This window comes from Cetorhinus maximus, chromosome 9, assembly GCF_964194155.1.
Source record: "Cetorhinus maximus chromosome 9, sCetMax3.hap1.1, whole genome shotgun sequence".
In the NCBI taxonomy this organism is placed as follows: domain Eukaryota; kingdom Metazoa; phylum Chordata; class Chondrichthyes; order Lamniformes; family Cetorhinidae; genus Cetorhinus; species Cetorhinus maximus.
The window spans coordinates 110,771,291-110,915,469 of record NC_135887.1 but is presented as its reverse complement, the minus strand read 5'-3'; the positions used below and the strand labels follow the sequence as shown (position 1 = coordinate 110,915,469).

Sequence of the window (144,179 nt, the reverse complement as noted above, 5' to 3'; positions counted from 1 at the left end):
GAGAATTCCAAAAAGTCACAACCCGCTGAACGAAGAAATTTCTCCTCAGCTCAGTCCTAAATGGCTGACCACTTATTCTGATACTGTGCGCCTTAGTACTAGACTCTATAGCTAGAGGAAACAGCCTCTCAGTAAAGCCTCCTAACAATTTTATATGTTTCAATGAGATGATTCCTCTGTACTTCAGGAATATAGGCCCACTGTATTCAATCTCTCCTCATAAGTCAGTCCTCTCGCCCCAGGAATCAGTCTAGCAAACCTACATTGCACTTCCTCTGGGTAAGTATATCCTTCCTTAGGTAATAAAACCAATCGAGGTGTGATCTCAGCAAAGTCCTGTGCAATTTCAGCAAGACTTCCTTAATCTTATACTGCAACCCCCTTAACCATTTGCCTTCCTTACTGGTTTCTGTACCTACGTTAATTTTCTGTGGTTTGTGTACAAGGACCTCTAAGTTACTCTGAATCCCAACATTTACTAGCCTGAGTATTGCTGAAAAAAGAGACACGTCTAAGATTTTCGTCTTGCTCTCATCAGGACACTCGCAAGTGTGGGGGGGGGGGAAAGCAACAATTTATACCATATGTGAAGAGAATGCTCATCGGTTGGCAAAGCAACATGGGGATCTAAAACAGCTGGTATATGTTCCTTGCCTGGAGTACCTCCGATTGGTGGTTTTGAATTGAAGCAATTGGAAATATGCTGCACAGGGAACAAACTGGCTGCGCACAAACAATAGCCCTTCAAGATGTGTGCATGCGTGGCAGCGCACAACAAATAGACGGCCGAAGAAACATGGTTTATAACCCAAGTTAACCCCCAGCTAGAGTCAATAAAGCAGCTCACCATCACCTTCTTGAGGGCAATTGGGATTGGGCAATTTATCTTGTCAGCAATGTCCAGATCCCATGAATGAATAAAAGTGTTTATGATCCACACAAGTCTCCTCCAATCATACATCATTTCACCCTATCAGCATATCCTTCCATTTCCTTTCTCCCTCATGTCTTTATCTAGCACCACCACCCCCCCCCACTAAGTGCATTTATGCTATTCTCATTCTCAACTACTTCCTGTGCTGGCGAGTTCCACATTCTCACCAGTCAAACCTGACCCCCTTTTCTCCAGCAGGGTATTCTCCTCCCTCCCCTACTCAGGGACATTGAGATCCCCAGCAACAGGGAGCAGGAATCAAATCAGGATCTTCCTGACCTGTGTGGTTTAGCTGCTCAGCAGGCAAACATACTGAGCCACTGAGGGGAGACACAACAGCATGACGTTATGTAAAATTGAGAGATTATGAGGAAACTCTCGATATATGTTCAAAATCAACAGCCATCCTCCTAAATGTGAAACCAATTTCCATCCCCTTTTTCTGTTGACTGTATGTGATTTGTTCTGACAGTCAACATAAAGAACAAAACACACACACACACAGCCCTGTTCATTAAAAGGTTAATGCTACAGTTACGTACCCTTCCGCTATCTTCAGTGCCCCCTCGTCAGAGGAATCGTCACTGGATGAAATTATCGCTTTTGACTTGATTTTGCCCTTCATGGAAGGTGGGAGTCGTTCAGGTTTGAGCTATGGAACAAACAGATCTTTAATCCCACCAAGTGATACATTCAAATAAATCTGTCAAACATACAGGGGTTATGTTCAACTGAGAAGGAAGAAAAAAATGATAATTTAACAGTACAGAACAGAAGTTAGAAACTGTCGTCACTCAACAAGCACAACTATTTCCGTGTGATTGACACAAACCTTCTCTTTCTTCTTGCGCTCTCCTGCTTTTGGTCTGCGTGGTTTCTTAGCTCTTGAGCCAGTTTCCTCATCATCACTGCCATCCTCAGTAGTTCTCTGGGGTCTGTTCGGAGGGAAGGGAGGGATACAGAACGAGAGGGGAGAACGAGAGGGAAGGGAGGGGAGGGGAATGAGAGGGAGAGGAGGAGAACAAGAGAATGGTAGGTGAGGGAGGGAGGGGAGTGCAGAGGAAACAGAGAAAGGGAGAAATGAGAGGGGAAGTGAGGGAGGGGGATGGGGGGGTGAAGGGAGAGAAGTGTGAGGAAAGTGAAGGAGGAAAGAGGAGCAGAGTAAGGGGTTGAGGAAGGGAAAGAAAAAGTTGTTAAATTACTGCACTTTACACATCCTATTGTTGTATTTTAGGGATGCTAAAACATTTTGTTTGCGAGATGTGCTCAGAACGTCAAGGGAGATAACGTTTCAGGCCCTGTCCCCAATCTGACAGCTTCATGGTCACTTTTCATATCAGCTTTTTACTTCCAATGTTTTTTTATTTTAAAAGCTGAATTCAAATTCTCAAACTGCCCTGGTGGGATTTGAACTCTCATTCTTTGGATTTTTAGTCAAGGCCTCTGGATTACTAACACCAGGACCATGATACTACTGTATTGTGCAAGTCTAGATGCAGCTTTCACTGAAATACACATCATGAACAGGTACAGAAAATAATCAAAAAGGCTATTGGAATTTTGGTCTTAATATAAAGAGGACTAGAATAATAAGGGGTAGAAGTCATGCTTCAGCAATACAAAGCCCTGGTTCTGTAAGCAGTTCTGGGCACCACATTAGGAAAGATATACTGGCCTTGGAGGGAGTGCAGCATAGGTTAATCGGAATGATACCTGGATTCCAAGATTCAAATTACAAGGAGAGATTGCACAAACTAGCATTGTATTCTCTGGAGTTTATAAAGTTAAGGGGTGATTTAATCAATCTTTTTCAAAATATATTAGTGGTGAGTCACCTCAGCTCTATTTAAGAAAGGGACAATCTAGAAGCACACAATAGTGTGCTTGCACACGAACAGGGGAGAGAGCACATCCTGAGTGAGGCACAGCCAGAGTGGGTATTGGCAACTTGGTGCAGTGGGAATTCGGTGCATAGGGGACGAGGTGGTCTTAGCATTTTTAACTTGCTACCCAACTTCTTAGATCTTCAAAGCGTGGGTGTTGCCCTGTTACAGCAGTAGAGGCTACGAGGGAAAGGAATCACTGGTAAGTAGTGGGTAAGGTATTTACTACTTTAATCGCTTAGTGTTTAAGGTCTTTTTGTGGTTTATAGTTTGTATATTCTACAGTAATGACGATCAGGAAAGAAGGGCCCTATAGTAATTGATTTAAAAGGTTTAATTTAAAGGGATAAGTCATGGCAGGAGCGCTCAAAGCCGTGGTGTGCTCCTCGTGCTCCATGTGGGAAGCCGGGGACATTTCCAGTGCCCGGGACCAGCAGGTGTGCAGGAAGTGTGTCCAGCTGCAGCTCCTGGAAGCTCGGGTTTCAGAGCTGGAACGGCGGCTGGGGACACCATGGAGCATCCGCGAGTCTGAGAGCATCATGGATAGCACGTTTAAGAGAGGTGGTCACACCGCAGATGAAGGGACTTGAGGAAGGAAGGGAATGGGGGACCACCAGGCAGTCCAAGAGAAACAGGCAGGTTGTTCAGAGTCCCCTGGGGTCCCGCTCGCAAATCGGTATTCCATTTTGGAGGCTGATGAGGGCACTGGTTCCTCCAGGGAGTGCGGACAGAGCCAAGCTTCTGGCACCAAAGGAGGGGAGGAAGAGCAATAGTAATAAAGGATTCTATAGTCAGGGGAACAGATAGGCACTACTGTGGCCGTTAACTTGACTCCGGGATGGTATGTTGCCTCCCTGGTGCCAGGGTCCGGGATGTCACTGAACGGCTGCAGGGCATCCTGAAGGGGGAGGGTGATAAGGCAGAGGTCATGGTACATGTTGGTACCAATGAGACAGGTAGAAAGAGGGATGAGGTCTTGCATCAAGAATTCAGGGAGTTAGGCAGTAGACTAAAAAGCAAGATCTCTCGGGTTGTAATTTCTGGATTACTCCCAGTGCCACGTGCTAATGAGCTCAGAAATAGGAGAACAGCACAGATGAATGCGTGGCTTAAGAGTTGGTGCAGGAGGGAGGATTTTAGATTCCTGGATCACTGGGATCGTTTCTGGGGAAGGTGGGACCTGTACAAGCGGGACGGTCTACATCTGAACCAGAGCGGGACTAACATCCTTGCGGGCGGGTTTGCTAGTGCTGTTGGGAGGAGTTTAAACTAATTTGGTGGGGGGAGGGGACACAGAATGTTAGCAGTGTAGGGACACATCATAATACAGTAAAACAATCAAGTCAGAGGGTCAGAGGGAGTACAGCTGCAATAAGTTTCAAGGGAGTAAGGCAAGACTGGATGGCCTCTACTTTAATGCCAGGAGTATTACAGGTAAAACAGATGGGTTAAGGGTGAGGATTGACACATGGAATTGTGATATAGTAGCTATCACTGAGACGTGTTTGAGGGAGGGGCAGAATTGGCAGCTCAACATTCCAGGATATAGAATCTTCAGGCAAGACAGGGGAGGGGGTAAAAGAAGAGGAGATGTTGCATTATTAGTTAAGGAGTCAGTTACTGCAGTAAGGAGAGATGATATCTTGGAGGGGGCATCGAATGAAGCTTTGTGGATAGAGCTTAGGAATAAAAAAGGGGCAGCCACATTGTTAGGTGTTTATTATAGACGCCCAGATAGTCAGTGGGAAATTGAGGAGCAAATATGTGCACAATTTGTGGGGTTGTGTAAAAACAATAACAATAGGGTAATTATATTAGGTGATTTCAACTTTCCCAACATTAATTGGGATAGACATAGTGTTAAGGGCTTGGATAAAGTGGATTTCTTGAAATGTGTACAGGAGAACCTTTTAGGTCAATATGTAGAGGGTCCAACAAGGGACGGCGCAGTGCTGGACTTAATTCTGGGGAATGAAGCCGGACAGGTGGCTGAGGTGGTGGTCGGGGAGCATTTTAGTGACAGTGACCACAACGTGGACAGTTTAAGTTTGTTATGGAGAAAAAAATCGACAAGTTACAAAAAAAAAAAATGTTTTGGATTGGGGGAGAGTGGATTTTAGTAAAATACGGCAGGATCTGACTAAGGTAGACTGGGAACAGTTACTTGTGGGGAAATCTACAGAGGAGAAGTGGGGGGCGTTCAAAAAGGAAATGAGGAGGGTACAGGCTCAACATGTTCCCTCTAGGGTGATAGGAAGGAGTAACAAGCCCAAAGAACCATGGTTGCCCAGAAATATTCAAGTTACGATGAAAAGGAAAAGAGAGGCTTTTGGCAGGTACAAGGGAAGCAAATCAGCAGAGGCATTAGTGGAGTACAGAAAGTGCAGGGTGGAGCTTAAGAAAGCAATTAGGAGAGCAAAGAGGGGATATGAGAAAGCTCTGGCTCGTAAAAGTAGGGAAAATCCCAAGATATTCTATAAGTATATCAATGGGAAGAGGATAACCAGGGAAAGAGCAGAGCCCATTAGGGACCAAGGGGTCAATCTATGGGTGGAGCCAGAGGACATTGCTAGAGTGCTGAATGAATATTTCACATCCGTCTTCACCCAAGAGAATGAGGATGAAGGTATCGAACTCGGGGAGAGAGACTGCGAGGATCTTAAGCAAATTGATATAGGGAGTGACAAGGTATTGGAGGTGTTGGCAGGCTTAAAAGTAGACAAATCTCCAGGTCCAGGTTAGTTGTGTCCCAGACTGCTGAGGGAGGGAAGGGAGGAGATCACAGGGGCTCTGACCCAAATTTTTAATTCCTCTCTGGCCACGGGGAAGGTGCCAGAGGACTGGAGAACAACTAATGTGGTTCCGCTATTTAAGAAGGGTTGTAGAGATAAGCCAGGGAACTACAGGCCAGTGAGTCTCACATCAAAGGTAGGGAAACTATTGGAGAAAGTTTTGAAGGAGAGTATCTATCTCCACTTGGAGAGGCAAGGTTTGATCAGGGATAGTCAGCATAGCTTTGTCAGAGGGAGGTCATGCCTAACAAATTTGATTGAATTTTTTGAGGAGGTGACCAGGTGTGTAGATGAGGGTAGTGCAGTTGATGTCGTTTATATGGATTTCAGCAAAGCCTTTGACAAGGTCCCACATGGGAGATTTATAAAGAAGGCAAATATACATGGGATACAGGGTAATTTGATAAGGTGGATTCAAAATTGGCTTAGTTGTAGGAGACAGAGGGTGATTACAGAAGGATGCTTTAGTGACTGGAAGCCAGTGGCACACCACAGGGATCTGTGCTGGGTCCCCTATTATTTGTCATTTATATAAACGACATAGATGACTATGAGGGGGGTAGGATTAGTAAGTTTGCGGATGACACAAAGATTGGCCGGGTGGTTAACCGTGAGGTTGAGTGTCTTGGGCTACAGGATGATATAGACGGGATAGTCAAATGGGCAGATAAGTGGCAGATGGAATTTAACCCTGAAAAGTGTGAGGTGATACACTTGGGAAGAAGTAATTTGACAAGGAAGTATTCAATGAACGGCATGAAACGAGGAAGTTCTGAGGAACAAAGGGACCTTGGCGTGTGTATCCATAGATCTCTGAAGGCAGAGGGGCATGTTAGTGGGGTGGTGAAAAAGGCATATGGGACACTTGCCTTTATCAATCGAGGCATAGATTACAAAAGTAGGGGGGTCAGGTTGGAGTTGCATAGAACCTTGGTGAGGCCACAGCTGGAGCACTGTGTGCAGTTCTGGTCGCCACATTATAGGAAGGATGTGATTGTACTTGGAGGGGGTGCAGAGGAGATTCACCAGGATGTTGCCTGGGATGAAACATTTAAGTTATGAAGAAAGGTTGGATAGACTTGGGTTGTTTTCGTTGGAGCAGAGAAGACTGAGGGGCAACCTGATCGAGGTGTACAAGATTATGAGGGTCATGGACAGGGTGGATAGGGAGCAGCTGTTCCCCTTAGTTGAAGCGTCAGTCACGAGGGGACATAAGTTCAAGGTGAGGGGCAGGAGGTTTAGGGGGGGATGTGAGGAAAAACTTTTTTACCCAGAGGGTGGTGACGGTCTGGAATGCACTGCCTGGGAGGGTGGTGGAGGTGGGTTGCCTCACATCCTTTAAAAAGTACCTGGATGAGCACTTGGCACGTCATAACATTCAGGGCTATGGGCCAAGTGCTGGTAAATGGGATTAGGTAGGTAGGTCAGGTGTTTCTCACGTGTCGGTGCAGACTCGATGTACCGAAGGGCCTCTTCTGCACTGTGTGATTCTGTGATTAAGGGGAACAGATGCAATAGGTAGAGAGAAACTATTTCTGCTGGTTGGGGACTCTAGGACTAGGCAGAATCGTCTAAACATTAGAGCCAGGCATTTCAGGAGTGAAATCAGGAAACATTTTTACACACAAAGGGTGGGGGAAAGGTTGGAACTTTCTCCTGCAAGAGGCAATTTATTCCAGATCAATTGTAAATTTTAAATCTGAGATTGAAAGATTTTTGTGATCCAAAGGTATTGAAGGATATGAGGTAAAGGACCATATTGAGTTAGATCACTGATCAGCCCTGATCTCATTGAATGGCTCGTGCAACTAAAGGGTCTTCTCCTGTTCTTATGTTTCCTATCTGCCCTCTATTAAGCCGATTCCAGGTTAATCCTTCAGCCTTTTAAATAGTTGTACAGAGAAAGAATGCACAAAAAATAAAACAAAGCATTTTCTATAAAGTTACAAAACCCTTAAAGTCTCAACATATTAGTCTGTACATTTTTTTTTCATGGGATATGGGCGTCGCTGGCAAGGACAGCATTTGTTACCTGTCCCTAATTTCCCTTGAACTGTGTGGCTTGCCTGGCCATTGGAAAGGGGAGTTAAGAGTTAAACACATTGCTGTGGATCCGGAGTTACATCTAAGCCAGACTGGCTAAGAATGGCAGATTTCCTTCTCTAAAAGACATTAGTGAACCAGATGGGTTTTTAATGACAATTCACAATGGTTTCAGGGTCACCATTACAAAGAATAGATTTATAATTCCGGGTTTACTAATTGAATTTAAATTCCACTAGCTGCTGTGGTGGGATTAGCAATGCCTATAGTCCCAGTGAACCTTTGGGTTCATGCCCCCACATACCGTCTTCTCTTCTTCTTCCTTTTCTTCTGATGGCCGTCCTCGTCTCCATCCTCAGGTTCACTGCCGCTCCCTCTCTGCTTCCTCTTCTTCTTGGGCAGTGGCAAGTCATCATCAGAATCATCATTAACAAACTCTTCAAACTCTCCTTTCTTCCCACGCTGTGAGCAGGAAACCAAAGATCCATTCAGAGAAATATGGCAACAGACAGCCAATAAAAATATTATGGTAACAAAAATACCACGAGAAATATGGTAACAGAAATCCGCTAAGAGAAAAATATAACCAACAGGCTACTGGGCCCAATTAGGACTATTATCTCACATGGAGCATAAATGCTGACATGGACTGAGCTGAGTTTCTATAGTGTTATGAATGTGAAAGAATGTTATAACTTTTCTCTGACCTTTCCACCTCCTTTTTTCTTCTCCTTCGAAGTCTCCATCTCTTCATTGAACACCAACAAGTTCCTGGTTTTCTCCAAAAACTGACTTCGCTGCTCCAGTAACTTACGTTGCTCATTTAACTCCTTCTGTTTCTTGTCCTCCTAATAAGAGGGAGAAAAGAGAGAGACATCCAGTTTGTCAAAAGAGAGAGACATCCAGCTAAAAAAATCAGTGCAATCCGTGTCAGAAAAGATTGGACAGAGAGATTTCTGGGATAATGAAATCAACATTTTGCTGTCTTGTATGCCTAACCTAAAGTTGTCTTTAATAATAGAGATTTTTAAAATTATGGAAGAAAGTGTTTCCACTTGTGGAGAACAGAAAAACTAGAAATCATCAATATAAGATAGTTACCAAGAAATCAAATAGGGAAATCAGAAGAAACTTTACTCTGAGAGTGGTGAGAATTTGGAACTCACTACCATAGCGAGCAGTTGAGGTGAATAACACAGATGCATTCAAGAGGAAGGTGGAGAATGGTAAATAAGATTGATGAGATGCAGATGCAAATAGCTACATGGAAATATGATGTTACAGCAATAACAGAGACCTGGTTCAAAGAAGGGCAAGACTGGGTATTAAATATTCCTAGATATAAGGCATTGAAGAAAGATAGGAAAGGAAAGGGAAGAGGGATGGCAGTATTGATTAAGGAAAACATTGCAGTGCTGGAGAGAGAGAATGTCCCAGAGGGGTCAAGGTCACAAGCTATTTGGTTAAGGCTAAGGAATAAAAATGGTGCGATGACATTGCTCGATGTAGTCTATAGGCTACCAACTAATGGGAAAGATGTAGAGGAACAAATTTGCAAGGAAGTTACAGAGAAGTGCAAAAATTGTAGAAGAGTTATAATGGGGGACTTTAATTATTGGAATATTGACTGGAATAGTAGTGTGTAAAGGGCAGAGAGGGGCAAGATCTCCTAGTGTGCGTTCAGGAGAATTTTCTACAGCAATATGTTTCCAGTCTAACGAGAAAGAAGGCATTGCTGGACATGGTTCTTGGGAATGAGGTGGGCCAAATGGATCAAGTGTCGATAGGTGACCTTTAGAAATGACAGTGATCATTGTATCATAAGGTTTAGATTGGCTATGGAAAAGGATAAGGAGCAAACTAGAGTAAGAATAATTAGCTGAAGGAAAGCCAAATTCAATGGTGTAAGAATGAATCTGGCCCAGATAAATTGAAATTAGAGATTAGCAAGCAAAACTGTAACTTAACAATGGACTGCCTTTAAAAAAGAGTTCAAGTACAGTCAAGATATTTTTCCACATAAGAGGAAAGGTGAGGCAAACACATCCAGAGCTCCCTGGATAATGAAAGAGATAGCAATTAAGATGTGGCAGAGAAAGTATGCTTATGACAAGTGTCAGGTGGATATTACAATCGAGAGCCAGGCTGAATATAGAAGGTTCAGAGGGGAATTGAGAACGCAAATAAGGGAATCAAAGAGAGACCATGAGAAGAAACTGGCAGCCAACATAAAAGGAATCCAAAAGTATTCTATAGGCATAGAAATAGTAAAATGGTGGTAAAAGAAGGCGGCCAATTAGGGACCAAAAAGGGGATTTAAGCATTGAGGCAGTGGGCATGGCGAAGGTATTAAATGAATACTTTGTATCTGCCTTTACCAAGGAAGATGATGTTGCCCAGGTCATGCTGAAAGAAGAGACGGTTCAGACACTTGAAGGGCTTAAAATTGCAAAGGAGAAGGTACTTACCACGAATGACTTACCACGTATTTAACAGGGCTGGCTGAGATACATCCAAGTATACTGAAGGAAGTGAGAGTGAAAATTATGGCGGCACAGGCCATAATTTTTCAATCTTCCTTAGACTCAGGGGTGGTGCCAGTGGACTGCAAAATTGCAAATGTTACACCCTTCTTCAAAAAAAGGCATAAAGATAAGCCCACCAACTATAGGCCAATCAATTTAACTTTGGTGGTGTGGAAGCTTTTCGAAGTGATGGTTCAGGACAAAATTAATAGCCATTTGGGCAAATGCGGGTTAATTAAGGAAAGCCAACGTGGATTTAAGGGTAAATTGTGTTTAACTAACTACCTTAAGTAGTTTGATGAGGTAACAGAGAGGGTTGATGAGGCTAATGCTGTTAGCAGCAACTGAAGAGAAAAGCACAGTTGTGTACATGGACTTCAGAAATCATTTGATGAAGTGCCACACAACAGACTGTGAACAAAGTTAGAGCTCACGGAATAAAAGGGACAGTAGAAACATGGATATGAAATTGGCTAAGTGACAGGAAATAGAATAGTGATGAACAGTTGTTTTACAGAAGGTTTATAATGGAGTTCCCTGGGATTGGTGTTGGAATCCTTGTTCTTCCTGACATACATTAATGACCTAGACCTTGGTTTAAAAGGGCACTATTTCAAAATGTGCGGAGGATAGGAAACTTGGAAGTATTGTGAACCATGAGGAGGATAGTGTAAACCTTCAAAAGCATATGGATGGTGTAGCAGATGAAATTTAATCCAGAGAAGTGTGAAGTGATTCACTTTGGTAGGAAGAATGCAGAGAGACAATATAAAATAAAGGGTACAATTCTAAAGAGGGTGCAGGAGCAGAGGGAGCTGGGTGTATATGTGCATTAATCATTGAAGGTGGTAGGACAAGTTGGGAGAGCAGTTAATAAAGCATATGGCACTCTGGGCTTTATCAAGAGAGGCATAAAGTACAAAAGCAAGGAAGTTATGTTAAACCCGTATAAAACACTGGTTCGGCCTCAACTGGAGGATTGCGGCCAGCTCTGGGCACCACGTTTTAGGAAGGATGTGAAGGCATTAGAGGGGGTGCAGAAAAGATTCACAAGAATGGTTCCAGGGATGAACTTCAGGTACAAAGAAAGATTGAAGAAGTTTGGACTGTTCTTTTTTGGAGAAGAGAAGGTCAGGAGGAGATTTGTTAGAAGTATTCAAAACCACGATGGGTTGGTACAGATAGGGAGAAACTGTTCCCATTGGCGGACGAATCAAGAACCAGAGGGAAAAAGAAGCCATAGCAACATGAAGAAAAGCTTTTTCACGCAGAGGGTGGTTAGTCTGGAATACACTGCCTAAGAGTGTGGAGGAGGCAGGATCAGCTGAAGCTTTCAAAATGGAATCGGATCATTATTTGAAAAGGAAACATTTTCAAGGTTATGGGAAAAGGGGTAGCACCAGCTCAACTGCCCCTTCATAGGGCTAGCACAGACATGATGGGCTGAATGGCCTCCTTCTATGCTGTAACGATTCTATGATTCTGTGAGGGAGAAAAGAATAGAAGCAAATGCTGATAGAGGTAGGTCAAGGAGGATGGGAGGGGACTCAAGTGGAGCACTGTTGTTATCATGGATGGTTGGGCCAAATGGCCTGCTTTTGGTATATTTGGCATCATGATACAGTAGCGAGGTCATTTCAAATCTCGGGGTGGTTGTCCCTGCCCTTTTGGGTTTAAGGGTTCCAAGCCATGGCCAACAGTGGAACTAGTGTATTTTTGATGGTGATAGTTGGAAGAACTAGAACCTTGAGGAACAACAGCTGCTTACAGGTGGAATATCCTTAGGGATCAAGAAATGGAGGGGGTGGTGGTGGTGGATAGACCATTCGGCTTGAGCCTGATCTGCCATTCAACGCGACCATGGCTGATCTTGTACCTCAACTCTACTTTCCCACCAGCTCCCCATATCCCTTAATTCCCTGAGAGACCAAAAATTTTTTGAACTCAGTCTTCAATATATTCAACAACTGAGCATCCACAACCTTCTGGGGGGTAGAGAATTCCAAAGATTCACAACCCTCTGAGTGAAGAAATTTCTCCTCATCTCAGTCCGAAATGGGTCCTTATCCTGAGATTGTGACCCACGTTTTAGATTCCCCAGCCAGGGGAAACAATCTCTCAGCGTCTTCCCGATTAAGCCCCTTCAGAGTATTTCATGTTTCAATGAGATTGCCTCTCATTCTTCTAAACTCCAGAGAATATAGACCATATGAGGAAGGCAACAAGAAACCATCTCATTTATTTTTTCCCCAGTCATACTGCTCAATTGAAATTGAAAAGGAGAGGCTGTTACCAGCAACTGAAGAGAAAAGTGCAGGACCGCAAGGTGAGAGGAAATGAGCAGGTAGCCTGCCATTGGACAGGTCACCACTACATTCTATACAACTCTACGTAAGATTAACTAAAGGATAGATTTATATTTAAGAAAAATAACTCTTAATAATCCCTTTCAACACCCAAAGTATTTCTTAGCAACTGAAGTGCTTCTGAAGCGTTATCACTGTTGTAATGCAGGAAATGCAATAGCCAAACAGCACACATTAAACTCCAATGAACAGCAATGTGATAATGACCAGATATAATCTGTTTCAGAGATGTTAGTTGAAGGATAAATATTAACACAGGGGATGAGGGAGAACTCCTCCACTCTTCTTTGAAGCAGGGCCGTGGGATCTTTTACAGACTTATACAACTAGTCCTCTCTCCCCTTCTTGTTTAGTGGTAGCACTTAAAGTAGCGTTCAAAGCTCCTAAACATACAACCAGTCACCGCCTGAATACCATTACTGGCCCAGTTTGCATGTTGTGTTCTTTCAAGTTACTGAATGAGGATAGCACCAGAATTGAGATATTAAAGCTGTCAGGCTTTTTAATAGGTCGAACAGATTGCAATTTTTCCCCTACAAAAGACATGGAAGTCTTTAAAATTATGTAAGAATTGGACAGGGTAAACATGGGGCGGCTTTTCTACTTTTGGGAGAATCCAAAACTAGGGGCCAAAAATGTATTTACTAATAAATCCAATAGGGAAGTAATAAGAAGTATCTTTATTCAGAGACTGATTAGAATATGCAACTCATGACCATGGGAAATGGTTGAGGCAACTAGCTTAGATGTTTCTAAAAGGAAGCTAGGCAAATATATGAGAGAAAAGGAAACAGAAGGATATGATGAAAAGTTAAGGTAAGGCAGACAGAATGGGAGGTGACTCATGTAGGATATAAACATCAGCACAGACTAGTTGGGCTGAATAGCCTGTTTATTTACTGTATTCTTTTTGTAAGGTTAAAACTGCATGATTAACCCTAACAGGCATCACACCAGCTGTATTGTAAGCTGCTGCTAATATTGGGTGGCTCAGCACTTTCAAAAGCAGCTTTAGAAGTCTTTAATACAAAATACACATGATGAACTCACTGCTTCAACATTTCCTGTCTACCAAGACCTCCAGGCAAGAGGCGGCCTGCTGTATGTTATAACTGGGGCTGTGCTAATCAATGCTGACGAATCATTATTTTATTCACAAAAACATTAGAATAAATGAGCAGTGTGTCGGGTGGAATTTTAGCTGTAAACAGGGTTAATCCAGACTGCAATCAGTCTCCTGAAGCCCAGTTCTATTTGTTCTCCTACTTATGTATGGACATACTAAATTTTCGGGCAGGAAAAGATCCATCATGTCTGCCCCATGCCATAATGGTCAGAGTAGATACTTCCACAACTCCCCACAGGACTTTGCAATCTCCCAGGAGAGGTTAAAAAAGGAGAAAATCCCAGGTGAGACAAGAGCTAGGGGCCAAAAATATAAGATAGTCACCAACAAATCCAATAGGGAATTCAGGAGAAATATCTATACCTAGGGAATGGTAAGAATGTGGAACTTGCTACCACAAGTTGTTGTGGCAATTGGAATAGATGCATTTAAGAGGAAGCTAGATAAGCATGTGAGAGAAAGGAATAGAAGGATATGATGATAGAACTAGTTGAAGAGAGATGTGAGGAGTTTCATTTGGTCTGTGAAACTGGCATGGACTAGGTAGGCCAAATGGCCTGTCTCTGTGCTGTAAAAACTTTGTAATGATGTGATCTTGCCCTAGTCAGGAAGCGGTCCAGTTCCTGCTTGAAGCACAGAGTCAGCACACACCACACTACCTGGCAATACATTCCAGAGAACCAATGCAGTAAGATCCCATTTAGCTTGACTCATTAACGTTGTTTCACTTCAATGTCGCTAATAGTGTCAATATATGTTTAGCTTTTGGGGTTTCACTTTAACGTCATTTGTCACAGATGTCCTCTTCTGTGATCTGTCTAGTCATATGGCTTTTTCCACAGCGCTCCCATCCTCACCCTCTCTTCCTCCGCTCCTGCCCTTGCTGACTCCCGGCCTTGCCTCCCGCCCCCTGTTCTTACCTTAATCCTCAGCAGGGTCTGTTCTCCAGCGGCTCCTGACTTCTAGCTCTCGCTGCTGGCTTCGCTTCTGAATTCGCACTGACGTCCTGGGCTCTATCTAGTGGCAGGAGTTCATCAGTGCAGGAAGTGCATGTCAGCTGCTACCTGCACTGACCAACTTCTGCCACTAGATGGAGCCTAGTTAATCTAAAGTACTGCACTGAGGTGAGAAGTGTAATTTAAAAAAATTGTGTTGTACATTGTATTTCTTTTATATTTAGTGATGTATTTTATTTTGCAAGTTATTTTAACTAGGAATGCACAGTGCTGCACACGTATGATACAGTATTTCAACTTGTGCATAGGTTTTTCCTGGTGAGAAATGTCTGAAGGAACCTAACTCTGGCTTTTATATTGATTCCTATGGGAACCTATGATTCACTTAAAATCGCAAATTTCAGGAATACAATCACAACTGAAGCGAGGACTTGCTGTACTTTCTGGGAACAGCACCCAACATCCAGTCCATTCCTTCTCTTACACATTCCCTGGTCCTCCCTAATCTGTCAAACTGGAATAATCCATCAATTGGGATGCTCTTCAGCGCTTCTATTATTTTATCGACCTCTATCAGGTCTATGTTACTCAAAGGTAAAATGGACCTAGGTCTAACTCTAAGTAACTACAGTTCCTTAAGTTAGGAATCATTCTCATACTAGCTGTTTAGATATGGGTATTTTGGCAAGTGTTGTTCTTATGGCTGTTAGCTAAAAAATAGATAAAACCTAAATTAAAACATGGAAATCCGGTAGCATCACCAACGTGTAACATCTAGGAATTACTAATAAGAAATCTAATCCTTAAATGCAGCACCATTAGGTTCCATGATATGGGCACAAGCCAGGACTCTCCTGGTTGAAAAGGAATGGGGCCACTGACCTGCTCTTTGACCATCTGCATCCTCAGCATCTCCTTATGCTGCTCCTGCTTGCAACGTAGCTCACGATCCTCTTCATCCTGCTTGCGTGCACGGGCCACGTGATACTGGGCTTGGCTCATCAGATCAGAGCACTGCCTGAAACACGCACATACAAATACCCCGAGGGCTGATGAGCAAGTGCACAATGCTGAAACCCTCTTTCAAGTTTTTGTCACCTGCAGACTTGACTATTCCAGCCCTCTCCTGGCCAGCCTCCCAGCTTACGCCTTCCGTAAACTTCATCTCATCCAAAGCTCTGCTGCCCCGTATCCAAACTTGCACCAAGTTCCATTCGTCCATCACCCCTGTGCTTGCTGACCTACATTGGCTTCCCATCCAGCAATGTCTTGACTTTAAAATTCTCATATTTTTTTCCAAGTTCTTCCGATGCCTCGCCCTTCCCTATCTCTGTATTCTCCTCCGGTTTATAACCTGACATCTCCCACTCTCTTCGCATGCCTTCATGCAAAGGTCCTAAACTATGGAATTTGCTCCCTAAACCTCTGCTCTCTCTCCTCCTTTAAGATATGCCTTAAAACCTACCCTTTTGACCAACCTTATGGTCACCTGTCCTTACATCTCTTTATTTGGCTCGTTATCAATTTTTGTCTTGATTACACTTTTGTGAAATGCTTTAGGACCTTTTATTAAATTAAAAGTGCTATATTAAATAAAGGATAGGATAGTGTGGTGAGACTGGACTAGTAATCCAGACATCTGGTCCAATAATCTAGAGTGAGTTCAAATCCCATTATGACAGTTTGAGAATATGAATTCAGTTTAACAAAAATGTGGAAATGAAAAGTTAATAAAAGCTTTCAGTCCTCTGACTTAATATCTCCTCCTGTGGATTAGTATTGATTTGTGTCTTCTGTGAAGTGGCTTGGGGCATTTTACTGTCCCTTCTCCAGTCTGGGCCTATATGTGACTCCAGTCTTATGTGATTGACTCTTAATTGCCCTCTGAAGTGACTAGACTTTATTAATCATTAGTTTTGGATCACCATCTTCTATGGGCAATTAAATTGGGCAATAATTGCCAGCCTTGTCAGCAACTGCCCACAGCCTGTAAATGAATGAAAATACAATGCAAGTTATTAGTGCCAGTAGGCACATACCTGGCCTCTGCAGCAGCCTGAGCCAAATCGAATCTCATTTTATCCCCAGCATTACTGAGATACTTGAAATACCTGAAAGATGGAATATGCACAGGGTTAGAACTCAAGAAAGGAGCGTATACTGGCGTTCATGCTGTCAATTCCAAGTACCGCATCTTACCGATGGGCAAGTTCCAGTTCTTTGACTGCGTTCAACACTGCTTTCAGATTGCTCTTTTCATCTCGGAGGACAGAGGTGGCTAGTCTCTGAAGCACCAAGGCCATGTTAAACATAAGCACGGTGTCGTTAGGGGCCGCGTGCCTGGCCTGTGAACACAAACCATTTCTTTATTTACCGAACTTCTGTTCTTAAATGGAGATCCAATCTGCTTCCCTAAATAAAGACAAATCTCACAGACCAGCATTTCAACTCCATATAACTAAACAGGTCCGAGTGCTGCCGTGGTGGTGTGGTTTTAGATTACAGACATCCCAGACTAGCTGTTCTTATTGGTTAGAGCATGGGTGCTACAATGAACCTTCGTAATTGACAACTGACCTTCGTCAAATTATCTTGCTGTAAAAGAACTTTTAGGGAAGAGCGACCATAATATGATGGAATTTTCCATTAAGTTTGAAAACAATGTAGTTCAATCCAGAACTAGGGTCTTAAACCTAAACAAAGGAAACAATGAAAGTATGAGGGGCAAGTTGGCTGTGGAAGATTGGGAAAATACATTAAAAGATGTGGTGATAGACAGGCAATGGCTCGTATTTAAAGAATTAATACACGGTTTACAACAAATATACATTCCTTTAAGGCACAAAAACCCAACAGGAAAAGTGAGTCAACCGTGACTAACAAAGGAAGTTAAATATTATATTAGATCAAAGGAAGAGGCTTATAAAGTTGCCGAAAAAAAGAGGCAAACCTGTGGATTGGGTGAATTTTAGAATTCAGATACCAATAATGAAAAGGAGAATAGAATATGAATGTAAACTAGTAAGAAATATAGAAACAGACTGTAAATGCTTCTAGAGGTATATAAAAAGGAAAAAAATTAGCAAAGACAAATGTGGGTCTATTACAGGCAGAGACAGGAGAATTTATAATCGAGAATAGGGAAATGGCACAGAAGCTTGTGTCTGTCTTCACGGAGGATACAAAAATCCTCCCAGAAATAAGAGAGATCCAAGGGGCTAGCAGGAATGAGAAACTGAAAGAAACTAGTATTAGTAGAAAAATAGTACTGGAGAAATTAATGGGACTGAAAGTTGATAAATCCCCAGGACTCAATGATCTACATCCCAGACCGTTGAGAGGTGGCTATAGAGATAGCGGATTGGTGGTCATCTTTCAAAATTCTATAGATTCTGGAATGGTGTCTCTAGATTGAAAATGTAAACCACCATTTAAGAAAGAAGGGAGAGGTAAAATTGGGAACTACAGACCTGTCAGTCTGACGTCAGTAGTAGGGAAAATACTAGAATCTATTCTAAAGGATGCGATAACTGGATACTTAGAAAATAATGATCTGATTGGGCAGAGTCAACATGGATTTGTGAAAGGGAAATCATGTTTGACAAACCTGTTGGATTTTTTTGAGGATGTAACTAGCAGATTACAGTGGATGTGATGCATTTGGATTTTCAGAAGGCTTTTGATAAGGTTTCACACAGGTTAGCAAACAAAATAGCACATGGGATAGAGGGTAATATACTGGCATGGATTGAGGATTGGTTAATGGACAGAAAACAAAGTAAGAATTAATGGGTTATTCTCAGGTTGGCAGGTTGTGACTAGTGGGGTACTGCAAGGATCAGTACTTGGGCTCCAGCTGTTCACAATCTATTTCAATGATTTGGATGTGGGGACCAAATATAATATTCCCAAGCTTGCGGTTGACAGAAAGCTCGGTGAAAACGTGTTGCGAGGATGATGCAAAGAGGCTTCAAGGGGATTTGGACAGACTTAGCGAGTGGGCAAGAACATGGAAGATGGAATATAATGTGGATAATTGTGAGGTCGTCCACTTTGGTAGAAGGAACGGAGGTGCAGAGTATTTCTTAAATGGAGAGAGGTGGGAAATGTTGTTGTCCAAAGGGACCTGGGTGTCCTTGTTCATAAGTCACTAATCATGCAGGTTCAGCAAGCAATTAGGGAGGCAAATGGTATGTTGGTCTTTATTGCAAAAAGATTTGAGTACAGGAGATGTCTTGCTTCAATTGTATAGAACCTTGGTTGGACCACACCTGGAGTATTGTATACAGTTTTGGTCCCCTTACCTAAGGGAGGATATACTTGTCATAGAGGGAGTGCAGCGGAGGTTTACCAGACTGATTCCTAGGATAGCAGAACTGTCCTATGAGGAAAGATTGAGGAGACTGGGCCTGTATTCTCTAGAGTTCTACTCTATATTATTATTCTATAGTATTCTAAAGATTAAAGAGAGGGGATCTCATTGCAACTTATAAAACTCTTAAGGGGCTAGACAGGGTACATGCAGAAAGGATGTTTCCCCTGGCTTGGGTAGGGGGGGTGTGTGGTTCTACAATGAGGGGACACAGTCTCAGAATCAGTGGCAAGCCATTTAGGACCGAGATGAGGAGGGATTCCTTCACTCAGAGGGTAGTGAATCTCTGGAATTTTCTACTCCAGAAGGCTGTGGAAGATATTTTTCTATATACTAATGACATCAAGGGATATGGGAATAGCGCAGGAAAATGGCTTTGAGGTAGATGATCAGTCACGATCTAGTTGACTGGCGAGGCAGGCTCAAGGGGCTGAATGACCTACTCCTACTTCTATGTTCCTATGTACATAGGTTCGGTGTTAGGAAGAGTGATATACCAGGCATTAAATTGAAATTCGTGATTGGTTAAAAGCTAAAGCTTCTCTTTTAACTTGTTCTTGGGATGTGAATGGCGCTGGTAAAGTAAGCATTTAATGACCATCCCTAACTGCCCTTGTGAGGGTGGTGGTGAGCTGCCTTCTTCAGCCAACTGCTTGACTAAGGGAGCAGCTAGTTCTGGAGCAAAAGTCTTCTGTACTACAGCCAGGATGTTGTCAAGACGCCTAGCCTTTGCTGCATCCAGTGCCTTTAGCCATTTCTTGATACCACAAGGATTGAATCAAATTGAAAACTAGCATCTATGACGATGAGGACCTTAAGATGAGGCTGAGATGGATCATCCACTCAGCACTTCTAGCTAAAGATGGTTGCAAATACTTCACCCTTGACTTCATACAAGCTAAAGATTGTGAGCAAGTGCAATTCACTGCCAGAGAAGGCTAGCAATGGAAAGTCAACAGACATGCTCAAAAGCAAATCTAAGAAGCAAATTAAGGGTTATGGAATTGGGATTAAAACAAAAGAGCTGTCAGGGCTAACAAAATGGTGGGGAGTTTTGAAAGGCCAAGTGGTTCAGAGTGGTTAGAATGTATAACTTTCTATCACATGGGGTTGAGAGAAATAGCATAGATGCATTTGAGGGGAAGCTGGATAAACACAAGAGGGAGAAAGAAATAGCAGGTTATATGAATGGGTAGGTGGAGGCTCGTGTACAGAATAAAAACTAGCACAGGCTAGTTGGGCTGAAGGGCCTGCTCTGTGCTGTAAATATTACATAATTCTATATATGCACTGAAATGCTCGGATGTCTTCCTATAATACTAACAACAGGACCAAAACCACCACACTACTGTAGACTAAATGATGGGTGTTATGTACCAAAAGCCTTAACCTTTCAATTAGATTTTTCTAAATGAAAACAAAAATTACCTTCAGCAAAGTCTGTTTGCAATCCTGAAGCTTTCCACACTTGAAGTAAGCTCTTGCTAAGAAGAGCAGTACCTCTGTGCTCTGGTGTTTGTAAAACTTCTTCAAGCAGTTCTCATACTAGTGGAAACAAAAGCACACATTAGTTGTATCAAACCCCCACCCTCTCTCTTCTAGAATTTGAGGTCCAATCTTACATTACAACTGTGACCACACTTCAAAAGTACTTAATTGGTTGTAAGTGCTTTGGGGCCTCCCGAGGTCATGAAAGGCACTATCAAAATGCAAGTTTTTTCTTTCCGTCAATTTCACACAGGTTGTAAGATGTTCTGCTTCCCTGTTGGCTCTAAAAGTCCAAAAGGAAGTGAATTTGCACAATATCCCATTGCATTTCCCAGCTCAGAGTGAATCTTTAATACAAACAAAAAGTCCGCAATTTGGGCTTTTTAACCAAGAAAGACCAGAAGCCTGACCTGGAAAACGTCACTCTGATAGAACACTGGGTGCTAGCTGAGGTGAGATTAATTAGGCAGAGTAGAGTGGGATTTGAACCCCACCAATATGCCATCCAATACACCTATGGCAGGGGTGAGAGTGGGAGTCTCCTGGTCAGCCAGAGCCTGCAGAATGAAATGGCACACCACTGTAGTAGCTCGCCAAGAATAATTACAGACCAACACATGGAAGTCTGTTGTCACCAATGCCCTCTTAGGGCATGGTACCTGGGAGCATTTTGCTGTAAAGGATAGAGAGATCTCTCAATCTCATCGCCAACCAGCAGTGGCCAGTATAACTTCAAAGGCTCACAGCATGTGAAAATTCCATTTAACAAACACTTGGGGAATTGGAAATCTCCTCTCATAGAAGAACATGCAACTTTCAAAGGCAGCAGGCATTTCCAAACCAAATTCTCACCTCCCCTTTGAGGGGATGTATAATTTTCTGTGTACAATCCTGTATCACAGAAAGAGGCCATTTGACTAATTTTTTTCTTCTTTAATGGAATGTGACTATTGCTTGTTGCCCATCCCTAATTGCCCTTAGGAAAGTGGTGGTGAACAGCCTTCTTGAACTGCTGCAGGTACACCCACAGTGCTGTTAGGAAGGAAATTCCAGGATTTTTGACCCAGTGAAATTGAAGAAAATGGTGATATAGTTCCAAGTCAGGGTGGTGTGTAGCTTGAAGGGAAAATTGCAGGTGGTGGTGTTCAAATATGCCCGCTGCCCTTGATCTTCTAGGTGGTAATGGTTGCAGATCTGTAAGGTGCTGTCAAAGGAGCCTTGAAGACTTACTGCAGTGCATCTTGTATATGGTACAAATTGCTGCAACTGTGCACTGGCGGTGGAGGGAGTGAACGTTTAAGTTGATAGATGGAGTGCTATTCTAGCAGGCTGCTTTATCCTGGATGGTGTCAGGCTTCTCGAGTATTATTGAGGTGCACTCATCCAGGCAAGTGTAGGGTATTTCATCACACTCTTGACTTGTGCCTTGTAGATGGTGGACAGGTTTTGGAGAATCAAGGGGTGAGTTACACCAAGCAGAATTTCTGACCTGCTCTTGTAATCAGTATTTATGTAACTGAGTCCAGTTAAGTTTCTGGTCAATGTTAACCCCCAAGGATGTTGATGATGGGGATTTCAGTAATGGCAAGGCTGTTGAATGTCAAGGGAAGATGGTTAGATTCTCTCCTGCTGGAGATGATCATTGCACTTGTGTGGCACAAATGTTACTTGCCACTTCTTAGCCGAAGCCTAAATGTTGTCCAGGTTTTGCTGCATATGGATACAAATTGCTTCAGTATCTGAGGAGTCATGAATGATATGGGACATTTTGCAATCATCAGCGAACATCCCCACTTCCGAAATTATGATGGAGGAAAGGTCATTGATAGGGCAGCTGAAGATAGTTGGATGTAGGACAGTGTCCTGAGAAACTCCTACAGCAATGTCCTGTGGTTGAAATGATTGGCTTTCAACAACTACATTCATCTTCCTTTTTGCTAGGCATGACTGGAGAGTTTTCTCACTGATTCCTATTGACTTCAATTATGCTAAGGCTCCTTGATGCCACACTTGGTCAAATGCTGTCTTGATGTCAAGGGTAGTCTGTCTCTCACCCCACCTCTGGATTTCAGCTCTTCTCTCCAAAGTTGGACCAAGCCTTTACCAGTTCTTTCAAAGAGCTATAAAATTAGTACAACTCCCCCCTGCCCTTTCCCCATAGCTGTACAATATTTTCCTTTTTCATATTATTTCCCGTTGGAAGTTATTGAATCTGTTTCCACCGACCTTTAGGGCAGTGCATTCCAAACCATTATAACTCATTGTGCTACTCCTGACATAATTATCTGGCCTAACTACCTGAATGTATAATTATAGACGTTGCTTTACATCTATATCAGCCTCTAAAGAAAGGAAGTGGCGTAAAATTATTCTCATCGCCCCTCAGATCTTTGCCAATTATTTTAATTTTCTTCTTTCTTTTCTGAAATCACTGGGTACAGTTCCACAGGAACTTTCTGCTACTTCATCAAAGTTGTCAGTGTATGCCAGCTCAGACAGAAAGTGTTGCTACCAGATTCCACCAGAGGATCACAGTCACCCTTGATCGCAGATATTCAGATATACTTTACAATAGCATCAATGAATAGCCACTAGGGTTAAGGATACCTTGGTTACACTTTCCCCTCACTAACACAGGCACTGAGGTCAATTGCGTGGCCCAACCTGCTACCACAGTTGAGTAAACTCAGCAAAGTCCAGGCATAGAGCTTGTGACTTCTTGATCTGTGTGGCTTTGTTCAAGGCTTCAATTCATTTACCCAGTTTAGGTTGGATTAAAAGTACAAAATCAGTCATATGTAAAAGAGGTATTTTTTTAAACTCAGGGGTGAGAGTGGCCAAAGAGAACAAGGTCTTAAAATTAGTGACTGAAGAAAATAAAGGTCTGAATTTTTTTTGTGACAAGGAATCATGTAACTATAACACTTTTTAAGATGTTACGAATGCAAGTACTTCTAGGCCACTTCAAATGGGTGGAATTATTAGACATCAAGTAGGTAGAAACATTAGTTTTACCTTTATTTACCTTTTATTATGTTCAAGACTGTGGACCAATGCATTTGTATAAAATTATCAATGTGACTTCAGTATTTCAACATTTCAGCATTTAATGCAGTTAGTACATCTAATGCAGGATGAAGTAAATACTAACATCAGAACATGACCATGAAAACTTATTCATAAATCTGTGACAAAGTTTTACAAACACTTCTCTAACTGACTGGCTTGGTTTGCCTTTTAACAGAACCTAGGTACAAAGGGAGTGACTCAAATCCATCAGATCACTCAAGGACAACTTGTAACGATGTCTTTAATGTCAAAAAAAGTGCTTCACGGAAGCAAAATCAAACAAAAATTGACACTGATGCAAAGCTTGAAACATTAGCACGGGTGACTAAATGCTTGGTCACCAGTAGGTTTTAAAGAGGGTCATAAAGAAAGAGAGGGGGAAGTTGAGTCACCAACACTGAGGGAGACCCACCATTTGAAAGTATTGACATCAAGCTTGGTTTCTATTAGTGAGGTAAACAAAGAGTTATCAAATCCCTATGGAAGATACCTTGTCAGGTAGGCAAGATAATAGTGCATGTTTAAGTCCAAGGCCAGAGAATTTTCTCGGTTCTTTGAACAATTTCAATGAGCTTTTTAACTTCCACAAGAATAGGCAGACTGGGAAGTTGCACTCCCTCAGTACTGAATCATTGAGGTTTACAGCATAACTTCATAGCTGCAAGATCATCTGACTTTGGTTTTTGTTATGATAAGTTGTTACATAATTAAAAATTAGCATACAGAAACAAATTAAGATGCAAACACTTTATGTTGAACATGTAATTGCTCTTTAACTGACCTGTGCTCAATGTCAGTTTAGTCTCCAGTTTGACATTCATCCGAATTAATAAAAATGCCATTGAAAATATCTAAATGAACAATTATAAAGTTTATATAAAATACATGTTTGATACCTACCATCTGGACGGCACTTATGTACTGTTTCTGCTCCACGTAGATATGTGCCAAGTTTAGCCAGACGTCACTTATTTCTGCTGTAGCCTCCCTCACCTGGGCAAACACATCACGAGCCTCACGGACATATCCTTTGTGCGCCAATACAGCACCTTTCATGAAATAGGATGTTAAGAACATTTTCAAATCACTGTAGCACTGTTCACAGGTTAACAAAGCCATTGATAAAGCATATGAGATCTTGGATTTTATTAAGAGAGGCATAGAGTGCAAAAGCATGTACAAGATTCACTGCAGCAACCTGCCAAGCATCCTTTGACAGCGCCTTGCAAACCTGGAACCTTTACCACCTAGAAGAACAAGGGTAGCAGATGTATGGGAACACCATCACCTGCAAGTTTCTGTGTTTCCATCTAAACTGCTTAAATTACTACCTTTGTGTCATCAGCAAATTTGGATATGTGACTTTCTGACACATCATCTAAGTCATTAATAAATACAGTGATAGTTGAGATTCCAACAAATCCATGCAGGACACTACTTGCTACATCCTCCTAATTAAGAACCTGTAGATTATCTGTACTGTCACCTTTCGTTCAGCCAATTTCCTAACCAGGTCAATAATTTGTCTTCAACTCCATGAATTTCAACTCTGGCCAATGGTTTATTATGAGGGCATTTAGGGATGAGCATCAAATGCTGGCCTTGCCAGTGATGCTCAAATCCCATGAAAGAATAAAAAAAAAGAGGAACCTTATTGAATGCCTTCTGCAAGTCCATATAAATAACATTCATAGACATTCTGATCATTACTTTAGTCACCTCTTCAAAAAAATTCAATCAGGTTTGTCAGGCATGACTGATCCTTGACAAATTCATGGCTTGCTCTCATCAGCTGAAAATTTCCACGGTGTTCAGTCACCCTGTCCTTAATTATAGACTCTAGCAAATACCCAATAGCAGATATTAGGCTAACTGGTCTCTAATACCCTCTGTCACCTTTCTTAAATAGGGAAGTGTCAGGCACAATTTTCCAATCTGAACAATGGTTGCCAAATCAAGAGAACTTGGGAAGATTGTAGATACCCTAACTATAATGTTTTCATCTAATTATTTCAAAATCCAGGGATGGAAAACATCTGGCCCCGAATTAGAATGCAGAAATACACAGTCACCTCTTTCCCCCACTCCCCCTCTCTGTTAAAACAATAGGCAGCATCTACCTATGCCGTTAGCAGCATACAAATTCTTGGGATCATTCCTAAGTACTTGTTTGTAGATTGCCAGTGCTCGGTCCTGGTGACGTTTCTCCTAGTAAGTGGAAAAACAGGCAAATAATGAACAAATGTTATGTTTCATGTCACTTAGGTACAGCAGAAGAAGTAGTTTACTCTCCAGTTCAACATCAACTGCATTTATATAGAACCCTGAGGCAGTGAATTAATCAATCTACTGTGGATTTAAAACTTTACAGGCATTGTCATGCACCACTCACCACTTGCTACATTGTATATAGACTGTGGAACTCAGCTTAGACAGTGTTGGGCTTTATACTTACTGAGCCCTCCTCTCCCCTATCGTCCCTGGCGAAGTGGACTGAACAGTCTCACTGAGGAAATTTAGCTGCTCATGATCTCAGAATCACAGTGCAGAAGAGGCCCTTTGGCCCATCGAGTCTGTACTGACACGTGAGAAACACCTGACCTACCTACCTAATCCCACATGGTAAATTATAGGGGTTTGTTGCATTTAAGTCCGGATCATAAGAATGCAACAGAGAATGACTGTCATAGATTTCTTTGCGCCTCTATAATGTTTGGAAGGGTTGAGCTCATGCAATATTTTAAATTATACGCATCAGTCAATGCCCTGTGGTATTTCTAATAGCAAGTCAGACATTATACTATTTTGAACAAAAGCCTTATATCATATTCACACACAACATATTATTTTGATGCTAAAATGTTGGTTTAACAACCTGCATTTGTATGGTTTTTTTAATCTTTCATGGGATGTGGGCAAGACCAGTGTTTGTTGCCCATCCCTAAGTGCCCCTGAGAAGCCACCATCTTGAACCACTGCAGTCCATCTGGTGCCAATATACCATATAACCAGAGTGCCGTTTTGAAGGAATTCCAGGATTTTGATTCTGTGACAGTGAAGGAACAGCAATATAGTTGCAAGTCAGGAAGGTGTGTGACTTGGAAGAGAACTTGCCAGTAGTGGTGTTCCCATGCTGCTGCTGCCCTTATCCTTCTAGGTGGTAAAGGTCAGGGTTTTGGAAGGTGCTGTTGATGGAGCTTTGGTGCATTGCAGCAGCTCATCATGTATATAGTGCACATTGCTGCCACAGTGTGTCAGTGTTGGAGGGAATGAATGTTTAAACTGATGGATGGAACGCCGTTCAAGTGGGCAATCTTTGTCTTGGATGGTGTTGAGCTTCTTGAATGTTGTCGGAGCTGTACTCATCCAGGCAAATGAAGATTGTTCCATCATTTTCCTGACTTGTGCCTTGTAGATGAAAAACAGGCTTTGAGGAGCCAGGTGGTAAGCTACTTCCTTCAGAATTTGCAGCCTCTGACTTTCTCTTGTAGCCACATTTTTTATACGGCTGGTCCAGTACAGTTTTTGGTCAATGGTAAACCCCAGATGTTGATAGTGGGGGATTTAGTGGTGGTAATGCCATTGAATGTCAAGGGGAGATGATTAGATTCTATCTTGCTGGAGATGGTCATTGCTTGGCACTTGTGTGGCACAAATGTTACTTGCCACTTATCACCCTATGCCTGAATGCTGTTCAGGTCTTGCTTCATATGGGCATGAACTGCTCCAGTAGTTGAGGAGCTGCAAATGGTATTGGCCATTGTGCAATCATCAGCAAACATCCCCACTTCTGACCTTATGAAAGAAGGTCACTGATGAAGCAGCAGAAGATGGTAGGGCCGAGGACTCTACCCTGAGGAATTCCGACAACGATGTCCTGGGACTGAAATGATTGGCTTGCAACAATCATAACCATCTTCCTTTTTGCTAGGTACGACTCCAACCATTGCAGAGTTTCCCTCTGATTCCTATTGACTTCAGGGCTTCTTGATGCCACACTCAGTCAAATGCTGCCTTGATGTCAAGAGTAGTTACTCTCACCTACTCACATCACAGGGCATTGACTGATGCGTATAGTGCCTTTAATGCAACAAAATATTCCAAGGAGCTTCATAGTAGCATTACCAGACAGAATTGGAATGTAAGGGGTCAAAGGTAGGGTAGTACCTCTCACAGGCAGGTTCACCACACTCTTTGGGGTGGCTCATCCTGTACTGGTCCTCAACTTCACACAATTCTCACCAATGGCTTCAAGTAGTTGTTAGCATGTGATAGAGGCCACACCCCAATAAACCACTTCGATGGGCGGGTCAAACCAGGTGAGGAGAGCTGTCGTGTCTCCTACCCTTGGCGACTTATGGATTTGTCTACCCTGGCATTCAAAGGCTAATTCTGACAAACTGAGCACATGAGACCCATCTAAGGTCCAATGGTCTTGAAGACAGGTCAGCAATATGTTGTGGAACCTCAAGAGCTCTAAAAGACACAGATGCCATGCTGGTCACCCACTGCACCCAGATCTATCTCCAGCCGTCTAGACACGTTTTGCCACTGGATCAAGATAGTTGAGGATGACAGAGTGAGGCCGATGATATGCAACTCTCCCTCAGTATAATCCAATTCATGCACAAGTCATGTTCATCATTTTTCTATCATCTGTCATCCATCATCTATCTGCCACAAGTCATGTGGCGATTGGTGAGTGACATAGCAGGTGTGGGCTCATTGGGACTGTAGCCATAAACCTGCACACAGGCGACTCAGGCTATAGGGTTGTTTTTCACTGGGAGGAAACAGAAATGGAACTTGGCAACCCTCTGAGCAACTGAACAGCTGTTTTAGGACCACATTGTTCATCTCCCTTGCATGAGGAATGGGTAAGAGAAGGTGCCCTAAACATTGTCTGCTTCACTGCCCTGGACAGCAGGCTGCAGCTGACAGGAGCCCTTCAACATGGTCATAAGTCAATCTCAAAATAGAAAGTAAAGGTGACACTGGGCTCCACTGGCACGTGGAATGTGTGCACCCTCATGGCAAACGCCATAGTCGGACACTTGAGAGAAGAACTGCTCTTGTCAGTAGAAAGCTGACTAGGTACAACAACCAGATCGCTGCCCTCAGTGAGACTCATCTACCTGAGGAGGGTCAGTTCAAGGAAATTGATGCAGGTTACACATTTTTTTGGAGCAACCATTGAAAAAGTGGCGCAAAACTGCTGTAGGCTTTGCTGTCATGAACCATCTCATCAGTAAGTTGATTTCCAAGGGTGTTTAATGATCGCCTGGTGCTTAAACTTATCCTGCACGGCAACAGGCAAGCAACTCTCATCAGTTTGTATGCCCCTACCATGTCCAACCCTGCTGAAGTCGAGTGTAAATTCTATGGTGACCTTAACTCCTTGATTGCTGCTGTTCCAAAGTTAGACAAGCTGATTATTCTTGGTGACTTCAAGGCAAGAGTTGGTGCAGATCACCCAGCATAAGAAGGGGTCATCAGAAAAAACAGAGTTTGCAGTTGTAACAGCAATGGTTTCCTCTTGCTGAGGATGCATGCTGAGCATGAGCTCTCAATTACCAACGCAATTTTCCACCTCCCTAATCGCAATGATGTTCTATGCATTGATATCTAATCGACTATGTCATCACCAGGCAGACAGACAGGAAAGATGTGCATGTAATGAAAGCCATGTGTGACGCTCACTGCTGGACTGACCACCATCTTACCATTTCAAAACTAAACATCAAGATCTATCCCCCCCGAGGTCCAGAAGTGTCTCAATGTCGCAAGGCTCAAAAGGCAGTCACAAAGGAAAGTCTCTCAGAGAAATTCAAGAGTTGCCTGTGTACAATGAAAATGGACAGTGAAAGCTCTGAGGATGACTGTGCAATCTTCAGGGGTATAGAGTATTCCACTGCTCTAGAGGCCTTTGGCCCCACCTCACATAATCATCAAGATTGGGTTGATAAAAACAATGAGGTAATCCAGAAACTACTGAAAGAGAAACATCACCACTACAGGGTTTACCTTGATGACAAATCAGCTAAACCAGCTGAGCTCTACGATGCTGGAGGTCAACGCCTGGTCAAGAAGCTCACAGAACACTTTCATCGGTGTGGGAGGAAGGAACCATCCCACAAAAATACAAAGACGCTTCCATTGTCCACTGTGCAAATGAAAAGGAACTCTCCAGTCTTTCACCAAGCATAGACAAATCTCACTCTTGTCCATCACTGGCAAAATCTTCACCAGAATTCTTCTGCACTGCTTAGTGCAACATCTCAACCAGGATCTGCTGTCAGAAAAGGTCGAGGAACCATTAACACAGTGTTTGCAGTTAGGCAACTCCAGGAGAAATGCCAAGAACAGGAAGTGGCCCTCTACAGCACGTTTGTTGACCTGACCAAAGCTTCTGATACAGTCAGCTGTGATGGCCTTTGGAAGGTAATGGAGAAATTTATCTGTCCTGAGAAATTCATCACTATGGTTCCACTGTTTCATGACAGCATGTGCGTTCTGGATGATTGAGTGTCTTCTCCATTCCCAGTCACTAATGGAGTTAAACAGGGCTGTGGGCTAGCATTAATCCTCTTCTGCATGTTTTTCTCTGCCAAGCTGTCCAGAGACCTCCATGATGATGATCCTTGCATTGCAATCAGATATCACATGGATGGGAAGCAGCGCAATCCGAGACAATTCCAGACAAAGACCAAGGTCTTCAAAGATATACTTTGTGATTTCCTGTTTTCCAATGACAGTGCACTAGCTGCCGGTTCAGAGCTGGACATGCAACATAGCATGAAGAAAACTGAGGTAATGAATCAGCCTGCTTCAGGAAAGCCCGATCTCAAGCCCAAGGTTTCAGTGCATGACCACAACCTATCAGCAGTGGATAAGTTCACTTATCGCAGCAGTACACTCTCTCGTGCTATCTCTACTGACGTCAAGAAAAATGCAAAAACTGCCAAAGCAAGTGTTGCCTTCGGCAGGTTGAAAGTATATACAGCAATAGTCCTGCCCACTGTGCTCTACACATACAAGACTTGGACTATGTACCAGTGTCATGCCAAGAAAGTCAACCACTATTGTGTGAGCAACCTTTGGAAGCTTCTGAAGATCAGAAGGCAGGACAAAATACCATTGAGGTCCTCACCTGAGTTGACATGCCAAGCAACCATATCACAGTCAAAACTGAGTTGAGCTGTCATGTAGCCAGAATGCCTGACACTCGCTCTTACCAAAGCAAATCTTCCATGGAGAGCTTGAGTCTGGGGTGTGCCCTCATGACGGTCAAAGAAAGCACTACAAAGATAGTCTGGAGGCTTCACTTAGGAGTTTTGATATTGGCTTTGGGAGAGCTGGGAGAAGCTCACCCAGGATCGCTGCAGCTGGCCCAACCAAATAAAAAACGGTATGGCCTCCTTCAAAAGCAAACGCATATCAGAGGTAGAGAGAAAATGCAAGGAGAGGAAAGCCCGAGCCAGCAACTCACCCAAAACTCAATTGTCTGCCGTATCCTGTCCTTTTGCAGCAGAACCTTCTGGACACTGATCGGCCTTGGCAGTCACCTACGTACCCCCGGAACCCTACCAAACACCCCAAATGGTGAACATAGTTATCTTTGCTTCTAAGGATGAGTAAGGACCAAACAGAATTCAATACAGAATCATGTGAGAAGAAATTAGGACAGATGACAAAAAGCTTTTTCCTTATTCATTCATGGGGTGTGGCATCACTGGCAAAGCCAGCATTTATTGTCCATCCCTAATTTTCTCTGAGCAGGTGATTGTGAGGAGATAGGTTTTATGGGGGAGGGAGAGGTATAGAGGTTTAGGGAGGAAATTCAAAAGTGAAGTGAAAGTCGCCGTAGTCCCAGAGGACCATAGGCTGCTCTCTCATTAGAGAGAGACGACTGGTGGTGAGTTTAACCTGAGAGTCACCACACCTTGGGCGAGGTTGAGAAGGCAGAGTCTTCATGGATGACCTCAGCTGGTACGGGAATTGAACCAGCACTGCTGACATTACTCTGCATCACAAACCAGCCGTCCAGCCAACTGAGCTAACCTTAGTGTCTAGGCAGCTGAAGGCAGAGTCACTAATGGCTGGGCAATTAAAATTCAGGGTGCATAATTGCCTAGAATTGGAGGAAGCCAGAGATCTAGGAAGTATGTAGGGCAGAAGGAATTTACAAAGGAGTGGCTAAGCCATGGAGGGATTTGACTACAAGGATGAAAACTGTAAATTTAAAGCCCACAAAGGCTAACTGTTGTTAAGCAATTACTGGGTGAGTTCAATTGCTATTCAGCTTGTAACACAGATTAGTGTCTCTTTTTTGTCTATCATTTACATAACATTGTAATATCAACACTGAGGGTGCAGACATTTTGACCAGTGTGTTTTGTTCAGGAGAATTTTCTTACATATTTAACATTACTTTCTTTTTGTTTAACAGTGACATAATCTGACCATGACAGACAACAAATGAATGCTAGATAGTTTTTCTTTAAACCAATTTACTAGTGAATATACCATGGAGTTTCTCACAGAAAGACAAAGAATGTGCTGTTTATAAGAGCAAGAACAACATATTGTATAACACAAAGTGCATTATTCTGCTGCTGAGATGATGGGTGTGCTACAGAATCTAACTGATATTAAATGAATACTGAATACGTTGTTTCATAGGTAGGTTGCAATTCAGACTTGAGATCAGAACCCTGGTTTGTTTGTGGAAAAGTCAGTTAGGAGCCTGCAGATGTTGTGGCTCTGGTGCTCTGTGCTCTTGAAAGATTTTCTATACTTTCCAATTGACAGTCTTTGTTCTTCACATATTTGCAACCTCCACCTCCCCTCAACCCAAAGTATCTCACAGGTATTTGCTTTGGAATGTGTATAACCTCTAAAGACAGACAGGAAGAGCAAGCTCATATCCAATGTTTAACATATACCAGCAGATCTTCTATGCTCACAGAGAAATGGAGCCATTTTATCCATTTCCTTACATGAATAAAGCTTCCTGTGGCTCAGGAGGCTCTGGGTTCAAGTTCCAGTCCAAAGATTTAAGCACATAATCTTGGCCAAATCTTGCAGTGTCAGTATGGAGGGAGCTTTCCACTGCTGGGTGTGCCACCTTTTAGATGAAACATTAAAACGAGGCTGCATCTGCCCTCTTAGGGTAGACATAAAAGATCTCATGGCATTATTTTAAAGAAGGGCAGGAGAGATCACTCCAGTGTCCCAGTCAATTTTTATCCTGCCAAACTATATCACTATATCAGTTTACCCAACTACTCATTTAAGTATTGTTTCTGGGGTCACTCTGAGCGCAAATTATCTACCTTGGTTCCCACATCACCACAGTGACACCACTTAAAAAGGATTTCATTGGCTGTAAAATGCATTGAGATGCCCGGAGGTTGCAAAAGGCACTATCTAAATGCAAATTATTTCTTACCTTTTCTCTGTCTCTGGTTGGCTGGTGCAAAGTCTGAAGCCAAACATTACCCAAGGCCAACATGGAATAGGTGTCATTCTGAGTCGATGGCTGTTTCAAGATTCGTTCAAACTTTTTCTGTCCTGGTCCCCATTCCTGTTTAGCCAAGTGAAGATTCCCAATCAGTGACCATGCGTCTGGATGATCCTGAGGACGACATTAAGAAAAATGATTACCTTAAAAATGTTGTTTTGAGGAGTTGTTTATGACTAAGCATCTCTGAGCATGTTTCCTTCATAGCTGCAGCTCAAGTTTCAGATGGAATCTTCATTACTAGGGAGTCAGAGAGAAACAAACAGATGTAGCTCAATTCAAACTGCTAGACAGCTGTATGTAGGTGATCAACCCTTCCACCTAGGTTGGAAAGCGTGCATGAGCCCGTGCACGCCCACGTGCTGTCCAACTTTACTGTACAGGTGGGAGCATGTGTGTGTGCACGTGTACATAGGTTTGTGTGCATGCGTGTGTTTGCATGCTGGTCTACGTGTGGTGTCAGCAAATTAAGTAAGGAATAATTGGAGCAAGTATTTGCTGAACTGCAGCAAATTTACAGATAGTCACTGTACGGAGACATTGGAAGGTGCTGAAGGAAGGACACTCAAAACATTTAACCCTGGTCCTACTACAGGGTGATTACGTGGCAGGCCTCCCTTAGTACAATATGGACAACAGTACGGTTTCCACTTCCAAATATTCTGACTCGTGACACCACGTTAAGTGCTTTTTGGAAACTGCAAGGCTAGAATAAAGCAGAGTGATATGGGCTGAAAGTAGTTATAGAGATCAGCGTGAAAGGGAAACCAGGTTTAATGTGAGTCATATACAACTGGGTAAGGCTCAGGGTATAAGGAAATCTTGACCAGCAATCCCTGTCTATAATAAATGTGAAAACTTAGAAAGGGGTTTCATAAGATAGACATAGAGAAGGTATGTGGGGAAGACCAAAACTAAGTGCCATAAATATAAAATAGTCACTAATCCATTACTAAATTCAGCAAAAATTTATTTACGCAGTGGTGAGAATTTGGAACTCTCTACCACAGGAAGTAGTTGAGGTGAATAGCACTGGTACAATTAAAGGGAAGCTGGATAAACATGAGAGAGAAAGGAATAGAGGGGTATGCTAATAGGGTGAGATGAGGCTCTTATGGAGTATAAACACTGGCATGGACTTGTTGGGCTGAACAGCTTGCTTCTATGCCGTAACTTCAATGTAAGGCTGAAGTAGAGCATCATGAACTTAGTGGGGTACAAAAGCTTATGGTAAGGGATAACAGTATAAATCAAGGTCAGGAAGCCATTAAAGTAATAGAACTGAAGAAAAAGTATAATGTAAAACTGAGTACAGCAGCCTAGCTGCTATGATACAGGATTATATTCCACCATGCCAGTGAATTCAATTAATCTGTTAAGTGACGGGTTGGCACCAGGAACAACAACAACTTGCATTTATATAGCCACTTTCACACAATAAAATATCCCAAGACAGAAGTGTTACCAAATAAAAGTTGACACCAAGCCGAAGAAAGCAACACTATCCATGAGAATATGGAACTCACTAATATATGGAGTGATTAAAACAAATAGTATAGATTCAGTTAAGAGCCTAAATAAGCATATGAGTGAGATGGGGGATAGAGGACTATGCGGATAGAATTAGGTGGAGGCTTGAGTGGAGTATAAACGCTGGCATGGACCAGTTGGGCCAAATGGCCTGTTTCTGTGCTGTATATCCTATGTATGTAATCCTGTGTAATTGGGACATGTGATGAAAATTTTGATCAAAAATGTAGGTTTTAATGAAGATCTTGAAGGAGGAGAGAGAGGCAGAGGGGTTTAGAGAGGGAGAAAGTGACAGGGTGGGTTGCTGTAAAACCTCAAATGGCTCAGTACTACTCCTCAGGAATTGACCTTACATTATGTGGTGAACTCCTAATATCCTCAGGACAATCAGGTATGGGCAATAAATCCCGCCTCATCAGTGTAGTCCATATCCCAAGAACGCATTAAGAAAAAAGGAAAATACTGGAAGTGAACCACAGCCAGCAAGTCTTAATGGAGGATCTACACCACTGTATTTCCAGCATGTGTTTTTACTTGTGGGAGTAGATGATGTTAGTGAGGTTATGAAATGTGTTTTAATATTCTCATCCTTGTTTTCAAATCTTTCCATAGTCCTCGCCTCTCCCTATCTCTGTAACCTCCTCCAGATTTACAACCCTTGGAGATCTCCATGCTCCTCCAATTCTGTGTATGCTTGATTTTCATTGCTCCACCACTGGCAGCCATGCCTTCAGCTGCCTGGGCGCTAGCTCTGGAATTCTCTCCCGAAACCTCTCTGCTTCTCTCTCCTCCTTTAAGTTTCTCCTTAAAAACTACCTCTTTTACCAAGCTAATGGTCACCTGCCCTAATATCTCCTTTTGTGGCTCTGGTATCACATTTTGTTTGATAATGCTCCTGTGAAGCATCTTGAGAAATTTCACTACACTGAAGGTGCTATATAAATGCAAATTGCCGTTGTTGTTATAAGAGATTTGGTTTAATTGTAGAGGTGCCTACAAACCCCTCTGTGAATTTCACTTGAACCAACCTGGTTGATTTGTAGAGCTTCTTTAAACCAATCAGAGGCTTCATAAAAATTCCCCTTGTCTCTTGCCATGCAGCCCAAGCGTAGGTAACCTGTGTGGAGTTTGTTCAGAAAGAAAAGAAGACAGTGTAAAATATTTTCTGTTCGGCCTATGCTACAATGAAGTCTGAGGTTGTGAAGGAACCTTTGTTGTGGAATGACCACAATGGGAAGAGAGCCCCTGCCTTTTGTTACCCCTACATGGCCGCTCTTGTGAACATTACAAAGCTAGGAGAAATTGGAAGAATTATTTCAACGCTAAATACAATCAGCCACCATGCTATGAGCACATATTAATACATCCTTACCCAACACTGTACACCCCCTTCAAGAAACTAGTTCTCTGAAAAACATTAAACCGAACTTAAAAGATCTCATAACACTCATGCAAGGCACTTGCAAATGAAGCTTCCACGCTTATTTCAGGAACACTAGTCTCAATCCCAAGAAGCTCATTGCAAGTTCTGGAAAGTCACATCGCCAAGCAAGCCACGAGATATACATTTTTGTAAACATGAGAATTTCAATCAGTCCTTGGATACTTAGGCTATTTCCTACATGAACATTGCTTCGATCAAGCTAGTTAAAGTTTATTCTCGGATTGTGGGTGTTGCTGGCTAGGCCAGCATTTGTTGTCCATCTCTTGTCACCTTCAGAAGTTGGTGGTGGGCCTTCTTATTGAACTGCTGGTAGCAAGTTTGATATAATTCAGTGTTTCACTTAGGCTACTTCAGAGGGCAGTTAAGAGTTAACCCTGTTGGTGTGGGAATAGGCCCAGAGTGGAGAAGGACAGTAGTTTCCTTCCCTAAAGAGCAATGGTGAATTAACTGAGTTTTTGACAATCTGTCAATTTCATGGTCACTTTTAACGATCCCGTTTTGTTATTTTCAGATTTTTTTAAAAACTAAATGCAAATTCTCAAAGTGATGGTGGGATCTGAATTCATTTTCTCTGGATTATTAATTCAGTTGACACAAATCACATGACACTATTCAAGGAAGTGCAAGGGAGTTCTCTCCATCACCCTGGGCCAATTCTTATTCCTCTACCAATGTCACTAAACATAGATTACCAGGTTATTTACCTCGCTGGTGTTTGTGGGAGCTTGCTGGGTACAAATTAGATGCTGGATTTGCTACATTACAATGGTGACTGCAGTTCAAGAGTACTTCATTGGCTGTAAAGGACTTTGGGACATCGTCAGGTCATCTTTCTCTTCCTTTTTTCTCAAGTCACTTGCCATCGTCTCAAGGTCACAATCAACATGACAGTTAAATAGACAACTGTTTTCTACAAGCAATGTGACTTTGCTGTATGAACATGATTCAAAACCTTATCAACCAGGATTAAAAACCAGAGATTCACCCCCAGCCTTGACCAAATACGTAAAGTGTCACCTGCCCTAGGAGAAAACAAGACAGAGGTTTTACTTACAGTCCACGTAATTTGGATGTTCTCTTAAAACATTCTTGTATAATATTTCTGCCTCATGGTATTCACACAGGGCCTCGTAGAGCCTGGCCAGGTTATAGGAGGTGGTGACTGAGATTGCGTTGTAGTAATGCTCATCGTGCTCTGCTTCAGCCTTGGCACGTTCGAGTGATGCCAGGAAATATTTCTGCCACAAAAGGGCAATTAATTGTATTCACAACATAGAAAGCATTGAGATAAGTGGGTCAAAGGGGCCAAGGTCTACAGTATGAAGTAGGTGGGAGCTTTAGAAGCAGGAGAGTGGCAGGGGGAGAGGGAGAGGCAAAGGCATGAGAGGAGAGACAGGGGAGAGGGGAAGGAGGGGCAGATGTGAGGGGAAGGAGAGAAGGGGAGCAAGAAGAGAGGAGCGGAGGAAAGGGGAAGGGCCCAGAAAGGGGTAAGGAAGGTGGAATTATATATTACATTATGATTAGTTATCAAAATGATATGGGGCAAAATGGAAAACTGCTCGGTTAAATGTCTGAAAATTACCTTGGCTTCTCCCAAGTTTCCCAGTCGGAAGTGAAGCGCCCCAACATTGTTGAGGATTTCAGGAGGAACGTCAGCCTGCACTTTCTCCTGAAGGATGCGTGTGGCTGTGCCATAGGCAGATAGTGCCCCCTACAAACAGAATTCAACAAGGTCCCATCATTAAATGTGGCTGTGCCAACAAAAAGCCCAAGTATCGGTATACTGTAGAGGAATACAAGAAAAGCCAAGGGTGAGCAAAGGCCATTTGGTCCAGTAAAGACCACCCCACTAATACCCAGCTCTCCATTCGCCAGCTGATCTCATTTTTAAAAAAATTCATTCATGGGATGTGGCCAGCATTTATTGCCCATCCCTAAATGCCCTTGAGAAGGTGGTGGTAAGCTGCCTTCTTGAACTACTATAGTCTTTGTGGTGTAGGTACACCAGAGTACAGATAGGGAGGAGTTCCAGGATTTTGACTCAGTGACAGCAAATGAACGGCGATATACTTCCAAGTCAGGATGGTGAGTGACTTGAAGGGGAACTTCCAGGTGATGGTGTTCTCATGTGTCTGCTGCCCTTGCCCTTCTAGATGGTAATGGTCATGGGTTTGGAAGGTGCTGTCTAAGAAGCCTTGGTGAGGTCCTGCAGTGCATCTTGTAGATGGCACACACTGCTGACACTTTGGTCAATGGTAGAGGGAGTGAATATTTGTGGATGGGGTGCCAACCAATTGGGCTGCCTTGTCCTGGATGGTGTCAAGCTTTCCTAGGGTTCCTTGGTGCCACACTTGGTCGAGTGCTGCCTTTATGTCAAGGGCAGTCACTCTCACCTCACCTCTGCAGTTCAGCTCTTTTGTCCATGTTTGAACTGTAATGAGATCAGGAACTGAGTGACCCTGGCAGAACCCAAACTGAGTCAGTGAGCAGGTTATTGCTGATCAAGTGCTGCTTGATAGCACTGTTATGACCCATTCCATCATTTTACTGATGATCAAGAGTAGACTGATGGGATGGTAATTGGCCAGGTTGGATTTGTTCTGCTTTTTCTGTACAGGACATACCTGGGCATTTTCCACACTATTGGGTAGATGCCAGTGTTGCAGCTGTACTGAACAGCTTGGCTAGGGGTACGGTAATTTCTGGAGCAGTATTGCCAGAAAATGGTCAGGGCCTATGGCCTTTGCAGTATCCAGTGCCTTCAGCTGTTTCCTGATAACACATGGAGAGAATTGAATTGACTGGCACCTGTGATGCAGGGGACTTCCAGAGGAGCCTGAGATAGATCATCCACTCGGCACTTCTGGCTGAAGATTGTTGCAAATGCTTCAGCTTTATCTTTTGCACTGACGTGGAAGCTCCTCCTCCAGTGAGTTAATTGTCCACCATCATTCACGACTGGATGTGGCAGGACTGTAGAGCTTAGATCTGGTCCACTGGTTGTGGAATCACTTAGCTCTGTCTATCGCTTGCCGCTTATTCTATTTGGCATGCAAGTAGTCCTGTTTTTTAGCTTCACCAGGTTGACACCTCATTTTTAGGAATGCCTGGTTCTGCTCCTGGCATGCCCTCCTGCACTCTTCATTGAACCAGGGTTGATCTCCAGGCTTGGTGGTAATTGTAGAGTGGGGGATATGCCAGGCTATGAGGTTACAAATTGTGAATGAGTACAATTCTGATACTGCTGATGGCCCACAGCACCTCATGGTTGCTCAGTCTTGAGTTGCTAGATCTGTTCGAAATCTATCCCATTTAGCATGGTGGTAGTGCCACACTACACAATGGAGTGTAGCCTCAAAGTGAAGACAGGACTTTGCCTCCACAAGGACTGTGCGGTGGTAACTCCTACCAATCTGTCATGGACAGATGCATCGATGGCAAGATGAGGTCAGACATGTTTTTCCCTCTTGTTGGTTCCCTCACCACCTGCTGCAGGCCCAGTCTAGCAGCTAGTCCTTTGCAGCTCGGTCCTTTGCAGCTCGGTCTAAACTGGTGCTACCGAGCCACTCTTGGTGATGGACATTGAAGTCCCCCACCCAAAGTACATTCTACACTCTTGCCACCCTCAGTGCTTCTTCCAAGTGGTGTTCAACATGGAGGAGTGCTGATTCATCAGCTGAGGGGAGACGGCACATAGTAATTAGCAGGAGGTTTCCTTGCCCATGTTTGATCTGATACTATGAGACTCCATGGGGTCTAAGATGGATGTTGAGGGCTCCCAGGGCAACTCCCTCCCGACTGCATAGTGCTGTGCTGTCACCTCTGTTGGGTCTGTTCTGCCAGTGGTGCAGAACATACCCAGAGATGGTGATGGTGATGTCTGGGACATTATCTGCAAGGTATGATTCTGAGAAAGTATGACTATGTCAGGCTGTTCCTTGACTAGTGAGTCAGCTCTCCCAATTTGGCACAAGCCCCGAAAAGTTATTAAGGAGGACTTTACAGGATTGACAGGACTGAGGTTGCCATTGTCGTTTCCAATGCCCCACGATGCCAGGTGACTCATCTGGTTTCATTCCTTATTGACTTCCTGGCAGTTTGATACAACTGAGTGGCTTGCTAAGCATTTAAGAGTCAACCACATTGCTGTGGATCTGGAGTCATATGTAGGCCAGACCAGGTAAGGGTGGCAGATTTCCATTAGTGAACCAGTTGGGTTTTCACAACAATTGACAATGGTCATTAATTAGACTTTTAATTCCAGATTTTTTTTTGATTGAATTCAAATTCCATCACCTGCCATGCTGGGATTCGAACCCGAGCATTACCTTGGTTCTCTGGATTACTAGTCCAGTGACAATTCCACAATGCTGCTGCTTTCCCCAAGATAGATTTTGATAGATTAAAGAGCTTGGACTTGGGTACACATGGCATAATTGCAAAGTTTGGAGATGACACAAAGTTTAGGAATGTGAGGAGGATAATAGAAGGCATTAGGAGGAAATAGACAGACTGATGAAATGGGCTAATGCATAGCAGATGAAAATTTATTGTGAAGACATCAAGTTTGAACACCTATACCCTTCCTGACAGAAGCATTCTTGAATCAAGGCTTTATGCAGTTCTGTTACTGGTTGGCTCAATGGCTTTATTGCCATCACTGGCAGGAGTTCAACTTTCTACATTAAGCACGCACTAGTAACTGATCCTTTTTCGTTCAAGGGATTGTGGGCACCGTTGGTAAGGCCAGCATTTATTGTTCATCCCTAACCGTCCTTAAGAAGGTGGCGGTGAGCAGTCTTCTTGAACCACTGCAGTCCAAAGTGATCTACACCCACAGTGCCGTTAGCGAGTTCTAGGCAGGAGAGGTTGTAGGGTTGGAAGGTACTGGTGAAGAAAGCTTAGCGAGTTTTCCTCATTCAGCAATTTATTTCTATGCCAGGATTCATTGTACTAGTGTCAATTTGAGAGACAGAAGGATGTTGGTTCAAATCCCACGTTTAGGATATGAGCATACAATGTAGGCTATCGCTTTCTGGGCAGTACTGAGGGAGCACTGCATGGCACAAGCAGCTATTCTGGTGAACATAAATCATGCTTCCGGTTACCGGTTCACCGTTCTGGTGAATGCTGATGACCCACAGAGGGTAAACTCCCTTTGCGGGAGTTTGCTGTGTGCAAGTTGGCAGCCACATTTCCCTTCATTACAACTGGTTTACTAACGTCCTTTAGGGGAGGAAATCTGCCATCCTTACCTGGTCTGGCCTACATGTAACTCCAGACCCACAGCAATGTGGTTGACTCTTAAATGCCCTCTGAACAAAGGCAATTAGGGATGGGCAATAAATGCTGGCCTAGCCAGTGATGCCCACATCCCATGAATGAATAAAAAAAAAGCACTTTTAAAAATTACTTCAGTGGCCACATTGGGACGTCCAGAGATGTGACAAGGTGATGTATAAAGACAAACTCTTTCCTTTTCTAACAACTGTCCACAAGTTGGAGTCATACTAGCACAAAAGAAGGTGGCTGTGGTTGTTTGAGATCAATCATTTCAGTGCCAGGACACTGCTGCAGGAGTTCCACAGGGTAGTGTCCTAGGCCCAACCACCTTCAGCTGCTTCATCAATGACCTTCCCTCCATCATACGGTCAGGAGTGATTGCACTATGTTCAGCGCCATTTGCGACTTCACAGATACCGAAGCAGTTCATGTCCATATCTAGCAAGATCTGGACAACATTCAGGCTTTGGCTGATAAGTGGCAAGTAACATTCGTGCCAGGCAATGACCATTTCCAACAAGACAGGATCTACCCATCTCCCCTTGCCATTCAATGGCATTACAATTGCTGAATCCCACACTAACATCCTGGGGGGTTACCACTGACCAGAAACTGAACTGGGCCAGCCATATAAATATTGTGGCTAGAAGAGCAGGTCAGGGTCTGGGAATTCTGCTGGGAGTCTTCATGGCTCCCCAAAGCCTGGTCACCATCTACAAGGCACAAGTCAAGAGCATGATGGAATACTCTCCACTTGCCTGGATAAGAGCAGCTCCAATAACATTCAAGAACCTCAACACCATTCAAGACAAAGAAGCCGACTTGTTTGGCAATTGATCCACCACCTTAAACATTCATTCCCTCTACCACCGATGCACATGATATACCATCTTACAAGATGCACTGCAGCAACTCACCAAGGCTCCTGCGACAGGATCTTCCAAACCCACATAGAAGGACAAGGGTAGCACATGCATGGGAATACCATCACCTGCAAGTTCCCCTCCAAGTCTCATACCATCCTGACTTGGAACTATATCGCTGTTCCTTCACTGTTGCGGGATCAAAATCCTGGAACTCTCTTTCTAGCAGCACTGTGGGTGTACCTACACAACATGGACTGCAATGGTCCAAGAAGACAGCTCCCCACCACCTTCTCAAGGGCAATTAAGGGTGGCCAATAAATGCTGGCCTAGCCACTGACGCTCATAACCCATGAACGAATAAAAAAAAAACTAATCACTTAAATAGATATATCTGAATAGCGATCTTTGATCTGAGTAACCTCAGGTCATAACCACCACTCCCCTTTTTTTCAACAGCAGCTGTTGGTAATGATTCTGCCACTATCATTTACATCTCCAACTGACCCATCTTTTGTTTCTTAACTTGTTTCATTACCATCTCCTTTTTGCCTTGCCCCATTATTCATTTTGTCATTTAACCTCTCCTGCCTTGCACCCTTTCACAAATCTTTCCCTTTTATTCCTTCCTCCTTCTGCCACCTTCCCAGCCTCTGTACTTGCTTAAAACCTGTTAGATCTCCCACTTCTGATGAAAGATGTAAAATGTCAACTTTATTTCTCTCTCCACAGATCATGCTGTGCTGAGCCTCTCTCAGCATTTTCTGTTATTTCAGATTTGCAGCATGCGCAGTATTTTGCTTCTGTACCTGAATATCCGATTGTTCAAGGATCTGAGCCAGTTCAATCCAGGCCTCCACGTCATCCGGGTACTGTTCAGTTACTTTCTTTAGATGTCCCTTAGAAATAAGAAAACACATTTTATGAGTTTTGCAGCTGTTAGGTCCAAAATAAGTCCACAGCTAAATTGTGAAAGTTAAGAATGCCAAGATATGTACTTTTGCAACTTCTCTCTTTTCCTGCTCGTCTGAGGTGGCATAGAGCGAACCTAAAATCTTCATAGTTTCGTAATTGTTGGGATAGGCCTTGAGAACTTTCTCGAAGCACTGTGCTGCATTCTCCTTGTCCCCTCGATAAATGTACATCTGTCCAAGGCCAAAGAAAGGCAGGACAAAGGTGGTGGAAGCAAACTGCGTGGCTTGATAGTAGTACTGGAAAGCCTGGTCATAATCACCCTGCGGGTACAAAAATGACAAAGTAAATTTGTGCGGCCACCAATGGCGAGATCCCTAGCTGAGCTCATGTTCCAGGTACACAACAACCCAGTGAATGTGCGTTTATGTACGGAAAGTGAGCCACATTTTCTAAGTTAGTTATAAAGTGTGGTGCATGGACAAATGAACCGCATCTTAGTTCAGAGATAACGGAGAATAGACATGACCAATGATTCATGGAATCCTTGGTGCTGTGGAAAGGGGCTGGTCAGCCCAATGAACCTAATTCTTTAACAGGAGTGAAATAATCTCAATTTTCCACCCTGTCCTCTTTTATGATTGTCCCAAGAACTGTTAGAAACAGCAAAGGCTACTTAGGTCCAATGAATCCCTTTACTACTTTTCCAATGATCTTAACCCAACCTACTTACCTTCTCTCTTCTGACTAAAGGTTATTGAACTGTCAGTAGAACCCATTTAAAATGCCAAGTTCACTGGCCTTCTGATATCTTCGTCCACAATTCTGTGCCTCTACGTGCAAAAAGTTCACCAGCTTTCTCATTTTTAAACTTGTGCCCCTGCACTTTCAATCTTGCAGCATGGTGAACCATTTGTCTGATCAATTCGATTGATGGCCTTTACAAACTGGAAGATTATAAGAAGGCTGTCTTGAAACCTCCTCTTTACTAAAAACAAGCCAGATTTCTTTCAACCTTTCCTGATCACTCAGATAATTTCTGTCCCTGAAATTACAATTATAAAGATTTGTTGGGTAAGGGTATTAAGGAATGCAGAACAAAGGCAGGTATATGAAGCTAAGATACAGATCTAATTGAATGATGGAACAGGCTTGAGAGGATGCACGACCTCCTCTTGTTCCTATCTTCCTGTTCATTAATATCTCAGTCTAAACAAGGTGATTTCCCTATTGTAAACCAGTATGATACAGAACACACAGGTTGGATTGAAATACTCCTGTTAACTCACCTGGACATGGAAGGACCTGGCCAGCTGATAGCAGCTTTCTGCTTGCATAGCCTCAACCTCAGTGTTATGGAAGGCATGAAGAGCCAGGTGCTGTACCTTGCTGTAATCCTAAAAAGGAATAGAAAAATTGGAATTAAGAAACTGAACTCCAAGGTACTGTAATGTTTATACCAGCCATTTACACAAGACTAATAAAGACACTGATCTTTATTTCTTTACACTTCCTGGTTTGGATTTCAGAAGGGACCTGGAGGTTTAGAAAGGGCAGTTTTTTTTCTATTCATTCACGGGATCTGGGCTTCGCTGGCTGGGCCAGCATTTATTGCCCATCCCTTGTTACTTTTGAGAACGTGGTGGTGAGCTGCCTCTTGAACCGCTGCAGTCCATGTGGTACTGGTACACCCACAGCGCTGTTAGGGAGTTCCAGGATTTTGACCCTCAGTCAAAACACCAAGGTCTGTTAGTACCAGCAACTTGAGACATCTGTAAATTAGCAGGAATGTGGATTTAAGCATCAACGTAGCACCGGAGGCTCCATGGAATACAACTATGTGACTTTGAGACATGGATTTAAGCATCAACGTAGCACCGGAGGCTCCATGGAATACAACTATGTGACTTTGAGACAAACATATCTATTGATCCATCTAATTTACAAGATAAGTCAAAACTGTTATCCCTGGAAAACTGTAGGCATACTGTCAATTTCTTTTAAACTGTTCCTCAAAAATATCCTGTAGCATAAACGTTTTAGCTCTCTCTCATTCTTAAGACTTCTCTAAACTCTTTGTGCCGCTCCACAAAAGATACAACATCAAGGCACAAGACACAACAAACTGAGATAGCTCAAAACAAAAATCCATCAAGAAAGAAATATAGGCCCAGACCAGATAAGGGCAGTAGATTTCCTTCCGTAAAGGACCAAGATTGAACCAGTTGGGTTTTACAACAATCCACCAACTTAATTGTCAACTTTGCTGAATTCAAATTTTCAGAAACTGCCGTGGTGGGATTTGAAATCACATTCAAAGGTCCAGGCCCTTAATTTAGTAATCCGTTAACATTACCACCACCCCACTATATCCACAGTATGCATTTGTACCTTTTTGAAGAAGAAGTGATTGGCTAGGTGATTTAACACCATAGGGTTGCTGGGATCGATCGTGTAAGCTCTTGAGAGTAGTTGCACGCCATTTTTGATCGAATCAGCCTTGGGAAACAATAAAGGATTTGTGAGCTCAGTTTATTCAACATTCAATACATAATGATCGCAAATGCAGTTAGTGTGCCACATCACTGGCACAAATCAAGATTCACTATGACTGCTTTTAGCTGTCTCTCATTTCCACCAACAGAACGCCATGCTTTAGAGGTATCCTGCAAATTCAATTGACGGACACAAGAGAATATGAAATTTCCCAAGAACAGGAAGAGGCCATGACCCCAAACCTGTCCCCCCCTTTGCTGTAGAACCAACTAACCGCCCGCCCGTTTAAACATCATCCCTCTCAATCCATTCTCTAGTGTCTCTTGAACACTCAGTTTATCATTAATTTATCCCATAAACAAAATTATAAAGGATTTTGATACAGTAAATAAGGGGAAACTGTTTTTACTGGTAGGTGGGTTGGTAACCCGTGGACACAGATTTAAGGTGAAAAAGGGAAAAAAAACTGCATTTATACAGCGCCTTTCACAACCTCAGGATGTCCCAAAGTACTTCACAGACTTTGAAATGCTTCTGAAGTATGGTCACTGTTGCAATGTAGGAAATGCAGCAGTCAAATTATGTACAGCAAAATCCCACAAACAGCAATGAGACAATGACCATATAGTCTGCTTTAGCAACGTTGGTGGATAGATAAATATTGGTCCAGCCAGGACACAGGAGAACTCCTCTTCTCTTCTTCGACTAGTTTTAAGGAAGCTTTTATGTCCACGCCAGGGCCTAAATTTAACTTTTCAACTGAAGCCACTGAACAGTGCAGCATCTCACAATACGGAACTTGGATTGTCAGCCTAGATAAAGTGCTTAAATCTCTGGTATGGGACTTGAACCTAGAGCTTTCTGACAACAGCATTACTCACTGAATCATAGCTAAAGGTAATTGGCATAAGAAACAGAGAGAAAAGCAGGAGAAATTCTTTTATGCAGTGAGCTGTTATGATCTGCAATGCACTCCTTGAAGCAGATTAAGTTACTTTCAAATGAGCACTGGATAAATGCTTAAAAAGGAAAAAAATGCAGGGCTATGGGGAAAGAGCAAGAATATTTGGAGTAATTGGATTGCTCTTTCAAAGGTACGCTGGACCAAATGGCTGTGCTGTATGAATCTACGAAGAAAAAATAATTGTTTGTCTTCAAGAATCTGGAACTCTCTCTGAAGTTAGGACTGGGGTTTCTCATGAGAGTGTCAGTTCTTTTGCTGGGATCCCCCTCACAGAAAGCTTTGAACATCACTGCTCCATTGCATTATGTTGCCAGTAGAAACACATTAAATTGTACCTTGTAGGCCCTCCAGATTTGTCCAATAACGATTCCCTTGAGAAGTTTTACTATGTCAAAGGCACTGTATAAATGCAAGTTCTTCACACGCCCATTTTAAATTCAGTGACAAAAATAACCGTGTTTGATGAGAGGTCTGCTGAATCTGTTCTATGTCAGCCCTGCTCTGACTCCAGAGCAGATTACAATCCCAGGCAGGCAACTCACTTCTTTGTTGTTCAGTTCCAGGACAGCCAGCCCCACCAACGCCCCAACACATTTAGGGTTGAGATCCAGAGCCCTTCCAAACGCAAGCCGCGCTTTCTCCAGCTTACTCAGTTTCACAAAGCAATGGCCCATTCCCAGTCGTACCTCAGCTGTGGAGACAAGGAACAAGAGTCATAATCCGATAAAGTTAATGCATCAAACGTTTGCTTGGTTTCTCGAGTAGGAAGTGGTGGGTTTGAAGGATTTTGACAGGGCAAATTGGAAAAAAAATACATTTCCAAGGGTCTGACAACTGGTAACTAGAGCTAATAAATTTAAGATCATCACAAGAAGAACAAAAGAGGTGTTTTCTTTTACAACAATACAGAGTTGTTTTGATATGGAAACAATGGTGGGAGCAGTGGAAAGAATGAACAATGGTGGAAAAAAGGGGATGAACAGCTGAAGAACAAAATTTTAGAAGGATCTGGTGAGAGGTAGAGAGGGAAGAGCTGTTTCAGAGGCCTGGCACAGGCATGATAGACCAAATGGTCTCCTTCTGTGCGCTAAAATTCTGTGATTCAATGTGTTTATTGACAATTCACGTAATTCAGGCAAGCAGTAAGCAGCTTGCATTCCCACTTCTGGTAACAAACCAGCTGCCTCTGCTGCAAGCATGTATTTGCAGCTTACACATTCACGCCCTTCACCACCAGGGCAGCATCTACAGGAAAATACTGGAGCTTCTTGTAAAGGCTTCCTCAGCAGCACCTTCCAAACCAAAAACTTCCACCATTTTAGAAGGATAAGAGCAGCAGGTGTATGTGAACACCACCACCTCCAAGTCATATACCACTGTGTCTGGGAAATATATCTCGGTTTCTTCATTATCACTGGGTCAAAATCCTAAAACTTCCATCCTAACAAAGCATAGGAGCACCTTCACCACACGGACCGCAGTGGTTCAAGAGGAAGGCCCACCACCACTTTTCCCAAGGGACAACTCGGGATGGGTGTGAATGTTGGCCTGCCAGCCACGACCACATCCCTAGAATGAATTTTTAAAAAAGTGTTGGTAGAGAAAGTGATAGGTTTGTGATTATCCCTCTGGGTTAGTTCACTCTCTGCCTAGGCGCATGTACTAAGAACATAATGAGGTAGGGAGCTTGCAACTCCTTGTAAAAATGCAGCCCAGGAAAGGAGAGGCAAAAGCAGAAAGTTGCTATAGCTAGGGCATTAGCATACAGTTTTCTGATCTTAGCTCAGTTAGCAAAGATGGTGCAGAGCAGGGTGAAGGAGAGGAAGAGTGAATACTGCTTCAGACTGAGGGATAAAGCATTAGGAGAAGAGTTACACACATCCACTATTCCTCAGGTCCAAGTGGACACCTCAAGAGAATGCTCAGAAGCCTCAAGAGGGTCACTTGCCATCCCTCCTAACTGGACAACAGGAACTGGAGAAGGCCATTCAGATGCTCGAGCCTCATCCATCAATTCAATTAGATCACGGACCCGTACCTCATCTTTCAATAAGGCACTTTACAACTTTTGCCCTCAACAATAAGTTCAACGATTTTAGATCCAATTTTTTTTCAGCAGGTGCTGATAATGATTCTAGTGTTGCCATTTACAGCTCTTAAAGACCAATTTTTAGTTTCTTTAATTGTCTAGCACCATAATCTCTTTTGTCATTTAATCACCCCCAGCAGACCTTCCCTTTTGTCCTTTATTTTCTCCCCCAACTCTGTACTTGCATAAATACTGTTAAATCTCTAACTTTTCCCAGTTCTGACGAAAGATCATTGACATGAAATGTGAACAGTCTCTCTCTACACAGAGGCTGCCTCGCTTGTCGAGTATTTCTAGTATTTTCTGCTTTTAATTCCAATTTCCATCAGTTTTTTTGCTTTTGTGCCAATCAGATTCATCCTTAATTGTTGACATTCAAGAGAATACAAGTCCTGTCTCTACAACCTATCCTTATAATTTAACTCTTTAAAACCCAATATGCACTGCAACCCCTCCAGGCCAATATATGTTTCCTGCGGTTTGGTGCCCAGAACTGAATGCAGCTCTTTGGGTGTGGTCAAACCAAATTTAATGGGAAATATTTTAAAAATATTGTTATTTAAATTGTCATTTTTAATCTATCTAATTGTAGCCAGAGAATCACTTGTAACAGCTTCTCTTCCTGCTCCCACACTATTACCTGCTGTCTCCCAAAGATCTATCCTTGGCCACATGCACGCTGATGACACCCAACTCTAGCTCACCACCAGCGCTCTCAATCCTCCACTGTTGCTAAATTATCAGACTACTTATCCAACACCCAGTACTGGATGAACAGAAATTCCTCCAAATAAATATTGGGAAGACTGAAGCTATTGTTTTTGGTTCCCATTCCAAACTCTATTCCCTAACTACCCATTCCATCCCTCACCCCGCAACAGTCTCAGGTTAAGCCAATTTGTTTGCAACCTTGGAGTCAAACTTGATCCCGAGATGAGCTTCTGACCAAATATCTGTGCCATCTCCAAGATCATCTATTTCCACATCTGGAACATCATTTAACATTGTCCGTCTCAGCTGATCTGCTGCTAAAACCCTCAGCTATCCTCCCATTATCTCTTGGTTTGACTATTCCATCGCACTTCTGGTTAGTCTCCCACATTTTACCCTCTGTAAACTTAAGGTTAACCAAAAATCTTGTGTCTTAACTCACAACAAGTGCCATTCTCCTATCACCTCTGTGCTTGCTGACCTACATTGGCTCCCAGTCAAGCAACGTCTTGATTTTTAAATTCTCATCCTTGTTTTCAAACCCCTGCATGGCCCCCCTCCCTACTACCTCTGTAAACTCCTCCAGCCCCACAACACAACCCAACCCCCCCCAAAGATATCTTTGCTTCTCTAATTCTAGCCTCCTGTGCATTCCCAACTATAAATGCTACACCATTGGTGGCCATGTCTTCAGTTGCCTAAGCGCCAAGTTCTGCAATCCCCCCCCAGCAACCACATCTCTCTCCCTCGCTTTCCTCCTTTAAGACACTTCTTAAAACCTACCTTTTTGATCAAGCTTTTGGTCAAATGACCTGTTATCTCGGTGTCATACCTTTTTGTTTTATAATGTTCCTATGAAGTGCCTTGAGACATTTCAATGCATTAAAGGTGCTATATAAATATAAGTTGTTGTTTTACTAAAGGAAGTTGTAATTATTTTTAATGACAATGTGACTCCTGCACATTAATCTAGAAAGCTCCATCATCAAGAGATGTACAGCTTTTGGGACACCTGAAAATTTCTAGTTGAAATCATCAGACAATTTCACAGCTGGTGATTGGACTGGAGGAGGGGAGGCATGGTGAAGAGGGAAGTTTCACTGTGCTTCTGGAAGGGACGAGAGAGGGAGGAAAGGGCTAGGGAGTTCCAGATTGCAGGCCAAGTTGGTAGAAGGTTGTGCCGGAGATGGGTCAGTGTGGGGGGTAGAAACAGTGGATCAGAACCAGCAGGGACACAAGGAGGCTGCAGAAGGAGCACTAAGCAGGCAATTTTTAAAAATTAACTCTCAGGATATGAACACCATTGCAAGGCTGGCCATTTATTACCCATTCCTACTTATCCTAAAAAAGGTGGTGGTTGGCCTTCCTCAATGACTGGCAGCAATTTGATACAACTGAGTGACTTGTCAGGCTGTTTTGAAGGGCAATTAAGAGTCAACCATGTTGGTGTAGGACTGGAGTCACACATCAGCCTGAAATGACACATGGGCTCTGACTGGGGAAGGACAGGTTTCCTTTCTTAAGGACAAGGGTAAACCAGCTGGGGTTTTGTGACAATCTGACAGCTTCATAGTCACTTATATGGACTCTAGTTTTTTAATTTTGAGATTATTTGAACGGAATACAAATTCACAAACTGCCATAGTGGGACTCGCACTTATGTTCATGGATTTAGTCCAATACCATAACCACTGCCACACTGTACCTGTCTACAGGTGTGGGTTTGTAAATGAGGGTTTTGAAGTTGATGCACTAAGGAATGGGCAGCCAGGAGAGGTCAACAGGGACAGGTGTGACTCTAGTAATGGTGCAAGGTGGTTTCAAGCCAACTGAGTCTTGATCTTATAGTCTATTTGCACAGCAATTCATGTTTCAAACAAACCTGTATATTGCATCACAGTCTAAACCGTCGCACAATAATCATTAAAGACAAATTCACTGGCACATTTAGGAGAAGTCAGTTGGAGGTTACGCTGTTGTTAATCAAATTTATATGAATTCTCAATGAGCCTAGGGCTGGGTGCATGGAGCCACTCCTCACCTGGGCATCCAGGATTGGTCCTAAGGGCCTTCTTATAATAGGCCAAAGCACCTCTGTAATCTTTCTTGTTAAAAGAGATACAAGCTTTGCCTGTGGAGGGAAAATAAAGAGACACTCAACAAGTCAGCATGTTAACTCGATTATTCAACTTAAAGGGTGTTCAAACTGCAGCATGAGTCACTTGAGGCCCAGCAATCCAGCCAGTCAAGATCCACCAACTCAGTCCTATATTTATTAATTTGCTCTATTTGAGTTTTGTGAGGTGGAGATTTAAGAAAGGAAACTCTTGACACTATTGGCACATTGGCGAAAAAAATCCTGAATCAGATAAATCCTAAACCAGAACTGCAAGATCTCTTAGTGCCAACAGCCATGCCTCTGTTGGTAGCATTCTCATCTGAGTCAGAAGGTTGTGGATTTGACCCTGACTCCAGAGGTTTGAGCACATAATCAAAGCCCACACTCGCAGCACAGCACTGAGGAAGCACTGCACTGTCAGTGGTGTTGTCTTTTGGGTTAAGTGTTGAACTGAGAGCCTATCTGTCCTCTCAGATGTGTTATACCCCAGAAAGCTAGGTGATGAAGGATAAAACTGTATCAATCTTTACACACTTTTATAAGCATTTATTTTTAGAGATCCACATTACAAACAATCATAGTTTCAATCAGTTCCTATTCCTAATCTTTAGAATGATCGACCTAAGCGGAGTTAGTGTATTTGGTGACCACTTTCGTGCCTTCGGAGACAGCGTGTTTGGCCAATTCCCCGGCAGCACGAAGCGGACAGCGCTCTGGATCTCCCTGGCCGAGATAGTGTGCCACTTGTTGTAGTGAATGAGGTGCAAGGCCTCCGAGGCGATGCGCTCGAAAATGTTGATAATGAAGGAGTTCATAACAGGAACACAAGTGAATCCCCAGTTAATGCTCACCACCTGCATACTAAGATATTAATCATATTTAACTGTAACAAGGTGAGTGTAAAATCTCAACAATACTACTTGAAGAGGAGCAGGGGCGTTCTGCCTGGTGTCCTGGCCAGTATCTATCTCTCAACTAACACCTAAAACAGATTATCTGGACGTTTATCTTACTGTTGTTTTTAGGAGCTTACTGTGATCAAATTGGTTGCTGCAGTTCCTACATTACAACAGTAATCACGTCAAAAGTACTTAATTGGTTCTGAAGCACTTTTAGGAAGTCCAGAGGATGCAATAAACGGCATATCAATGCAAATTATTTTCTTCACAGCTACAGCCAACTGCAAACTAGTGAGATCATGGGATTTAAGTCTTACATGTGGCCTCTCAAGGCTCAATAGTATGCACTTATGCGACTCCCAAAGAGCTTGGACATTCCCCTTGATCTAATTGCTCATAACCGATTTTATTTTTTGTTCTGGAGGGAGAAGCACCTGCCTCTTCTCTCAGCCAGAACCAGGATCCCATTGTAAACCTCACTTTAAGAGAGATTTTACCCAGCAGTGCAGGGATGTTATTCGGTGACTGATTCAGCACAAAGTTGAACTGTGCCTCAGCTTGGTCCATTTTATCCCCCTCCAGCAGACAGAAGCAGGCTCTTCCCAGCAAGTGGTTCTAAAAACAAGTAGTGAGAACAAGATCAGGAAAAATACCTTTCAAGCAGAAAATAAATTAATTACATTGAATTTACAGCACAGAAACAGGTTATTCTGCCCAACATGTCCATGCCAATGTTCATGCTTCACTTCATCTCATCGGTGCAACCTTCTATTCCTTTCTTCCTCACATATTTATTTAGCTTCCCCTTACATTTATCTTTGCTATTCACTTTTACAACTTATTGTTGTAGCAAGTTCAAAATTCTCACTACTCTCTGGTTAACGACATTTCTCCTGAATTTCATGTTGTATTTATTAGTGATGATCTTATATTGATGGCCCCTGGTTTTAGTTTCTCCCACAAGTGGAAACATCTCTATTGAACCTCTTCATAATTTTAAAGACTACTCAAATGAGGATTTAGGACTGAACATTTAGAATAAGTAGGGCAAATATTTGTCGATCTTACTCCATGAGGAGAAGCAGTTAGCGTTGGTTCATTCAAATGCAAATTGGTGAGACTTCAGAAAGTAATATTTTGGGACCCTATCTATTGAGTAATTAGAGACATGACGTGTGGTGAGTATAACATGCTTGGGAGGAACTGGTGGCTTTGTACCTATGGTTTCCAAAGCTCTCCACCACTGGGGGTTTCCTCACCTCATGTCTGGGTCTGTTGTAGACGCACTGATAAGAGGTTGATCCCTGCGATTGGTCAACAACTCCAATATCATTGGACCAGGATGGTAGAAGGTGAACTAGATGGCCCTTGTTCCTTTTTATCAAGTAATTCCAATGTTCCAAGGAGGTTCAGTTTTGTCCAGATCGATTTTTGTAAAACTGCACCAGGTGAGGAAGAAAACTGTGGATTCTACTGCTTGATCCAAGAGGTGAAACACTTGTTGAGACTGGAACAGATTCAGCTATTTTATAACCAGAAGGCTTTGGTTGGCTAGGTATCACAAAGACTGTTGAATTGATTGGTATCACAATGCTAAGACCATGGTCTAGATTTACCAATCAGTGTATTTTTAAACACTAACATTTAACTGTTTCAAATAAACTGGTACTGTTGGTATCAAGAGATCGAAGGGAAGTAGAAAGTGTTTATATGGGCAGTGTGTCACATACAGGGTAGAGGTTGACAACTGGAAATTTTAAAGCCTTTTTAGCCTTTAGGCTTAGGGAGCCAACACAGATGATGGGCTAAATGGGGAAATGGCAAGGAATGGGAGCATATTCAGAGAGAGATCACGGGGTATTGGACAATATACTTTGCCATATTGTACCTCACGGTATTGCACCTTACCATACTGCACCATATCACACTGTACCTTGCCATACTCACCATACTGCACTTCACTGCATACTTCATTTCCCATAGCATCACTCATCTCATATCTGTTGTAACCTTACCTGGTCGTACATAATGATTTTGTCGGCCATGGTGTAGAGCAAGGTGGCCTGCGTGATAAGCTCTTTCTTCGCATCTTTGTTCTTTTCTTTCCGAGCCTGTTGCACATAGTAAGCGGCAAGAGTGTCCAGACAGGTCATCTGGTCTTTCTCATGATCTCGGTAATCCAGGTTTCCATCGATACGAGCGGCTTCCAGCAGCTTCACGAAATCTTCTGTCTTTCCTTGCTTGAAGTATTCGAGCTTTAAGATACAAAAGTTTTTAATTTGCGAGAATAAAAATAAATTCTAAGCATCCCAAGATTAGGTTATAAGATTACCTATAATTCAATCTGCTTTTATTTTTTAAAAACAATAATCTCTAGCCTTCTGGGAGTCCATAATAATGAAATCCATAGATATTTCCCTGTCTAACGCAGGAACAGGAGGAAGCCATTCAGCTCCTCGAGCCTCAGTCATTCAATGACATCATGGCTTATCTGTGTCCTCACTCCATCCACCTGCTGTGGCTTCCTAAGTCTTAATATCCTTGGCTAGCAAAAAAGTGATCTCTTCAAACAATTTATTCAGACATGATCTACCCATCATAAATCCATGCCAACACTCTATCAGGTACTTGTCCACTTCATCATACTGTCCCTATTGACAGACTCCATTAATGTCCCCATGAATGACTTTAAATGGGCAGGTACCTTCCACTTCCTTGGCCCAGTGCAGCTCCAACAACACTCAAGAGGCTCGACACCATCCAAGATAAAGCAGTCTGCTTGATCGGCACCCCATCCACCACTTTAAACATTCAATCCAACACCGCTGCACAATTGCAGCAGTGAGATGCACTGCAGCAATATGCCAAGGCTCCTTTGACAAATCTACCACCCAAAAGGATAAGGGCAGCAGACACATGGGAGCACCACCACCAGCTACAAAGACACCATCCTGACAAAGATATATATCATCATTCCTTCACTGTCGCTGGGTTAGAATCCTGGAATTGTCACCCTAACAGTACTGTGGATGTACCTATACCACACTTTTCCCATGTATACTTCCCTCCAGTCTGAAAAACAACCATTCACCATTATTCTGATTTTTGTCTTAGCCAATTTTGTAACCATGCTGCCACTGCCTCTTTGAACACATGGGGTTTAAATTGGCTAAGTCTATTATGTGGCACTTTATTAAATGCCTTTTGAAAGACCCCGCAACATCAACCACACACCCTCTCCATTACTTCATCATAGAATTCAATCAAGTTAATCAGATACGATTTGCCTCTAACAAATCTATGTTGGCTGTCATTTATTAACAAATATTATTCCAAGTGATAATTAATTTGTCCTGGATTATAGACAGATGTTTCCCCCCCACCAACTGAGGCTGACTGGCCTATAGTTAAAAGGTTTATCTCTCTTTTTATTAAACAGAAGACAGACATTTGTAATCCTCCAGTCCTCTGGCACCATCTCCATATCCAAGGCAGATAGGAAGCTGGCGGTCAGAGCTTCCGCAATTTCCACTCTTAATTCGCTGTCACCTTGGAGGCATCCCATCTGGACCAGGTGACTTTTCTGCTCTGAGCACTTCCAACCTTTCAGGTACCTCCCCTTTACCTAATTTTCTCCTATCCAACTGATGTTCAAATTGTTGCTGTGTATTTATAATCATCCTGCTTTACAGCTCTGTAAGAAATAGTGAAATACAAACCGCCAAGGCCATCCATATGTGAAGCTGGGTGTGTTCTTGTTTGAGGATACTGATGACTTCATCTCCCTCTGGTAGCTGATCGAAGTCAAGTTCAATGACCTAAACAAAGAACAGCGAAATGTAGATTAGCTGTGATTATCCACCATTCCTTTGCAAGCCACCAATTTGGGTAATGTTACTGGACCAGTAATTCAGGGATCTGGGCTAACGATCTGGAGACATGAGTTTAAATCCCACTATGACAGGTCAAAAATTTAAATTCAATTAAATAAAATCTGGGAGAAAAAGCTACAATCAGTAATGGTGACCATGAAACTACTGATTGTTGTAAAAACCCATCTGATTCATGATGTGAAGGAAATACGTCGTCCTTACCTGCTCTGGCCTATATGTGACTCAGACCAACAGCAAGGTGGTCGACTCTTAAGTGTCCATTAAAATGGTCCAGCAAGTGACTCAATTGGTGTTCAAGACAGTTCACCACCACCTTAAGGGCAAGTGGGGGTGGGCAATAAATGTCCACCTTACCAACATCAGCCAAATCTCATGAATGGAATTTTTTTTAAAACTGCCTCAGCACCAGTTCACTCTGCCAACAAAGATATTGCTCAAATAAAATGGTTGGCCAACCTTTGCATTTCTAGATTTTCAGAAAGAAGAGTGTTCTCCTCGATTTAATTAATAGAAGAAAAAGGGAGAAAATCTGAAATAAGTACAGAAACTGATGGAGTTTTACAGTGCTGTTATTTGTAAGCATAAAGCTTCAGGTGGGTACTTTTCTTCACAACCATTTGCATTTATAGAGCACCTTTGTTGAAGAGAAACATCCCAAAGCAGAAAACTGACAATTCAAAGATTAGAAGGTAGGCAACAGCTTAGTGTGAACAAACAATAACTTGTATTTATAACATAGTAAAACTTACCAAGGCACTTCATAGGAGCGACTATGAAACAAAATTTGACATCGAGCCACAAAAAGCTACTGGGACAGGTGACCAAAAGAATGGCCAAAGAGGACGGGAGTGCATTAAAAAGAAGAGAGCCACAAAAGTCTAACCAAGGAATTCCAGAGCTTGGGACCAGGTAGCTGAAGGCATGACCATCAATAGTGGAGTGGGGTGAGGCCATGGAAGGATTTCAAAACAAGGATGAGAATTTTAAAAATCGATATGTTGCCAGACAGTGAGTCAATGTGGGTCGGGGAGCAGAGGGGTGATGGGTCAACACGACATACCAACCCTTTCAAATCTATCGCAAAAGATGCAATTTTTAAAGTAAAATTAAGCCTCAATCATAAACTCAAAATAGAACACTCAAATCTCAGGGTATTTTTTCACATGAAGCATTCGGTCCAGTGTTCAAGCCCACCTCACCTCTTTCTCTCTCCCACTATCAAAAAATAGGAGCCTCTTTCCTCACTACGCCTCCCACCAAGCGATTAAAGCAAATAAATAAAACTAAGTCTAGGAACAGCAGACTGCTGAGCAAAGAACAAGCTCGAAGGGTTAAATGGCTGACTCCAGCTTTCCAAAAGAACCTGTTCCTTTTAAAAGTTTTTCTCTTGCTTTATGAGATGGTGGAGTTGACATTACTGCAAGAGTGTTCGGACATAGGCAGCAGTTTTGGATGGCCTCAGGTTTATGATTAGGAGCCTGATGGAATGGTTAAGCATGGAGGTAACAAAAATAAGAGAAAAATGCTTTATCTAGCACCTAATACAACCTGAGGACATTTGAAAGCACTTTACAGCCCATGAACAACTTTTGAAGTGTATTCACCATAATCTCCAAAATGTAGCAACCAACCGGTGCACTGCAAAGCCCTGCACCCTCATCAATGCAACTCGGGGCCCCGCGCCCTCAACGGCACAACACAGGTCCCCGCGCCCTCAACAACGCAACGCAGGGCCCCGCGCCCTCAACAACGCAACGCAGGGCCCCATGCCCTCAACGTGCACACCGCAAAGCCCCGTTCCCTCAACGTGCACAACGCAGGGCCCCGCGCCCTCAACGTGCACAACGCAGGGCCCCGCGCCCTCAACAGCGCAACGCAGGGCCCCGCGCCCTCAACAGCGCAACGCAGGGCCCCGCGCCCTCAACAGCGCAACGCAGGGCCCCGCGCCCTCAACAGCGCAACGCAGGGCCCCGCGCCCTCAACAGCGCAACGCAGGGCCCCGCGCCCTCAACAGCGCAACGCAGGGCCCCGCGCCCTCAACAGCGCAACGCAGGGCCCCGCGCCCTCAACAGCGCAACGCAGGGCCCCGCGCCCTCAACAGCGCAACGCAGGGCCCCGCGCCCTCAACAGCGCAACGCAGGGCCCCGCGCCCTCAACAGCGCAACGCAGGGCCCCGCGCCCTCAACAGCGCAACGCAGGGCCCCGCGCCCTCAACAGCGCAACGCAGGGCCCCGCGCCCTCAACAGCGCAACGCAGGGCCCCGCGCCCTCAACAGCGCAACGCAGGGCCCCGCGCCCTCAACAGCGCAACGCAGGGCCCCGCGCCCTCAACAGCGCAACGCAGGGCCCCGCGCCCTCAACAGCGCAACGCAGGGCCCCGCGCCCTCAACAGCGCAACGCAGGGCCCCGCGCCCTCAACAGCGCAACGCAGGGCCCCGCGCCCTCAACAGCGCAACGCAGGGCCCCGCGCCCTCAACAGCGCAACGCAGGGCCCCGCGCCCTCAACAGCGCAACGCAGGGCCCCGCGCCCTCAACAGCGCAACGCAGGGCCCCGCGCCCTCAACAGCGCAACGCAGGGCCCCGCGCCCTCAACAGCGCAACGCAGGGCCCCGCGCCCTCAACAGCGCAACGCAGGGCCCCGCGCCCTCAACAGCGCAACGCAGGGCCCCGCGCCCTCAACAGCGCAACGCAGGGCCCCGCGCCCTCAACAGCGCAACGCAGGGCCCCGCGCCCTCAACAGCACAACGCAGGGCCCCGCGCCCTCAACAGCACAACGCAGGGCCCCGCGCCCTCAACAGCACAACGCAGGGCCCCGCGCCCTCAACAGCACAACGCAGGGCCCCGCGCCCTCAACGTGCACACCGCAAAGCCCCACGTCCTCAACGTGCACACCGCAAGGTCCTGCGCTCTCAACGTGCACACCGCAGGGCCCCGCGCCCTCAACGTGCACACCGCAAAGCCCCACGTCCTCAACGTGCACACCGCAAGGTCCTGCGCTCTCAACGTGCACACCGCAGGGCCCCGCGCCCTCAACGTGCACACCGCAAAGCCCCACGTCCTCAACGTGCACACCGCAAGGTCCTGCGTCCTCAACGTGCACACCGCAAGGTCCTGCGTCCTCAATGTGCACACCGCAGGGCCCCGCGCCCCCAACAGCGCAACGCAGGGCCCCGCGCCCTCAACGTGCACACCGCAAGGTCCTGCGCCCTCAACGGCGCAACGCAAGATCCCCTTCCCAATCAGCACACAGCAAGACCCCAATGCCAACTGGCACACCACAGGACCCCTTAGAGAATCGGCACAGAGCACCACCCCGCAGCCAATCAGAACAGAGCAAGATCCCACAAACAACATGATAACTACTATACAATCTTATTTTTACTGATGTAAACCAGTAGCCACAGGATAACATTAAGTAGCCCCAGGAAACCGGGGACCTTTCACGTTCCCCTCCCACCGCCCCAGGATAGTTGGAGTTCGGGATAAAGTCTCAGCCGACAGACAGGGAAAACACCCCCGCCTGATTCGTCCCGCTCCCGGTGCCCGCTGTTGATTTGAGCCGGAGGCCGCGGCTATTTCCCCGGCTCCCGGGGGGGGGCGGGGGGCCTGGCTGCCCGCCCCGGCTCCGGGCTGCTGTCTCCCTCAGCTACCCGCCGCCCCCTACCCACCCACCCGACCTCCCTCCCCTCCCCGGGCCTCACCTCATCCGTGTCCCGGAGCGGGATCTCGATGGATCCGCGCGACAACATCGCGGCCTGACTGACCCCGGAGCCAGGCCCGGAGTCCACTTCCGGGGCACGAGGCTGGCACCGGAAAGCAGGGGGAGAGAGAGAGAGAGGGAGGCACCCCGTGGGAGAGACCGACAGACGGACGGACAGTATATTGGCGTCGGTGAGGGGCGAGAGACAATGGTGTCCAGTGAGATGAAGACAGTTTCACCCGGTGGGAGAGAGAGAGACATTTGTACCCGGTGGGAGAACACAAGAAAGGGGAGTTAGTGTAGGCCATTCGGCCCCTCGAGCTTGTGCACCATTGCAATAAGTTCTGATACAAAACAAAAATAAAAATAGCTGGAAAAACTCAGCAGGCCTGACAGCATCTGCGGAGAGGAGCACAGATAACGTTTCGCGTCCGTATGACACTTCAACAGAACTAAATAAAAATAGAAGAGAGGTGAAATATAAGCTGGTTTAAGGGGGGGGGGGGGGAGACAGGTAGAGCTGGATAGAGGGCCAGTGATAGGTGGAGATTGCCTAAAGATGTCACAGATAAAAGGACAAAGAGGTGTTGAAGGTGGTGATATTATCTAAAGAATGTCCGTAGGCTTGTAATGAATATTGGTGGACAGTCTATCATCAGAAATTGAGGCGGAGAGGTCATTTCTTTCAAGTGAAGCAGCATTTCACTTGCACTTCCCTCAATTTGGTCTACTGCATTCGCTGCTCCCAATGCGGTTTCCTCTACATTGGAGAGACCAAACGCAGACTGGGTGACCGCTTTGCCGAACACCTTCGGTCTGTCCGCAAGCATGACCCAGACCTCCCTGTCGCTTGCCGTTTCAACACACCACCCTGCTCTCTTGCCCACATGTCCGTCATAGGCCTGCTGCATTGTTCCAGTGAAGCTCAACGCAAACTGGAGGAACAGCACCTCATCTTCCGACTGGGCACTTTACAGCCTTCCGGACTGAATATTGAGTCCAACAACTTTAGACCATGAACTCTCTCCTCCATCCCCACCCCCTTTCCGATCCCCCTTTTTTCCAATAATTTATATAGATTTTTCTTTTCCCACCTATTTCCATTATTTTTAAATGTATTTCCATCTATTGTTTTATCTCTACCTTTTAGCCTATTTCGATCCCTTCCCCCCACCCCACCCCCACTAGGGCTATCTGTACCTTGCTCGTCCTGCTTTCTACCCTTAATGTCACCTATTAGCACATTTCTTAGCTAATATCACCACCGTCAACAGCTCTTTGTCCTTTTGTCTATGACATCTTTTGGCAATCTCCACCTATCACTGGCCCTCTATCCAGCTCTACCTGTCCCACCCCCTCTTAAACCAGTTTATATTTCACCTCTCTTCTATTTTTCCTTAGTCCTGTTGAAGAGTCATACGGACTCGAAACGTTAACTGTATCCCTCTCCGCAGATGCTGTCAGTTCTGCTGAGTTTTCCCAGGTATTTTTATTTTTGTTTTTGTTTTGGATTTCCAGCATCCGCAGTTTTTTTGCTTTTATCAGTAAGATCTGATCTTGGCCTCAGCTCCACTTTCCTGCCTGTTACCCATAAACCATTGACTTTCCTATAGTTCAAAAATCTGCCTATTTCAGTTTTGAATCTATTCAGTGATTCAACATCCACAGTTCTCTAGAGAATACGAAAGATTAACAAAATACCTCCTCATTGCTATCATAAATGGGTGACCCCACCCCACTTATTCTAAAACTATGCCCCCCCAGTTCTCGATTCCTCCATGAGGGGGAACATCTCAGCATCCACGCTGTCAAATTCCCTCAGAGTCTTATATGTTTCAATTAGATTCTTCTAAAATTCTTCATTCTTCTAAACTCCAAGGAGTATAGGCCCAACCTGCTCAACCTTTCTTCATAAGCCAGCCTCTTCAACCCAGGAATACATCTCGTGAACCTTCTCTAAACTGCTTCCGATGCATGTATATCCCTCTATAAATAAGGACACCAAAAATGTATGTCGTATTCTAGGTATTGTCTCACCAACGCCCTGTACAGTTGTAGCAAGACATCCCTACTTTTATATTCCATCCCTCTTGCAATAAAGGTCAACATTCCATTTGCCTTCCTAAATTACTCACTGTATTTCTAAACTAACTTTTTGTGTTTCATGTATAAGGACACCAGATTTCTCTGTATCACAACATTCTATAGTATCTCCTAATTTAAAAAATTTTTGTTTTTCAATTTTTCCTACCAAAATGGATAACTTCATATTTTCCTACATTGGTGTCATCTTTACTCACATAGCGTACAATCAACTGCAACAGAACATAGATAGGGCAGACAAGTAGCAAATAGAATTTAACACAGAGAAATGTGAGGCAATGTCTTTCATTAGAAGTGACAGGGGAAGTAATACAGACTAAATTGCACAGGGACAGAGGAACTTTGGAAATCCCCATGTGCACAGATTTTTGAAGCTGGCAGAACATATTGAGAGTGCAGTTAGCAAAGCATATGGGATCTTGGGCTTCATAAATAGAGGTAGTGAGTACAAAAACATGGAAGGTAATGCTGAACCTATATAAAGCTTTGGCTTGGCCACAGCTGAAGTATTTTAATATTGCTGAAAAGAGAGACATGGTGCTGAAGCTTTTTATTTCACAGTATTCAGGACAAATGCAAGAATGCCAAATTTTAAACAATCACAACAATTTATACTACAGGAGAATAGGGTGCTGATTATTGGCAAGTTGACTCTGATTGGCCAAGGTGTTGCCATGGAGAAAGCAATGGGGAACTATGGGCTCCCCAAGCTCCCAGATAATTCAAAAAAGGCGCAAAGCTTCAACACAATTCTTTTTTTGCCGGGAACGTATCCCTATGTATGAATGTCTGTCATTTCTATCAAGCATAAAGGAGCCACGCTACAAACTCGGCTAATTATCTTAAATTAGTTGTTAGTGTAGCTATTGGTGCACTCAGGATTGTTAAGCAAGTGCTGCCCAATTGTGGAATCATATCTAACAGTAGTCATTTTGTTTTGGGCTTTGCAAGCTCGGCATGGTTGAATACGGTCTATACTCTGCTTATTACGAGGAACTGAAGGAACATGCTGTTTGATTCGATCAGCCAAATGCTGGAACGTACGGCCTACATACCTGGAATCACAATGTGTAGGTTGGCTAAGTTTAAGGTTCATGAGCTCCTCAAAGGCAAACCTCAGAAATGTGGCATATCCACCACTGAATGGGAGAAAAATGCATAAGAAAGAACTACTTGTGGATCAGTCTCGTGTAGTGGTATATTTCATTTGAACAGCAAAGAATACAGGAAGCAATTAAGGACAAAAGGCAAGCTAGAAAAACTTGGCAACCCCGCTTGCCTACATTGTAGAAAGATATACAGATCTGAAATCAGGCTTCTTGCAGCCACTTTAAAATGCACAACATGATTCTACATATGCAAAAAATGTCATCTTCGATAACAAAGGAAGCCGTGACAACGATGATTTTCTAAATGTCCATCTACAATTCCTTGGTATAATGGATTTGAGTATTTTCTGAACAACGGATGTAGGCTAACTGGCCTATAGTTTCCTGCTTTCTGTCTCCCCCCTTTCTTGAATATGGGCATTACATTTGCAGTTTTCCAATTTGCTGGGACCTTTCCAGAATCTAGGGAATTTTAAAGAAAAAAGAAAGACTTGACCACCAGACACCTCCAAAGCACTTACAACCAATGAAGATAGTTTTGAAGTGTGATCACTCTTGTCATATAGGAAATAAAGCAGCCAATTTACGCACAGCAAACTCACATAAACAGCAATGTGATAATGACAAAATAACCTCTTTTTATAATGTTGATCAAGGAAAACTTTTGGAAGATTATAACCAATGCATTCATTTTCTCTGCAGCCATTTCTTTAAAGACCCTAGGATTCTGGCCATCAGGTCCAGGGGCCTCATCAGCCTTTAGTCCCATTAGCTTGTCTAGTACTTTTTCCTCTCGAGACAGTGTTTGTTTTAAGTTCCTCCCTCCCTTTTGCCCCAGATTTTCAATTATTAATGCAATGCTTTTTGTGCCTTCTACAATGAATACCGATACAAAATATTTTTTGCCGTAGGCGCTGTTTTAAATGCAGAATCATGAAGACATTTATGTGAGGAAGAACAGCGAGAGAGAGAGTTTTTTAGAGCTTAAAAATGACTTTGAAAATTGAAGTCTGAAAATGAGGAGGTAGCTGTGCCCAGAAGATAGCAATGTCCTCAGGAGCCAGAAGCCATGGCAATGGCCGATGCCAATCAGCCCCAGCTTCTTTGATAAAAGCAAAAAACTGCGGATGTTGGAAATCCAAAACAAAAACAAAAATAAAAATACCTGGAAAAACTCAGCAGGTCTGCCAGCATCTGCAGAGGGGAATACAGTTAACGTTTTGAGTCCTTATGACTCTTCATCAGAACTAAGGAAATAGAGAAGAGTGGTGAAATATAAGCTGGTTTGAGGGTGGGGGGGACTTCCAATTTCAGAATTTTACAGAATACATGTAACTCTGAATCTTAAATGCTGATGGAAACTCAGGTATGTTTTGCCTCCCTCAGATGGAGCATCCTCCAGACTACTAAATGGCCCAGAAGCCCCTCCATTAATGTCAGACAATGATGTCCAGCCAGATGCACCCGCATCACATCCTCTCTCTGTACCTTGCACCGCCTCAGATTCAGGCACCTCAGTGGGTTGAGTGCTCCGTGACAGATGGTAGGGCACACTGGGGAAGGCTCGCCACACTCACTTGAGGAACTTGTCGGAGGCAGAGAGCCCCCAAGGCTCAGACAGTTGAAGGATTGCTGGAGACCAGGACGATGCTGAGTCCCAGGTAGATGATGAGTCTCTGGAGTCGTCTATTAGGTGACAAATGTTGGATGTCCAGTGGGATACGCATGAAGATCTGGCAGAGATCCCTGAGGGTCTGCGTGCCATGCTCTCTTTACTGGAGGAATCCACACAGATTATGAGCACTGCGTTATCCCTCAGCTCTGAACACACAGCATCCTCCATAGAGAGTGGTGACTGTCATGGAGCAGCTGCTCCAGGATCTCGATCAGGGGTTTCTGGGGTTCCGTTCAGACCTGTTAGCCCACACACTGGCATTGACTTCAGCAGGTCACTGGCAATGTGAGAGATGGATGAGGCATCTAGTGACTCTGCCAGCTGCCCGTTCATCTATGGTGGGCAGGGAGGTTCAATCAAAACTCATGTTGGTGGATGACCTGCGGCTTCATGCATCTGGGGGCTCCTCTCAGATCACTCCTGATGATGGCAGCAGCTCCTCCGCCCCCCTGTCAGTGATCATTGCACCTGAGGAGCCCACAATAACTGAAGAGTGCTCAGCCATCACACAAGACTCTCCCGTCCAGTCAGGGCCTACACAGACCCCGGCAACCAGAGGACATCCACCAAAGTCAGCAAGGCCAAAGGGGCATCAGAGTCGGCAGCCTGCCTCCAATGCAGATGCTGGCAAGGGGGAAACACTTAGAAGTAGCATGTTTCGAGTTCCAAGCGGAAATTTAAATCACAATAACCACAGAAGGGCTTTTACAGGTGTTTTCTTTCTCATTGTCACTTGTGTAATGTATATAGCTGTCACACATGACTATTAAAATTTGACAGCATTTGAAATATCCGCATTGTGCTTCATGTGATAGTGAGAGAGGAGGCCTGCAAATCAGTGTAAGACATTGATTGTGCTGGATAGTATATTTCAGAGGCACAGGAGAAGATGGTGCCAGGAGTGCCTCATGAGCCCTGAGCAGTGAACAGATTGTCTGCTTGCAAAGCTTTGGAGTCCTGACTTTGGAGGCCAACTGGAAAGGCCTTTGAATCAAGGCCTCCCTGGTCTCCCTGGCTCCCAGAAATGGCCTCATTGCTGGATCATCTTCATGACCCTGTGGCTGAGCAGGTTCTTCCTCAGAGTTAGTGCTAGATTCTTCCTCAACGACTTCTGGGAGAATGTTGCTTTCTTCATCCTCCACCTCTCCCCTTGAGAGAGCCAGATTGTGAAGAGCACAGCACATAACCACTATAAGGGAGATGTGTTCCGGAGGCTATTGTAGAGATCCTCCTGGGCGGTCCAGATAGCGAAACCTCATTTTTAGGAGGCCTATTGTCTTCTCAATGATGGCCCTAGTGGAGGCATGGCTCTGGTTGTACCTCTCCTCCGCGGACATTCTTAGATGCCTGATCATTAGCAACCTTTTGAGAGGATATCCTTTGTCCCCCTGCAGCCAGTATCCAAGTAGGCAGGGTCTATGAACAACCTTAGCACCTGGGAGTGACTTAGAATATATGAATCATGGCAGCTCCCAGGATATCTGGCACAAACCTGCAGGATCTGCTGTTGGTGGTTGCACACTAGCTAAACATTCAGACAGAGGAACCCCTTTTGATTTTCAAAGGCCGCCAGCTCTCCCACAGGTGCCTTGATGGGCACATGTGTAATCAATGGAATCCTTGGGAAGCCTGCAATAGTTGCAAATCCTCTGGATCGCTCTGCCTGGCTGCCTTGTCTGTCATGAACTGCATAAGTGTATTGATCCTTCTGAACAGTTCATCTGTCATGAGATTTATGCAGCTGTGCGCTGCGGATTGTGACACTCCGCAAAGATCTCCCACAGACCCCTGGAATGAACCTGAGGCATAAAGGTTAAGGACAACTGTTACCCTCAGTGCCACAGGCATTGGGTGTCCACCTACAGGTTGAAGCTATTGCAGGGCCTATCATGTCCCATATTGAAGTCACTGTCTCTCTTGAGAGGCAGAGCCTTCTTTGGCACTGGACCTCAGTCATGCCAAGGTAGCTGGACCTTATCCTGTAGACTCTTCTGGTGGGGTATTGGACCCTTCTGCCTTGCAACGCTTGCTGGCCCTCAACCCCATCAGGTTTTTTTAAATTCATTTGACGAATGTGGGGATCACTGGCAGGCCAGCATTGTTGCCTATCCCTAATTGCCCTGCTAGGTCATCTCAGAGGGCAATTAAGTGACAACCACATTGTTATGGATCTATAGTCACAAATAGGCCAGACCAGTTAAGGATGGCAGATTTCTTTTCCTAAAGGATGTTCTTATTTTAAACATCAAACATCATGGACTATTAAAACATTGGATTAAAACAATACTTCAAATGCTTGAAAACAAAAACCCTATTGAATTTAAATTCTACCAGCTGCTGTGGTGGGATTTGAACCCAGGTCCCCAGAGCATTAGCCTGGTCCTCTGGATTATTAGTCAAGTGATATTACCACTGTGCCACCATAAAGGAGGTTAGTGAAGCAGATGGGTTTTTACAACAATTGATGATAGTTTCATGGTCACCATTACTGAAACTAGCTTTATGTTCCAGAATTTAAACTTAAGCAGCTGCAATAGTGGGATTTGAACCCATGTCCCGCCAGAGTATTAACCTGGGCTTCAGGAATAGTATGTTAGTGATATTACCACTATACCACCAACTCCCCCTAAATTGCTGCATTAGAAGATTAAGTGGTGCTCTAATTGAGGTGCTTAAGACAATTAAAGGAGTAAATAGGTTGAAATAGAGAGAAACTCTCCCCTGGACCAGAGAGGGTGTGAGTTCAGAAAAAGGGGGTATAAACTGAATATTGGAGCTAAGCCATTTTTGGGTGATGTTAAGCTCTTTTTCACACAAAAGGCAGTGAAATCTGTAACTCTGCCCAAAAAACTGTTGAGGATGGGTCATGTCAATTGATAAATACAAAATTGAGATTGATCAATTTTTGTTGGTATTAAGGGTTATGGAAGCAAGACAGGTAAATGGAGTTAATAGATCAGCCATGATCTAATTGAATGGCAGAGCAGGTTCAAAGGAGCTGAATGGTTTCTTCACATCCCCATGTTTTGAAGCCATTATTTTGGTAGCCTTAACACAGATGGATTGGCTGGAACAGGAGGGATTGGAGCTGTCATTGTCAGCTGGTTTTGAAGTGAGGTTTGATTCATTCAATGTGACACCAGCATTCATCGGCAACCGTAGTGCAATCTCCAATCCTAGCTATTTTCTTTTAATAACATCCGTTACATATTCTGGCGAAGAAAGACGTGCTAAGATTGCGGAAATTGTAATGTACTATATTTCATTAATGTCATAAATTATTTTAATTTGAGGAAATATATCACCTTCGCAGGCCTGGAGTTAGGTGTTGTTTACAGGGGATCTGTGACGTTCGTGGCATGAGGTGTGTTAAAAAGGTAAAAGCCTCTTAATACTTGCTGTTAAGTTTTTGCTTATCTCGACAGTTTTAGAGATGCTTGTTGACAAAACATGTCCCAATCCAGTCTCCAGGTACCTTTAGCTCTTACACACAGGTGAGCAGACCTATTTTATTTTGTGAAAAGATAAATTCGGAATAAGCAATATATTTGGTAGATGCGGGTATCTTGTGTAAATGGATATATTACTCACATAAATACAGAGCATAAAATGCTGGAAAGAAAGTATATCTGTCAGCATCTAAAAAGAGACAAGGCAAGGCTAATGTTGGGGAGTGTGGATCCTTCATCAGGGATACATTGCATATCCAAGTGGTTGTTCAAGTACACATGTACATTGCTGGTAAGGGTGCATTGTGTATACAGGTACATATGTTTCATGTACAGCCCTATATAAGCAAACTTTTACTCTTTATTTGTAGGTATGTTATCTACATTTAAAACAACAATTTGTATTTATATGGCACCTTTTTAACATAATAAGATATTCAAGGCACTTCACAAAGGCATTATGAAACAAGATTTGAGACTGAGGCAAATAAGGCGACATCAGGGCAGGTGACCAAAAACTGAACCAAATAGATAGGTTTTAAGAAGTGTGTTAAAGGATGATAGAGAGATTTAGGGAGGGAATTCCAGAGCTTAGACCTTGACAGCTGAAAGGGGGGCAATTAAAATCTGGAATGATCAAAAGGCCAGAATTGGAGGAGTGTAGAGATCTTGGCGGATTGTGGGGCTGAAGGAGATTACAGACATATGGAAGGGTGAGGCCTGGAGGGATTTGAAAGGGTGAATATTTTAAAATTGAGGCTTGGCTTAACCAGTGTAAATCAGTGAACGCAGGGGTGATGGGTGAACAGTACTTGATGCAAGTTAAGACATGGGCAGCAGAGTTAATGACCTCAAGTTTATGGAGGGTAAAATGTTGGAGGCCAACCAGGGATGTGTTCAAATAGTCAAGCCTACCAGTAACAAAGGCACGGTAGAGGGACAGACATACATTGCATGTGTAGGCGTGTATATACAACATGGGTGGTGTACGTATTCTGGTATACTGCGAATAGAGGTACTTCCTATATGTGTCACAACCAAAATATGTCTGTAAAGAAGTAGGCAAATTACTTATTGCAGAAGAATATATTGTATGTACGTTACAACATACTGACAGCACAAAAGCAGGCCATCTGGTCCATGCTGGTTTTTATGCTCCATATGAGCTTCTTCCTACCCCTCTTCATCTCACCCCATCAGCATATTTTTTTCTATTCCCTTCCCTCATATTTACCTAGCTTTCCCTTAAATGCATCTATACTGCACTTTGCCTCAACTGCTTCATATGGTAGTGAGTTCCACCAACTTACCACTGTCTGAGTAAAAAGGTTGGATCTCCATTGGATTTATCAGCGGCTATCTTATATTTATGCTCCCTAGTTCCAGGTCTTCTTCACAAGTCCAGCTCTACCCTATCAAATAAGAGCAAAATACTGCGGATGCTGGAAATCCGAAACAAAAACAAAAATTGCTGGAAAAATTCAGCAGGTCTGACAGCATCTGTGGAGAGAAAGACAGAGTTAACATTTCGGGTCTGTATGACTCTTCTTCAGAACTAAAGAGAAGTAAAAATGTGGTGAAATATATACTGTTTAAGGGGGGTGGGACAGGTGAAGCTGGAGGTAAAGGAGAGATTGCGAAAGATGTCATAAACAAAAGGTCGAAGGGGTGTTGATGGTGGTGATACTGGCTAAAGGAGGTGCTAATGGTGACATTAAGAGTAGAAAGCAGGATGAGCAAGTGACAGATGGTCCTAGTGGGGGTGGGGGGAGGGGACGGTGTAGGAGAAAAGATTGAAATAGGCTAAAAGGTGGGGATAAAACAATGAATGGGAATAAATTTTAAAAATGATAATAATAGAAATTGGTTGTTTAAAAAAAACATTTTTTTAAATAAATATTTGAAAAAAGGGGATCAAAAAGGGGTGAGGATGGAGGAAAGAGTTCATGATTTGAAGTTGTTGAACTCAATGTTAAGTCCGGAAGGCTGTAAAGGGCCTAATCAGAAGATGAGGGTGCTGTTCCTCCAGTTTGTGTTGAGCTTCACTGGAACATTACAGCAGGCCAAGGACGGACATGTGGGCATGAGAGCAGGGTGGTGTGTTGAAGTGGCAAGCGACAGGAAGGTCTGCTTGCGGACAGACCGAAGGTGTTCTGCAAAGCAGCCACCCAGTCTGCATTTGGTCTCTCCCATGTAGCGGAGACTGTATTAGGAGCAGCGAATGCAGTAGACCAAATTGAGGGAAGTGCAAGTGAAGCACTGCTTCACTTGAAAGGAGTATTTGAGCCCTTGGTCGTTGAGGAGAGGGGGGAAGTAAAAGGGCAGATATTGCACCCGCTGCGATTGCATGGGTAGGTGCTGTGGGAGGGGGTTGAGGTGTTGGGGGTGATGGAGGGGCGGACCAGGGTGTCTCGGAGGGAACGGTCCCTACAGAATGCCGACAGAGGTGGGTGAAGGGAAGATGTATTTGGCGGTGGCATTATGCTGGAGATGGCAGAAATACCCTATCAAATCCTTTTGTCACCTTAAAGACTTTTATCAGCTCCCCCTCAGCCTTCTCTTTTCTAGACAAAAGAGCCCCACCCTGTTCAATTTTTCCTCATAGGTATATGCTCTCAGTTCTGGTATAATTCTAGTAAATCCTTTTTTCACCTCTCACAGCCTGTTTGCTGTACAATACTTTGTAATGATCCAACACAGTTTTATGTTTACTCTACTCAGATGCCTGTCTCCTGGTTCTCCCTAACATATATAATTCAAATAGTCTATCCATCACACTTAAGTGTCTTTATAGCTAACAGTTGACAATGTGTGCTTTGATCAGATCGGAGAGGAATTTTCTGGAGTAATTTTCCCCTTATTTTGCACTGGGATTTTATCTGTTTATTTTTCCTCTCCCAGGAGATTACAAAGCTGTGAGGTAGGAAGTGCCTAGGCACAGTGCCCTGGTGGGACAGGCTCCATGCAACAATTGGTCTTTTCCTGCCTGTCAATTTTGTATTTTTGTACATGCACAGAGGCTAGTCCTTTCATTATTTTAATCAGATCTCCAGAGATTCTATGCTTTTCTAAAGAAACAAGCCTCAATTCTCTTAGCTTATTATGGTGACTAAGGACCTTTAGAGATGGGTATTAATCTAGTGACCTCCCTTTGAACCTATTCCAGAGCTTCTATATTACCCACTTTGCAAGAGTGTCCAAAACTGGACAAATATCGTCAACAACAAAATCAGAAAATGCTGGAAAAACTCAGCAGGTATAACAGCATCTGTGGAGAAAGAAACAGAGTTAACATTTTGAGTCCATATGACCCTTCTTAAGATCAGTTATCAGACCATGTAATTGAGTCCAGTCTTTCTCAGATCCGGACTATAGGAACAGGTAGAGGCTATTCAGTCCCTTGAGCCTGTTCTACCATAAAATTAGATCGTAGCTGATTTGTACCTTACTCAATCAGCCGGCCTTGGTTTCATAACTCCTTTGCAACAAAAATCTCAATTTTGAAATTCTTAATTGATCCCTATACTCAACAGCTTTTTGGGGGAAGGAGTTCCAGATTTCCTCTTTTCTTTTATGTCCTGTATGCTTAGAGTGAATAAGTTACCAGATCTGGATGGTTTGCATTCCAGGTTGATAAAGGAAGTGGGAATGGAGATAGTGGAAGGGCTTACTATAATCTTCCAATCCTCCATAGATACAGGACAGGGAGATGCCAGAAGATTGGAGAGTGACAAATGCGATACCCTTATGCAAGAAAGTGTAAGGGCATTCCTTGTACAGTAACTACAGGCCAATCAGTCTAATGCTGATGGATGATTAAGATGTAGAAACAATAATCATTAAAATATCAGCAGGCACTTGAAGAGAATTGAGTTAATTAAGGAGAGCCAGCACAGATTTGTAAAAGGCAGATCATGCTTGACCAATCTAATTGAATTTTTTGATTAAGTAACAGAGAAGGTTGATGAAAGAAAAGCAATGGATGTTGTCCAAATTGATTTTAAGAAAGCTTTAAACAAACTACCATAGCTAGTTAACAAAATTGAAGCTTATGGAATAGGAGGATTAGTGTCAGCTTGGATAAAAAAAATTGGTTTAAGGATAGAAATCTGAGTCATGGTAAATAAGTAAATTTTTCAGACTGGAAGGTGGTGGAAGGTGGTGTTCCGCAAAAGTCAGTGCTTGGACACTGCTTTTGCTGATACGTGTAAATGATTTGGATATTGGAATACAGAGTAATATTTCAGAATTTGCCGAGGATTCCAAATTTGGAGTCCATGTCCAAATGCAGCAAGACCTGGACAATATCGAGGCTTGGGCTGACAAGTGGCAAGTAACATTCGTGGCACACAAGTGCCAGGCAATGATCATCTCCAACAAGAAAGAATCTAAATATTGCCCCTTGATGTTCAATGGTATTACTAACATTGAAAACCTCACTATCAATATCTGGGGGCTATCATTGATCAGAAACTGAACTGGACTAGCCACATAAATATTGTGGCTACAAGAGCAGGTCAGATGCTAGGAATCCTGCTGCGTGTAGCTCACCTCCTGACACACCAAAGGCTGTCCACCATCTACAAGACGCAAGTCAGTAGTGTGATGGAATTCTCTCCACTTGCCTGGATGAATGCAGCTCCAACAACACTCAAGAAGCTTGACACCATCCAGGACAAAGCAGCCTGCTTGATTGGCACCCCTTCCACAAACATTCACTCCCTCCACCACTGACAAACAGTGGCAGTAGTGTGTACATCTGCAGAAATTCACCAAGGTTCCTTAGGCAGTACCTTCCGCTACCATCTAGAAGGACAAGGGCAGCTGATACATGGGAAAACCACCACCCGCAAGTTAACCTCCAAGCCACTTACCATCCTGACTTGGAAATTTATCATCGTTCCTTCACTATGTCTGGGTCAAAATCCTCAAACTCCCTCCCTAACAGCACTGTGGGTGTTCCTACACCACAGGGACTGCAGCAGTTCAAGAAGGCAGCTCATCACCAGCATCTCAAAGGCAATTAGGGATGGGCAATAAATGTTGGCTTAGCCTGTGAAGCCCACATCCCATAAATGCAAAAAAAAAGATGTGGCTGACAGTGAGTATGATACCAATTGACTGCGACAGGTCAAAGATAGGCTCGCAGAATGGGTAGATGGAACTTAATACAGAACAGTGTGAGGTGCTGCATTTTGGCAAAAGAAATAGGGAGAGACAATAAAAACTAAGTGGCACAGTTCTGACCCAGTACTGGGACAAAGGGACCTGGGGTTCCATGTATGCAAAGCATAAGGATCTTGGGGAGATGGTGGTGTAGCGGTAACGTCACTGGGTTAGAAATCTAGAGACCCAGGCTAATGCTGTGGGGATATGGGTTCAAATCTGTAGTAATCTGATATGTGATACACCTTTAAGACAAGTGTTGTAATGTAACATCACATGATCTTGATACCCGCTAGCACAGTAGTGCGGGCTACCACTGTGAGAGAGTCTTGAGTTAGACACTGAAGAGTGAAGCCAGAGTTTTGAGTTGTGAGCACACAAATGTAGCTGCTGAGTTTAGTTTGTAAATAAACAACATGCGTTTATTCTAACAACGATCTCCTATGTTCTCTGAATCTCTGTACTGACTCGGTCACCCCGAATAAAGCATGCAACCCGGATCCTTTAACCCCAACAAACCAAAAGGCACTAGATCCAACAAAATCCCACCATGGTAGCTGGTGGAATTTAAACTCAATTAATATATCTGGAATTATAAAACCAGTCTCAGTAATGGTGACCATGAAACTGTCATCAATTGTAAAAACCCATCTGGTTCACTAATGTCCTTTAGGGAAGGAAATCTGCTGCCTTCACCTGGTCTGGCCTTCAAGTGTCTCCAGAGCCACAGCAATCTAGTTGACTCTTAACTGGCCTTTGCAATTACCTGGCAAGCCATTCAGTTCAAGGGCAACAGGAATGGGCAACAAATGCTGGCCTTGCCAGCGACGCCCACATCCCATGAAAGAATAAAGAAAAAAATAACTTGCCTTTTCTGTATTCTTATTTATGCTGAACCTGTATAAAGCTCTTTTTAGGCCAACGAGGGTATTGTGTGCAGTTCCGGTCACCACACTTTAGGAAGGATGTGAGGGTCCTTGAGAGAGTGCAGGGGAGGTTTATGGTTCCAGAGATGGGGGATTTTAGCTACAAGGTTGGGTTGGAGAATTTGGGGTTGTTCTCCTTGGAGCAAAGATAATTGAAGAGAGATTTGATAGAGGTTCACCAGATTATGGCATGTTTACTTATGGTAGACAGAGAAAAACTCTTTCAATTAGCTGATGGTACAAGGACTAGGGACACAGGTTTAAGGTTTTGGGCAAGAGCTACAAGAAGATGTGCAGAAGAACTTTCTTTACACAGAGTGGTAACGACCTGGAACTCACTGCCTATAGGGGTAGTGGAAGCGAAGACAATGAATGATTTCAAAAGGAAATTGGATGGGCACTTGAGCAAAATAAACCTATAGGGCAGGTGAATGGGACTGGCTGAGTGGGTCCATACAGAGGTGGCATGAACTCGATGAGCTAATGGTCTCTTCTTAGCCATGATGACTACATATTCTAAGAAGCGTTTCCTGACATCACCCCTGAATGGCCTAGCTCTAATTTTAAGGTTATGCTCTCTTGTGCTGGACTCTCCTCACCAGAGTTCTATGATGACAGGTTGAGTAGAATGGGACTATACTCTCTGGAGTTCAGAAGAATGAGCGGAGATCTGATTGAAACATTTAAAATTCTGAGGGGGCTCAACAGGTAGACACTGACAGGTTAAGTTTCCACTGTTTGGAAAGTCTATAATAGGGACCAGAGCCCCTCAATAAAGAATCGATTAAGACTGTGATGAGGAGGAATTTCTTCACTCAGAGTGCTGTGAATCTTTGTAATTCTCTGCAACAACAAAAATAACATATAGAAATTTTAATGTAATAATATGCCCCAAGGCTCTGCATAGGAACACTATAAAATAAAATATGACATCAAGCCACATACAGAACTATTAGGTCAGATGACCAAATGCTTGATCAAAGATTAAGAAGCATCTTAAAAGGATGAAAGCAAGGTTGAGAGGTTTAGGGAGGGAATTGCGGAGCTTAGTGTCCTGGTAGCTGAATGTTCAGCCAGCAATGACGGAGCAATTAAAATCAGGGATTCTCAAATTCACAGATCCAGAGAGCTGTGGATACATAGTTGTTGAGTATATTCAAGGTTGAGATAGATTGGTTTTTGGACTCTGTCGGAGTCAAAAGATATGGGGATCAGGCACAAATTGAAGTTGAGTTAGAAGATTATCCATGCTCTTACTGAGTGGTGGAACAGGTTCAAGGGACTGAATGGTCTCCCTTGCTCCTATATCTTGTGTTATGTAGAGGAAATAATTTCTCTCCATCTACCTATCAATTCCTGTAATCATCTCAAACACTTCAATTAGATCACCCCTTAATCTTCTAAATTTGAGGAAATGCAAACCTTGTTCTTATAATTTAACCCTTTCAACTCCAGTATAATTCTGATGAATCAGCACAGCTCCCTCTCCATAGCCATTACATCCAAATCAAATTCAGTGATGGACCTGATATGGCTTGGAGGTGTTGTATTGATGGTACTTATACATTTCCAGTTAGATCTTGATGTTGTGCAGTATTACAGCTCTGGGCATTGCACTGCTGCCGAAAAAGACTTTTTCATGCATTTTGGAAATGCCATTTGCATAACTATCCTCCTGCTCTGATTCATTTTTTTCAGGTTTTCTGATAGTAAAATGACTTCCAAAATCAAGTCCGATAAAGTTCGTTTTTCAACGTGTCGCTTCAACCAGCCATCTCTCCAGAGGAGCCAAGCAGTTGTTAATGAACACAGGGAGACCCATATCTTCAATTCTGCCACACGTTTAGACTCTGGATTGGGTGCCGGAACAGTTTGCTCATCTGAGGATATGGATGATGACACCCACATGACTGAAAGTGTCTCATTTACACTGAGCTCAAATAAACCTGGAGAGGGTTCAGCTTATGAAGTCTTTGGAGGACGAGTGGATTTCATCAATAAAGGTTGTGAATTGCTAGAACACCCTCAGCAGGCAGGAAACAATAAGATTATTTCCAAGTGGCTTAGGCAGGAAAGCGAGGTTGAGATAGATGATAAGCCACGCTCATATTGAATGGCAGCAGGAGGCTCGAAGGGCTGTATGGTCTCCTCCTGCCGCTATTTCTTATGTTCTTGTGATAAGTTGACAAAACTGTGGAAATAAAGCATATTAGGATCTTAGGATTTATAAATGGGATAATAGAGAACAAAAGCATCAAGGCTTTTCACCATCACACTTTAGGAACGATGGAAAAGACATGGAGAGGGTGCAGAAGAGATTGACTAAAATGATACTAGGGAGATGAGGCTTTAGTGCTGAGGAAAGAGGCTGAGTCTCCTTTACTTAGTTTGCATGAGATGAAGAAGAGATCCTGGGAATAATCCAAGTGTGCTAAGAATTACAAAGACAATCGATTTAAGATTATCAGTCAGGCTCACAATGTGGTTCACTTACGCTTGCTAGAAGCTACTTGTATTCATACGCAGGGCCCTGTCCTCTACAAGCAGAAAGAACATGTCCAAACATTGTGCCTTTTTTGAATTAAAGAAGCATGTGGGACCATAGTTTTCTGGTGCATTCTCCAAGGCAACACCTCAATCAATCAGTGTCAATTTGCCAACCAACAGTACCCTTTTCTCATGCAGTATTAATTGTTGCTCCCTTTGAAATTTGGTATTCTTGTGCCTGTCCTGATGAGTGCAAGGTGAAAAGCTGTGACAGCATATCTCTTTAGTCAGCAATACTAAAGGGACAATAATGAGCCAGTTGGGTTCTTATAACAATCCAAATGCATCATGGTCACTTTTACTGGTAAGTTTTTTATTTTCAGATTCGTAAATTGAATTCAAATTTTCAAACTGCCACAGTGGGATTTGAACTCATGTTCCCTAGATTATTAATTCAATAATATAACTCACTACACTCCTGTATCCTTATTCACAAATCAGAGAAGATTATGGTACATTGTTTAAGAAGCATGGTATTACTAATCCTATTCTTTTTATTCATTTATATTCCTTTCTCCTTCACATGTTTATCTATTATTTTTATTCCAGTAATATAACCATGACACTTGCATTCCCTTAATCTTCCTTTGATCTCCCCAATGCAGGGACAATTTTTAAAAGTTTCTTGCTGAATGGTATGATCTTGAGCAGTGTTGCCGGGTATTAAGGCAGGACGAGAAGTGGCTTGCTATTATTTAATGCAAACAAGTTGTTCAGCAAATCAGACGTGTAGCTCATTTTTTAACTTGTGGAAAACTTCCAACAGGCAGCATTGAAACCCTGCCTTCAGAAGAAGGGGTAGAAAGTTCTGATGAGGCTGCTGTCTGCTCTGTAGAGGACATGCTGAACTTCACCTTCAAGGTTTGCGACACTGAGGGCACAGGTACATCATTTATAAGCATTAAAAACTAGTTTTGGTGCAATTGTGTAAAATGTTCCTCTCTGTCTCCTTCCCTCTGTCTTCCTCTCCATCTTCCTCTCTGACCCTGACGCTGTCTGTCTCTCTTTGCCTTATTCTGTCTCTTTTTTTTTGTCTATCTCTCCTTTATATGTCTCTGTCTGTCTCATTCTATCAGGCCACGTCCTGTTTCTTATCTTTTTGGCATTTTAAAAAAGCTCTATAATGTTGAAAAAAGAACCAATCAGATTAGACCATAGGGACATAAGCCATTAGGAGCAGACATAAGCCATATGGCCCTTGAGCCTGCTCTGTCATTCAATAAGATCATGAACTTCTATGACAACTCCAGTTTCCCACCCTATTTCCATATCCCTCGATTCCCTTAATGCTCAAAATTCTATCCATCTCTGACTTGAATATACTCATCGAGTGAGTATTCACAGCTTTTTAGGGTAGAGAATTCCAAGGATTCATAATCTTCAAAGTGAAGAAATTTCATCTCAGCACAAATGGCAGTCCCTGAGTTCTAGACTCTCCAGTCATAGGAATCAGCCTCTCAGCATCTAAATTGGCAATTGCCCAAATTGAAAATGTTCTCATAATGCATTTCTGATGGCAAGGATTAGGAGCATTTAGATTAAGCTTTATTCTACATCTGACACCGCACCTGATATGAAAGTGCTTGAAACTAGGTCTGCATATCAAAATGAAGATATATATTCACACATCTTGAACATAACACTTACCAAATTAGACAAGATTAAATATGACTAGATTTCCTAATGGCTGTAAAATGTAACATTTTTACATTCTTTCATGGGATGTGGGCATCACTGGCTATGCCAGCATTTATTGCCCATCCCTAATTGCCCTTGAGAAGATGGTGGTGAGCCATCTTCTTAAACCGCTGCAGTCCACGTGGTGTAGGTACACCCACAGTGCTGTTAGGAAGGGAATTCCAGGAATTTGACCCAGCAACAGTGAAGGAACAGCAATATAGTTCCAAGTCAGGATGGTGTGTGGCTTGGACGGGTACTTGCAGGCGATGGGGTTCCCATGGATCTGCTGCTCTTGTCTTTCTTGGCGTTAGAGGTTGTGGGTTTGGAAGGTGCTGTCAAAGGAGCCTTGGTGAGTTGCTGCAGTGCATATGTAGGTTGTACACACTGTTGCCACTGTGCTTCAGTGATAGATGGAGTGAATGTTGAAGGTACTGAATGGGGTGCCAATCAAGTGGGCTGCTTTGTCCTGGGTGGTGTTGAGTTTTTTGAGTGTAGTTGGAGCTGCGCTCATCCAGGCAAGTGGAGAATACTCCATCACACTCCTGACTTGTGCCTTGTAGATGATAGACAGGCTTTGGGGAGTCAGAAGGTGAGCTGCTCACCACAGAATTCCCAGCCTCTAGCTTGTTCTTGTAGCCACAGTATTTAAATGGCTGGTCCAGTTCAGTTTCTGGTCAATGGTGACCCACAGGATGTTGATAGTCCTACACATAAAGGAAGAGATATGTTATTATTCCCAAACCTGTGGTTTATATTTCCAAGTCAAATATGCTCTCCATCATGACCTATCTGGAGTGCTACTGGGACTAAAGGGGCTAAATCATGAGGATAAATTGTATAGACTAGGCTTGTATTCCCTTTTCTTGGGCCAATACAGACTCATTAAGGAAGGACAAATTGTGTTTAATAATTGTGATTGAGTTTTTTGATGAGAGTTGATGAGGGTAATGCAGCTGATGTGGTGTGCATGGACTTTCAAAGGTGTTTGATAAAGTACCAAATACAGATTTGTCAGCAAAGTTGGAGCCCATGGAATAAAAGCGACAGTGGCAGCATAGATATGAAATTGGGTGAGTGCGAGGAAACAGAGTAGTGGTGAACGGTTGTTTTTTGGACTGGAGGAAGTTTTACAATGTGATTTCCCCAGGGGTTGCTAATCGGACCACTGATTTTCTTGATATATATTAATTGCTTAAATTTGGGTATGTAGGGCATAATTTCAAAATTTCCAGATGACACAAAACTTGAAATTATTATGAACCGTGAGGAGGATAATGATAGACTGCAAGAGAACATAGGAAGGTTGATAGCATGGACAAACACGTAGCAGATAAATTTTGGTACAGAGAAGTGTGAATTGATATGTTTTGGTAGGAAGAACAAAGAGAGGCAAAATAAAGGGTGTAATTCTAAAGGTGATGCAGGAGCAAAGGGATGTGAGAGTCATGGATGATGGAAGGACAGGTCCTCGGCTTTATAATTAGAGGCATTCAATACAAAAACAAGGAAGATATGATGAACCTTTATAAAACACTGGTTCAGCCTCAACTGGAATATTGTGTCCAATACTAGGCTCCACACTTTAGGAAGGATTTGAAGGCTTTAGAGAGGGCTCAGAAAAGGCTATGAGAATGACTCTAGGGATGAGAAACGTTAGTTACAGGGATTGATTGGAGAAGTTGCAACTGTTCTTCTTAGAGAAGAGAAGGCTGAGAGGAGATTTGATAGAAGTGTTCAAGATCATGAGGAGTCTTGACAGAGTAGATAGGAAGAAACTGTTCTCATTGGCAGAATGTTTGAGAACCAGAGGATTCTGATTTAAGGTGATTAACAGAAGAACCAATGACAACATGAGAAAAAACCTCTTTATGCAGTGAGTGGTTAGGATTTGGATCCACTGCCTGAGAATATGGTAGAGGCAGATTCAGTTGTGGCTTTCAAAAAGAAATTGGATAACTATCTGAAGAGAAAAAACTTGCAGAGATATGGGGAAAGGGCAGGTGAATGGAATTAGCTTTACCAGACAGCCAACAGAGACATGATGGGTCAAATGGCTTGCTTCTGTGTTGTAACCGTTTTCTATGATTCTATGAATAAAGATTAAAGGGTGATCAAATTGACATATGTTTAAGGTGATTATATAATTTGATCGGTAGATGGATAACTCTAGTGGGGGGAGTTCAGAACAAGGGGAATAACCTTAAAATTAGAGCTAGGCCATTCGGGGTGATGTCGGGAAGTAGCTCTTCACATTAAGGGCAATGGAAATCTTGAAATTCTCCTGCAAAAATCTGTTTAATCTGGGGGTCAATTGAAAATTTCAAGACTGAGATTGATAGATTTTTTGATAGATTTTTGTTGAGTACAGGTATTAAGGGTTATGGAATCAAGATGTGTGGTGTGGGGGTAAATTGAGGTAAGATATAGATCATGTTGTATGTTCAGTAGGTCTCATAAAGAGGTTCTAATTCTTGTATGGTTGAACATTAAGTGTTTATTGATAGCAATTAACTATGTACATATGTACGGGTTATAGCCCAAGCCATGAGCTAACTCCATGCTTGCTCCTACACTGGTCCCTGTCCAATCATCAACTGACCCTAGTCATGTGCCTTTTTACATCACACTGTGGGTGGTACTGTTTCCCAGTCCCACATTAACCCTTGGTATGCCAGACACCCTTATACTACATCTCCCCCCAAGTCTTTACTCAGCGTATTTACATTGCAATTGTGCTACCACTTCTCAGCCCCTCAAGCCTCTGACTTTATAAATTCAGATGGTCTGGAGGCTTGACCGTTCTTACAGATCTCGTTCTGGTTACATTTGGAGGAGTAATAGGCTCTTTTGATTTGGGCAATCTTTGTTGATTTGGAGTTTGAATAGTATTTTGTGTTTCTGGCATTTGGTTGTCTTCTTCTGATGTGCTTTTTCCCCTCCTAGAAGTTGAACCTCTCTTTGTCAACTCCCCTGCTCTGCCCGGGGACCATCACCTTGTCCTGTTCTTTCTGGAGAGAGTGTTCACTCTGTTCACTCATGGTACAAACCTGGTTTTTCTTTTCCATGTGGTCCTCCATGATCTTTGTGGGAGTTGAAGGCATCTCTCCCTGTCGTTTAGATATTCCTCATCAGTGGGCTCACCTTGCAGTTTGGCTTTTATCATGGCTCTGTATTGTTCCATGTGTCTCCATGCTTCACTGAGGTGTACTCTGGTGAGTTGATGGTCACTAGTTCCTTGCTCCAGCATTATCTTGCAGCTTTGCATGCTGACTGGAGGTTGTGTGTCTGTGCCATGGTGTTTACAAGTAGTGTGACAGCAACCGTTGGAGTCTGGGTTGGAGCTCATTCTTCCATTGCTGGTCACCTTCCTGTGGTATCTTCCACTCAAGGTACAGTGATAATTATCTGTAGGTTTGGCTGATCTGCCCAAAAAGGACACTTAGAAAATACCAACGGGATTAGACAAAGTCAACATGGATTTATGAAAGGGAAATCATGTTTGACAAATGTATTGGAGTTTTTTGAGGACCTAACTAGCAGAATAGACAAGGAAGAACCAGTGGATGTGGTGTATTTAGATTTTCAGAAAGCTTTTCATAAAGTCCCACATAAGAGGTCAGTGTGTAAAATTAAAAGCACATAAGATTGGAGGTAATATATTGGAATGGATTGAGAATTGGTTAGCAGACAGGAATCAGAGAATAGGAATAAATGGGTCTTTTTTGGAGTGGCAGATGGTGACTAGTGGGGTACTGCAGGGATCAGTGCTTGGGCCCCAGCTATTCACAATATATATCAATGATTTGGATGAGGGAACCAAATGTAATATTTCCAAGTTTGCTGATGACATAAAACTTGGTGGGAATATGAGCGATGAGGAGGGTGATAAGTGGCTTCAAGGCGATTTAGACAGGTTGAGTGAGTGGGCAAATAAATGGCAGATGCAGTATAGCGGGGATAAGTGTGAACTTATCCACTTTAGTAGGAAGAACAGAGTGGCAGAGTATTATTTAAATGGTGATTGATTGGGAAATGTTGATGTACAAAGGGAGCAGTCCTTGTACACCAATCACTGAAAGCAAGCATGCAGGTACAGCAAGCAGTTAAGAAGGCAAATGGTACGTTGGCCTTCATTGCAAGAGGAGTGCAGGAACAAGGATGTCTTACTGTAGCTGTACAGAGCCTTGGTGAGACCACACCTGGAGTATTGTGTGCAGTTTTGGTCTCCTTACCTAAGACAGGATATACTTGCCTTAGAGGGAGTGCAGCGAAGGTTCACCATGATTCCTGGGATGGCAGGATTGTCGTATGTAGAGAGATTGGGCAGACTAGGCCTGTATTGACTGGAGTTTAGAAGAATGAGAGGAGATATCATTGAAGCATCTAAAATTTTGACAGGGCTGGACAGACTGGGTGCAGGGATGATACTTTCTCTGGCTTGGGGGTCTAAAACAAGGGGTCACAGTCTCAGGATACGGAGTAGACCATTTAGTACTGAAATGAGGAGAAAGTTCTTCACTCAGGGTGGTGAATGTGTGGAATTCTCTACCACAGAAGGCTGTGGAAGCGAAGTCACTGAATATATTTAAGAAAAAAATAGATGGATTCCGGGACTCTAAAGGCATCAAAGGGTATGGGGAGAGTGCAGGAGTGCAATGTTGAGATAAAGGATCAGCCATGATCCTACTGAATGGCGGAGCAGGCATGAAGGGCTGAATGATCTACTCCTGCTCTTATTTTCTGTGTTTCTACGTTTCTGCGGCCTGCAAAGAAATTGGACAAACCAGCTCTGCGAAGAGTGAAGACAATTCAGAGCTGAAGTCCCAGTCGAGAGTCTCTTTACTGGTGGGCCCCTCGGGAATTTGCAGGTCCTTGTAATTGATTATAGAGGTTGTCTTAATGTCTTCTGCTGTTTTATGAAGGTTTAGGGTAACACAAGCATCTCTGCTCAAGAGGGAAAAAGATTGGTTTTGGATGACACATATGACTTTGAATATTTGCTTGTTGTCATACCTTAGTGGTTCCAGGATCGCGCCTATGACCGAAAGTCAGATTCCTCCAGGCCAGTAGAGTGGTGTGTTTGTCGCTTGTAGCCAGAGGTTTCTCAGCCATGGTACCTTCTCCGACAGGACAGTAACACTGGCTCCTGTGTCCAGTTTGAAGTTGGTGAGGTGACCATTGACTGAGATGTCCGCATTCCAAAAAGAGAATCCAGCATCCTTGACCTTACCCAAGAAGCATGGTTGGGTCTTTTTACTGGTGTGGTACCTCAGTCTCATGGATTGTCTTGGGATCCTTTGCCTGTCTAGGTGCATAGCTTTCCAAAGTGTCCCAAGCAGGTTGCAGTTGAAACATGCAGTTGAAACATTGCATTGAGATTGCTGGACTTTGCTCTCACCTGTGAGGTCATTTGGCTCCAGAAGGCTGACATGGTCGCTCACCCTCTCGTGGTTGATTTGTGTATTGCCTTCCTTGGCCTGGAATCACTCTTCCCCTTTGTTGCTTTATTAGCTGAGCAGTTGGAGTTGCTGTAGCTGTTTCATGGTTTGTTTTCACCATGTAAATTGGATTGGTGCTGTTGACGGACTTCAGATAGTCAGACTATTTGGATGGCCTTTTCCATAGCCAGGTCTCCCTTGGCCTGTAAAATGTCTGAAAGGGCCTCATTAGCCATTCTGGCAACAATTCTGTCCCTTAAGAGTTCTGACTTAATGGCATCGTAGTCACAGCTTTCATCCAATCTGTATAATTCATTTAAAAACAAGTCAACTAGTTCTCCAGGCTGTTGGACATGTTTGTTGAATTTTGCTCTCTCTAAAATTTTGTTGCTTCTTAGATTAAAATATGTATCAAATGATTTTAGAATGTCATCAAATTCATCTATGGATTTTATTCCTTGCCTTGCAATGATATCATCGGCTATCAGACCTACTGAATAAAGTAGTGTATTCGCTTGTTCAGCTTCTGTCTTTTTATCTAATCCTGAAGCTATCTTGTATCATAAGAACCTTTTCCACCAAAGTCCCCAATTTTGTATTTGGTCTGGCCCTTGGATCAGTCCAAATTGGTCTGGTAATGTTGATTTGTTGTCCATGGTTACTTTAAAGTTCAGGTGAGTACATCTTTAAATGCTGCGCAGGTTCTAAAGATGGTGCCACAGCAACTGTTTTTCAAAGAGTCTTCCTGCGCTCGTTGTGTTTTGGCAGGCTCCCACGGCAATGGTAGCTCCGACCTTTTTATCTTTAGTTTTGTGCAGTGATTTACTCAGTCATCTATTCTGGGCCTTCCCTGCGATATCAGAGGATTTCTGGGCATTTTACAATCCATTCCCGGCTTTGGCTAAGGTTTTTAAACCTTTTTTTATCATGCAACAAGCTCGGCCGCCACATGGTATGGTGCCGATTCTGAGCTCAGGCTGGCTGTGGGGCTTTCGGAAATGGGCTGCTCTGATTTTTTTTTACAGCTCTGAAGCTTTTTAAACTAGTCCTGGCTTAGCACTGAATCTTTTGCTCACACCTGCTAGGTCCTTTGACTCTGCATTCTGTGGGCATTCACAATGGACCTCAATGAGATCTTGTGGAGTCCTTTGCTGCGCAGTGGAATTTTTTCTCCTGGCTTTTTGCTTCCAGTTCTGTAATGGAACTTCTTTCAGGTGATCTCACACTGTGCCTTCACTTCAGGTGCTTTCAGTCAGGTCAGAATGCCTCTCCTTTAATTTTCTGGCTTTTGAATTTCTGCTCCAGCTTCTCTGAGGTCCTGGGTTTTTCCATTAGCTGCCACCATGTTGTATGTTATATGCTCAGTAGGTCTCACGAAGAGATTCTGAATCTTGTATCGTTGAACGTTAAATGTTAATTGATAACACATAACTATTTACATATATACAGGGTGTAGCCCAAGCTATGAGCTAACTCCATGCTTGCTTCTACATAAGTCTCTGTCCAGTCCACAACTGACCATAGTTTCAGGTCATGTGTCTTTTTACATCACACTGTGGGCAGTACTATTTCCCAGTCCCACATTAACCCCTCCTATACTAGATATCCTTATACTACACTCACTCATTTACTTTTCCAGAACTGCTTCATCCAATTTAGGGTCACAGGGAGTCAGAGCCTATCCCGACAGGCAATAGGCGCTAGGCGGGGTACACCCAGCTCGGGACACCAGTCCATCACAGGGCACACACACAGACACACACACTGGGGGAGAATTTACCAAAACCAATCCACCTAACCAGCATCCTTATACTACAGATCAGCCTTAATGTAAATGAATGACAGAACAGGCTCGAGGGGCTGAAAGGCCTTCTCTTGTTCTTTTGAGTATATTTCAGGATAACACAGATGTTCTGTTCCTTGTAATTTGCCATTAGTTCTTGAATGGTACTCCCAGTGGATGAGACCCTTTGGTGAACCTGGGCTTCGAATGTTACTCTGATGCCCTTTGAACTACAGTTGGATAACCTGTGAAGGCACTGCCCTGAAGGCATATGTTTTTATCTTGTCCAACAGGAAAAGTTCCCGCATCAGCGATCGTTCGGTATCTGCAGGAAATGACAGGACAAAGCTACAAATACGGCAGACTGCACATACTGCACAATATGCTTGATCCAGACAGAAAGGATGTCGCTATTGACCATGAACGTTTCCATTCAACAATGAAAAGATGGATTGCAACTTGCTCTCAGGAAGGGTAATCTGAAAAAAAATAGTGAATTCTTTAACTGCAAGATAGAACCATTGTTAGGTGTAAACTGTGGCACAATAGATTAGCATAATTACCTCTGATTCATGAGGTTGTGGGTTCAAGTTCACTCTATAAACTGAAACTCATCATCCAGACCAACATTTCCAGTGCAGAACTGAGGGAGTGCTGTGCTGTTGGAGGTGCCATCATTTGGATGAGACATTAAACTGTTCTCTCAGATGAATGTAAAAGATCCCATAGCACTATTTTGAAGAAGAGCAAGGAGTTCTTCCCAAAGTCCTGGCCAATATTTATCCCTCAACAAATCATCACTTAAAATACAGATAATCTGGCCATTACCACTTCACTGTTTGTGGGAGCTTGTGGTGCACAAATTGTCTGCTGTGTTTCCCATATAAGAGCCATAGAGTCATTGCCGCACAGAGGAGGCCATTTGAGTCCACGATGGCTCTATGTAGAACAATCTAGTCTGTCGCTTTCCCCTGTTCTATTCCCGTAGCTTTGCAAGTTTATTTCCTTCCAGTGCCCATCCAGTTTCCTTTTGAAATTGTGGTTTTCTCTGCTTCCACCACCCTCAACGCAGCAAGTTCCAGGTCATTACCACTGGCTGTGTAAAAAACAGGCTTCTTCCTCACATCCCCATTGTATCTCTTGCCCAAAACCTTAAATCTATGTCCCCCAGATGTAAAAGAGACTAAACAACAAAAGTACTTCATTGGCTATGAAACACTTTGGGACATCATGAGGTTATGAAAAGCGCTATATAAATGCAAATATTTCTTTATTTTCTTTACAATGGTGGACATATGCTTAACTGATGTGGATGATGTCCCATATTTTAACACAGATTGCTGCAACCAGCCCTACAACTCTTAGGTCTCTGCACTTCTCCAATTCTGACCTTCTAAGCATTCCCAATCAATTTTAATCATTTCACCATTGGCGGCTGAGCCTTCAGCTGATGGGCCCCTGAACTTCTCTTCTCTTCTCCATCTCTATCTTCTCTCTCTTCTCCTTTAAGACGCTCCTTAAAACCTATCTCTTTGAGGTTAAGCTTTTGATCATCTACCTGATATCTCCTTTGGCTTGTTGTCAAATTCAGTCTGATAATTGCTCCTGTGAAACAATTTGGGATACTTTACTATGTCAAAGATGCTATATAAATACAAACTGTTATTGCTAACCTGTTGAATCTGTTTGGCAGATGGGATACAATGTGGAGAAATGTGAGGTTATTCATTTTGGTAGGAAAAACGGAAATAGAGGGTGGAATTTTCTGCTCCAGAGACTAAGTGCGGTGGTGGGCGGGATAAGTGACTTGTTTCCCGCTGGGCATCAGGACGGGATATCATGCCCGATTTTATGCTTGGAAGCTCATTAATTATGCATCATTGAGTAGCTCTCTGAACTACCTGGCAAGGCGGGCACTGATTGGTCCGCCCCGCCATCACTTATTGGGGTTGAAGGTCCAGGCGCCATATATAAACACCATCCAAATGCACACACATTCACTCTCTGCAGCCTAGCTGCGTGGACGAGTGATGCTGAGATGGCCCCAAGGAACAAAAAGAGTGTTGCATCAAGGGTGTTGCATCACTGCTCCCTGGAGGCTTTAATTAGAGGTGTCCACCAGCACCGGGATATACTTTATCCGAGGGATGGATCCTGGAGGTGCACCACACCAGCCTGGGAGGCAGTTGCAAAGGAGGTCAGCTCAGCGGGCAACCACAAAAGAAATGCGATCCAGTGCAGGAAGAGGATAAATGATCTCATTTGCTCCGCCAAGGTAAGTCAACCTTCTGATCACTTCAAACTCACACTTTCATAATGGCATTATGCACTTAAAGTGTCACACGGCTCAGGGATCTCACACAATATTAGCGGGGGTGATATCAGCATTGAATCATCACCAACATCTCACCTCTCATGTTGACAAACAGCATCTTCAACCCTTACTGGGGCGGGCTCAGCACACACAGCATGCATGAATGCTTCTCATCCCTTCTCATCACATTCCATCCATTTGTCATGCAGGCCAAGCTTGCCTACAACAGGAGGGAGAGATCCCAGACTGGAGGAGGGATGGCTAACATACTCAAGCTGACCAAATTTGAGGAGGATGCCGACGAGTTGGCAGTGGAGGACAGAGATCGCTCCTGTGGCTGATTTCGCCCTCACCTCTCCCAGCAAGCCAGTACGGATGAGTCCTCCATGACATCCTGACATTCACAGTGAGTGACATGCAATGTTGTATTCAGCCTGCTCATGAACTAAATCTATCTTCTCTCTCTTACAGCCACCAGCAGGCCTAGACAGACCACCAGAGCTAACATAAGCTCCAGCCCCCAAGCCACCTCAGAGGGAAATGCTGAGAATCCATTCACTAAAGACCCATCACTGTGTTCACCTGCATCCTACACCAGCTCAGAGTCACAGATGCCAGTGGGTCACAGATCTACATTAGGCTCGGGGTCCCTTTCTGGGGAACACCTCATTGACACGTCTCCGCAGCAGTGGGAGGCAGTGACAGCCCAGGTCTCTGGCACTTTGAGGAGTGTTGGAGAACTGGCACCCACTGAACCCAAATCAGATAATGACCCTTTGGAAATGGCTGTTGCATACGTGCTGGAGTTGCAGAGACAGGTGGCGGAACATCAGGCAGAGTTGTGAGAGACAGACTAGAGTGAAGGATGGAGGAGACCGTCCACGTTCTGTCTGATGTCGTGGCCCCAACATATGAGCACTTCGAGATCTCCATGGGAAAGGTGGTGACCACCTTGGAGATCTTGTTCCAGTAGGTTCTGCCGAATTTGCTTTCGGACCTGCACTTCATCGCTCTAGGCATAGATGGGATCCATCAGTGATTTGGTGAGGGGGCGGGTGCGGGGCACCTTGACCTCCCTTTCAGGTGCCCCTTTTCCTCAAGGAGTTAGACAGGGACCCTCGGGTACCCAAAGGGAGGAGGACCATCAGCTGGACACCCCAGGACCATCCACCCAGCTGACTCCTAGAGTGTCAAGCCGATTCCAATCCCCTCTCCCTATGACTCCATCATCTCCAGCTCACAGGCTGAAGAGGGTGCACCTGCCTCACAGGAGACCCAAAGCAGGCCAGGGCCATCCAGGTCTCGGTCCTCCAGACGACGCCTGCCAACGTCATCAGAGATAACAGGGCGTCGCAGTCAGCAGGCTGCCTCCATCTCTGCTGTGGGTGTTGGGGATGCATCAAGATGTAGCAGTAGGGTTAGAAAAATTAAGAAACATTGAGATCAATTTTGTTATGATATGGCATGTGGTATTTGTCAGGCTGACCAAATCTCAAAGGGAAACTTGGCCATGCTATCACAATGATTTTGCAATTTGTATTTGATGGCCCATAGCTTCCGCGTTCCCCAGCGCAGATTTGGGGGTACCCCAAAGATGCGCTGGGGAATCCCTCTGGCAAGTTTCCAAGTAAGGATTTGCACGGCAATTGCCCAGAAGTGCACACTTCCTCTGGACAATTGCGCTGCGCTGGGAACCATCCGAAAATGCGATTTAAATTGCAAACTTTGGACGGTTCCGCTGGGGTTATACCATTAGTTGCTCAGAAAAAGTTAGAGGAATTAAACCTCTTCTAATTTCTAGATAACTATTTTAAAGACCCAGGTCAACTTCATGGGTCTCCCCCACACCCCTGAACCCACCCCCCACCCCCACAGGCCTCCTCCCCCCCACGCCCCCCCCTCCGACCTACCCGGCCCCAACCTTGGACTCCCCATAACACCCCCTCCCCAGACCTTGGACCCCCCTTCGACCTCATTCCCCCACCCCACCCCCACCGACCTTGGGCCCTGCCCCCTGCGACCTCGGGCCCCCCACTCCCAAACCTCGGACTCCCCCACCCCAACCCCCAGACACACCCAACCCACAAATCCTATCCACTTACCTTAGACACTTACCTTCTCCCTGGCCTGTCAGTTTCCCTGGCCCTTTAAACTTAACTGCTTTATGGCAGCTAATGCTGTAAAAAAGAGGGTGTGGCCTCCTTGAATATGCTGGAGCTACACTTTGCTGGAGTCTGCGAGGAGTCTTTTGATGCAGGCCCCAAGCAGCTCCAGCAAACAGAAGTGGCAACATAATTTTCAAGACCAGGTAAGTAGGTATTTATTACTTCTAATTCCTGCGGGCCAGCACTTTCCGACGCTAGTCAGAGGTTACTGCCCATTATGACAAGGTTTGTGTCAGTAATAATGAGTCCACTACCACCTTTAGAGATTTTAAAGATTAAGCTAAAACATTTATTAACAAAAGAAAAGAAAACTTAAAAACACAAGATTACAGTTACGCTGTTACGTTTAGTTTTATAACAGCTCTCACAAGATTTCTACTTAACTAAACCCCCAACTACACACTCCTTTCATGCAACACTCCAAATAGATTCTTAATCTATAAACATCCAGCAATATTACCACCAGCGCCCACTGTTGCTGTAAAGGAGGTATTTCACAGCTTCTTTCTCCTCTCACTTGACAAATGGAATTCCAAAGCTTTTAACAAAACCCTGCTTCCTGGAACAGCAAATTTCTCCAGGGTGGCTAGAGGCTTTTTCTACAAGTCTGTTTCACACTGTGCACCTTTCAAGATTTCACAGGACCACCCCCACACAGTTTTCCATCTTTCTTTAAATATATTTTCTCCCTTTGACCTGTAAATCCCATTGTTTCCACCTGTCTTTAGAAGCTACTTTACCCAGAATATAATTTTTTTTATTATTCATTCATGGGATGTGGGTGTCACTGGCTAGCCAGCATTTATTGCCCACCTCTAATTGCCCTTGTTCAGAGGGCATTTGCAAGTCAATCACATTGCTGTGGGTCTAGAGTCACATGTAGGCCAGACCAGGTCAGGACAGCAGATTTCCTTCCCTAAAGGACATTAGTGAACCAGATGGGCTTTTACAACAATCAACAATGGTTGTCATTAGACTTTTAATTCCAGATTTTTATTGAATTCAAATTCCACCATCTGCCATGGCGGGATTTGTACCCGGGTCCCCAGAGCATTTCCCTGGGTCTCTGGATTACTAGTCCAGCAACAATACCACTACGCCCTCCCCCTAAAATCTTTCAAATTGTCATTCTAGCCAGCACGTTTGGGAAAAATAAACTTAATAACTTTGCCTTATTTATCTTGCCAGTTGTAAACATCTTATCATGTCCCTTTGAAAATCAAACACCCTCTCAACTTATGTAATAAATGCAAATTGCATTCACATTGTATCTTAGCACATCCTAGCTTAGCCAGCTCCATTTCAAATGCCTGTTTTACTCCTCATCCCTTTTGATGATTCAAACCTTGCAATCTGACTGTCTGCAGTTTAATTAAACTAGAGACATACACACACACACACACACACACACACATACCATAAGCCTGCTTTAGGAAAGAAATGATCTTTCCTTTACACTATGGGGGCACTGGTGTTCATTCACTGTATACATAATGCACCTTTGTAAATACATTTGCTGTTCACCACAATGGTCTCATCATTTGAATGTGTCATGCATATGCATCTATGTGTCCTCTTATTGTGAAGGTGAGCCAAGCTCTCACTCCGTGAATGCCTCCCTTTGTGAGCCTCAGATTCATGTGATGTTTAGCGGACTCATGTTAGTTACTTGCCCCTTGTGTAATGTCAAGGAGATGTGTCAGCTGTTTCCTGAGACTGTCTGCACACAGAGTTTGGAAACGTTATTCCTTACAAGACACCACAAACTTATGTGTGCTCATGTGTAATGGAAGGTTACATGTAATTTTGTTTAATCAACAATGAGTTGTCTTCATAGCTTGTGCCAAAGCACAAGACCTGTAGCCATGATGGCCTCTCCAACCATGTGCGCATTCCTGTGGCTGTAAGAAGTGTATCATTGAGGTAACTATGACAGCATAGTGTGCAGCTGATGCAGGGTTTGTGCTGGTGTGCTGCCTTGCACTTCCACAGCTTTGCCTGCTGACCTTTCCAAAGATGAGGGCCTTGTGATCTTTCAGGGTTGCAGGTCCAAGGCCAAATGCGGACATTGCTTGTGATGTCACTATTTTAAAGGCTTTTCCAAACAATGGCATGGCTCTAAGGGACAGGAGAAATGCACTCAGTCCTTGTCTGGATCTTACTCCTCCTGGAGCCTTGTGGCTATCAGTCTTCTGAGTCATGCAGCTTTGAGGGCATCATCATGTGGAAGCTGACCCTCATCACCTTCTTCAGGTTCCTGCCTTCCAAGTCTTCATCGTCCGAGGACTTCTCAGCCTTGTCCATATCTCCCCTTTGAAGCGTCTGGGATTGCAGGGCACAACAGACCATGATGTGTGGGAGACCCTCAGTGGAGAGTACTGCAGAACCCCAGTAGAGAGGTCCAAACATCAGAAGCGCATCCTCAGGATGCCAATGGTCTGCTCAATGATGGAACTCATCGTACAGTACGCTGTGTTGTATCTCTCTTCCGAGGCACTTTGAGGTCGATACATGAGTGTCATGAGCCATCTTTTTAGTGGATACCCCTTATCGCCATATAGCCAACCCTTTAAGCATCAAGGCCCCTCGAATATCTGAGGCACCTGGGACTGGCTCAGAATGTGGGAGTCACGGGAACTCCCAGGGTAACTGGCACAAATGTGCATGATGTGCTCTATTGATTGCACACCAGCTGAACCTTGAGGGAATGGAACCCTTTTCTGTTAATGAAGATCAGGGGCTGCTGCCATATAGCTCTCAAAGCCGCATGTATCTAATCAATCTCACCCTGTACTCTAGGGAAGCCTGAGATAGCTGCAAATCCCAGAAATCTAGCAGCCTGGCTAGCTTCATCCATTGTAAACTTTATATAGTGATGAGCCTTACTGAAGAGGGCATCTGTCACCTCCTTTATACATTTATTTGTTGAGGACTGAGAGGTGCCACATAGGCCCCTTGTGGATCCCTGGAATGAGCTACTTGCAGGGACACTGGCAGAGGATGGCCTCCCAGTACATGCAGCATTAGATCCTCCCACAGAATATGACTGATATGAGCCACCGCATCTCTTGACAGGTGGAGACATACATAGGCATTGTCTCTCACTCATCTCCAATTGAGAAAAGTGTTTTTGGTCGTGCCAGTCGCCTCTGTTGGATGGGTCTGACCTTCTCAGCCTCTGGGTCTTCGTGGGACTCTCCTGGACCATGCACCTCAGGCCCAGGCACCCCTTGAAGCTGTGCTGGATGGTGGCGGGCCCTTCTTCTCCTCCTCATTCGGAACACTGCCATCAAGAAGGCAGCACTGAGTGCAGCCTCCATTCTATAATCCTTCTTCCTGTGGTTAGATAAACCCATGAAATTAATGTAGAATGACAAACTATAGTAGACTTCCCACTTGCAGCCAGTAAGCCACTGTCAGGCCATTGTACTGGGTCTGTGCCACTTGCCTTTCCCTGGTCCAGCCTTGTAGCTGATGTAATCCCTCACAGATCTAGCTGCCTAAGAAGCCACCCCAACAACTGCACATCTCAATCCCATTGAGATTGGAAGAGGCTTGAGCACAGCCATGCTATGTTCACCCTCACTAAAGACACTCATACGATGCCTGATTTGATTCAGCGATTAAGCCTACCTTGCATTTTTGGGATGACTGGATGCCCTTTGGCCCATAACCCATGTGAATTGGACAATGGCCTTTACAGGGTTTCATTGGTCATCTTGCAGATAACCAGCAGCTGTGCTACCTTAATGGCTGGCTGCATCTTCCCTTCTCATATTCCCTTCACTTTTAAATGCTCAAATTGACCACCTTTATTGTGACCCCAATGACCATTGCAGTCTCATGTAAAAGCACACCATTTGTTACTGGTTCCAACTCTAATTTCTCAACAAAGTGTTCATAGAACCATAGAACCATAGAACACTACAGCACAGAAAACAGGCCATTTGGCCCTTCTAGTCTGTGCCGAAATATTATTCCACTAGTCCCATTGACCTGCACCTAGTCCATAACCCTCCAGACCTCTCCCATCCATGTATCTATCTAATTTATTCTTAAAACTTAAGAGTGAGCCCGCATTTACCACGTCAGATGGTAGCTCATTCCACACTCTTACCACTCTCTGAGTGAAGAAGTTCCCCCTAATGTTCCCCCTAAACCTTTCCCCTTTCACCCTAAAGCCATTTACTCTGTCTATACCCCTCACAATTTTGTAAACTTCTATCAAATCTCCCCTCATTCTTCTACACTCCAAGGAATGAAGTCCTAACCTGTTTAATCTTTCCCTGTAACTCAACTCCTTAAGACCTGGCAACATCCTAGTAAATCTTCTCTGCACTCTCTCAATCTTACTGATATCCTTCCTGTAGTTAGGCGACCAGAACTGCACACAATACTCCAAAGTTGGCCTCACCAATGTCTTATACAACCTCACCATAACATCCCAACTCCTATACTCAATACTTTGATTTATGAAGGCCAGTATGCCAAAAGTTTTCTTTACAACCTTGTCTACCTGTGACGCCACTTTCAGAGAATTATGTATCTGAACTCCCAGATCCCTTTGTTCCTCCGCACTCCTCAGTGCCCTACCATTCATGAGTTCTATAAGCTGATTTCTCGTCTCCATGTTGAGAATCTAATAGGCATGAGGGTGCTCCCTGAAAGGGCCCCTGATTCCAGCTATGGGCTCCTCCCACACTGCCGCAGACCCCTCCATGTAGATTTTTTTCCAGTTTCATTTTTAAACTGTGTCCAGCTTTGGCCCTCTCTGTTGGTAGAGTGCAGCCCTGCCTGAGGCCTGCAACACACACTCAGCGCTGTCCTCCTGGAGCAGCGCAGCAGCCACCATTAGGAACCCAACCACACACCCATGGCGCCTACCATGAGCCCAGCTACACACCTGGGGCATCCGCTATGAGGAGCCCAACTAGACACCCCACCAGCCTGGCCTAACATGATAGCTTTGGCATCGTTGACGACCCAGAGCAGTACTGTTGTAGATAGGCTTTAAATGTTGCACTCCCCTCGAAGTCATGGGCGTAGTGAAGGTGGACAACTGCACTCCACTTATATCTGGTCGTGATTCAGTTTGGTCTAATTTCTCGCTGGTGTGGCACATGATTGGGAGGGGGAACGTGATTCCTGTGACTTGTGTTTTAATGAATATTCATGACATGCTAATGCATGCAAATGGCGTTCCCGACATGGATCTGTGGGAAATCCGACCTGCCATCAGCCCACCATGAAAGTGCTGAGGGGAAAATTCTAACATGTTTTCCTGCCGGCCAAAATCCGACTTTTGGCCTCTCTCCGAATTTTCCACTGCTACCAGCCACGAATCCTGTCGCTGACAAGACCAGAAAATTCCGCCCACAGAGTATTTCTTAAATGGTGAAAGGCTGGGAAGTGTTGAACTTCAAAGGGTCTTGAGTGTCCTTGTTCATGAGTCACCGAAGCAAGGAATTAAGAAGGCAAATGGTAGTTTGCCCTTTATTCCAGAGGATTGAGTATGGGAGTAAAGATATCTTACTGCACTTATATAGCACCTTGGTGAGACCACACCTGAAGTATTGTGTGTAGTTTTGGCCTCTTTCTCTAAGGAAAGATATATTTGCCATAGAGGGAGTGCAACAAAGGTTCACCAGACTAATTCCTAGGTCCTATTAGGAAAGGTTAAATAGACTGGGCCTTTATTCTATGGAGTTTAGAAGAATGAGAGGTGATCTCATTCAAACATACAAAATTCTCACTAGGTTTGACAGGGTAGATGTAGGGAGGATGTTTCTCCTGGCTAAGGGGGTCTAGAACCAGGGGACACAGTCTCAGAATAAGGGGCAGGCCATTTAGGACTGAAATGAGGAGGAATTTCTTCACTCAGACAGTGGTGAATCTTTGAAATTCCCTTCCCCAGAGGGCTATGGAGGCTCAGTTATTGAGTATGTTCAAGACTGAGATCGATAGATTTCTACGTATAAAAAAACATCAAGGGATATGGGGATATTGCAGGAAAATGGCGTGGAAGTAGAAGATCAGCCATGATCTCATTGAATAGGGGAGTGGTCTACTTCTGCTCCTATTTCTCATGTTCTTATGTTTCTTATGAAAGCAAATGCATTAACTACATCATTAGCATAATGAGAAGAATGTCACATGTATATATTAAACATTCATCCACGAGGAGCACCAATGATAATTTCTAGGCCTTGTTACATAGAGTTACATAGAATATACAGCATAGAAACAGGCATTTTGGTCTAGCTAGTTTATGCTGGTGTTTGTTCTCCACACGAGTGTCTCATCTTGTACCCAGATATTGATCATAATGGAGAAAGTATTTTTTACATTTGAGCTGGGGATGTCAGTAGCATTGACAAGGCTGACACCTAACGTTCGGACATTGTTGCCCTCAGGCTATTGGATTTCTCACTGAACCTCTGCAATTGCTGCAGCCCCACAGGGGAATTGCACTAATGGATCAAATTGTACATATGCTGCCCAATGTGGACCTGAGTCATGCATAACGGGAAGCTTCTGAGTTCCAACCCTGGCATCTGCTGCACAAACTGACCTTTTCTGGGGTTAGTAGTAAAGATTGTCCTCACCTCTGGTGATCTGGGGCAGAAAATTGACCAGGGGTTTTGCTCCTGTTCCAAATCGAACCCGTACAGATGTTGCTGAGGATTAATGCATTCATTTTTGACCGGGTTAACAACAACATTTTCTGTTTATATAGTAGGCGGAATCGTCCCAGATTCCCCAGTGGGTGGGGAAAATGACATTATACCCGCTGGCCGCGATGGCGGATTTTCATGCTGTATCGTTGCAAACCCACCGCATTACTTATGCATTCCCAGTTTCCATGGTGGGCAGGCTCTCATTCGCCTGCTATGCCATCACCTCACTGCTTTATATTTAAAGATAAGCCACTCGCACACATCTCAGAGCTTCCTGCCCACGATTGCTGCAGGGAAGATGTCCACGAAACGCAAAAAGACTGCAGTCCCCAGGCTTAGCGACGCGTCACTGGGGCACCTTTTGGATGCCGTGGAAACCCACTATGATGTATTCTACCCCCACTCTGGCTGCAGGATGGGCAGCGGCGTGACCAACCAGGCTTGGGAGGCGGTGGCAGCTGTGGTCAGCGCCAATGCCCTTCAAAAGAGGCCAACCACTTAGTGCCTCAAGAAGATGAATGGTCTCCTCCCTTCTGCCAGGGTAAGTCACTCTTCTCACACTCTCAACTCACAGACTCACAAACCCATCAACACATTCACAGGGATCTCACTCACTGTCAGTTCAAGGGACATCAGCATTCACTCTCTCGTACACACCTTCATTGTCCTCATCCCATCCATGGGACCACTCACCACCCACACATACCAGGCATACTTATCATCTGACCTGGCAGGCACCCTGCTTACACTCTCTCCATCTCTATTCATGCAGGACAAGCAGGCACACAACATGAGGGAGAGGTCGCAGACCAGTGGAGGAATGCCTGAAATCAAGTTCCTCATGGACTTTGAATACAGAGCCATCCAGCTGGCCAGCGACGATCTGGATTGGTCCTATGCTGACGGTGAGGTTGGCGGTGCTCAACCAAGTGAGGATCCGGTAGCGCAACATCCATCAGACAACAATGCTGTGAGTGATGTGTCCTGTTTCACAGGCCACTCCCATGCATTAATTATCTCTCCTTGCTTCCGCAGGCACATCTGGGAAACAGCTGATGGAGTCCACGACCCAGGACCTCCAATCAAGTCCCGCAGAAATTTCGAAGAGGAATCTGAAGGCACCCTCCTTGAAGTCCCATCAGAGTGCTCACCCACACCCTCCACCAGCACAGAGACACACACCTCGATGGGACTTAGCTTTAGAATAGCCCCGGGATCACAATCTGGAGAGTGCACCACACTGTCTGATCCATAGCAGGCAGCAGCAAGGACTTCCCAGGTGTCCGGCACTCGGAGGGCTGCTGGAGGCCAGAAATTTGCTGAATTCGTGTCAGATGACGAGCCTCTGGACTTGGTCATGTCACAGTTGCTGCAGCTGCAAAGGCAATCTCAGGAACATCAGGAAGGGATCTCCGCTGCACTCCTCAGATTGCAAGGCACAATGGAGGAGTCCGTCCGCCTTTAGGCTGAGGTGATAGCACCGGCATGCCAATGCACCGAGGTCAACACCTGGTAGGATGGCGGCTGCCAGGGAGACCTTGGTCCAGGACGTTTTTCCTGCACTGCTGCGCGGGCTCAACTCTATCGGTGATGTCATAGTTGGCCTCCAACAGTGTTTACGCGAGAGTGGTATGGGGCAGCTCGATCTCACTCCAGCTACCTCTTCTCCTCACGGAATCAGCCTGGGGCCCTTGGGCACCTGAAGGGAGAAGGATCAACAGTGTTGCCCCTCCCGCTCCCTCCTGGGGCCACCCATCCAGGTGACTCCAGGAGTTTACGGCCCATTCAAATCCGCTGTTCCTGTGACCTCAGCAGCTCCAGTTTCACAGGCTGAGAAAAGTGCCGCTGCCATGCAGTAGGACTCCCAAAGCAGGCCAGTGCCCTCCGCGTCTTGGCCTTCCGTAGAACGGCCGCCAATGTCATCACAGATGGGGCATAGTAACTGTAGTCAGCAGGCTGCCTCCACTTCCGCTGTGGATGTCCAGGGAGCACCAAGACATAATGGCAGGGTTAGGAAGATTAAGAAGGTGTAGTTGCACAGCCTGGGCATAGGTGTTAGTTATTTGTACATATTGATTATTATTGTCAATAACCTCCCAAGAGTGTCTCCCTGCCTCCAGCTCCTTGTTCTGATGACCAGCGTTCATGTCATTCAGATGTGGAACACTTCTGCACAAGATAAAGTCATTTGTCTCAGTCCAGGGCCTCTTCCCTGTGCTTTGTGCAGCCTTCAGACCAAAGTGATGGTCCAGCCACACACTCCCTGGACACATTACCAATGCCTGCACCTTGACGCATTGCTGCCAGAATGTAATGGACAGGTGCCACAGAGTTCCATCATTCTCTCTGTGTGCTCTCAGCACTTCTAAGGTGGGGTTGGCTCCATCTCTCCAGCATCTGTGACCAGTGATGCTGTGCTCCTGAAGAGGTCAGGTGTTGAAGGCAGACAAAGCTATGGAGCAGTCACTGGTGGAGGCGCTCACAGCCCCTTGCAATTTCAGCATCCCGGTTTGGACCAGTCTCCCTGATGGTTCAAGCTAACAGTGCTTCTTTACAGCGCAGGTTAGGAGAATGCCTGCGTCTGAGCTGAAAGCACAGCATCCACTTGCTTCTAAAGTTTCACGGCTGCGTCTCAATGATATGACCCTGATCACAGGGTGCAAGCGAGTTGCCCTCAGCCAGATAGGGGTCAGACATTCTCAGAGGCTATGTGAAGATCTATGGAGTGTCCTCACTGCATGTCATCATCATCCTCCTGCAATTGAGCGACTATTAGGGCCTCCACTGCGTCTCCATGACAGGAGTATTATCACAGAGGGTATGTGCGCTGCCATAAGCCAGACTGGAGTCAAACGTTTAATAACCTGTTCACTGATGCCCAGTTTGGGTTCCGCCATGGCCACTCAGCTCCTGACCTCATTACAGCCTTGTTTCAAACATGGGCAAAAGAGCTGAACTCCCGAGGTGAGGTGAAAGTGACTGCCCTTGACATCAAGGCAGCCTTTGACAGAGTGTGGCATCAAGGAGCCCTAGCAAAACTGGAGTCAATGGGAATCAGGGAGAAAGCTCTCCACTGGTTGGAGTCATACCTAGCACAAAGGAAGATGGTTGTGGTTGTTGGAGGTCAGTCATCTCAGCTCCAGGACATCACTGCAGGAGTTCCTCAGGGTAGTGTCCTAGGCCCAACCATCATCTTCAGCTGCTTCATCAATGACCTTCCTTCCAGCATAAGGTCAGAAGTGGGGATGTTCACTATTGCACAATGTTCAACACCATTTGTGACTCCTCAGACACTCAAGTAGTCTGTGTCCAAATGCAGCAAGACATGGACAATATCCAGGCTTGGGCTGACAAGTGGGAAGTAACATTCACATCACACAAGTGTCAGGCAATGACCATCTCCACCAAGAGAGAATCCAACCATTGCGCCTTGATGTTCAATGGCATAATCTTCACTGAATGCCCCACTATCAACATCCTGGTGGTTACCATTAACCAGAAACTGAACTGGACTAGCCATATAAATGCTGTGGCTACAAGATCAGGTCAGAGGCTAGGAATAGTGTGACACGTAACCCATCTCCTGACTCCCCAAAGCCTGTCCACCATCTACAAGGCACAAGTCAGGAGTGTGATGGAATACTCCCCACTTGCCTGGATGAGTGCAGCTCCCACAATGCTCAAGAAGCTTGACACCACCCGGGACAAAGCAGCCATTTGATTGGCACCACCTCCACAAACATTCACTCCCCCCATCACCTGCGCACAGTGACAGCAGTGTGTACCATCTACAAGATGCACTGCAGGAATTCACCAAGGCTCCTTAGACAGCACCCTCCAAACCCACGACCACTACCATCTAGAAGGACAAGGGCAGCAGATCGATGGGGACACCACTACCTGGAAGTTCCCCTCCAAGTCTTTCGCCATCCTGACTTGGAAATTTATCACTGTTCCTTCACTGTCACTAGGTTGAAATCCTGGAACTTCCTTCCTAACAGCACTGTGGGTGTACCCACACCACATGGACTGCAGCGGTTCAAGAAGGCAGCTCACCACCACCTTCTCAAGGGCACCTAGGGATGGGAAATAAATGCTAGCCCAGCCAGCGATGCCCACATCCCATGAATGAATTTTTAAAAAAATGTGATGTGAGGATCTATGGGGTTGCCTTAGTGCATGTTGTCATCATCCTCCACAAATCTAGCGGCTATGAGGGCCTCCCAAGTGCCCTTGCATCGTCTGGTCAGTGAGAGGGCCTCATCCCTGTTATCATCGCCTCCAAGGACCTCCTCAGCCTCATCCCCATCGGCCTCATCCGAGTAGACCTCCAACTTCTCCAACCTCATCCTCAGCCAGCTCATTTCCCTGTTGCAGCGCCAGGTTGTAAAGGGCGCAGCAGGCGATGATGATGCGTGACACCCTCTGTAGACTATATTGCAGGGCTCCACCAGACCGGTCCAGGCACCAGAACCTCATCTTCAGCATCTTGATGGTCTGATCCACCAAGGTGTGAGTTGCAGCATGAACCTCATTATACTTTTGCTCTGCTGCAGTCTGAGGCTGCCACATGGGTGCCATCAGCCAGGACTTCAGTGGGGAGCCCTTGTTCCCGAGGAGCCATCTCTGCTGCTTCAGTGGACCCTGGGATACGTCAGGGATCTGTAACCGACTGAGAATGTAGGCATCGTGCACACTCCCGGGAAACTGTGCACAGATTTGGAGGATGTGTTTCTGGTTGTTGCACACCAGCTGCGCATTCAGCAAATGGAAGTTGATGTAGTTGACCGTGTGTTGTAATGGAGACCTGAGCGCTATGTGAATGCAATCGATGGAACCCTGCACCTGTGGAAGCCCCAGATCTGGGCAAATCCAATTGCTCTTGCATTCTGACTGACCTGGTCCTGGGCGAAATGCACAAGTTTGTGTGCCCTCACAAAGATGACGTCCATGACCTCATGGATGCATTTGTGCGTGGAAGCTTGTGAGATCCCACAGAGATCACCTGTGGAGCCCTGAAAGGAGCCACTGGGGTAGAAATTGACCTCCGCTGTCACTTTCACAGCCACTGGCAGTGAACGCCCTCCATACCCCCGTGGCCCAAATCCTGCAGTAAAGGGCAGATGTGACCGACCAGTTCCCTAGACATGAGCAGTCTTCGGCGACACTGGTGTTTGGTCATCTGCAGGAATGAAAGGTGGCGTCTATAGACCCTGGGTGTCACTAAATGCCAACAAGTGACAGCTCGCTGTTGCTCTTCAGTGGCATGTACGGGAGCCCCAGCCTTCCAGTCTTCCAGAGAGTGCTGCTCCTCCCTCTGCCCATCCAGGCGCCTCTGTCACTCTCTCCTCTGTCGTCTTCGCTCTCTGTACGCCACGATGCATACAGCTAGTTCACCAAGCTCCATGATCCTGATGTTGTACTCCTGCAGGCTGAAAGAGAGAGACATGTGGGTTAGTATGAGTATACTAAGAACCTGTCCTGGTTAAGTGTGAAGGCCCCTTAACGCATTGCGGAAAGTGCTGGCCACCACTTGAATGGCCAGAGTTTAGTGTGCTGCATGACTGCCCAAAACCCCACCCACCTCTGCCCCACTCCACCTGATCTTTTAGCGGCAGCTTTGCACATCACGCACTGCATGCTGTGCTCTCAACTCAGATGCAGGCATTCTCCTAACCTGCACTGCAAGGCTGCACTGTTAGCTTGAACCATCGGGGAGACTGGTCCAAACCTGGATTCTGAGATTGCAAGAGACTGTGAGCACCTCCACCAGTGACTGCTCCATGGCCAGCTTTAGTGAGGAGATTATACAACATGCCCAGTCATCCAACTGTTCTGCAGTCCACTAAAACGCTCATTACTTTGCAGTCTGTGCTCAAAGGGTGAAAAGCTCTGGAGCACTTGGTGGCACTTTGATGCCTCTGCATCACGTGAGTGGGCGGATAAGCTAGAAGCCCGACTCCAATCGTATCAATGGCTGCGCCTGAACTGTTTCAGTTGCAGATGAATGGTCACACTATATAAGGTGTCCCTAACACGTTGCTGCTTCCCTCGACCACCCTATCCTCCACGCTGAATGCTTGTGCATTCTGCTGCAGGGCATCCCTAGCACACCCCCCCACCTCCCCCCGACCCCCGTCATTTCAAATGCAGAGCTGCTCTAGCCTCCGCCAAGTCACTACAACAGCAAGGCTGCTCTTGCCTGCACCCCCTCCCCCCGCCAAGTCACCTCAACCACGGGCTGCCCTCATCCTCTTCCCCAAACGCGCCTCAAGCTTGAAGTCCAACAGGCTATCCAGGTGACCGCTGCTCAACGTTACTGTGTACTCAGCTCCGAGTTCCCCTCAGAGTGCAGCCAGCCAAGTTCACATCTTTTATATGGTATTGTGAAAGACGTCAACGTGCTTTTGCGCCAACGTAGGCAGAACGATTCTGGAGGGCAGGTCTAATAATGACATCGGTGGGCTGAGCGGACAATCGCAAACTGGTTTCACGCTGTCGTGAAACCAATTGAGGCATATTGTACGCTCACGTCACCAAACATACCTGACTCCACCGCACACAGAAAACCCTGGCCAGCATCTTTAACATAGTGAAACCTTCCGAAGTGCTTCACGGGAACAATTATCAGACAGAATTTGATGAGCCACAGGAGATATCAGGCAGATGGTCAAAAGCTTAACTCACAGAAGTAGGTTTTAAGCAGCACCTTAAAGAGAAGAGAGAGAGAGTACAGAAGAGGTTTAGAGAGGGAATTCCAGAGCTTGGGCCCATCAGTTGAAGGCTCAGCTGCCAATGGTGGAGTGATGCTTCCCATGATTGAATAGCCTATTGACAATCTAAGAACTTTTGAAACAGGAGAGGGCCAATCAGCCCTTCAAGCTGGCTCCACTGTTCATAATGGCTACTCTGCACCTTAACTCCATTTCATAGACACATAGAATCGTTACAGCATAGAAGAAGGCTATTAGGCCCTTCAAGCCTATGCCATTTCTCTGGATGAGCAATTTAGTGAATCCCACTCCCCCGCTCTTACTCCGTAGCCTGGCAATTTATTTTCCCTTCAGATGCTTAACCAATCCCCTTATGAAATCACAATTGAATCTGCCTCCACCACAATCTCAGCAATGTATTCCAGATCATAACCATTTGCTATGTAAAAAAAGGTTTTCCTCATGTTGCATTTCGTTCTTTTGCCAATCGCCTTGAATCAATGTGCTCTAGTTCTCAACCCATATGCCAATGGGAACAGTTTCTTCCCATCTCTTTTTCCATCTTACAGTTACCCAACCTTAATCCATCTATCTCAGTTATGAAAGCTCCAAATGATTCCCACCATCCACAGTGTTTTGTGGGAGAGAGTTCCAGGTTTCCATTTCCCTTTGTGTGAAGAAGCGCTTCCTGTCATCACCCCTGAATGGCCTAACTCCAATTCTAAGGTTATGTTGCCTTGTTCTGTACTCTCCTCCAACCAGAGGAGTGGTTTCTCTGTATCTAGCCTATCACATCCTTTTAACATTTTAAACACCCTGGTCGGGTCTAACACCCAAGCTTGGGGGAATTCTAGCCAAGGGCTATTTAGGCTGACATTTGAAGAATGTTTCAGGGGCTGGCTGGGGGCACTTAATATCTGCAGGACCCTGACCAGTATCCTGTGGGTTGTGGGGCTGGGCTGGGAGGGGGTACAAAGCTGGAACAAAATAAATACTAGTATTATTACAAAACAGTTACAGCATATAAACAGGCCCAGACCAACATGTCTACAAAAATGTTTATGCATCGCACAAGCCTCCTCCCAACCCTCTTCATCTCACCCAATCAGCATATCCTCCTATTCCTTTCTCCCTCGTGCTTATCCAGCTTAAATCACTCCCTTTGGTAGCAAGTTTCACATTCTAACCACTAGGTAAAGACGTTTCTCCAGAATTCCCCACTGGATTTATCAGTGGCTATCTTATATAATTTGGCTGTGTTTTGTGTTTTTCAGTGTCTTTGATCCTTGTTTTACAGGACACCTGATAATAAAGCTCGTACAGATATGGGGGAACATCCTTATATTCATTCAATGGACAGTAAGTAAACCTTTACAGATATCACTGTGTTCACATTAAGTGGGGCTTTTTTCAAAGAAGGTGAAGGGAGGAATGAAGTGAGATTCCCTAGAGTAAATGCTGAAAGTAATTTCATGTGGTAGACCCATTCACATGGGCACAAATTATCTGGCTGATAAAAGGCAAAAATCAGTAGAATTTTTCTGCTCTTCAGGATTTTAAAATCTGGAAAGTTTCACCACGACTGGCAGCTCATTAAAGAACTGCATCCTTTACCACTTGCCTCCACCAAACCCACTTCTTCCAATATTAGCTCTGGGTCAGAGGTCCTGGGTTCAAGCCCTGCTGAAGAGATTTGAGGGTATATTCCAGGCTGATATTTCACAGTAGAGTATTGAGGGAGAGCTGCATTGTCAGAGGGTCAGCACCAAAGGAGCGCTGCACTGTTGGAGGAGCAGTACCAAGGGAGTGCTACATGGTAGAGGGTCAGTACTCGGAGTGCTGTACTGTCTGAGGGGTAGTACTGAGAGAGCACTGCACTGTAGGGGGGGCAGTACCAAGGGAGCGCTGTACTGTCAAATGGTCTGTGCCAAGAGATTATTGCATTGTAGGAGGAGCAGTACCGAGGAAGTGTTGGTGGGGCAGTTGGAGGTGATGTCTTTTGGATGAGATCTTAAACCAGGGCCCCATCTGCCCAGTTAGGTGGACATAAAATATACAATGGCATCTATTCCTTGGAAAGGCTCCCCACAACAACATCTTGCTATGGTATAACACTTTTAACATCGCAAGGCACTTCACAGGAATATTAACAAACAATATTTGACCTGGAGCCACGTAGAACAGCTATTTGGACAGATGACAAAAAGCTTTTTCAAAGAGGTAAGTTTGGAGGAGAGAGATGGAAAGGGTTAGGGAGGGAAACGGGCACCTTGATGTCCCTCCAGGTGCTCCATCTCCTCATGTTGTCACTATATATTGTCAGTAACCTCTGGGGAAAAATAAGCACATTCCTTAGCCTTGCTTATCTGGCCAGTTGTAAACAGAATAAAATCCCTTTGAAATCCAAATATCCCTTCATTTATCTAAAAATGCAAATTCCCTTCACACCTTACATGCTAAGGTAGCATCCATGTTTACTCATGAGCATTTCAATGAGTAAACTTCTTTTGATGAGTTAAAGCTTACTGTTTACTTGACTCCAAATGTCATTAAATCACACACTGACAGACCCAACTATACTTACCCCCATAAACCTACTTCATAATAGATCAGAAAAATATTGTGAAAATTATTATACTTTCATGATGAGGGCCCAGGCAGCTGAAGGAGTAGCCACTAATGGTGGAATAATTAAAAACATCGATGCTTAAGAATATTGGAGTATTGGAGGAGTGCAGAGACCTCAGAGGGCTGTGCAGCTGGAAGAGATTAAAGCATTAGGGGAGGACGAGGCCATGGAGGAATCTGAAAACCAGGATGAGAATTTTAAATTCAGGCTTTCATTACCTTTATTTACGAAACCATCGGCACCAGAAGGTAGACAAGTATAGGTCATGGTTGACTATCTCCTCATTGACATTCTCCCATTCTGTGTGGAAGCATTGGACCTCTGATGGACCTTCCCTATAGCAACATTCTGAGACTGCGAAACTTAGTTAACCAGGTGGTTCAGCCATAAGATCCCACTCTTGCTGTGTCACAGCAGGTCATAGAATCAGAGAATGATACAGCATGGAAGGAATCCATTTGGCCCATACGCTCTTTGAAAGAGCCATCCAATTAACCCCACTTGCCTGCTCTTTCTCAATGCCCTGAAAATTTTTCTCAAAGTATTTACCACATTCAAAATTGAACACAAGAAATAGGAGCAAGAGTGGACCATATGGCCCGTTAAGCCTGCTCTGCCGTTCAGTATGATCATGGCTGAAATTGGGCTTCAACTTCATTTTCCCGCCTGCTCCCCATATCTCTTAATTCCCTGAGAGACCAAAAATCTATCCCAGTCTTAAATGTATTCAACAATGGAGCAATCGCAATCCTCTGGGGTAGGGAATTCAGAAGATTCACAACCTTTTGAGTGAAGTAATTTCTCCTCATCTCAGTCCTAAATAATCGACCCCTTATCCTGAGACTGTGCCCCCCATGTTCTTGATCCCCCAGCCAGCAGACACAATCTCCCAACTTCTATCTTTTCAAGCCCCTTCAGAATTTTATAGGTTTCAATGAGAAAGCCTCTCATTCTCCTAAATTGAAAGTTATTCTTGAATCTGTTTCTACCGTCCTTTCGGGCAGAACATTTCAGATCATAACAACTCACTGTGTAAAATATATTTCACCTCGTCTCCCTTCTGTTTCTTTTGCCAATTTTCTTAAATCTTTGTCCTCTATTTGCTGACCCTTCTGTCAGTGGAAATAGTTTTTCCTTTTTTACCCTACCGAAATCCTTCATAGTTTGTAACACCTCCATTAAGTCTCACTTTAACTGCTCTGCTTTAAGGAGGATCATCTCATCTGCTCCAGTCTCTCCACATAACTAAAGTCCCTCATCTCTGGGTCCACGTTGCTAAATCCCTTCTCCACCGTCTCTGAGGCATTGATGTAATTCCTAAAATGTGGTGCCCAAATTTGGATACGATACTCCAGCTGGGACCTAACCAGTGCTTTGCCTATCTTTCTTGCTTTTGTACTCATGACTTTGAGGTGAGTGCAACATTCAAAGCCTACCTGCAACAGCGATGCTCCAGTTTCTCAGCAATGCCAGTGTTGTGCCACAGGTGGGGGTGTAGGGTTGGTCTGCTCACGGTGGGTGCCTCCATACTCCAGGAGGATGGCACTCAGTGTGTGCTGTGGGTCTGCACTCTGAAACAGAGATGAGCATTGCGACCAGGGGTGGGGAAGGATGACAGAGACAAGGGGAAAATGGGGTATGTTGGGGTTGAAGGGGAGTGGAGGGGTTGATGGTAGGCAAAGGGGAGACCGAGTGTGGGGAAGCTCGAGCCCAACATGGAAGACTAGCAGAAAGACAGAAAATGCTGGAAAAGCTCAACAGGTCTGACAGCATCTGTGCAGAGAAAAACAGGGTTAACTTTTTGAGGCTGTATGACCCTTCTTCTTCTTTCTATTTCGCTGTAGCTCTGAAGAAGGGTCATACAGACTCAAAACATTAACTCTGTCTTTCTCTTCACAGATGCTGTCAGACCTGCGGAGTTTTTCCAGCATTTTCTGTTTTTCTTTCAGATTTCCAGCATCCACAGTATTGTGCTTTTATGGAAGACTAGAATGCAGACACAGAAGGGGGTGGATGGGAATTGAACTGTATGACTGGGAAGGGATGCATGCTGACTCCAGAATAGGAGGAGGAAATGTTGTGTTAGTGTGGCACAATAGAGATGGGTTGCATAGAGACTCATGGAGGTGGGGGAGGGGAAAGGCTTGCACATGAGGGGTAGGTTGCACAGAGACTCATGGGGGGGCATGAAGGGAGAGTGTGCTGGGAGGGGGAAGTTTGGGAGGGGGGAAACAAAGGTGTTGGGGGAGGGAGGTTGTGGGTAGAGTGAAGGTGTTGGGGGGAGGTTGGGAGGAGGCGAACGAAGGCATCAGGTGGGGGAGGTTGTGGGGGGGGAGGACCTATGTGGGGAGCTGGGAGTAACAGGGGAGAAGACAGCAACTGGGGAGGTAGATGTAAGGGTGGGTGGAAGGTGTAGGGGAAGGAGTTCGGAGGGAGCAAGTAGTGGCAGAGAGGGGAAGGAGTCCATGGGGAGGAAGGAGTCTGGGGGATGAAAGGAGTAAGGAGAGGGCAAGGTGTGCAGGGGGAGACAGGAGTCTGAGGGGGAGGAAGGTGGAGGAAGAAGTATGGGTGGAGGAAGGATTTGGGATGGGGGAAGGACTAAGTGGTGGGGAGAGTCCTAGGAGGGAGTCCGAGGCGGGGAAGGACTAATGGGGGGGGTAGTCTGTGAGAGGGGATGGGGGGGGGGGAGGAAGGGGTCCAAGGGGTGGGGGGGAAGGAGTTCTGGGGGGGATGTGGTTCCGGGGGGATGGGGTTTCAAGGGGGGAAGGAGTCCAGAGGGGGTATAAAGAGTCCAGGACAGCTTCCTGGGGAGCAAACTGAGGCTGGGCGTGGTACGAGGGAATGGTACGAATGACCAAGGGCGGAGTGAGGCAAAGGGTGGATGAGAGTTCCATGGAATCAGTAGAAGGGACAGCGAGGGTGGTTGGTGGGGACTTGGAAGCAGACATGGACACTGGGGGTGGGAAGAAGGATGAGGGTGGGATTTTCAGGAAGGAAGGGAATGTGCACGTTCACCTGGATGTCCCGAAAGGGAAAAGGTTGTGGCTGGTAGGTCAAGGAGGGGAGGTGGAATTGTCATGCCGAGAGATCGACAGTGATCGGGGTAAGGAATTGGGTGATTGGAGGGAGGGAGAAAGACAGGGAGTGAAAGAAAAACTGTAGTACTACCATGCTGGCTAAATCGAAAGTGAAATGAGAGTCATGGTGGGCGAGATCAAGTGCTGCATGGGAGTGTGATCAGTGGGTGAGCGGAGATGTAGGTCAGCTCAGATGTATAACTGAAAGTGACCCCAGCAGGCAGCATTGAAAATGCTCAGGACATTGAGATGAGTTTGATGCGGGAAGGATCCGCATGTGTGGAAGAGTGTTTGCACGAGGCTCCAAAAGGCCTGCCACATGCAGACTTCTCCCTACAGAATCACTCGTGGGCCAGCTGCATGCAGCTGAACTGCTAGTGGTGGTGGGTGGGTGGGAAATGCAGTGGGAGGACTCACGAAGCCTGTCATTGAAACTGAAAGACACCATTACACATTATTCAGTGGAAGAGAATATATTTTCAGATTGTAAAGTGACAAAATATGTTCACCCATATAACCAACTATGATCAGAATTTCTTAACTTTTGAACGCCTTAGACTTCTAGTTGCTGCCCTGACATCTGCAGCAGAGGTGGAGACAGCCTGTGCAATGGTTGGTCCCGTTGCCTCTGCTGCCTTTGGCATGGGTCCTCTGGAGACCTGAGGCCTTGGGGGCCCTGGCTTACTTTGGTGTTGTCCTGTGGGCCAACTGCTTCCTCTGCAGTGACAGAGGGCAAAGCTGAGGAGGTCACAGGCAAAGGGGACTTGGAGAGAGAGGACGGCCTCTGAGATTCCTGAGTGGATGACCCAGGGGGTGTCCAGCTGCTGCTCCCCCTCCCTTCAGGTGCTAGAGGGCCCTGGCCTGACTCCTTGAGGAGATGGAGCACCTGGAGGGACATCAAGGTGCCCGTTTCCCTCTCACCATCTGACTTGGACCTCACAGATGCCTCTTCCCCAGCAGTCCTACGAGTGCCAGGGAGCTCAGCTGAACCTGCCTCCTCCTGCTGTGGACACATGTCCATGTGTTGACCACCAGATCGTGAACCCGAGCCCGCTCTAGATCTACACTGAGGTGTGTGTCTCTGCACTGGTGGAAGGTGTGGGTAAGTGCTGTGATGGGTCTTCCAGGTTACTTACTTTCTGCTCTTTAATGGAGGAGGAGTCCTCTTGGCTGGAGGTGAGGACGTGGATGGAGCTGAGGGACTGGTTGGCTGAGGGTGTCGTTTGCTTGGCAAAGCTCCCTGTGAACCAAAGTAGAGATAATTGGTGCATGGTAGTACAGTCAAAAGCAGGAGAGAGAGCACTCAGTTGCGTTGAGAGAGGGATGATATGGTGCAGGATCCTCACAAAAGTGTTTGCTGCCGACCTCACCGTCACCGCGGGCACGGTCCACATCCTCACCAGTCACCGCGATGGCACAGTCCTCAGATTGAGTGAAGGGATAAATGTGGGCCACTCCGCCCCTGGTCTGGGACCTCTCCCTGCTGTTGTGAGCAGGCTCCCCCTACATGAAAACAGATGGAGAGACCGTGAGCAGGACACATGGCACTGCATGGAATGTTTGCGTGGTTTGCGAAGACATGGATGGGATGAGGCCATGAGCCCCAGAGGATATGAACCTGAGGCAGATATGAGGGTGTGTGTGAGAGTTAGTGGCGTTGTCCCTTGAGGTGTGAGATCCCTATGGATGTGTGATGGGTTTGTGAGCATGTGAGTTGAGAGTGATGAGAAGAGTAACTTACCCTGGAGGAACAAATGAGATCATTCATCCTGTTGCGGCACTAGGTGGCTGTCCTCTTTTGCAGGCCATTGGCACTGACCACCGCTGCCACTGAATGAAATGGCATGTTTCCTGGGCATGCATAATTAATGTGGCGGGATTGGGACGATATGGCATAAGAAGCCACCATTGCGGCTGTCGGGTGAAACGTAGCGGACGTGAATGTGAGGCTCACAAAGGGAGTTGGTCACTGAATGGGAGCATGGCTCACTCTCGCAGTAGGAGGCTACGTAGATTCATATGCATGATGCTTTCAAATGACAAGACCATTCTCATGAACAGCAAATGTATTTCCACAGGCACATGATATATACAGTGATTGACATCGGTTTTGGATCACGGGTATTCAAAGTTTCATAATTTTTTTAACCCTAACGCTACGCCTTAGTGCATCCCTGACGTCAGCAGCAGAGAAGGAGGCAACCTGCTGACTGCTATGCCCTATTGTCTTTGATGACTTTTCTGGGCGTCCTCTAGAGGGCCGAGAGCTGAAGGGCCCCTGCCTGCTTTGGATCTCCTGCGATGGAGCAGGTGCACCCTCCTCTGCCTGTGCAGCTGGACGTGATGGGGTCACAGGCAGAGGGGATTGGGATCAGTTGGATACTCTTGGAGTCACATAGGTGGGTGGCCTGGAGTCTCCAGCTGCCGGTCTTCCTCCTTATGAGTGCCTGTGGGCCCCTGCCTGATTCCCTGAGGAGAAGAGGCTCCTGGAGGAAGGTCAAGGTGATCTGCAACCCCCTCCTCGCGTAGCCACTGATGGATCCCACCAATGCCTAGAGCAATAGAGTGCAAGTACGAGCGCAAATCCAGCAGGATCTGTTGGACCATGATCTCCAAGGCAGTTGCCACCCTTTCATCAGTGATCTCAAGGCGCTCACACGTCGGAGCCACAACATCAGACAGAATGCAGGTGGGCTCCTCCATTCTTTGCTCTAGCCTATTGACTGCCTCTCGCAACTCTACCTGATTTTCTGCCATCTGTCATTGCATTTCCAGCATGTTAGAGACTGACACTTGCAAAGGCTCATTGCCTGGCTCAGACTCAGTGGGTGTCTGATGTCCAACAGTCCTCCAAGTACCAGAAACCTGGGCTGTCACTGCCTTGGACTCCTGCAGAGATGTGTCAGGGAGGTGTTCCCCAGAATGTGATCCTGAGCCTATTCTAGATCCATGACTCACCTGGGTGTGTGTCTCTGCGCTGGTGGAGAGTGCAGGTGAATGCAGTGATGGTTCTTCATCTGATGCATCCTCCTCTGAGGTGGCCAGGGGGCTGGCGCTTATGGTTGGTCTGGAGCTCTGCCTGGGCCTGCTTGTGCCTGTAAGAGAGAGAAAATAGATTTAGTTCATAAGCAGGCAGAGTATGTCACTCGCTGTGATTACCAGGATGTGATCAACTCATGGAGGGCTCATCAGTACTGGCTCGCTGGAGAGGCCGATCTCACCTTCCCCACAGGAGCGATCTTTGTCTTCGCCTGCCAGCTCGGCGGTACCCTCCTCAAAGTGGGACAGCTCCTGGATTGTCTCCCTTCCCTCCTCCCAACTGGGATATCACCCTGCAGTTGTGGGTGAGCTTGGCCTGCATGACAATAAATGGAATGGAACGTGATGAGAAGAGATGGAGGAGAGATTGGGAAGCATGCATGCCTGCTGTGTGTGCTGAGCCCTCCCCAGTAAGGTCTGAGGTTGGAGTTTGTGCAGCATGAAAGATGAGATGCTGGTGATGCTAAAGTGTCTGTGAGACAATCAGTGCTGATGTGTACCCTGCTAATATTGTGTGAGATCCCTGAGCAGCATAACCCTTTGAGTGCATGATGCCATTATGAGAGTGTGAGATTGGAGTGAGCTGAAGGTTGACTTACCCTGGCGGAGTGGATGAGATCGTTCACCCTCTTCCTGCACTGGATGGCGTTTCTCAGGTGGGTGCCTGATGAGCTGCAACCATCTCCCAGGCCAGCGAGGTGAGAATGGTGTGCCTCTTGGAGCCAACCCTTGGGTTAGAGGACATCCCGGTGCTGGCAGACTCCACGGATGAGGGCCTCAAGGGAACCATTGCCGAACCTGGGAGCAACGTTTTTTCTTCGGTGGAGCCATATCAAGATGTTTCCTGCACACAGTTGGCATCCTGAGAGTAATGTCTGTATTTGTGTGGTGTTTAAATATGGTTCCCGGACCTTCGACCCCATTAGGCAATGGTGGGGTGGATGAATCACTGCTCATCCCGCCATGTGATTTGGAGAACTACTCGCTGATGCATATTTGATGAGCTTCCGAACATGAAATCAGGCACGATTTCTTGCCACACCGCCCATGGAAAACATGCCGCAAGAGCCACCCGCCACCGCACTTAATCTCCGTAACAGAAAATTCCACCCCATGCCTCTGTTTGTGAAGCCCAGGATGTGGTAAGCTTTTTTTCTACCAGCCTTATGAACTTATCCTGCCACCTTCACAGATTTGTTTACATCAGTGAAAATAATTTTTCCACGAAGGATGAATTTGCTATCAAGCACAGATTTGTGTGGGGCCAAAATATAAAACATTTTGGTAATAAATAGTAAATGGATTAATTTGCTTGCCATAGTTACAACGCATGAAAGAAGCAGTGTTGCCAGATCTTAGATTGTGATGTTTACATAGTCTGGTTGGCCAATTTCTGTTTGAAGGATATAATTTCAGTGATTTATGAACTGTCATACCAAAATGTTTTTAGGACAAGTTCCAGGAACTATTTGATTTGTGCAAACTCATTCGAAGTTTATGGTTCAGTGTCTCCTCTGAATTTTAATAACCTTTTTTTCTTAACAGGAGAGGAAACTTGTCTTGTGGTGCCAGGGACATTGGAAGAAGAAATGGACAGCTCTAAAGTGTAAGTACTTCGTCAACCAAAAGGCTTTAGAAGTAAAATCAGGAAAAACGTCTATAAACTGTCTCCATATATCAGTACTTTTGTTTGAAGAGATGAAGAATCCTATGTTATTTTAGTCATGTGTTTGCAGCAAAATGGAAAAGATCTCTTTTATCTCTTTTGTCTTGATCTCATAGCCCTCTCCTTACAATCCTGACAGAGAAGAATCAGGACTGAGATCTGGATATCCGAGGCCACACCTGGGATATTCTTAACTGGTCTTGGAGACTTTTAGTTTGGGCGAAGAAACTGGGTTTCATTGCAGAAGGGCAATGTTTGAGGGAATATGATTTAGGCTCTTAAAATGATGAAGGGAATTCAGAATGTGCTGCCTGAAAAGGTGGTGGGAGCAGAAGCAATAATAACTTTCAAAAGGGAATTGGATATATATTTGAACAGGAGTAATTTGCAGGGCCTTGGAAAAAGAGCAAGGGGAGTGGGAATAATTGGAAGCCAGTGCAGGCTCCATGTGCCAAATGACGTCCTTCTGTGCTGTAAGATACTATGATTCTATCAGTAGTTTTGGTTTAGGTAGATAGATTATTCTAGCCAGATACAGGGAGGTGCACCACATTATAGTCAAAAAAAAGCACCTTTTATTGCACAATTTAAAAATGTGTCAACACATCTACAAGGATTCTAAAAATGCAAAATGCTTTTACCATGAACTGAGAAACTAATAAAAGGAATTTTTTTACACTACAACAGGTTTTTGAAGAATTAATACCAATTTCTGTAGCCTTCCGAGGTCTCTGAGCTCTTCCAATACTGGCCTCTTGAGCATCCCCAATTTTATTTGTTCCACTATTGTCAGCTATGCCTTCAGCTGCTTGGCTCTGGGCTCTGAAATTATCCCCCCAAACCTCTTTTTTTTTTTATTTGTTCATGGGATGTGGGTACCACTGGCCAGGCCAGACTTTATTGCCTATCCCTAATTGCCCTTAAGAAAGTGGTGGTGAGCTGTGTTCTTGAACTGCTGCAGTCCATGTAGTATAGGAACTCCCACAGTGCTGTTAGGGAGTTCCAGTGCCCAGTGACAGTGAAGGAGTGGAATACAGTTCTAAGTCAGAATAGTGTGTGAGTTGGAGGGAAACTTGCAGGCAAGGGTGCTTCCATGCATCTGCTGCCCTTGTCCTTCTAGGTGGTAGAGGTTGCGGATTTGGAAGGTGCTGTCAAAGGATCCTTGGTGAGTTGCTCAGGTGCATCTTGTAGATGGTACACACGGCTGCCGCTGTGTGTCGGTGGTGGAGGGAATGAATGTTGAAGGTGGTGGATGGGGTGCCAATCAAGCGGACTGCTTTGTCCTAGATGTTGAGCTTCTTGAGTGTTGTTGGAGCTGCACTTATCGAGGCAAGTGGACAGTATTCCATCACACTCCTAACTTGTGCCTTGTAGATGGTGGACAAGCTTTGGGGAGTCATGAGGTGACTTAATCTCTGCAGAATTCCCAGCCTCTGACCTGCTCTTGTAGCTACAGTATTTATATGGTTTGTCCAGTTCAGTTTCTGGTCAATGGTAAGTCCCCAGGATATTGATAGAGGGAAATTCAGTGATGGTAATGGCATTGAATGTGATGGGGAGATGGTTAGATTCTCTCCTGGTGCAGATGATCATTGCCTGGCACCTTTGTGGTGCGAATGCTACTTGCCACTTAGCAGCCCAAGCCTGAATGTTGTCCAGGTCTTATTGCATATGGACAATGACTGCTTCAGTAATTGAGGAGTTGCAAATGGTGCTGAACATCCCCAGAAATCCCCATTTCTGACCTTATGATGGAGGGAAGGCCATTGATGAAACTGCTGATGATGGTTGGGCCTAGGACACTACCCTGAGGAATTCCTGCAATGATGTCCTGGGATGATTGACCTCCAACAACCACAATCATCATCCTTTGTGCTAGGTATGACTCCAACCACTGGAGAGTTTCCCTCCTGATTCCCATTGACTTCAGTTTTGCTAGGGCTTCTTGGTGCCACACTCGGTCAAATGCTGCCTAGATGTCAAGGACAGTCTCTCTCACCTCACCTCTGGAGTTCAGCTCTTTAGTCCATATTTGGACCAAAGCTGTAATGAGGTCAGGAATTGAGTGGCCCTGGCAAAACCCAAACTGAGTGGCAGTGAGCAGACTATTGCTGAGTAAGTGCAGCTTGATTGCACCATTGACAACACTTTCCATCACGTTGCTGATGATTGAGAGTAGACCGATGGGGCGGTATTTGGCCGGGCTGGATTTGTCCTGCTTTTGAGGAATGAACATACCTGGGTAATTTTCCACATTGGCATCTACCTGGCAATGCTGCCTGGCTGTCTGCCTCTCTACCCTTCTTTGTCCTTTCAGATGCTGTTTAAAACCAACCTCTTTGAGTAAGTTTTAGTCAGTACTTCTCTTCCCAATTCTCCTCCTTAGTTCAGTACCTAGTTATAAGGGTGCTATGTAAGTGCAAGTTATTGCTCTTGACTGACCAGATTGCCAGTTTCAGTGTTGTGCCAGTTTGTGTGCTGTACCATTTTACATTTTTATGAATTGTCCCTTAATTCACCCTCTGATGTGTGAGACCCTACATCACATTACTGACATATGTATTAGCTGCCATTCTCGCAGCTCATGCCATTAGGTGTTGTTGATTGTGAAACTGAATGAGGACACTAATCAAAGAAATGCACGTGCTCAACTCATGACATTTCCGTGCAGTGGGTGGTACCACCAGTGTGGGACTTTTTAAACAGTTAAACTGAGATTGTAATGACGTTTGGTACACAGTTTATTATATCGGAACTCAATTCATAGAATCATAGAATAATTTAGCACAGAAAGAGGCCAGTCAGCCTTTTGTGCCTGTTTTGGCTCTTTCAAAGAGTTATTCAGTTAATCCCACTTCCCCATAGCTCTGCAAATGTTTCCCCTTCAAGTATTATTCAATTCCCTTCTGAAAGTTATTATTGAATCTGCTTCCACCATGCTTTCAGGCAATGAATCCCAGATCATAACAAATCACTGCATAAAATCCTCCTCATCTCCCACTGGTGCTTTTGCCAATTACCTTAAGTCTGTGTCCTTTGGATACTAACCCTCCTGCCACTGGAAACGGTTTCTCATATTCTATCGAAACCATTCACAATTTAGAACACTTCAAACAAATCTCCCCTTAACCTAATCTAGATCAACATGGCTCCTCTTTGAAACATTGTTATCCCACAGTTCTCAAATTAATGTGTATTTTTCATTTTCTATCTTGTTTACTCAGCAACCTTTTGTCCTGTTTTTGCAGGTACTTTCAGAGTGATCAGACTTTTACCAAGAGAACTGGATCTTTTTCCAGAAGGTGAGAAATTGAATGGAGTTTTGGGATCGGCTCCTCTCTATATCAGATACAACATCATAGGATGCTCCTCACAGTAATTGGCCACTTTAGCACCTCAATTGGGGCAAGGGCTTGTGGCCTGCCCTAGGCCTCACCCACCCCAGCGTAAAGTTGCGGAGAGGTTGGGGTGGGCAGGAAGCCCATCCGTGCAATTTCATGCTATCCCCTGCCTACAAACCCGCCGGTGGGGGAGGGTAAAATTGAGGCCCAGGAAAACTAAATGCTGACAAGTCCCTTGGACCTGTATTTGGGTTTGGGTATGTATTTGGGTTTCCAAAAGTCATTTGATAGGGTGCCACATAAAAGGTTACTACACAAGATAAAAACTTATGGTGTTGGGGGCAATATGGATAGAGAATTGGCTAACTAACAGGAAAGACAGAGTTGGGATAAATGGGTAATTTTCAGGTTGGCAAACTGTAACTAGTGCTAGCTGTAACGCCGTGCTATTCGTCAGGATGATGTTGTATTCCATGTTTACAGCTGTTGTTTACCTTTGTCTTTATCATCCGTAATCAGTGCCATAAGCTACATATTAATCTGGGCAGCCTGTGTGCAGATTGCTATCATGAGAGTCAGATTGGAAAATAGAAATTGAACACGTGCATTACTTGTATTGCAACTGCACAGGGATAAGTACTGAGGCCTCAACTATTTACAATCTATGTCAATAATTTGGATGAAGGGACAGAGTGTATTATAGCCAAATTTGCTGACAATACAAAGATAGATAGAAAAGCTAGTTGTGAGGGGAACACAAAGAGCCTGAAAAGGGATATAGATAGGTTAAGTGAGCGGGCAGAAATTTGGCAGATGGTGTATAATGAAGGAAAATGTGAGGTTGTTCACTTTGGTAAGAAGAATAGAAAAGCAAAATATTATTTAAATGGAGAGAGACTGCAAAATGCTTTAATATGGAGGGATCTGGGTTTCCTCATATGTGAATCACAAAAAGTTAGCATTTAGGTACAGCAAATAATCAGGATGGCAAAGGGAATGTTAGCCTTACTGCATGAGATTGAAGTATGAAAATAGGGATGTTTTGTTACAATTGTACAGGACGTGGGTGAGACCATACCTAGAGTAGTGCATTTAATCTCGGTCTCCTTATTTAAGGATGGATATACTTTCATTGGAGGTAGTTCAGAGATGGTTCACTAGGTTGATCCCTAGGATGAAGGGGTTGTCTTATGAGGGCCTGTACTCATTAGAGTTTAGAAGAATGAGAGATGAACTTACTGACAGGGCAGATGCTGAGAAGAGGTTTCCCCTTGTGGGGGAATCTAGAACTAGGGGGCACAGCTTAAGGATATGGGGTCTCCATTTAAGAGGGAAATGAGGAGGAATTTCTTCTCAGAGGGCCTTTAACCCATGGAATTCTTCATCCCAGAGGCAGGAGAATATATTTTTATGGTCAGGTGAGAAGTGACGGAATGGCTCCCCTCTTTTTCCACTCCTTTGTTGACTGCAGCAAGTGTTTTTATTTAAAGAATTTGCTTGCCAATTCAATGCGTATTTAACTGTCTAAGCACAATGACTGTAAAAGACATGCACAGACAGGTTTTATTGTAAGTTTTTAGAAGAGAAGGGAATAGGATTTATTATACTTAACACCCGATCTCAATAGAATAATAAAAACATTCCAACTCTCACTCACACATGCATTCAAGAGTTCACACTCACACACACAGAAGTAAGTTACAAAGTGGAAGGGTAGGTTAAATTGTTTAAGGGTCCAAAAAGAAAGTTAGTTGTATACAGATCCTGTAGATTGATGACTTAGGTGGTTTCATGGGCTCGATGGTCTTTCCGGATTCTGTGTCGGGGCCGATTTAAGATGTTGATTGACAATTTCTATCTTTTCTTCTGGATTCAACCGCAGCTGGGTTGATTTTTAAGATGCTGTCCACAGCGTGTGGCTGGTTAAACAAGCTTGCAGGATGGCTGGAGAGAAAGGGAGTGCCCACTCAGGATGTTCTCACACTCAAACTGTCTATCATCTTCTGACTAGCCTGGAGAAAAGCATTTTCTTAAAACACAAAGAGGGTTAGTATGCTCATCACATGATCTCCTCACAAACTGAACAGTTACCCAAACATGGTCATAGCAAGTTGATCCCAGGTCCATTGTTTATAAATAATTAGCTTATGACCATAGGAGTTCCCTTCTGAGCCAGGGTCCATTGTCCAAACTATTTGCGTTTAATGGCTTGGTCCACACCCAGCTGAATACATAGGTGATGTCTGAATGTTTTGTGAAAGGTTCAGGAGATAGGTCATTCACACTCATCTAAGTTGATTGTCTCCGGTGGGCTACTTTTAGACAACCTGACATCGTTTAAATGGCTTTGGAATTTGGAGGGTACAGTTATGCAAATATTCAGCCATCTTAGAGGCTGCTGTTTAAGTCATTTAAAATCCTGTTGTTCATTCTTTTTTACTTATCTGGTCGTTTCAATCCACTCAATAAATAAAGTCATTTTTGAGTTAAAGTATGAGTTTTATAACAATATTCAAGGATGACTTAGACTGATTTTTGATCTACTAGGGAGTCAAAGGTTATGGTGGGGGGGCAGGCAGGAAAGTGAAGTTGGGGGTCAAGGTCAGATTAACTATGATTATATTGAATGGCAGAACAGGCTCTAGAACAGAATGGCCTACTCCTACTCCTATTTCTTATGCTCTTATTTATGTTGATACAACCGAGTCTCTTACTAGGCTACTTCAGAGGGCAGTTTTGAGTCAGCCGTGTTAGTGTGAGACTGGAGCCACATATAGGCCCATATTGGGTAAGGATGGCAGATTTCTTTCCCTAAGGATATTAGTGAACCTGTTGGGTTTTTAAGACATTTTGACAACTTCATGATCACGTTTACAGATCCCAGCTTTCTATTTCTAGAACTTTAAAAACTGAATTCAAGTTCTCAAACTGGCATGGTGGGATGAACATATGTTCTCTGGGTTATTAGTTCAGGCCTCTGGATTACTCGTCTAGTAAAATAACTACTGCTGTACTCTCTTTGAAATTTTACAAGAATGGAATCAGGGATGAGGAACTTCAAGTAAGTGGAGAGGCCAGAGAAGCTGGTCTTGTTCTTTAAAGCAGAGAAGGTTAAGGGAAATTCAAGGAGGCGTTCAAAATTAAGGTGGGTTTCAATAGAGTAAATAAGGAGAAACTATTTCCAGTGACAGGCAGGCCAGAAATTGAAGGGCACAGATTTAAAATGATTGGCAAAAGAACCAGGGGAAGATGAGGAGAAATTTATTTACAAAATGAGTTGTTAAGATCTGCAATGCATTGCCTGAAGGGCATAGCATGTTACGCACTGAAGGTGACAATTCGGCTCATTGTACATGTGCCCCATCTTTGAAAGAATGAAACATTTAGTCCCACTCCCCTGCTTTTTCCCCATTTCCCTGCATATTTTTCACCTTCAAGTATTTATTCAAATCCCTTTTGAAAGTTACAGTTGAATTTGCTTCATAACAACTTACTGTGCAAAAAAAAAGGTTTCCTCATGTCACCTCTGATTCTTTTGTCAAACACCTTAAATCTGTGTCCTGGTCACCGACCCTCTTGTTAGTCAAAACAGTTTCTCTTTATTTCCTCCATTTGTGATTTTGATCACCTCTATCCAATCTGCTTTTGATCTTTTCTGGTCCAAGGAGAATAACTTCAGCTCCCCAACTCTCTTCTTGTAACTGAAATTCCTCATCCCTGATGCCATTCTAATAAATCTTCTCTGCATCCTCTCCAAAGCCTTGACATCCTTCCTAAAGTGTGGTGCCCAAAATTGGACACAATACTCTAGCTGAGACCTAATCAGTGTTTTGTAAAACCTAAATGAAATAATTTCCTCTGAGTAACCTTGAGTACTATCGCAGGTGTTTCACTAGTGGTCTAATTGTTCATGTATTTCTCTGCATTTCCTTGAAGAGAAACCAAAGAATTAATCAGTGATGTTGCCGATCTGAAATATGCAAACCAGAAGTTGCGAGAGCAAAATGCCAGCCTCCAGAAGGCCATGGAGATATCAGATGACACAAACTTGCAGCTGACGAAAGAACTCTCAAAGCTGAAGGACCAATTGACGAGGTACATCAAGGAAAAAGATTCCATTCTGAAGTTGAAGGGAATCTATATTAGGTTGAAAGTAAGAAAGGAAGATCTTGCATTTCTATAGCATATATGGCAACGTCGGGGCCTCTAAAGCACTTTACAGCCAATTAAATACCTTTGAAGTGTAGTTACTGTTGTAATGTAGGAAATGCTGAAGCCACATTGTAAAAGCAAATTCCCACAGACAGCAATATGGTAATGACCTGTTAATGGCTGCAGAGACCTGGCTTCAAGATGACAAAGGCTGGAACTTGAATATTCAAGGGTACATGACATTTTGGAAGGAGAGGAAGCTAGGGAAAGGTGGTCAGGTAACTCTGTTAGTACAATAGTCCAATAGTGAGAAATTACCTTAATTCTGAAGATCAAGATGTAGAATCAGGTTGGGTAGAGATAAGAAGTAGCAAAGGTAAGAAGTCCCTTGTGGGAGTAGTTTATAGGTCCCTGAATAGTAACTGCATTGTAGGACATAGTATACAGGAAGAAATAATGGGGGTTTATGAGAAGACTACGGCGATAATCATGAGTGATGTTAATCTACATATAGATTGGATGAATCAGATTGGCAAAGGTAGCTTGGAAGATGACCTGGTAATGTACAGCGAGACAGCAATAATTAATAACCTTGTGGTAAGGGTGCCCCTAGGTAGAAGTGGTCGTAACATAGTAGAATTTCGCATTCAGTTTGAGGGAGAGAAGAGTGGGTCTAAGACTAGTGTTTTAAACATAAATAAAGGCAATAATAAGGGTATGAAGACAGAGCTGGCTAAAGTGAACTGGGAAATTAGGTTAAGGGATAGGTCAGTAGAGATATAATAGCAGACATATAAGGAGATATTTCAGCAAACATACATTTCAGTGAGAATGAAAGACTCTAGGGGAAGGACATCCCATATTTACCTAAGGATGCTAAAGATAGTATCAAATCAAAAGAAAAAGCGTGTGTACAATTCTGTGAAGATTAGTGGCAGGTCAGAAGATTGGACAGAATATAAAAAACAGCAACAAATAACTAAAAGAATAATAAAGAGAGAGAAATTAGAGTATGAGAGAAAGCTAGCTAGAAATAAAAACAGATAGTAAGAGTTTTTACAGGTACTTGAAAAGGATAAAACTAAAGTGAGCTCTAGAGAGAGAGTCAGGGGCATTAATGATGGAAAATAAGGAAATGGCGGATGCATTGAACAGATGTTTTGTGTTTGTCTTCACTGTAGAAGACACAAATAACACCCCAGAAATAATAATAAATAAAGAGGCGAAGGCAGGGTGGAACTTAAAGCAATTATAATCACCAGAGAAAGGGTACTGAGAAAATTATCAGAACAAAGGCTGACAAATCCCCAGGTCCTGATGGACTTCATCCTAGAGTCTTAAAAGAAGTGGTTGCTGAAACAGTAGATGCATTGCTTTTAATTTTCTAAAATTCCCTAGATTCTGGAAAGATGCCACCAGATTGGAAAATAAGCAATGCAACTCTTATATTCAAGAAAGGAGAGACAGAACGTAGGAAACCATAGGTCAGTTAGCCTAACATCTGTTATAGGGAAAATGCTGGAATCTATTATTAAGGAGGTTATAGCAGGGCACTTAGAAAATCTTAATGTAATCAAGCAGAGTCAACATGGTTTTCTGAAAGGGAAATAATGTTTGACTAATTTATTGTAGTTCTTTGAGCAAATAACAAGCAACTTGGACAAAGGGAATCTGTGGATGTGGTGTACTTATATTTCCAGAAGGCATTTGACAAGGCAAAAACAGAATTACCTGGAAAAACTCAGCAGGTCTGGCAGCATCGGTGGAGAAGAAAAGAGTTGACGTTTCGAGTCCTCATGACCCTTCAGCAGAACTGAGTAAAGTTAGGAGAGGGGTGAAATATAAGCTGGTTTGAGGTTGAGGGGGGGGTGGTGGGGTGGAAAGAAGTTGTAGGGGGGTGGTTGTAGGGACAAGCAAGCAGTGATAGGAGCAGATAATCAAAAGATGTCACAGACAAAAGGAACAAAGAGGTGTTAAAGATGTGATATTATCTAAGAAAATGTGCTAATTAAGAATGGTTACTTTGGTGCGGCTTTATGCTCTTGTCGGGACCTGGAAAAATTTATTAATTTTGCTTCCAATCTCCACCCCTCCATCATTTTCACATGGTCCATCTCTGCCACTTCCCTTCCCTTCCTTGACCTCTCTGTCTCAATTTCTGATGATAGACTGTCCACCAATATCCATTACAAGCCTACCAACTCCCACAGCTACCTCGATTACAGCTCCTCACACCCCGCTTCCTGTAAGGACTCCATCCCATTCTCTCAGTTCCTTCGCCTCCGTCGCATCTGTTCTGATGATGCTACCTTCAAAGACAGTTCCTCTGACATGTCCTCCTTCTTCCTTAACCGAGGTTTTCCACCCACGGTCGTTGACAGGGCCCTCAACCGTGTCCGGCCCATCTCCCGCGCATCCGCCCTCACGCCTTCTCCTTCCTCCCAGAAACATGATAGGGTCCCCCTTGTCCTCACTTATCACCCCACCAGCCTCCGCATTCAAAGGATCATCCTCCGCCATTTCCGCCAACTCCAGCATGATGCCACCACCAAACACATCTTCCCTTCACCCGCCCTGGCGGCATTCCGTAGGGATCGTTCCCTCCGGGACACCCTGGTCCACTCCTCCATCAGCCCCTACTCCTCAACCCCCACCTATGGCACCTCCCCATGCCCACGCAGAAGATGCAACACCTGCCCCTTCACTTCCTCTCTCCTCACTGTCCAAGGGCCCAAACACTCCTTTCAAGTGAAGCAGCATTTCACTTGCATTTCCCCTAACTTAGTCTACTGCATTCGTTGCTCCCAATGCGGTCTCCTCTACATTGGAGAGACCAAACGCAAACTGGGCAACCGCTTTGCAGAACACCTGCGGTCTGTCCGCAAGAAAGACCCAAACCTCCCTGTCGCTTGCCATTTTAACACTCCACCCTGTTCTCTTGCCCACATGTCTGTCCTTGGCTTGCTGCATTGTTCCAGTGAAGCCCAACGCAAACTGGAGGAACAGCACCTCATCTTCCGACTAGGCAATTTACAGCCTTCCGGGCTGAATATTGAATTCAACAACTTTAGATCTTAAACTCCCTCCCCCATCCCCACCCCCTTCCCGTTTCTTCCCCCTCCCTTTTGTTTTTTCCAATAATTTATATAGATTTTTCTTTTCCTACCTATTTCCATTATTTTTAAATCTATAACTGTAATACCCTGTCAGTCTTTCCACCCCACCCCCACTAGAGCTGTACCTTGAGTGTCCTGCCATCCATTCTTAATTAGCACATTTTCTTAGATAATATCACCACCTTCAACACCTCTTTGTTCCTTTTGTCTGTGACATCTTTTGATTATCTGCTCCTATCACTGCTTGCTTGTCCCTACAACCACCACCCCGCCCCCAACTTCTCTCCCCCCACCACACCCCCCCCCACCACAACCTTAAACCAGCTTATATTTCACCCCTCTCCTAACTTTACTCAGTTCTGCTGAAGGGTCATGAGGACTCGAAACGTCAACTCTTTTCTTCTCCACCGATGCTGCCAGACCTGCTGAGTTTTTCCAGGTAATTCTGTTTTTGTTTTGGATTTCCAGCATCCGCAGTACTTTTTTGTTTTTATGGCATTTGACAAGGTGCCACACAAAATGGGAGCGCATGGTGTAGGCAGTAACATATCAGTATGGATAGAGGGTTGGTTAGCTAATAAGCAGCAGAGTAGGAATAAATTGATTATTTTCAGAACAAATGATTATTTTCAGGTTGGCAAGATGTAATGAGTAGAGTGCCACAGGGATCAGTGCTGGGGCCTCAACTATTTAGAATATTTATTAATTATTTGAATGACGGGAGAGTTTGTAATATAGCCAAATTTGCTGACAATACAAAGATAGAAAGACAAGTTGTGCCAGGAGCACAATGGGCGGAATCGTCCCAGATTTGCATTAAGTGTGGTAGCAGGCGGGGAAAAGAACGTCTTACCTGTCAGCCGCAATGGCGGCTTTTCACACTGTATCATCCAAATTCCACCTCATTAATCATGCATTCTCAGGAAACACACCGTTTCGCTGGCAGGCGACCTCCGATTTGCCCACCACGCCGTCACCTCACTGCTTCCTCACACTGGGCACCATATTTAAAGTGCAGCCACGCACACACCTCTCAGTGCTTCCAGTCCAGGACTGCTGCACAAAAGACATGGCCCCGAAAGACAAGAAGACTGCAGCCGCGCCCCCCCCCCCCCCCCCACCCCCCCCAACAATTCAGTGACGCGTCCCTGGAATGCCTTTTGAATAGCGTGGAGGGCCGCTGTGATGCCCTCTAATCCACTCTGGCCACAGGAGGGGCAGCAACATCCCCAATTTGGCTTGGGAGACAGTGGCAGCAGTGGTCAGTGTCACTGGTCACATCAGTCATGCCTGCACCTTGATGGGGCTTATCATTTGTTGCCAGAATGTCCTGGGCCGGCAGCACAGAGTTCCATCATTCTCCCTGTGTGCTGCCAGCGCCTTTGAGGTGCAGCGGGCCCTCATCTCTGGTGATAGTGTGGTTCTGAAGGGCTCAGCTCATGAAGGATGCCATAGGATCAGGAGAAGTTAAAGTTTCCCTGCTGCATGTCCATGTGACCCAGTTCACAAGTGCAAGTGAGGTGCCATCAGCCAGACAGGAGTCAGACATTCACATAAGCTATGTGAGGATCTATGGAGTGTCCCCACTGCATGTCAGCATCATCCTTCTGGACTGTAGGGACTATGGGCATCTCCTGCGTCTCCACGACAGGAGCCTTATCACAGAAGGTATGTGCTCTGCTAACAGCCAGACAGGAGTAAAACATTCACAGATGCAATGCGAGGATCTAAGGTGTCTCCTCATTCCATGTCATCATCATCCTCCACGAACCTAGCAGCTATTATGACCTCCCGAGCACGCCTGCCTCAGCTGGCCAGTGATCCTTGGCGAAACGCACAAAGTTGTGCGCCTTTGTGAGATGACGTCCGTAACCTCACGGTTGCATTTGTGGGTGAAGGTTTGCAATATCCCACAGAGGTCACCTGCGGAGCCCTGAAAGGAGCCACTGGCCTAAAAATTGAGTGCCGCAGTCACTTTCATGGCCATTGGAAGTGGATGCCCTCCATGTCCCGTGGCCCAAACCCTGCAGCAGGTAGCAGATGTGACCAACCAGTTCCCTGGACATGCGTAGTCTTCAGCGACACTGGTTCTCGGTCATCTGCAGGAATGACAAGTGCCATCTATAGACCCTGGGTCCAGCTAGGTGCTGACCGGTGAAGGCTGGCAGTGGATCTTCAGCGGCGTGCAAGGGACCATCTGCCCCTTCTTCTTGAGGGTGCTGCCCCTCCCTCTGCCCAGCCAGAAGCCTCTGTCGCTCTCTGCTTCTCTGTCTCCACTCTCTGTAAGTCATGAGGCATACAGCTAGTTCACTAGGCTCCATGCTCCTGATGTACTTCTCCTACAGGATGAAAGAGAGAGTCACGTGGGTTAGCTCGGGTGTACTATGAACCTCTCTTGGTTAAGTCTGAAGGCCCCTTAACGCATGCCAGAGAGTGCTGGCCACCACTTGGATAGCCAGAGTTTAGTGCGCTGCATGGCTGCCCGAAACCCCACCCACCTCTGCCCCTCTCCACCTGACCAATTGGCGGCAGCTTTGCCCATTGGACTGCATGCTGTGCTCTCAGCTCAGGCACAGGCATTCTCCTAACCCGCACTGCAAGGCTGCACTGTTAGCCTGAACCATGGGGAAGATTGGTCCAAACCGGAATGATGACACTGCAAGGGGCTGTGAGCGCCTCCACCAGTGACTGTTCCATGGCCAACTTTAGCAAGGAGAGTGTACAATGTGCCCAGTCACCCAACTGTTCTGCAGTCCACTAAAATGCTAATTAGTTTGCAGTCTGTGTCCGAGGGGTGAAAAGCTCAGGAGCATTTGGTGGCACTTTCAGGCCTCTGCGTTGCTTGAGTGGGCAAATAAGGTAGAGGCCCCACTCCAGGCATGTCAATGTGGCTGCATCTGAGCTGTCTCAGCTGCAGAGGAATGGCCACTTTATACAAGGTTTCCCTAATGCGTGGCCACTTCCCTCCACCCCCATCTCCTCGGCACTACCATCAACCGCAGTGCAGCCTTGCCTATGATGGTCCCAATGTGCGGTGGTGGGAAATGTGGCCCGCCATTGATGGGCGGAGCAGACAATTATAAACTGGTTTCACAACATTGTGACACTGATTTTTGGCCTTCCTGCCATATTGCCTGCTCAGTCATGCCATGACACCCAACGCCAAAGGGCATGGAAAATTCCGCCCACAGATTCTGCAAAAGGATATAGATTGGTAAAGTGAGTGGTCAAAAATTTGGCAAGTGGAGTACAATGTGGGAAAATGTGGACTTGTCCACTTTGGCAAGTAGAGTAGAAAAGCAACATATTCTTTAAATGGAGAGAGATTGCCGAACTCTGCTTACAGAGGGATCTGGGTGTCCCGGGACATGACTCAAAAAAGTTAGAATGCAGGTACAGCAAGTGATTAGGAAGGCAAATGGAATAAATGGAATGTTGTTGTTTATTGCAAGGGAAATGGAATATAAAAATTGAGAAGTTTTGCTACAGTTGTGCAGGGCATTGGTGAGACAACATTTGGAGTACTGTGTACAGTTTAGGTCTCCTTAGTTAAGAAAGTTAAGAAATAATTACATTAGAAGCAGTGCAGAGAAGGTTCACTCGACTGATTCCTGGGATGATGAGGTTGTGTAATGAGGAAAGGTTGAACAGGTTGAACCTGTATTCATTGGAGTTTGGAAAAATGCAAGGTAATCTTATTGAAACATATACAATCCTAAGGGGACTTGAAAGGGTGAATGCTGAAAGGATGTTTTCCCATGTGGGAGAGACTAGAACTAGGGGACACAATTTAAAAATAAGAGGTGTCCCATTTAAGATGGAAATGAGGAGAATTTTTTTTCCAGAGGATCATTAGTCTGTGGAATTCTCTTCCCCAGAAAGCAGTGAAGGCTGGATCATTGAATATTTTTAAGACTTAGTTAGAGATGGATTCTTGACTCAAAGTAGAGTCAAAGAGTATAGGGGGTAGACAGGAAAGTAGAGGCCCCAATCAGATCAGCCATGATCTCAACAAATGGTAGAGCAGACTTGAGGGGCCAAATGGCATACTTATGCTCCTAATTTGTATGTTCGTAATGTTTTATTGATAGTGATTGAGGGATAAATATTGGGTAGGACACAGAAGAGAACCCTCCTGCTCTTCTTTGAAATAGTGCCCTAGGATCTTGTATCTTTCTGAGAGAGCAGATGGACCTCGGTCTAACATCTCAGCCAAAAGACGACACCTTCGACAGTGCGGAGCTCCCTCAGTAGGGCACTGGGATTGTCAATCTGGATTACGTGCTCTAGTCTGTGGAATGGATCGTGAATCCGTGATCTTCTTACTCAGTGGCAAGAGTGCTACCCACTGAGACACAGGTGACACTAATTGAAAGGGAGGGCAGAACAGGTTCAACAGCAACTGAAAGAAATGGAGACCTAGTTGAAGTCTCCTCATCAGAGAGTAACTTCACTAGAAGGAGGCCATTCAGCCCCTCAAGCCTGTTCCACTATTAAAAAAAAACATGACTTTCCTGCATCATAACTTCATCTATCCATCTTATTTCCATAATCCTTAGTACTCTTACCCGACAAAAATTTTATCAATCTCAGTTTCAACATTTCCATTTGACCCCCAGCTTTTTGGAGGACAGAGTTCCAGATTTCCACTACCTTTGTGTGAAGAAGTACTTCCTGACATCACTACTGAAAGGCCTGGCTCTAATTTTAATGTTTTGCCCCCTTGTTCTGGACTCCCCCACCAGAATAAGTAGTTTTTTTTTCTCTAACTTCTCCATCAACTTCTTTGATCATCTTAAACATCCCAATTAGATCTTCTATGCTCAAGGGAATACCAGCCTAGTCTATGCGACCTGCTCTGATAATTTAACTCTTTTAGCCCTGCATCATTCTGGTGAATGTGCGCTGCATCCCCTCCAAGGTCAATCTATCCTCCCCGCACAGAACTGGACAAACCTATATTCTGGTAGCCCATCTAATCCATGGCTCACACAAGAGGGATGGCTGTCCTGGGTCTTGGACCATCACCCACAACTCAGTGCAGGATGGGAGTACAGTGTCAAAAAATTTTTTTCAAACTGTAACATAATAAAGTTGTGTGTTGTGTTTTTTCAGTTCTCAAAGGACAGTTCGCAGTGTAAAAACTATGGTGGAAGATTTGGAAGAAGCAAAGAACACAGGAAGATATGCACAGGAGAAAGTTTGTCAGCTGCAGACACACTGTAAAGAACTGGTATGCAAAGAACGAATACAATTTTTGGATCACAGCACAACAAATAAATCGACAGAAACTGGCAGTCTTACTCATTAAAAAAAAGTTCAAAACAACTCACTGTATTAAAAAAAAGTCTCCTCATCTTCCCTTTCTTTCTTTTGCCAAAAACAACAAAAGCATTCTTCTCAGAGTTGTGATTGTTTGGAAATCTCTACCCCAGAGAGCTGTGGATGCTCAGTCATTGAGTATATTCAAGACAGAGATCGACAGATTTTTGGCATTCAGGAATATGGGGATTGGGAGAAAATTGGAGCTGTGATCGAAGATCAGTCATGGTCTGAATGGATGGTGAAGCAGTCTTGAGGAGCCGTATGGCTTCCTCCTGCTCATAATTTTTATTTTATCTTCCATCTTAAATCTGTGTCCTCTGATTATAGATCCTTCTTCCACTGGAGGCAATTTCTCCCCATCTATTCTATCAAAACCCTCATAATTTTAAGAATGTCTTTTAAATTTCCCCTGAATCTTCTTCCATCCCTCCACATAACTGAAGACCCTCATCATTTCAAATCTTCATACAACAAGTTAAGCCAATAAAATAATGGATTTTCTCCAGTACCCAAACAGGTAGGCACCTCATGGTCATATTTAAAATGCAAAGGTTTTTCCCACCCACCTTTTAATTATTCAACCCATTTGTTAAAAATCATATCCTTAAAATGGATACAAGTTTAGTTGACAGCGTGGGACAGATAAACTATTAGCAATGATGATGCATGCTAATTAACAAAGGAACTTACATAGTAACAAAAACAGAAAATGCTGGAAAAACTCAGCAGGTCTAACCACATCTGTGGAGAGAAAAAAAAGTTAACGTTTCGAGTTCGTATGTACGGACGCTAACTGTTTTTTTTCTCTCCACAGATGTGGTTAGACCTGCTGAGTTTTTCCAGCATTTTCTGTTTTTGTTACTATGTAAGTTCCTTTGTTAATTAGCATGCATCATCATTGCTAATAGTTTATCTGTCCCACGCTGTCAACTAAACTTGTATCCATTTTAAGGATATGATTTTTAACAAATGGGTTGAATAATTAAAAGGTGGGTGGGAAAAACCTTTGCATTTTAAATATGACCATGAGGTGCCTACCTGTTTGGGTACTGGAGAAAATCCATTATTTTATTGGCTTAACTTGTTGTATGAAGATTTTATTTAATTCTCAGGATGTAGGCATTGCAAGGCCAACATTTATTGCCCATTCCTAATTGCCCTGGAGAACATGGTGGTGAGCTGCTTTTTTTGAACAGATGCAGTCCATGTGGTGTAGGGACACCCACAGTGGTGTTCGAAAGGGAGTTCCAGGATTGTGAGCTAGCAACAGTGAAAGAATGCCAATACAGTTCCAAGTCAGGATGGTGTGTAGCTTGGAGGGGACCTTGCAGGTGGTGCTGTTCCCATGCATCTGCTGTCCTTGACTTATAGGTGGAGAGGTCACAGGTTTGCAAGGTGCTGTTGAAGGAGGCTTGGTGAGTCACTACAGTGCATTTTGTATAAGATATACAATTCTGTGTGCCAGTTGTAGAGGGATTGACTGTTTAAGGTGGGGGATGGGGTTCCGAACAAGCAGTTATATAATTCAGGATGGTTTTGGAGCTTGAGCATTGCTGGAGCTGCACTCATCCAGGCAAGTGGAGAGTACTTCATCACACTCCTGACTTGTGCCTTGTAGATGGTGGACAGGCTTTGGGGAGACAGGAGGTGTTATTCGCTACAGAAATCCCAGCCTCTAACCTGCTCTTGTAGCCCCAGTATTTATATGGCTGGTCCAATTAAGTTCCTGGTCAATGTAACCCCCAGAATGTTGATGATGGAGGATTCAGGAATTGGATTCGGGAATGTAATTGAATGTTAGTTGGAGATGGTTATTACTTAGCACCAGTGTGACATGAATGTTACCTGCCCTTATCAGCCCAAGTCTGAATGTTGTCCAGATCTTGCTGCATGGGTGCATGGACTGCTTCAGTAACTGAGGATTATTAAAAGTTGATTTGCTCTGTAATACGACTGAAACTTGATTTGTTTTTGTGTAGAAAAAGGAGAATGAGGCTCTCGTTGCACAGCTATGGGCAGTGTTTGAAAAGGTAGGTGCAGTTTCTGCGTGTGTTGACAGGGATTATAAAAGCAATACAATGGTATCACAGTAATTCACTATTAACCGGTGTTCCGATTATCAAAAAATATTCAATATCAGATGCCTGAAATTGATATAAATTGGTGAGGTTCATTTGGGATTAAAGCCCTTAGATACTTCCATTCACCTACCACCCCTGAGCCCACTGAACAGCTTTGGCTCCCAGCCTAGCAACACTTCACTTTTAAAATTCTCATCCTTGATTTCAAATCCATCCATAACCTCTATATCTGTAACCTCCTCCATCCTATAACCCTTTGAGAATCCTTTGAGAACTGCTCTGCCTGGCATTAAGTTCTAATTCCCCCTCTAAACCTCTCCGTCACTTCCCTATCTTCCTTTAAGCATCTCCTTAAAACATATCTCTTTGGCCAAGCATTTGGCCATCTGTCCTGATATCTCCTTTGTGGCTTGGTGTTAAATTTTGTTTGATAATGTTCATGTGAAACGCCTTTGGAGTTTTTGCTACGTTAAAGGTGTTAAATAAATGCAAGTTGTTTTTGTTGTTGTCAATAACATGAGGTAGCCTGTCTACCTGATAGAGCAGAGTCTTGTGTGGGTGGTTAGGAATGATCTGGAACTTTTTTGAACTGTGTGGTTGACCTGGATGCTCGCCTTCATTTGAACAAAGGTGTTGGCTTCTTGGACATTGGAAACCTCCTTGTGTCAAGGTGTCATGCCATTCCCCTCGAGCCTTCTGCTTGGATAAGTCCACCATATGCACTGTCAGTAGTACTTGATCAAGCTGACTTATGTATCACCCGCATTGTAAGTGAGACCCCTATCTTGGACTGTACCTGAATTGTATAGTTTCTACAGCTCAGAAACAGGCCGTTTGGCCCAACTAATTCATGCTGGTGTTTATGCTTCACATGAGCCACACTCTATCAGCTTAACCTTCTATTTCTTTCTCCCTCATGAATTCACCTAATTCCTCTTCAATGTTCACTTCAACCACTCCATGTAGTAGTGTGTTCTCTGGGCAAAGATATTTCCCCTGAATTCCCTATTGGATATTTTAGTCACTCTAATCCTTACATTTATAAGCCCTAGTCTGGCCTCCTGCACAAGTGGAAACATTTTTATCTTTGTTGTGAATGTACTTTGACTTTTTTGAGAGATAGCCTTAGGTAAAGTAGTCACAAAACAAACAAGAGAGAGGAGAAGAAGAAGATGAAGACAAAAAAGTAATGAGCCAAGGGACGTGCCTAAACATCCTCGAATACTGTTGATTTTTTTTCAAAAATCCTTTTCAGTCGATCAATTCCTCGGAGTGGCACGTGTCAGAAGGGTTCATCTTTCTTTTCTGTCAGTCACTTCAAACACCCATGTTTGTGGAACTCTAAGTTACAACAACAGTTTGCATGTACATAGCGCCTTTAATGTAGTAAAACATCCCAAGACCCTTCACAGGAACATTACCAAACAAAGTTTAGACGCAGAGCCACATAAGGAGATATTACGACAGATGACCAAAAGGTTTTTTAAAAGGCTAAGTTTCAAAGAGCATATTAAAGGAGGAGAGAGAGGCAGAAAGGCTTGGGTAGGGAGTTCCGTAGCTTAGGGTTCAGGCAGCTGAAGGCATGGCCGCCAATGATAGGGTGATTAAAATTGGGGTTGTGCAAATGGCCAGAGTTGGAGGAGTGCCAAGATCTTGGGGATTTGTAGGGCTGGAGCAGATTATAGATGAAACTGAACACTGTAACAGACACCAGTGAGTTGGAATCATTCGTGGTAGAGGCATCCATTTTGCAACAGTACTGAAACGGCCCCAATCAAAGTCACAAATTGCATCCTATGTGACTGTGAGTGTAATGATCTAGTATTCCCCTCAGCCTTCTAGATCTGTCTGCAGCCTTTAACTTTGTTGACCACACAATCTTCCTCCAACATTTCTCCGCTATTGGCCATCTGTGTAACTGCCCTCACCCGGTTCCACCATACCTATCCAGTGATAGCCGGAGAAGCTATTGTGGCAGGAATCATGTCTTTTACAGTGAAAACTGTTGAGTACTGATTTGTCCTGTAAACACGCAAGTTGGTGTGGTTATGCAAAGGCTGCTTTTATTTTGGTCTCATTGGAACATTCTCTTTGGGTGGAATCATCCCAGATTTGCACTAAGTGTGGTAGGGGGCAGGAGAAAGAACGTTTTACCCACTGGCCACAAGGGCGAGTTTTCGCACCATATCATCCCAATCCTGCCTCATTAATCATGCATTCCCAGGAAACATGTCGTTTCACTGGCAGGCGGCCTCCAATTCACCCGCCACGCTATCATCTTGCCGCTTCCTCACACCGGGTGCCATATTTAAACTGCAGCTGCACACACACCTCTTGGTGCTTCCAGCCCATGACTGCTGCACAGAAGACCAGTTTGCAATCGTCTGCTCTGCCTGTCAACGGCGGATTGTGTTTCCTGCTGCCGCACGTCATGAGCTTCATTGTAATGAATCTGCATATCGTTATAAGCCCAGCTCGCCATAATCATCCCTCCAAGCTGGATTATCTGGGCATGTCAGTATGATTGCATGCTGGCGTGTTTCACAACTCAACATACGCGAAGCGCCCAAAGAGAATGTTCCAATAAGACTGAAATAAAAGCAGCTTTCTGCTGCACTGAAGACATGGTCCCAAAAGGCAAGACTGCAGCTACCCGATTCAGCCACACATCCCTGAGACACCTTCTGGACACCGTTGGAGACCGCTATCAGGAAAGATGAAACAGGCTAGGCTCTTTTCTCTGGGAAAGAGAAGATTCAGGGGCTATACTCCCAATACAATTTTGGAACTATACTCTTGGTACAATTATGGGACCATACTCCCGATTCAATTCTTGGACCAAACTCCTGGTATAATTCTGGGACCATACTCCCGATACAATTCTTGGACCAAACTCCCGGTACAATTCTGGGACCAAACTCCTGGTACAATTCTTGGACCATACTCCCGATACAATTCTTGCACCAAACTCCTAGTACAATTCTGGGACCATACTCCCGATACAATTCTTGGACCAAACTCCTGGTACAATTCTGGGACCATACTCCCGATTCAATTCTTGGACCAAACTCCTGGTATAATTCTGGAACCATACTCCCGATACAATTCTTGGACCAAACTCCTGGTACAATTCTGGGACCATACTCCTGATACAATTCTTGGACCAAACATCTGGTACAATTCTGAGACTATACTCTGTTGAAGAGAAGACTGAGGGGAGACCTGATAGAGCTTTTTAAAATTATGGAACTTTTTGATAGGGTTAATGTAGAAAGGATATTTCCATTACTCGCGAGTACAAAAGGAAGGACAATAAATATATGAGGCATGAACAATTTAGAATCTACTTATTGTCTTGATTTCACTTTGCACCCATAGCACATTTATAGCTTAAATGCTGTTAAAAAAGGATAAGAGCACCACCTGCAATACATGCATGGTCTTCGGGAACAAACCTGCTGCAATGTGGGTTTCACCATAGAGAGGAGAACACAACTGAGCATGGTTGACATCCGGTTGCCTCATAATTATTAGGGTGTCTTTTTAGTTGGCTACTTGTGCTGACCTTGAACTCCATCCACCCGAAAGGACCTTCCTCCCACTTCGGGGGATCTCACTGACTGACTAACTACGTGGTCAAGGTCAGATTTGAAAAATGGTGCACATCATCTTCCAGACCCGGTCCACCACCTTCTACCCTCCTCCTGTCACCCATCAACAACCCCTACCATCCTTGACCCACTCAATATCACCGGTCCTCTCCCCTCTGTCACCCTTGAACAACCCCCGTTATCCTGGACCCTATTACAATCCACCTCCACATGCCTTTCCTCCCCTCAGAGCCGACACCCGTTACCGTCCCATGCCCACCCTGACCCTTCCCGTTATCCAAGCTACCATGACCCCCCCCACACCATGAGACCTTCACCTATCAAACTCTCACCCTGGACCTGCCACCCTACTGCATCCCACTACCCCCATGACTGTGACTATTCCCTGTTATCATCAGTACTCTGGGAACCCCCATGTCGACGCCACCATGCCCCCCCTACCTAGGACACTCTTCCCCCACTTTCCTCGGACACTGTCCCCACCCTTCTCCCCACTTAGCCTGCCTCCTGTGTCAAGCCTTGGTGTATTTTTTTTGCTACACGCACTCTATATGAGTGAAGTTTTGCGAAGGCCTCAAGAAGGCAAAATCAGCATCTACCGACCTCAAAGTTGTGGAAGAGGTGAAGCTCGTCAGGTGCTCCCCACTTAAATACAGTCATAAAAGTAAACGTTCTAAATTCTCGATGGCAAGGAACTTAATTTGGAGGGTGAAGATAATTCCAGCAAGATGGACTTTTAACGAGCATGCCTGAGATGCTAATGCACGCAAGTGGGGTTTCCGAGATTGCTTGTCAGGAAGCTCGACCGGCTTGAAAGTCAGGAGAACAAAATTCAAGCAGTTTATTCCACTGTCGGGAAACAGGTTTTGCCTCCCGCCAAATTATGTGCCCCTGCCCGCCATGATTCTGCTGACACGACCAAAAGATTCTGCCTTTAATATTTTGGGCAATTTTCATGTTAATGTGATCCAACTAAAAAAGGTTAGGGCTCACAAATGAAACGTTAAAGAGCTGCATGCAGTTTTGGAGCTGCAGGTTGCAGACCCCTGTTCTAGGTGGTTAAGTTCACAGGTGTCAAAGGATTCTTGGCGAGTTGCTGCAGTGCATCTTGTAGATGGTACACACTGTTGCCACTATGCGACTGTGATGGGGGGAGTGAATGTTTAAGGCAGTGGATGGAGTGCCAATCAAGCAGACTGCGTTTTCTCAGGTGTTGCCGAGCTTCCTGAGTGTTGTTGGAGCAGCACTCATCCAGGCAATTGGAGAGTATTCCATCATGCTCCTGACTTGTGCCTCCTAAATGGTGATTGGGCTTTGGGAAGTCAGCAGGTGAATTACTTGCTACAGAATTCCCAGCCTCTGACTTGCTCTAGTAGCTGCAGTATTTTTATGGCTAGTCCAGTTCAATTTTTGGTCAATGGTAACTCTCAGGATGTTGATGGTGGCAGATTCAGCAATGGTAATGTCATTGAATGCCAAAGCCGTTGAATGCCAAAGGGAGATGATTAAATTCTCCCTTGTCGGTGATGGTGAATGCTGGCCACTTATATGGTGTGAATGTTACTTGCCACTTATCAGCCCAAGCCTGATTGTTATCCATGTCTTACTGCATGCGGGCATGGACTGCTTCAGCATCTGAGGAGTTGCAATTGGCATTGAACATTGTGCAATCGTCGACAAACATCCCCATTTCTGACTTTATGATGGAAGCAATGTCATTGATTAAGCAGTTGAAGATATTTGGGCCTAAGACGCTGTTGTGGGATATTCAGTCACCACACGGAGTCCAGCAAGAGTAGAGTTAAGCTGGTTTATTAAAGCATGCATGCAAAGGGAAGAAGGACTGTCCCTTGCATGCATGCTTGAATAAACCAGCTTAACACTGCTCTCTCCGGACTCCATGAACTGTCCAGACTTTCCTGGAAAGTTAAAAACACTAAACTGAAACAGCCATTTCACACGTTTACCCAAGGAATGTCACCCACTTCCGTATACCCCAATATAATTTAGGGGACTATACACCCGATACAATTCTGGGACTATACTCCCAATAAAAATTCTGGGACTATACTCCCAATAAAAATTCTGGGACTATTATCTCAATACAATTCTGGGACTATACTCCCAATACAATTCTGGGACTATACTCTTGATATAATTCTGGGACTATACTCCCAATACAATTCTGGGACTATACACTTGATATAATTCTGGGTCTATACTCCCAATACAATTCTAGGACTATACTCCCAATACAATTCTGGGACTATAATCCCAATACAATTCTGGGACTATACTCCTGATATAATTCTGGGGCCAGGATCTTCTGTGCCCGCCGGCATCGGGAGTGTTTGGTGGTATGCACGGACAACATGGTGTAATTGGTTTCACGACGGCGTGAAACCATTTTGTGATTGTCCGCTCAGCTCACTGATCGCGGAAATCTCATTGTAATACATCAGCATATCATTATAAGGCCAGACTGCCGGACTCATTGCCCCCGTCCCGCTGGATTGTCTGCCCACATCGGCGGGAAAACACGCTGACGTGTTTCACAACAGCACATACACGATGTGCACCTGGTGGGCTGCACTTCGCCTGGGACTTCAAGGTTTGTTTGCCTACCTTACTTCGGTCAGCACTCGCAGTCATTAGCGCCAGGCTTTACAGACAGCACCACATCACTTTTAGGGGGACTTACGGGTATGTCTCTACCTACCAGATCAGCCATATGTGGGTGGCTTTTCAATGGCTGCAGGTCAAGGTCTTACTTGGGGAAGGGGAAGAAGTGGCTTCAGGCAGCAAAAAGGCTGCAGGACAAGAGCTGTACTGGGGAAGGAGGGCATCCCAGGGTGTGTGTGGGGGCACATGTTGATCTGTGCAAGTGGCCTCAAGATGGTGAGGGCTAAGGAGGCAGTCTCCAGAGGAGATGAGGCCAGATGGACATGTGAGGTATGTGAGAGAGTGAGTGGTGATGCCTCTTGAGCTCGCAGTGAGTGAGATGCCAGTGAATGTGTGATGGGCTTGAGTGTGAGAGTTTAGGCTAATGAGGTGGTTGCTATACCCTGGTGCACAGATGAGATCATTCATCCTCTATGTGCATTGGATGGCCAACCTCTTCTGTGCAGCATTGGCACTGATCACCATTTCCAAGGCCTGCCGTGCTGGATTGATGATGCCGCTGCCGGTCCCGTGGCAAGAGCAGGGGTTGAGGACAACATGGCAGGCATCCAAATGGCATCCCAGTGATGTACCATTAAACCTGGGGTCTGCAGTCTTTTTGCCTTTCGTGGACATCTTCCCTGCAGTAGTCATGGGCTGGAAACACTGAGATGTGTGCTTGCGGCTAGACTTTAAATATGGCATCTGGCGTGATGGAGCAGCAAGGTGATGGCGTGGCAGGCGAATGAGAGCCGGCCCGCCATGGAAATGGCGTGTTTCCCAGGAATGCATAAGTAATGTGGGGGGTTTGGGACAATACAGCATGAAAAGCCACGTCATTTTACCCGCCCACTACCGCACTTAGTGCAAATCTAGGACAATTTCACCATGGGACTATACTCCCAATACAATTCTGGGATTATATTCCCGATAAAATTCTGGGACAAATTCCCAATACAATTCTGGAACTATACTCCTCATACAATTTTGGGATTATACTCCTGATATGATCCTGTGACTATACTCCCGATACAATTCTGGAACTATACTCCTCATACAATTCTGGGCCTATTATCCCGATACAATTCTGGGACTACATTCCCAATACAATTCTGGGATTGTACTCTCAATAATACCCTGGGACCATACTCCCATACAATTCTGGAACTGTACTCCCGATACAATTTTGGGACTGTATTCCAGATACAATTCTGGAACTATGTTCCCAATATAATCTGGGACTATACTCCTGATATAATTCTGGGACTATACTCCCAATGCAATTCTGTGACTATTATCCCGCTCCAATTCTGGGACTATACTCCCATACAATTCTGGAACTGTACTCTTGGTACAATTCTGGGACTATACTCCCTGTCCAGCCGGCCTAAAACTTGGGTGCACCTTTACCTGTAACTGCCCTCTTGCCGGTACTCCCAGTTTGGATATCTGAGTCAATCTTGGTTACCGAAAAGATAGTATTTACCCAGTCTATAGCTGTGGGGCCGCCACCTGATGTAGATGTCCTGCTGCTACACCAATTGTTGTGGGATATTTCAGTCACCACATGGAGTCTGGAGAGAGTAGGGTTAAGCTGATTTATTCAAGGCTGCATGCAAGCGAGAGTCCTTCTTTCAGAATCAATGGTTACAGCAGCCATATTTATACTGCCCCCTTAGAGGAAGCTATACACCCACAAGACAGAGTTTCTGTGAACATGTTATTCCAGCTAACCCAATTAACAATTGTAAAATTCAATCAACAAGACAGAGTTTCTGTGGCCATATTGTTCCAGCTAACCCAATTAATCTTGACCCAATTAATGGCTACATGGGGATTTCAAACTTATTACTTACACTACTAAACTTATTACTTACATTCATTGAGACACTATCCTGAGGAACTCCTGCAGCGATGTCTTGGGGCTGAGATGATTGGCCTTCAACAACCACAACCATCTTCCTTTGTGCTAAGTATGACTCCAAATAGTGGGTTAACAAACACTGATTTGTCTCTTTCATCCTTGAGGTTGTTAATTTTATCTTGTCCAAATGGGGTACTCACTCTACAACTCATGCATTACTATATAGAATTTTCAATGTTTTAAACACCATTTTGTTTGCTCCACAGAATGAAAAGATTGAGAAGGACAAACGGCAGCTGAAATATCGGATAGATGAATTATTAACTGAAAACGCTGAACTGATTGTAAGTAAATATTAATTTTAATGCATCGATTAACTGCGGCAAAACTGCTATTAGGCTGTTAGGCGTGCAGTATTTGGATGTGCAGCATTTGGAATCAATACCATATGGCAGTTTATTTTTACTTATCTGGGTTTGACTGCCGCAAAGAACGAGCCAACTTAACAAAATCAAAGTAAGTGGATCTACCGACAATATTTACGGTGTCAACCATGGCTCTGAGTCAGAGGATCATGGAGTCAAGCCCCACTCCTGAGAATCGAGCACAAATCCAGGCTGACAGTCCCAATGGGGAAACCCAGCACCCAATTTGTACATATCAAGGTAATATCATGTCAATTACAGTGTTAAGGTTAAGAGAAACAGGTGATAGGTATTAATTGTCTTTGAGCACATATAAATAGGGGATAGCTGGGACCCTGGGTGTGTGGGAGGAGATCTGTGAGACTGAACAAGTCAACAAACTCTCTCAATAAAATAAACGAATCAAAAAGAAACAAAATTATGTTTCTTTTTGCTTCATCTTCTATGTCTCACATTATAGTACAACCAATCATTAACACCACCCACATTACAAGTGTGATAATGACCAGATAATCAGTTTTTTGTGATGATGGTTGGTGATACATATCGGCCCAGGACTTCTGGGAGAACTCACCTGCTTTTCTTCCAATAATGTCACGGAACTTTTACATCCATCTGAGAAGATCCCCTCCTAGCCACTCACCATCCTGGCTTGGAAATATATCTCCATTCCTTCACTGTGGTTGGGTCAAAGTCCTGGAACTCCCTCCCTAACAGCACTATGTGTGTACCTACACCACAGGGACTGCAGTTGTTCAAGAAGGCAGCTCACTCCCAACTTCTCAAGGGCAATTAGGAATGGGCAATTAGGAATGAGCTAGTCAGCGAAGCCCACACCCCATGAATGAATAAAATAAAAGCTAGGTGGTTGAATGTCTGATCTGAAAGATGACATCTCCAACAATGCAGCATTCCCTCAGTATTGCCCCTTTGACAGTGCAGCATGCCCTCCAATAGTGCCTCCAACTGTCCCTTCAACAGGGTAGTAGTCCCACAGTACTGCTGCTTTAAAAATACAACACTCATTCCATACTTCACAAGGGTTCAAAATATCCAGGGGCCATGGCCGAATCCACCTCGGAAAGCTCACAAATAGCCCCCAAAACTCAATGGCTGGGGCAAAAAATTCAAGAAAGATTGCCCCGTGTATTTTGATTGGAAGGGCAGTAAACACAGGAGACAGAATCTTTGAGGAGCTGCCCCTCCAATCACAGGATGGACAGATTCTGTCTGTCCCATGTTGCTGTTCCAGTTCCTCCAATCACAGATCTCCTCTCTCCCGTGCTTTTTTCTGATCTTATCCTATACCTTGCTGGGGTGTCCGGTTTTCTTGGGCAGCAGCACAGCTGGGATGTTGGGCAGGAGTCCACCCTGGGCTATGGTGAACACTCCCAGCAGCTTGTTGAGCTCCTCGTCATTGTGAATGGCGAGCGGGAGTTGGCAGGGAATGATGTGAGTCATCTACTTGTGCCGGGACACGTTGCCAACCAGCTCCAGGATCTCAACGGCAGTCAGATAGGCAGGGGCCCCAGCCTCGACACGCTCGGCATAGTGACCATTGTACACTACACAGTAGCCAGTTGTTGCAACTACCAGCTACCGGGCTCTGCGCTCTCTCTGTCCTGCGCTTGATCCCCTGCCAGCAGAGACTCACTAGACCCTGGCTGCGGGCCCAGGGCAATCCGCTTATAACTGTATCAGGGCCCTGCTTCAACTGGGGCAGGTTTGCATCTTGTGAGCAGTTGGCACTGGTGGGCAGTAGCCTAGACTGTGTGTGTATGTCTCCCTCCCACCCCAGTTGGAGGTGGTGGGGTGGGGTGGAGAGAAGTGGTAGAGCAACATTTTGTGGTTCTGTTTTATTAAATTCTGCTCAGTAACTTGGTATTTTGAACTGAATATTTCTAACAAAGTGTCATAAACCAGAATCGAGTTGCCAGGATGTTGTTTATCCTGCACAGTGAGGAAACATTAATCTAAGTTGTCACTGAAGCTATAAATGACTTACATTTGAAATTCTTGATTAGATTGCAACATCGAATCTCATTCCTTATGCTAAACTTTTTCTGTAGATTTACACCCATGCTCTTTCTCTATAGCCCTGCGATTTATTTTTCAAGTGTATAATATTTGGAATTTGAGATGAATCTGATCTTAGTTTATTATTGTAAATTGGGAAGTGTATCTTGAATTCAAAGCTGAAAGAAAATACTAAGGAACTAAGGAAGAATGGTATCCTGAACCCCTCTGAAAAAGGAGCCAGCAGAAACCAAAATTACCCCAAAACTCTAAAAGTAGCACTTGAAAATCTCAAGAAGAGCCCTCAAAAAACAAATTATTTTCCCCTGTACTGCACTGGGAGTGACGGATTGAATTATATGCTCAAATTTCTGGAGATGGGACCCTTTTGAATCAGAGAAAGAGAGATACCCACTGAGCTATGGCAGGCTAAAATCCTTCTGTTTCAACTGTTGAACTGCCTGATGGGAATATCTATCATGTAAGTTTTCATTTCAGCTTTTCAGTGTTTACAATTTTTCCTTTTATCTCTACCTTGTTTGAATGAAATGTCAGAAACCAAGAGTAAGACCAGGACAATATCACTCACACATCGTATTTACAAAGCTCTCTCAGCACAGGAAGCCTCTGGAATCTGAAAATTATTGGCTTGGAGTTTTACAGATATTTATGTTGAAGAAGGTGTCTGCTTTGTATGACCTTCATGCTCTGAAAAATAAAGGAAAAACTGCAAGTTAGAAATAAAACGTAAACCTAGAACTTACTGTATATGATGCCACAAACATGGCATCATGTTCTCTTAATGACACTTAACACCTTCACCTGCAACTTCTCAAGTGGCTGTTTTAGCAAATGTGTTAATAGGTTTAAAGAAACATGTAATGACTCCCTTAAAATACCAGGAGGTTAAATTTGAGTTGAGTTTATTAACTGGTCTTGTATTGGTCTCTTGCTGCATAATATCCAGGCCAGGAAAACTGAAAATACACAGTATCCAAACAAGGAATTTTGGGTCACATTTCAGCTGGGGATTTTTTTTCCCAATGTGAATTATTATTTATACAAAGAAAGAGAAATACCCTTCATCCTTGTGAAGACATTTGTTCGCACCTAAATCTGGTTCCTGCTTTGTTACACATTAAGAGAACATAAATGTTTTGCACTGAAGACTGACACCATCATTGCAGCTAAAAAGTAGGAGCAGGGATGGGATATGCAGCAAGCAATTTACAGAGTCTATTCAAATGGGGTTTCTAAGCATAACAGCAAACAGAACTCCTATTCAAAACTACAGCAAAATCTCTCAATAAAAGCAGGATTATTTCAAAATGCAGTGAGTCAAGGATAGTTGCATAACACAAATTCTCAGCATAAATCAATCTTAGTCACTTACAGCAGTGCGGTTTCCAATAGCAGAAGTACCCAATTATATCCATTCTGCCCGGAAATAAT

The 144,179-nt window shown here is 44.5% G+C and overlaps 2 protein-coding genes across 2 annotated transcripts in view; one reads left to right on the top strand and one right to left on the bottom strand.

Moving 5' to 3' along the window:
- Positions 1-60,083, bottom strand: part of ctr9 (CTR9 component of Paf1/RNA polymerase II complex) — a 61,286-nt gene extending 1,203 nt beyond the window's left edge. Inside the window, exons 1-24 of the mRNA XM_078549345.1 lie at positions 59,981-60,083; positions 56,107-56,205; positions 54,403-54,642; positions 52,885-53,002; positions 51,411-51,500; positions 47,112-47,260; positions 45,501-45,608; positions 44,399-44,506; positions 43,196-43,432; positions 43,007-43,096; positions 37,634-37,762; positions 37,106-37,289; positions 35,636-35,724; positions 33,006-33,191; positions 25,675-25,762; positions 24,455-24,603; positions 20,426-20,542; positions 16,825-16,970; positions 16,665-16,736; positions 15,508-15,643; positions 8,360-8,500; positions 7,957-8,114; positions 1,767-1,869; positions 1,477-1,586 (exon numbers count right to left, since the gene is read on the bottom strand). Of these exons, the coding sequence (XP_078405471.1) occupies positions 1,477-1,586; positions 1,767-1,869; positions 7,957-8,114; positions 8,360-8,500; positions 15,508-15,643; positions 16,665-16,736; positions 16,825-16,970; positions 20,426-20,542; positions 24,455-24,603; positions 25,675-25,762; positions 33,006-33,191; positions 35,636-35,724; positions 37,106-37,289; positions 37,634-37,762; positions 43,007-43,096; positions 43,196-43,432; positions 44,399-44,506; positions 45,501-45,608; positions 47,112-47,260; positions 51,411-51,500; positions 52,885-53,002; positions 54,403-54,642; positions 56,107-56,205; positions 59,981-60,028 (3,095 nt within the window). The 5' untranslated portion in view covers positions 60,029-60,083. The remainder of the gene's footprint in view (positions 1-1,476; positions 1,587-1,766; positions 1,870-7,956; positions 8,115-8,359; positions 8,501-15,507; positions 15,644-16,664; positions 16,737-16,824; positions 16,971-20,425; positions 20,543-24,454; positions 24,604-25,674; positions 25,763-33,005; positions 33,192-35,635; positions 35,725-37,105; positions 37,290-37,633; positions 37,763-43,006; positions 43,097-43,195; positions 43,433-44,398; positions 44,507-45,500; positions 45,609-47,111; positions 47,261-51,410; positions 51,501-52,884; positions 53,003-54,402; positions 54,643-56,106; positions 56,206-59,980) is intronic.
- A 4,465-nt stretch (positions 60,084-64,548) lies between these two features.
- On the top strand, positions 64,549-130,083 carry LOC144684244 (inositol 1,4,5-triphosphate receptor associated 2-like). The gene is made up of 10 exons (XM_078547883.1): positions 64,549-64,852; positions 68,180-68,243; positions 76,106-76,410; positions 77,721-77,837; positions 86,149-86,329; positions 105,022-105,083; positions 114,015-114,075; positions 117,384-117,437; positions 121,413-121,571; positions 129,860-130,083. The coding sequence occupies exons 3-10, from the start codon at positions 76,122-76,124 to the stop codon at positions 130,053-130,055; spliced, it is 1,119 nt and encodes a 372-aa protein (XP_078404009.1). The 5' UTR covers positions 64,549-64,852; positions 68,180-68,243; positions 76,106-76,121; the 3' UTR covers positions 130,056-130,083.
- The last annotated feature ends 14,096 nt before the right edge of the window (positions 130,084-144,179 follow it).

What these genes read in the sequence shown, in the direction of transcription:
- LOC144684244 (XM_078547883.1), top strand. Translation starts at nt 76,122, where the DNA reads ATGACTTCCAAAATCAAGTCCGATAAAGTTCGTTTTTCAACGTGTCGC. An exon ending in GCAACTTGCTCTCAGGAAGG is followed by an intron (nt 86,330 to 105,021) that starts GTAATCTGAAAA and finishes CTTGTTTTACAG; the next exon opens with GACACCTGATAATAAAGCTC. An exon ending in ACTGGATCTTTTTCCAGAAG is followed by an intron (nt 117,438 to 121,412) that starts GTGAGAAATTGA and finishes ATTTCCTTGAAG; the next exon opens with AGAAACCAAAGAATTAATCA.